A 121,896-nucleotide genomic window follows, 5' to 3' on the forward strand; every position below is an offset into this window, starting at 1 on the left:
GGAATGTAGACTGATGCAGCCAGTGTGGAAAACAGTATGGATTTTTTTCAGGAAACTAAAAATGGAACTGCCTTTTCAACCAGCAATTCCACTCGTAGGATTATATCCTAAGAACCCCGAAACACCAATCCAAAACAACCTATGCACCTCAGTGTTCATAGCATCACAAGCTACAGTAGTCATGTGCTATAAGCAACCTAAGTGCCCATCAGTAAATGAATGGATCAAAAAACTATGGTACATTTACACAATGGAATAGTATACAGCAGAAAGAAAGAAGGAGCCCCTACCCTTTGCAACAGCATGGATGGAAATGGAGAGCATTATGCTAAGTGAAATAAACCAGGTGGTGAGGGGCAAATACCATATGATCTCACTTTTAAGTGGAACCTAAAATATAACCAGAGACATTGAAATTAAAAACAAATGAACTACAGTAACCAGAGGGGAGATGGGAGGGGATAATGGGGCAGGGGGAAGGGGGAACTGTTTTCAGGAACAACTATAAAGGACACATGGACAAACCAAGGGTGGAGTGGAATCAGGGGAGGGAGGTGGGGAATGCTGTGGTTGGGGGGCATGGTGGGGAGGAAAGGCAGACAACAATACTTAAACAACAATGAAGTTTACAACAACGAAAAAATAGCCTTTAAATGCAGTATCAATAGAGAAATTGGAGAAGACATTGTAATACAAGCAGTTAAGTAGGAAGCAGAATCATCAAATACAAATACTGGAAATGAAAAGAGGAAAAAGATAGAACAGTAGCTGTAACACATAGCCAAATGGCCAAAAATGGTGTCAAGTAAAGATTGCTCATGATGTTTCTTCTTCCAGAATATACAGATTATAACAGAAAATTAATAAAGACCCCAAAGCCTTAGAGCTAAAGGAATGAATCTTTCAGGCAGTTTCCCCAATTCATGGGCAAAGGCGTTTATAATCATGTTATTTTTCTGAAACTTTTAAATCACGAAATTGTAATAAAACAATCCTGCACATAACAACAGCTTATAAACCACGCCCAGACAATAGAAAGAAACAAATTAACTTATACATCTGATCATTCTGAATGACTAACACCTAAGAATATAAAGATGAATCTGATGATGATTTTCGTCTGGCTGTGGCACATTGTACTGCTCTCTGAGCTCCTGTGGAACAGTTCCCAGAATAACAGGGGAGAGTCACTCAGTGCAGTACCTGATTAAGTTCTTTAGTGGTGACTCTTTTTTAAGTGATCTCATGGGACTTCTGGGGAAAAGCATAAAGCCAGGTGTGGATTAAGACAAGAAATCATAAGGTCAGGGACTAAATGATTCAGCAGGTAAAACACATGCTAAATGATTACACTTCAAGCAAAAATTCATACAATGAATTCATACAGGTACACGAGGGCCAAGAACTGCTATGTTAATTAACAAAAAACATATTCTATATTTTTATATACTAATTTCATTTTATTTGAAAGTTTAAAAAATCTGTTTACATTCCCATTTTTATTCAGCAAGTATTTATTTACTAACTACTTTGTTCAGGCAGTGTGCTAGGTGCTGGAAAGATAGTGGTAAAAACAGTTGGATTCTCTGACCTCATGAAACACAGAGTCCAGTGACAGGACATACATTAAACATGCTAAAGCCCAATGACATACGTAGTTTGGGGGCAGCAATCTGATTGGAAGCAGGCCTATGGAATCAGCTCAAAGTTAAGTTTGTATGATAAGCACATTCTTTTCACACTTTCCTGACCCCTCTCCCACCAACACACACAAAATGCATTTGGCAAATATACAGGCCATCTTTACTAATTTGGGAGTCACTTCACAGGAACAGAAACAATGAGAATATTCCACCACATATAAAAACACCTGGTCGACCTTTCCTATGTCCTAACACATCTCACTGGAAACTAAAATCAAGTAAACTGATTTCAGAACACTACTAACTTTTACCACATTCAGAATTCATCAACAAATGGACACATGGCACAAGCTAGGTAGATTTTAAGATCTAAGATTCAAACTGTAGACATGTGGGGCTTTTCAACATCACCTCTAAGAGACCTCAAAAATATACCCACATAATCAGCCTTTGATGATACACTATATCATACATCTATATTCTCATATACCCTTAATTTGGCACATTTGCATATGATCTGCAGTCTAACATATCCACAAATATGTTTTTATATGCTGGAAGACTGTAACATGACAAAACCCTTAAGAAGCCACTGCTCTGTTCTGTTAGTTCTCATATTCATCAGACAATGATCATTCTCTTAGCCACATCCTCCACCTACTCCTTAACCACAATTGGAGGGCGAGACAGTTCTAAAAAGGGAATAAACTTTGAATCTTTTTGACATCCTTAGCAGTTTGGTGGGAAGAAATTTGGATCCTCAGTCAACAGGCCTGAATCCCAGTTGCAGCTTAAACCCTCACTACAAAGTCCTGAACCCTAAGTCAAGTTTGCAAAACATCACCAACCTCCTCATAGCCCAGTTTGTAAGATTACAGAATAACATTATAAAAGTGCTCTGGAAAATACTCCAAAGTCAGAATGAAAATTATCACTAAAAAAACAAAACAAAACAATAAAACACATTATCCAAGTCCACATAGACCAAACAGCTAACATAAGGTTTTACTACACAGCAATTTAGTAACATCTATAAATTAGATTGGTGTTTTCCATCTTTCACTGATACAAGTAATACATCTAGGAAAAACAACATCTGCAAAAGACAAACCTGGTTAATCAACTTTAGAAATTTATTGCTTTTATTAATCAAACACAAATTTCTTAACTGTTACAAATATTAAACAAACATTAAAATACTGTTTAGAAAAACGCCAGTGGAACCATTGATTAAACATCTGCAGTTTGACTACAGAGTAGCAAACATTGATTTCTAAGACAATTATTGATTGGTTTCCCTCCAGAAGTTGTAAACTGGCAGCTCCTGAGCATGATTCAGTTCATGTGTGTTCACATTCATTAATGCGTTTTGTTTCGCCTACATAGTATCACAAAATTAAAACATTTTATATAAAAATTCAGATTTCTTGTTTCAATACTGAAATTCTATCTACATTGGCATAATGGTATAGAGAACCAGCTTATACTAGCTCATAAAGCCCATTGTTAATATCTCTTCCAAACATGTTTAGTGACAATATTACAAGCTTGAAATGAGCTATACTGGAATACTTACACCATGACAAGTGGCAAATGTTAGATATCGGGGGGGGGGGGGTTCCCTTTAAGAAAACTAGTTACTGCCTGGCTGGTGTAGCTCAGTGGATTGAGTGCAGGCCCACGAACCACACGATCGCGGTTTGATTCCCAGTCAGGGCACATGCCTGGGTTGCGGGCCAGTTCCCAGCAGGGGACTCACGAGAGGCAACCATACATTGATATTTCTCTCCTCTCCTTCCCTTCTTTTCTAAAGTTAAATAAATAAAATCTTAAAAAAAAACTAGTTAAACACTTACAAGCACACCCTATTCTTAGGACCACATTAGGACCACAATCTCACATGGTAGCAACTGGTTGGACTGAATAGTGACTATGATCTAACATAGGATGTGGATTTTTAGTTGATATCCACAATTATTCCCTACTGTTTTTATCAGACTCAGTTGACTCATTTTAATTACCTGCCTACAATGTTTAAGTATTTGATTTTGCAACTCCTGGTTTACAATCATATTCTATTAAAAACCTCTTGGATAAAAACAAAGAAAAATAAAAACCATTTGATACAGCATACAGTATCAAGCCATTTTGCTTGCTTGATACTTAAAAACAATGGTCAGGCTTAAATTAAACACTACTGGACAAATTAAAATACCATCTTTAGATACACCATCTTTAGATGTCTTTTTATTGCTTTTCTGACCATTGTGTTATTTAAGCAAAAAAAAAGAACATTATAACATATTTCAAAGCAGAAATTGAGCAGTTAGCAAAAATGGATATTTTTTAAAAGTTAAGAACATTATTTAATTGTTTATTCTTAAGAAAACATGAAAAACTAAGAATTTTTATTAAAATCATCATTGATTCTCAAAGCTATGAAGACTTTTGGTTTCTCTAAAGACTGTACATGGATACTGACAGAGATCTTGAAAACCTGAGCAGAAAAATTCCTACAAAAGACAAACCTCTGATTATATGGCTCTTTCAATAACAATGTCTAAAACCAGATAGGACAGTGTTCAGGAATATTCTCTTTCAAATGTCCCATTATATGAATTCATACACAGATGATTTTTTGCTCAGCCTGCCCTAATAAATAGATAGGTCTGGAGATAATATTACACTGTATGAAATAAGCCACTCAGAGAAAGACAAATACCATATGATCTCACTTATATGTAGAATCTAATGAACAAAAATAAACTAATGAAGAACAGAGAAATAGAGGCATGGATATATGGAACAGGCTGACAGCTGATGGAGGAGAAGGGAAGGTATTAACCAAATAACATATATGTATAACCCAAGCGATGGCCAGAAGGAAGAGGGGCAGGAGCTGGGTGGAGATGGGCAAGGGGGGCGTGCAACAGGGACATCTGTGATAATGTCAAGAATAAAAAAAAAGGTAAAAAGCCCTGGTTAGGGTGACTCAGTGGATTGGGTATGGGCCTGTGAACCAAAGGGTAGCTGGTTCAATTCCCAGTCAGGACACATAGCTGTGTTGCTGGCCAGACCCCAGTAGGGAGCATGTAAGAGGCAACCACACATTAATGTTTCTCTCCATCTCTTTCTCCCTCCCTTCTCTTCTCTCTAAAAATGAATAAATAAAATCTTTAAAAATAATAAATAAACTTTCATCCAAGATGGAGGAGTAGGTGGAAACACCGTGCCCCCTTCCACAACTAAATTTAAAGACAGCAAAGTTTTAGAAACAAAAACACACCCAAAACAGTGAAAATCGAACTGTACGGAAGTCTGACAACAAAAAACCACTCAGCCAGATTGGTAAGAGGGGCAGAGTCAGTGGAGTGGAGTCTGGCTGGAAAGTTCGTTCCCTCCAACCCACCCAGGAGTGGAGACGCTTGGTGGATCCCAGGCATGGGGTAGCGACAGGTGGACCCAGTGAGGGCACAGGGCGGCTGGCTGACTGCGGTCACACATTCGCGCACAGATAAACCAAGTGAAGGAGCAAACAGTGAGACAGACGGCTCAGGCTATGGCCCCAGCTATTGGAATTAGAGCCTGAAAGCACCAACAGGAAAGACTTTCTCGGGGTTGAGGGGCCGGGAGAGGTTCCCAGGCTCACAGAGTGTTCATTGGAGAGACCCACAGGGTCCTGGAAAGTACATGGGCCCACACACCTGGGAACCAGCACCAGAGGGGCCCAATTTGCTTGTGGGAAGCCGCAGAGGGGACAGAAATTTGAGAGAGAGTGGAGCAGAGCAAAGCACCATTTTTTTTTCCCTCTCTGACCCCGCCCCCACATACAGCATCAGAACCCAGTGACTGGGTCTCCCGGCCCTGGTGAACACCTAAGGCTCCGCCCCTCATACATAACAGGTGCTAACAGACCAAACATTATGACTCAAGAACAGCTCAAAGCCCCAGAGCCTACAATTCTAAGTGACCAAGAAATAGCCAAACTTTCAGATGCACAGTTCAAAACACTAGTGATTAGGATGCTTACAGAATTGGTTGATTTTGGCTACAAATTAGAGGAACGTATGAAGGCTAAACTGTTTGAAATGAAGGGAAATGCACAGGAAACCAATAGTGATGGAAAGGAAACTGGGACTCAAATCAAGGGAGTGGACAAGTAGGAAGAAACAAGAATTCAAAAAATGAGGAGAGGCTTAGGAACCTCCAGGACATCTTTAAATGTTCCAACATCCAAATTATAGGGGTACCAGAAGGGGAAGAGGAACAGCCATGAGTAGAAAACTTATTTGAACAAATAATAAAGGAGAACTTCCCCAGTCTGGCAAAGGAAATAGACTTCCAGGAAATCTAGGAAGCTCAGAGAGTCCCAAAGAGGTTGGACCCAAGAAGGAACACACCAAGACACATCATAATTACCTTAGCCAAGATTAAAATGAAGGAGAGAATTCTAGAAGCAGCAAGAGATAAGGGGACAGTCACCTACACAGGAGTTCCCCTCAGACTGTCAGCTGATTTCTCAAAAGAGACCTTCCAGGCAAGAAGGGGCTGGAAAGAAGTATTCCAAGTCATGAAATCCAAAGACCTACAGCCAAGATTGCTTTATCCAGCAAAACTTTCATTTAGAATGGAAGGACAGATAAAGTGCTTCTCAGATAAGGTCAAGTTCAAGGAGTTCATCATCACCAAACTCTTATTATATGAAATGCTAAAGGAACTGATCTAAGAAAAAGATGATAAAAAATATGAACAGTGAAAGGACAGCAAACTCACAGTTATCAACAACCACACCTAAAACAAAAGCAGACTAAGCAAACAACTAGAACAGGAACAAGAACAGAAACACAGAAATGGAGACCACATGGAGGGTTAGCAACAGGGGAGTGGGAGGAGGCAAAGGGGGGGAGAAGGTACAGAGAATAAGTAGCATAGACGGTAGGTAGAAAATAGACAGGGGGGAGGGCAGGAATACTATGGGAAATACAGAATCTAAAGAACTTGTAACACATGGACATAAACAAAAGGGGGGAATGGTGGGGTAGGGGTGTGCAGGGTGGAGGGGAGTGAAGGGGGAATGGGACAACTGTAATGGTCTAATCAATAACATATATTAAAAAAGAAAAATAATAATAAATAAAGTAGAGAAGTCTGTGCTACTAAAGACAAGAACACTTTTATTTATCACTCCTCTCCCTTATGGCATAAGCATCATAAACCTGCCTGCTAGAAAAAAGTACTTCCCACAAACCACATCCAAGATCCCAAGAATTAAGACAGAGGGAAAAAATTGGTAAAGGACACAAACAAAAATTCTTAAAGCAGTTCACATCAATGTTTTGTATTTCTAGATACTGTCCTAACAGTAATCACCACCAAACCACAAGAAAACAGCCACAAGAGCATTTGTCAGGAGTCTACCTCAATGAACTACTTTTAAATTCCATCTACCTTCCTGTACTTCCCACTAGATTTTTTTTCAGTCTCAGATCTACTTTAGCATGGTTACTGATATTTTCTATGTTTTTACTATGCTCAGAAATAATAAGTATTTGAAATTCTACTGTAGCCCCAAAACTATAATAAGGTCACTTTTACTGTAGCAAGAAAACAAGGAGATTCAAGAAACAGGAAGGGAGAAAAGAGGAAGGGAGGGAGGGAGAAATAAACGGGGAGGGAGGAAATAAAGGACAAAAAGCATGTTTTGAAAGAAGCATAAGAGAAAGGGACCGTGCTTAAGAACGAGAAGGGAAAAAGTAGCTGTCATGAGTCCTTTTAGATTGCTCTTAATATAAATTTTGAGGCCAGGGTAGAATCCAAATTTCGTATTATTGATCACCTTGAAAAAATTTTTGGCCTCTGATTTTCGACATGCTCCCATGCACATGGGACATTCTAGAGCAGGAGTGTCAAATTCATTTCACTAGGGACACATCAGCCTTGTGGTTGCCTTCAAAGGGCCGAATGTAATTTCAACTCCTAACATTTAAAGAGTAGTCACATTTATACAGTCCTAAAAGGATAGGACTGTATAAATTATTTCAGTCCTAAAATTATTTCAGCCCTTTGAAAGCAACCACAAAGCTGATGTGGACCCCAGTGAAAATGAGTTTGACACACCTATTCTAGAGTGTATATGGGAAAGCTCTGGAAATGATGCACTCAAGTCCTCCATACTCCTCCACAAAGAGGAGTTTGTTGATATTACCAAACAAAACAAAACAAAACAAAACAAAGAGAAACTAGAGCAAAAAGTTCAAGAACTTAACTGTGTTCAGCGGTACTAGCTGCACTGATTTCTGTTGAGCTTTGTTTCAGTGTATTGATTTTCACCAATTCAGTGCTTAAAGGCCTGGACCTGTTACTGTTATGGTTACAGGGTGCAGCCAAGGGTGGGTGGGGGGCAAATAGGGATATGGAATGGGGTCTAGAACTCAAGGCATCCAGGAAATATTAGAAAGATATATAGGATGTCCTCACCCCTTCCCCCTTCCCCGCCACAGGTGTGAGTTGGGGGAAGGGGCACATGAAGCAGGAACATGCAGAGCTGTTTTGTACAGCAACAGCTTTGCAGCTAACCTCTGGCATGGTCCTTTAACATATCTACAACCTCTAACTGGTTGTATAGATATGTTAAATAGCTGTGGCCATGCTTTGAGCCAGGGGGATGGACTCCACCCAAGATGTGACTGGGGGGCAACTCCCCCAGGTTACAGCACCTTACAGTGCCTGCGTAAGAGCTTGAAGAAGATTGGCTCCATGACATGAGGCCACACCTGCCCAGACTCACGGTGGCAGCCCAATAAACCTGGAATAATACAGGAATGCTGGCAGGTGTAACTGACTGTAGTAGGAGTCAGAAATGGGGGTACAGAGGAAGTGGGAATTTAAACCCAGACTTAACAGCTATGAGAGAGAGAACCATGCAGTTTTGCCAGAGTGGGGCCCCTGCAGCTTTGATTGGGGGACCCCCCTGGCTTAGGCAAGAGTGAGGACCCCATGGCTTTGGGGTGCACTCTTTGGACACATGGCTTAAGAAATAAGAGACTTTGCCTGGGATAAAGGGGGTGCAAGGACTATTGCCAGTGGGCCATAAGAGGGTACCACATGGCTTTGGTTAAATTGAAGATTCTCACAGCCACAGGGCTGATGGTGCCAGGAGCCTGAGATATGGTACCCCAAATTAGGGCAGAGGGAGAAGGAAGGACTGTGTGGGTCTGTGGGTATCCTAAAGGACATTGATATTTTAATGAAGACATTAGGTCACTACTTTAAGTCTGTATTGTTTTAAATAAACATTTCCTTTCTTTTTCACAAATCTTTGGCATTGAGAGACTTCTTTCCGCTGGCAGTGGACAATGCGAACCTAGTGGGGGGTCCCTTTGGTAACAGTATATCGTAGCCCCCTTGGCCCTGTTCTGTAACATTATCTCAAGAATAACTGAGTTCACTTAGTAAAAGAGTTCAAGATGAACGAGAGTACTATTTCTGCAGCTTACTAGCAAATAAGTATTTCCAGGACTTGGAAAGTTATCTCAGTTCTCTGCCCAGTCTAAGCACCAACCAGTATCCACGGGCCTCACATGCATATTCACAATAAGCAATAAATATGTCATTGGTATTTTTAACTTAATTTTGGCTCAGACATTTTAACATGTGCATGACTTAAAAAGCAGTAGCTAGGTAAGACTATTACTTTTCATATTTATATTCTAAACAATTGCTGCAACCAATATGCTCCTATGTTAGTACATGCAAGGTTAAGAAATGTACTAAAAGGTGAGAGAATGCTAAAGAGGGATTGGAGGAAATGGAATAATAAAAAAAGCTAACAGTTTTTCAGTGCTTACTATGCAATGGGCACTGAGTAAGCACTTTACATGTGTAAATTTATTTTAATCCTCACAACAATTTTAGGGGGCAAACACTGTTGTTATCCTCATTTAATAAATGAGAAAACTAAGGCATAGAACCATTTCTAGACTTGACCAAGGGCCTCAACCACTGAGTAACATATTAAGCGTTTAAATCTCAGTAGTCTAGCTCCAGAGTCCATATTCCTAACTAGTGCCCCATACACCTAAATACGGTTACCAAATGGAAAGAAGTTAATTCGACAAAACCTTAAAATTAACTTTAAAAAAAAAAAACTGAGTCTTTTCCTTTACAGGACAAATATAAATTTTGAATGCATATTAAAAGGTTCTACCTAATAAACACATATAAATTTAAATGTGTACTTGGAAATGAGTAACAAGTACAATTACAAACATTAGAAGTGAATATAAAAAGTCTTCTCCAGAAAGATGGAGTATGGTATTTTAAGTGACTAACAGATCCTATTTCTAGCGCAGCTCGTGAACCCACAGTGCCATCCAGTGATAAAGTAGGTGAATCACATGTATATCCTCTTCTGCAAGTTACCATAATCTTTTCTATAACTAAATCAGAACTTTTACACACAAAAGGAAACTAATAGTAATAACCTACCTTTTATCTTCACTCTGTGGAATCAACCTATTAATTTTGGGGGGCACAAAATGTCTTTAGAGATGCAGACAGGGTGAGGAGCAAACATTTGGGAAGTCAATGTTAATACTGGTTGCTTTTATTTTACTATGACATTTGCAAAATTACCCTTACATTTTAATTTTCTCCACTACTTCCTAATTGAACATATGACTTTTATAAGACCAAATCAAACTAGTAACTTGAAAAGTAAGAAAGGTTGCTAATAATTTACTAGAGTACTTCATTTTCCTCAATAAATAATTTAAACTATTTATTAATAGTATTTTAGTCAACCAATGAGGACATAACATTATCACCATACAGGATTTTAGTGTTTCCCAGTATAACCTTTCAGTTAGTGAATTATGGAGTTTATAAGCAGTCAAAGAGGAGGGCTGGAACACCTGCTCCAAACAGCAAAGCAAATTGTAGGTAGTTCCCCATCAGCAGTTCCTGCACTATGGAACCTCCAAAAGGAATGAGATGCAGAAATTAAGCACATGGTGGAGGAGACACATCGTTGGTTTAGGGAGGGCAGCTGGGCAAGCATCAAACAAGGCAAAATTTATCTGTAGACCCAAATTGACAAATAATTATTTTTTTAAAATTCCCACACAGGGAATGTTCACATTGTGACTTATAAAGTTTAGTTTTCATCTAACACCATATTATAGCTAATTACATCACTAACAGAAAATAATTATATATGTCCCTGAAAGTAATGAAAATAAATCTATTATTGAGTTCTTTTTTAAAATTTTTTATTTGTTGATTTTAGAGAACAAAAGGAATGGAGAGGGAGAGGAAAAAAACATTGATTTGTTGTTCCACTTATTCATGCAATCATTGGTTAATTCTTGTATGTGCCCTGACAGGGATCAGACCCACAACCTTGGCATATCAGGAAGATTCTCTAACCAACTGAGCAACCCAGCTGGGACTGGGGTCATCAGTGAGTTCTTTTAATGAGATTTTTCCTTGAAATACTCACCAAACTTTTCAACAGTAGCTATTGCTGTGAAGTAGAATTACAAAAAAATAATTTGTAAGGTATATATTTGGATGTTTTGGGCATTTTTTTCCTATGAATATGTATTTCTCTTGTTAAAAGGATAGAAAAGTCCTGTGTTTCACTCCATTTAGTGTCATTAGGAAGAAACACAGAGTGAAAAAATAATTGTTTTCTATACATACCTTATACATATAAATTGTTATGCAATTGATATTTTAACATATACGAATAAAATACAACTTTTGCTTAAATTAACAAATACTCTTTACCACAGAACTATGTACAAATTTAAATATTTTGTAAATTATATTTTCTAGTTAGCAACTAAGCCATTTTTATTTTATTTTTCATTTTTAAAATGCCATGATAACATGCCTATGGGAGTAAATATGATTAGGACAAATGTCAACTCTGGTCATCAATATGTAAGGAGTGGAATCTGAGTTGAGGTTTGTATCTGTGGCTGCTGGAATGTCCTTCTCTGTAGCTGTTTCCTTTCAAGTCAAGGGTTCAGTATGAAGAGTTCCCACATTTCTTATGATTGTAAATTATACTGACCAGTCATCTGCTGGTTTTCAGTTAGTTCATATCATCAATGCCTAAAGTTATATGTACCAAACAATCAAAAAGCCTTAAGGTTGTTTTTAACCTGTATGTTCTTTTACTTCTTTTAATTTCCTGACCAGCTAAAAGTCCCATGGAGCTTAAGTAGAACAAAGACCTTAAGAGTATCAAGATGATACATGGAAGAGATACACTGCAGATTTACTCTAAGAAACATTTTTTTAAATTGTGACCCACAGATCTACTACATTAGAGTCACCTGGGTGCTACTTCAAAATACAAGCTCCAGAGTCCTGCCCCGGACCCTCTTGATCTGACAAATAAGAGTGTGAGGCCAGCCCAAATTAATACTCAACACAATGCTTTAAGAGAAGGTAATTTCACCCTGGTCAGGTAGCTCAGCTGGTTGGAGCCAAAAGGCTGTGGGTTCAGTCCCCAGTCAGGGCACACACCTAGTTTGCAGATTCTATCCCCATTTGGGGCAAGTACAGGAGGCAAATGATTGATGTCTCTCTCTCACATTGATGTTTCTCTCTCCCTCCCTCTCTCTCTCCCTCCCTCTCTCCCTCCCTCTCTCTCAAATCAATAAACATATCCTCATGTAAGAATTTTAAAAAAAGAGTGTGAGACCAAGGAATCTATTGTTTTTTTAATAAAAAAAACCAATAAAGTCCCTAGACTACTACACTCCTATTAGAATAACCAAAATGCAAAACAATGACAATACCAAATGCTGGAGAGGATGTGGAGCATCCAGGACACTCATTCATTTCTGGTGGGAATGGAAGTGGTACGGCCACTCTGGAAGACAGTTTGGTGGTTTCCTACAAAACTAAATATAACCTTATCATATGGTCCAGCAATTGCATGACTTGAATATTAACCCAAATAAGTTGAAAACTTAAAGTCCACTCAAAAACCTGAATGTGTATGTTTAGAATACCTCTATTCATTACTGCTAAAACAGCTTTATTTTAACTGCCAAAATGTTGGTTATTCATAATTACCAAAACTCTGGTACATCCAAATAATAGAATATTACTCAGCACTAAAAAGAAATGCACTATCAAGCCATGAAAAGACATGCAGGAAATTTAAGTGTATATTGCTAAGTGACAAAAGCCAATGTGAAAAGGCTACATGCTGTACAATTCCAACTACATGGCAGCTTGGTAAAGACAAAGATATGGAGACAGTGAAAGGATCAGTGGTTGTGAGGCAGTGGAAAGCAGGGAATGAACAGGCAAATACAGAAGATTTTTAGGGCATTGAAAATATACTATGTAATATTTTTAATTTATTGATTGTTTGTAGAAACCAAGAGAGAGGAAGAGAGAAAAACAGAGATGCTGTTCCACTTATTTATGCATTCATTGGTTGCTTCTTGTATGTGCCCAGACCAGAAATCGAACCAGTGCCTTTGGCAAATTGGAACAATTCTCTAACCAACTGAGCTACCAGGCCAGGGCTGTATTTAATTCTTTAAAAAAATTAGGTATGATATTATAATAATGGAACTAAATCATTATACTTTTGTCCAAACCCACAGAAGGTCTAACACCAAGAGTGAACCCTAAGTTAAACTATGAACTTTGGGTGATTATGATGTGTCAATGTAATTGTATCCTCGGTAAAAAAAAATGTACCAATTCTGATGAGTACTGGTGATAATGGAATAGAAGCAGGAAATATATGAGAAATCTCTGTACCTTCTCTCAATTTTGTTGTAAACTTAAAAATCCTCTAAAAATCTAAGTTAAAACAAAACTCCTTGGTGATTTTCATACATCATACATTTGGGAATCATTTTGTAGAACAGCAGTTCTCAAACACTACTGAACATTAGAAATCATCTGGAAAACTTTCAAAAATTCCAATGATCTACACCAATTAAACGAGAATCTCTGGCAGTAGGACACACGCAGAAGTTTTTGAAACTTTCCAGGTAATTTCAACATGCAGTCAAATTTGAGTACCGATTATAAAATCTCAATATACACACCCTGGCCAGGTATCTCATCTCAGTTGGTTAGTCATCATCCTGATACACCAAGGTTGCAAGTTCTATCCTCAGTCAGAGCACATACAAGAGCAACCAATGAACGTATAAATAAGTGGGCAGCACCTCCCTTTCTCTACCTCCCCCTCCTTTCCTCTCAATCAATCAATCAATAAATAATTGAAAAAGACTCAACATAAGGCTCAGAAGTAAAATACAGTCTTTCTGGGTATCAAGACATAATCAATGAGAGATTTTTAACAATGAAAACAAAAATGTTTAATACCCAGATAGTCATTCATGAGGCAACAAATAAGACCTTACAAGCTGACATTAAAAAAGAACTGTGAAATATGATTTAAACATATAAGATTTCTCATTACTAATAAGACAATAAACAAAAGGAAAGGAATAACAGTTTATTTCAGTCAAATAAAAAGAGAATATATTAAGTTCAACCTTAAAAGACAGAAAACTTATGATTTAAATATTGCAAATCAGTTTCATTATATAATTTGATGGAGGAAGTGACCAATATCATACATTGTAAAATACTATTAGAAATCAAAGCACAACAGATTGGGGATATTTTAGAAGATGCTAAAGCAGAAGGTGTATAAAAAGAAACTAGATTTTCAATAAGGTACTAATGTCAAAGAAAAAAATGATTCACTGAGTGCTTTTTAAGTCTTTTGGTCTTCCCTCAGTGGCTTACAGGATAGTATGTAACTAAATTTGAAACAACATGTATGAACATAGTGAACCTAAAACTATAGTCACTGAATTTTAAAAGTCTGTCTCTACTCAGAGAAGTACAAATTTCAGACTCACAATGGAACTATAGATTGAGCAGAAGTCAAAAGGAGAATGTACATATTTTACTCTGTGGTCTGGCTTCAGTTCAACAGGATCAAAATATTAAAAAATTACACAACTATTTGGTGGAAATAAAGTCATCATTTCAAATAAGGCTCAATGATTTATGTAATTTTGAATTACGTTTTAAGTTTCTGCAGCTTCATTTAGAGAAAACCTCAGAATGTATTTGTATTATCTTCTAATTCTATAACGATAGTTCAGTTTCAGGAAAAATCGACTGAACTGAAAACCAATCAAGAAGACACAGGGTGAATTTTAAAGCTACCCAGAAATTTCTGGCAATTACTTCTAAGGAATGTTTCAGTTCTCTGATCCTATGGAAATCCATCTTAATATAAAAAATTCCTACAGCCCCTATCATCCCAAAGAAGCAAAATACACATTGTTTTCGAATGCACATGGAACATTTTCAAGATAGACCACATGACAGGACACAAAACAAGCCTCAAAAATTCAAAAAGATTGAATCACATCAAGCATTTCCTCTAACCACAAGGGACTGAAACTACAAACAAACCTCAAGGCACAAATTCAAAAACACTCAAACTCATGGACATTGAATAGTATGCTACTAAACAATGAAAGGGTCAAGAATGAGATCAAGGAAGAAATCAAAAAGTTTCTGGAAATAATGAAAATGAACTCACAATAATCCAAAATTTATGGGACACAGCTAAGGCAGTCCTGAGAGGGAAGTTCATAGACATACAGACTTACCTAAAAATGATACGAACATTTCAAATAAAAAATTTAACCCTATGCCTATAAGAACTCAAGGAACAACAACACAGACAACCCAGAGCAAGTAGAAAGGAGGACATAAACAAGATCAGAGTAGAATAAAACAACATAGACACTAAAGGCACAATTCTAAGCATTAATAAATCCAGGAGTTAGTTCTTTGGAAAGATAAACAAAATCAACAAGTGTTTAAGCAGACTCATCAAGAAAAAAAGAGAGACAACCCACATAAACGCAATCAGAAATTAAAGAAGAGAGATTATAACTGATACCACAGAAATACAAACAACTATAAGAAAATACTATAAAGAACTATATGCCAAGAAATTTGAAAACCTAGGTGAAATGGACAAATTCCTAGAAAAATATAATCTTCCAAAACTGAATCATGAAGAAGCAGAAGCGTGAACAGACCAATAACAGCTGATAAAATTTAAGAAGTAATTAAAAAGCTCCCAACACACAAAAGCCCTAGACCAGTTTCACAATAGAATTTTAGAAAGCATTTATGGATGAGCTAACCTCTATCCTCCTAACCCTATTCCAAAAAATCCAAGAAGACAGGAGACCCTCAAACTCCATTTATAAAGCCACCATCTTCCTAATCCCAAACCCAGATGCAGAAGTAACAAAGAAACAAAACTTCAGGCTTTATCGCTAATGAACTTAAATGCTAAAATCCTCAACAAAACATTGGAAAACTGCATCCAGCAATACATTAAAAAGATCATACATAGCCCTGGCTGGTGTAGCTCAGTGGATTGAGCTCGGGCCTGCGAACCAGAGGATCAAGGTTCGATTCCCAGCCAGGGCACATGCCTGGGTTGCAGGCCGGTTCCCTGCAGGCCCACTCCCAGCAGGGGACGCACGAAAGGCAACCATACATTGATGTTTCTCTCCCTCTCTCCTTCCCCTCTAAAAAGATAAATAAATAATCTTAAAAAAAAAAAAAGATCATACATATGATCTCATCTTTAATAGGAACCTATCAACAAAACAAACAAACAAGCAAAATATAACCAAAAACACTGAAATAAAGAAGAGGTTGTCAATGACCAGAGGGTAGAGGGGAGGGAATCCCAGGGGAAAAGGGGACGGGTTTACAGGAACAAATATAAAGGGCAAATGGACAAAAACAAGCAGAGGTGGAAACAGGAGGGAGGTAGGGCGGGCTGGGTGGTGGGCTGGGATGGGAGTAAAAAGCAGAAAATTGTACTTGAACAACAATTAAAATTTAAAAAAGAAAAAATCATACATGGTCCATTGGGATTCATCCCAAAGATGCAAGGATAGTCCAATATTCGCAACTCAATAAATGCAATACATCACATAAACAAAACAAAAGACAAAAATAACATGATCATAGCAATAAAAGGGGAAAAGCATTTGATAAGGTACAGCACACATTTATGATTAAAACACTCAGCAAAGTGCAAATAGAAGAACATTCCTCAACATAATAAATGCCATATATGAAAGGACTACAGCCAACATCATACTCAATGGGCAAAAACTTAGAGCTTTCCCACTGAGATCAGGAACAAGACAAGGATGCTCACTTTCACCACTCCTATTTTACATAGTATTCAAGTGCTAGCCACAGCAATCAGTCAAGAAAAGGAAATAAAAGGCATCCAAATTGGAAAGGAGGAAGCAAAAGTGTCATTGTTTGCAGATGACATGATAGTGTACACAGAAAGTCCTATAGATTCCACCAAAAAACTACTGGACCTAATAAGAGAATTTGGCAAAACAATAGGATTCAACATCAATATTCAGAAATCAAAGGCATTTTTGTTTACCAACAATGAAGTATCAGAAACAAAAATCAGGAAAAAAATCCCATTTCATATAGCAACAAGAAAAATTAAGTTCCTAGGAATAAACCTAACCAAGGAGGTAAAAGACTTGTATCCAGAAAACTACACAACACTGAAGAAAGAAATTAAGGGAGAAAAAAACAAATGGACGCATGTATCATGTTCATTGATTAGAAGAATTAACATCATCAAAATGTCCATACTACCCAAAGCAATTTATAGATTTAATGCAATACTTATTAAAGTACCAATGGCATATTTCACAGATATAGAACAAACATTTCAGAAATTTATAGGGCAAATTAATGACCTCAAATAACTGCAGCAACTTTCAGAAAGAACAAAGTAGGAGGCACCTCAATATCTGGTATTAAACTGTATTCCAAGGCCATTGTAATCAAAACAGTCTGGTATTGGCATAAGAACAGACCAATGGAACAGTACAGAAAGCCCAGAAATAAACTCGTCTCTATGATCAATTAGTATTTGACAAAGGGGGAAGAAGCATAAAATGCAGTAAAAAAATTTGTTCAAGCGGTTGAACAAATGGTGTTGGGAGAGCTGGACAGTTACATGCAATGAAATGAAACTCAATCACCAACTTATACCATACACAAAAATAAATGGAAGGTGGATAAAACACTTAAATAAAAGATGTGACATCATTGAAGTACTAAGAGGATATAAGTGGAAAAATCTCAGATATTCCATGCAGCAACATTTTCACTGATATATCCCCTAAACCAGGGAACATAAAGGAAAGAATAAACAAATGGGACCTCATCAAATTAAAAGCCTTCTGCATGGCTAAAGAAAACAGCATTAAAATGAAAACAAAACCACCTATATGGAAAAACATATTTGCCAATGATATCTCATACAAGGTTTTGATCTCCAAAATATATAAAGAACTCACACAACTCCACTCCAGGAAGACCAAAAACCCAAACAAAAAATGTGCAAAAGATTTGGACACTTCTCCAAGGAGGTCATACAAAGGGCCCAGAGACATATGAAAAGATGCTCAGCATCACTAGCCATCAGAAAGATGCAAATTAAAACCACAAAAAGATACCACTTCACATGGTCAGAATGGATATCATACACAGATTAAGAAACAAGTGTTAGAGAGGATGTGGAGAAGAGAGAACCCTAGTGTACTTTTTGTGGAAATGCAGACTGGTGCAGCCACTATGAAAAAACAGTATGGAATTTCCTCAGAAAACTAAAAATGAAACTGTTTTTGACCTTGAAATTTCACTGCTGGGATTATATCCTAAGAACGCTAAAACAGCAATCCAAAAGAACCCATGTACTGCAATGTTCATAGCAGCACAATTTACAATAGACAAGTGATGGAAGCAACCTAAGTGCCCATCAGGAAATGGGAGAATCGAAAATATGGTACATTTATACAATGGAATATTATACAGCAGAGAGAAAGAAGGAGTTCCTACCCTTTGTAACAGCATGTATGGAACTGGAGAGCATTATGCTAAGTGAAATAAACCAGGTTGTGATGGACAAATCCATATAATCTTACCTTTAACTGGAACCTAATCAACAAAACAAACAAGCCAGCAAAATATAACCAGAGATATTGAAATTAAAAACAATCTAACAGTAACCAGTGGGAAAGTGGGAGGGGATAACAGGGTGGGGGAAGTGTTTTCAGAAACAACTATAAAGGACACACAGACAAAACCAAGGGGGCATGGATGGAAGCAAGGGAGGGAGTGGGTTTGACTGGCGTTGGGGGAGAAAATGCAGACAACTGTAACTGAACAAAAATAAGATACAAATATATACATGTATGTGAATATATATAAATTGTTAACATTAAGAATGAATACTGATATACAGAGGATCCAGAGACACAAGAAAAGATGCTCAGTATTGCTAGCTATCAGAGAGATGCAAATTAAAACCACAATGAGATATCACCTCATACCATCAGAATGGACATCATAAACAAAGCAACAAACAACAAGTGTTGGAGAGGTTGTGAGGAAAAGGGGACCCTAGTTCACTGTTGGTGGGATTGCAGACTGGTACAACCACTGTGGAAAACAGTATGGAATTTTCTAAGAAAACTAAAAATGGATCTGCCTTTTGACCCAGTAATTCCACTGCTAGGATTATATCCTAAGAACCCTAAAGCACCAATCTGAAAGAACCTATGCACCCCAATGTTCATAGCAGCACAATTTACAATAGCCAAGAGTTGGAAGCAACCTAGGTGCCCATCAGTGAATGAACGGATCCAAGAACTATGGTACATTTACACAATGAAATTCTATGCACCAGAAAGAAAGAAGGAGGCACTACCCTTTGCAACAGCATGGATGGAACTGGAAGGCATTATGCTAAGCGAAATAAGCCAGGTGTTGAAAGACAAATACCATTTGATCTCACCTTTAACAGGAAACTAAACAACAGAACAAGCAAATAAGCAAAATATAACCAAAGACACTGAAATAGAGAACCGGCTGACAGTGACCACAGGAGAGAAGAGAGGGAATCTCAGGGGAAAAGGGAAAGGGTTTACAGGAACAAGTATAAAGGACACATGGACAAAAACTAGGAGGGGTGGATATGAGAGGGGGGTGGAGGGAGATTGGTGGATGGGCTAGGATGGAAGTAAAAGACAGAAAACTGTACGTGAACAACAATTAAACTTAAAAACAAATGTTTAAAAAGATTAAAAATAAATAAATATAAAAATAAAAAATAAATGTCTTATGCACACACACACACACACACAAAAAGCATGAGTACCTTAGTTGGTGATGTAAAGTTTGAATCAGGATTGTTATATGTTTTTCATTTGCACAGAACATGAATTCTTTAACATTGACATAATTTATATACAATAGCAAACTTTCTACAGCCTATTCTGACTGATAAGGTCATGAAGCAATTTCCTATTTTTGCTGTTACATATTACACCAAATTTAGTGGCTTAAACATATTATTTTAGTCCTAGAGGTCAGAAGTCTAAAATACCTCTCACTGGGCTAACATCAAGTGGTCAGCCAGGCTGGTTGATTCTGGCGACTTTAAGTGAGAACCATTTTCCTTGCCCCTTCTAACTTCTATAGACTGTCTGCATTCCTTAGGTTCATGGCCCTTTTCCTCACTCACTGCACCTTCTTGCCATCATTGTTACATCACAGATTACTGACTGGTCTCCCTGCCTCTCTCTTAAAAAGACACTTGTATTTATATTAGGCTCACCCAGATCCAGGATAATCTTCCCAAATCAAAATCCTGAAGTTAGTCATATCTACAAGGTTCCCTTTGCCTTGTAAGGTAACACATTCACAGGTCTTAGGATAAGGACACTGACATCACTCAGGGCCATTATTTGTTTTAGCACAGTACTACATGTGCAGCGAAGGAGTAGAGAGTAGACATTAAGCATTACTTTTCATTTTCAATACAAGTGAGTAAGAAATAAAGGAAATACATTTCACCTGAAAACAACAGACTATATATTTTTTCATGCACATATAGAACATTTCCCAGAGTAAACCACCATATATTATGCCACAAAACAAGTCTCACTTGAAGAAGACTAAAATCATACCAAGCACTGTCCTGCCTGGTATGGCTTAATGGATTGAGCACTGGCCTATGAACCAAAGGGTCGCCAGTTTGATTCCCAGTGAGGGCACATGTCTGGGTTGCAGGGCAGGTCCTCAGTGGAGGGCACAAGAGAAGCAACCACACATTAATGTTTCTCTCCCTCTTCCTCCCTCGATAAATCAGAGTAAAAAAAAAAACATATACAGCCTTGGCCATGTGGCTAAATTGGTTGGAGCATCATCCCATACACCAAAAGTTTCAGGTTTGATGGACAATACAATACGATCTCACCTTTAACAGGAAGCTAAACAACAAAACAAATAAGGAAGCAAAATATAACCAAAGACACTGAAATAGAGAACAGGGGGACAGAGACCAGAGGGGAGGGAATTTCAAGGGAAATAGGGGAGGGATTTAGAGGAACAAATATAAAGGATACATGGACAACAACTAAGAAGGGTGGAAATGGAAGGGAGGGGGGAGCACAGGGGGTAGTATGGGAAGGGAGTAATAGAAAATTGTACCTGAAAAATAATTAAATAAATTTTTTTAAAAAGATTAAAAAATTAAAAAATTCTTTTAAAAAAAAGAGAAAACCAATCAATGTTTCTCACATCAAAGCTTCTCTCTCCCTCTCATTCTCTCCTTTCCTCTCTCTCTAAAGTCAATAAACATATCCTAGGGTGAGGATTCAAAATAAATAAATTACAAAGATATTTATATGCTAACATATTGGAAAATCTTGGGAAAAAAGGATAAATTCCTAGAAATAATCTCCTAGACTGAATCAAGAAAATCTGAACAGATTGATAGCTAGCTCCTTAGTGAAATTGAATCAGTAATAAAATTTTTTCAAAACCACTCATAAAACAAAAGTTCTGGACCACATGGCTTCGCAAGTGAATTTTACTAAACATTTAACAAACTAAACCTATATTTCTCAAACTATTCCAAAAAATTTATGAAGAGGCAAGGCTTCCAAGCACATTTTAAAAAGCCAAAATTTCCTGATTCCAAACACAAAGAAAAATATTTTTAACAAATTACAGACCAATATCCCTCATAAACATATATCTAAAACAAAATATTTTTAACAAACCAAATTCAGCAATACATTAAAAAGATTATACACCATGACAAAGGAGACATTCACCCAAAGTGCAACATTAGTTTAATATCTATAAGTGAATTAATATGATACACCATATAAACATAATGAAAGATAAAAATCAATGATTCATTTCAACAAATGAAAAATAAGCTTTGATGATATCCAGCATTCACTTATGATAAAAACTCTCAGCAAGATGGGAGTAGAGGAAACATACTCCCGCACAATAAAGGCCACAAATGACATACCAACAGCTAACATAATACTCAACAGTGAAAAAATAAAACATTTTCTTTGTCAGGTACAAGACAAGAATGTCCCTTTTCACCAATCTATTCAATACAGTATTGATAGTCCTAGCCACAGCAATCAGGCAATAAAAAGAAATGAAAGGCATGCAAATTGAAAAGGAATAAGTAAAACTGTCATTTGCAGATGACATCATACTAGGGAAAACCCTAAGGAGTTTACCAAAAACTATTAGAACAGATAAATGAATTCAGTAAAGAAGTAGGATACAAAATTAATATTCATAAATCAGTTGCATTTTTATATATAAATAATAAACTATCAGAAAGAGAAATTAAGAAAACAATCCCATTTACAATTACATTAAAAAATAACCTAGAAATAAGTTTAACCAGGAGGTATAAGACTGTACTCAAAAAACTATAAGACTGTTGGGAAACATCCTCCCTGGTTACAAGAGGTGTAACCTCGCCAACAAGGGGAAAGGACACACAGCTACAAGACCTGGAGATCATAAGGCACTAAGGAGACAAAACATCCTCCCAGCAGGGGTGCAGCCCATTTACTTCACCCTGCTTGGCCCCTTGAAGATGGCTGAATAGGTAATGACAGGTAAGATTCCTTAAGAAGATACTTTTTAAAAAAATATATTTTATTGATTAGGCCATTATAGTTGTCCCATTCCCCACTTCACTCCCCTCCACCCTGCACACCCCTACCCCACCATTCCCCGCCTCTCATTTATGTCCATGTGTCACAAGTTCTTTAGATTCTGTATTTCCCATAGTATTCCTGCCGTCCCCCCTGTCTATTTTCTACCTACTGCCTATGCTACTTATTCTCTGTACCTTCTCCCCCCTTTGCCTCCTCCCACTCCCCTGTTGCTAACCCTCCATGTGATCTCCATTTCTATGGTTCCACTCCTGATCTAGCTGTCCTCTTGGTTTGCTTTTGTTTTAGGTGTGGTTGTTGATAACTGTGAGTTTGCTGTCCTTTCACTGTTCATATTTTTTAATTCCTTTTTCTTAGATAAGTCCCTTTAACATTTCATATAATAAGGGTTTGGTGATAATGAACTCCTTGAATTTGACCTTATCTGAGAAGCATGTTATCTGTCCTTCCATTCTAAATGAAAGTTTTGCTGGATAAAGCAATCTTGGCTGTAGGTCTTTGGATTTCATGACTTGGAATACTTCTTTCCAGCCCCTTCTTGCCTGTAAGGTCTCTTTTGAGAAATCAGCTGACAGTCTGATGGGAACTCCTTTGTAGGTGACTGTCCCCTTATCTCTTGCTGCTTCTAGAATTCTCTCCTTCATTTTAATCTTGGCTAAGGTAATTGTGATGTGTCTTGGTGTGTTCCTTCTTGGGTCCAACTTCTTTGGGACTCTCTGAGCTTCCTGGATTTCCTGGAAGTCTATTTCCTTTGCCAGACTGGGGAAGTTCTCCTTTATTATTTGTTCAAATAAGTTTTCTACTCATGGCTGTTCCTCTTCCCCTTCTGGTACCCCTATAATTTGGATGTTGGAAAGCTTAAAGGTATCCTGGAGGTTCCTAAGCCTCTCCTCATTTTTTTGAATTCTTGTCTCTTCCTTCTTTTCTGTTTGGTTGTTTCTTTCTTCCTTCTGGTCCACTCCCTTGATTTGAGTCCCAGTTTCCTTTCCATCACTATTGGTTTCCTGTGCATTTCCTTTCATTTCAATCAGTTTAGCCTTCATATGTTCCTCTAATTTGTGGCTAAAATCATCCAATTCTGTGAGCATCCTGATCACCAGTATTTTGAACTGTGTATCTGAAAGGCTGGCTATTTCTTGGTCACTTAGAATTACAGGCTCTGGAGCTTTGAGCTGTTCTTGAGTCATAATGTTTGGTCTGTTAGCACCTGTTGTGTTTGAGGGGTGGAGCCTTAGGTGTTCACCAGGGCCGGGAGACCCAGTCACTGGGTTCTGATGCTGTATGTGGGGGCGGGGTCAGAAAGGGAAAAAATAGCACTTTGCTCTGCTCTACTCTCTCTCAGATTTCTGTCCCCTCTGCGGCTTGCCACAAGCAAATTGGGCCCCTCTGGTGCTGGTTCCTGGGTGTGTGGGCCCATGTACTTTCCAGGACCCTGTGGGTCTCTCCAATGAACACTCTGTGAGCCTGGGAACCTCTCCCGGCCCCTCAACCCCGAGAAAGTCTTTCCTGTTGGTGCTTTCAGGCTCTAATTCCCATTGCTGGGGCTGTAGCCTGAGCCGTCTGTCTCACTGTTTGCTCCTTCACTTGGTTTATCTGCACGTGAATGTATGACCACAGTCAGCCAGCCGCCCTGTGCCCTCACTGGGTCCACCCGCGCCATCCCATGCCTAGGATCCACTAACCACCTCTACCTCCACTCCTGGGTGGGTTGGAGGGAACAATCTTCCCAGCCCGACCCCACTCTGCTGCTGACTCTGCCCCTCTTACCAGTCTGGCTGAGTGGTTTTTTGTTGTCGGACTTCCGTACAGTTCAATTTTCACTGTTTTGGCTGCATTTTTGTTTCTAAAACTTAGCTGTCTTTAAATTTAGTTGTGGGAGGGAGCACAGTGTTTCCACCTATGCCTCCATCTTGGCCAGAAGTCATATTCCTTAAGAAAATTCTTAAGGAAGCAATCTTCCTAGGTAAGATTCTTAGGGAGGAATAACCTAAGACAGGCACAGTCACAAAGGGGCCAGCAGAGAAGGACTTAGGGGTTATGGAGAGGGGAACAAAAGACCCACACCCCTTGGCTTTATCATAACCTGAGTCCTCATTCTATCTATAAAGTCTCCTAATCTCTTGGCTGCCTTGCTTACATCTCCTGATTCAGGCCTGAAACAGTGCCAAAGCAGGGTGCAGCCCTGTGTTGGAATGGGAAGTTCCTAGTAGGGGGTTGCAGAGGGCATGAGGGAGAAGCCAGAGTCTTTCTCAAGATCTGGCTTGAGAAAGAATGCATAAAATCCTGTGAAATGTGCTTTGCTAAGAATATCCTCAATTTAAATGTTAAGGGTCCAAGCACAAAATAAGTTTGTTTTCCAAGGCTTTATAGCTCATTGGCATCATCTCGTCTACCAAACCCTGACTCAAAAAGACCCCGGTGATCCCAGAATGTTATCTGTAAACTATTCCTCCTTTCTTTGATACACATCCCTATGTAAGCTAAACTCAATAAAAGCCCATTGAGAGAGAGGCTCGAGACCTTTCTCCTCTGAGACACCTTTTCTCCCTAAGCAGATCATGTCCTGGTAGACATCTCACCTGCGGTGGCGGGGGGAGCTCTTCTGGACAAAGCTCCCCCACATAAGACATTAAAAAAAGAAATTGAAGAAGATACAAATAAGTGCAAATATACACCATACTGATGGACAGGGAAAATTAACACCATTACTTCCCAGAAGCATTCACCATACTCATGGAAAGGAAGAATTAGCATTATTACTTCCCAACACAATTGATAGATTCAATGCAATCCCTATCAACATACCATAGTCATTTTTCACAGAACTAGAACAAATAATCCTAAAATTCATATGGAATGACAAAAGATCCCGAATAGACAAAGTTGTAGTTATCACACTACCTGATATAAAAAACTATGCAAGGCTGTCATAATCAAAACCACATGGTGTTGGTATAAAAACAGACACATGTCTCAATGGAACAGAATAGAGAGCCCAGAAATAAACCCACATGTATGTGGTCAATTAATCTATGATGAAGGAGGCAAGAATAAATGGGGCAATGAAAATTTATTAAATAAATTGTGTTGGGGAAACTGGACAGATACATATAAAAAATAAAAATAATATTAGATTACTTTCTTACATAACATACAAGAATAAACTCAAGCCCTGACTGTTGTAGCTCAGTGGATTAAGTGTGGGCTGTGAACCGAAGAGTCGCTAGTTCAATTCCCAATCTAGGTAGGGCACATGCCTGGGTTACAGGCCAAGTCCCTAGTGAGGACCACATGAGAAGCAACCACACATTGATGTTTCTCTCCCTCTCTTTCTCCCTCCCTTCCTCTATCTCTAAAAAATATACATAAAATCCTAAAAAAAAGAATAAACTCAAAATGGATTAACGATATATACATATATACAGATAAATATATAGATATAAATATGTCTCAAGCTTAACGCAAAACTTGATGCAGATTCATTGCTCTACTCGCTGTCATTTTAGGTTTTTTTATTCTAATGTACTTTATTTTAAAGCATATTTTATTGATTATGCCGTTATAATTATCTCAATGCTCTTCCCTTTGTCCCCCTCTGCCCAGTATCCCACTTCCCTCCAGCAATCCTCCCTTTCTATGTTACATGTCCATGGGTCATATGTGTAAGTACTTTGGCTTCTCCCTTTCCTACACTACTCTTAACATCTTCCTGACTACTGTGTAGCTACCAATTATGCCTCTTGATCCCTGCACCATTTCCTCCTTTCTCCCCTTCCCCCTCCCAGCTGATAGCCCTCTAAATAATCCCCATACCTATGATTCCATCCCTGTTCAGGCTGTTTGCTTAGTTTGTTTCAAGATATACATAATGAAAAGGCTGAATAAGGATTTCTGCCACATAAGCAATGAAAACACTGGCAATATTCTCAAAATCAACTTTTTTTAGAACTCTAGAAGTCAATCAAAGCCTTGGAAAAGCTGATGTATAATGATTCAAGGAAAATGACTGAACTTAAGTAAAAACATAAAGCTTTATGATGCCTTATTTGCCATAGTACCATCCACCTCTCCCAACTTCTTGGTTGAAGCTTATGAAAAAACTTCATCAACAGAAAACTGTCACTAGTTTTCCTGCCTGGCACTGCCCTGCTAAAATCCTGTTTTCACATTTGCTTTATTTGACTTGCCACAGAACTTTAGTGCAAAAAGCCCTATTTAGAGGATATCTGTGTAAAATAATCAGCACTAACTTAAATTTCACAGCTAGCTAAGGTGGCAATACCAATTGGACCAAAAATAATAATAATAATAAAAGAGGCTGACCAAAGACTTAAAAGGAAGCACTAAGTACAAACAATTCCATGGCAAATATTAAAGATCTCCAACATGTTCCTGTAATCTACAAAGTCAAATGCATGTGCAGTACTGTGTGCATGCACAAAAAAAAAAAAAAAAAAAAACCCGAGAAGGCTTAATAGTTCACTTATAGCCTACCTTGACATTCTGCACAAGCATGCAGTGAAAACTAAGAGTTGTAAACTCTGCCCCCTGCACATACACAGTGCATCAACAAAGGCTAGGGGTACATTGGTTCAAAGTAGTTAAGTATTCTCTGCCTAATTAGCAACTGACTGCTAAGCTAGCTCAGCACAGTCTTCAGTGACTACACAAGACAAAGCCTTTATATAATTCATTCAGAAAGTCATTAAACAAACAACAATGGCAAACCCTTGGGCAAAGGAAACATCTAAATTCCACAGTTTCTACATTCTACATTTATTTATTTAAAATACACAGTTTTCATCCTGGCTGGATAGCTCAGTTGGTTAGAATGTCATCCCAACATGCCAAGGTTGTAGGTTCAATCCCCGGTCAAGGCAACAATGAATTAATAAATAAGTGGGAAAACAAACCAATCAATCTCTCTCTCTCTCTCTCCCCTCCACCTCCTTTCTTCCTCCTCCCTTCTTCTCTCTCAAATCAATACATTAAAAAAGATAAAATAAAATACACATTTCATCAAAAAAATAAGACATACAAAAAATAAAACAGGAAATTATGGCCATGAAGGGGGTGGGGGTAGAAATCACAGTCAATAGAAACTGTCTTTGAGGAAAATCAAGTATTTTACTTACTAGACGAAGACTTTAAATCAGTTACTATAAAATACATAAGACCTGAAAGAACCACTGTACAAAGAATTAAAGAAAAGTGTGAGAATGACTATGAGATTGGAATGCCAGAGAATAAAAGGGGAAGAATAAATATTTTAAAAGGCAATGGCAAAAAAATTCCCAAATTTTTAAAAAAACATTACACATACAAGAAGCTCAATGAATTCTAAGCGAGATACACTCAAAGTGATCGAAATTTGGACAGATCAAAAACAAACTCAAAAGACCAAAAAAGAGATTCTTTAAAGTAGCAACAGATAATCAATTCATCACACGAAATAGATTCTCCGTAGGTTAACACCTCATTTCTCATTAGAAATCATAGACATCAGGAAGATGGCAACAGAGTAGGAGGGAGCAGATTCCACTTCCCCCTACACACAGGAGAAAAACCCGGCCAATCTATGTAGGAACAGAGCAAACAGCCAGCAGTACCCCAGCATATATGAAAAGAAGAGACCAAAAATTGTAGCAGACACTGAGAATCCAGAAGGTAAGGAGACTGCTGCAGGACAATAAGGTCCCAGGGACCAGCATGAGGTCCACAGCTGTAGCCCAAGGCCCTAGCCTGGCACTGGTGGTGGATCTACCACAGACTCTTTGGGAACCACCGGCCTGCCACAGAGTCCTAGGGATAGAGCTGGGCTAATTGCTCCCTCCCTCCCCGGCCAAGCAGGGTTTGAGAGGCACCAGGAGAGGCCTGGTTGCTTGAAGTTGCAGAGAGGGGAATAAGGACAAAGAGGCAAACATACAAGGGCTGTGATCACCCAGAGTCTGTGGTTGCCGGCTTGGGAGAGCTGAGAAACCCACAGTGACACGCACTGACCCTGATAGTCACTGGTCTGGCTGGAGAAATGGGCTGTACTGAGCAGCAGACTTGAGTAGGAGGAATTTCTCAAAAAGTAAACCTCTCTGGGGGATTCTCCTGGGACAGCCGCTCGGCTTGCTCCACACCCAGTTGGGCAATCCCAGATTTCAGGAAAGGCCCTGTGTTTCCCCCATAGCAATAGGAGGGGTTCATGACAAAACCCACATGACCCAGGCAGCCTGGCCGGGCGCACAAACACACCCACACCCCAGCCCACAGCAATAACATCCTGGGACACAGCACTCTGAAGAAGACCTGGATACCCCATGTAAGGTGCCCAGGAGAGGCACCAGAGTAGCTCTTGGGAGAGTGCTTGCAAGACTGGCTGAGCACAATGGTATCTCATTGTGGTATTAATTTGCATCTTTCTGATAGCAAACGATATTGAGCATCTTCTCATGTGTCTCTGGATCCTCTGAATGTCCTCCTTCGAGAAGTGTCTGTTCAAGTCCTTTGCCCATTTTTTAATTAGGTTGCTTATTCTCTTAGAGTGGAGTCGTGTAAGTTCTTGTATACTTTAGAGATTAAACCTTTGTCTTAGGTATCATTGGCAAATATTTTTCCCATACAATTGCTTCTCTTTTCATCTTAATACTGTTCTCCTTAGCCATGCACATGCTTTTAATTTTGATGAGATCCCATTTCTTTCTTCTTTGCTTTATGTCCCTTGCTCTAGGGGATGTATCAGTAAAAAAGTTGCTGCATGAAATATCTGAGATTTTCTTGCCAGTGTTCTCCTCTAAGACTTTAATGGTGTCACGGTTTATATTTAAGTCTTTTATCTACCTTGAATTTATTTTGGTGTATGGTGTAAGTCGATGCTCAAGTTTCATTTTTTTACATGTAACTGTCCAGTTCTCCCAACACCTTTTGTTGAAGAGGCTATTTTTACTCCATGTAATGTTACTGCCCTCTTTGTCAAATATTAATTGACTGTAGAGATTTGGGTTTATTTCTGGGCTCTCTGTTCTGTTCCATTGGTGTATTTGCCTGTTTTTATGCCAGTACCAGGCACTTTTGTTTACAGGAGGCTTGACTACAATTTGGTATCAGGTATTGTGATCCCTCCTACTTTGTTCTTCTTTCTCAAAATTGTAGCTGGTATTCGGGGTCTTTTGTGGTTCCATATAAATTTTTGAAGTGTTTGTTCTATGTCTGTGAAATATGCCATTGGTACTTTAATAGGTATTGCATTGAATCTGTAAATTGCTTTGGGTAGTATGGACATTTTGATGATGTTAGTTCTTCCAGTCTGTGAACACGGAATATGTTTCCATTTGTCTGTGTCTTGCTTGATTACTTTCTTCAGTGTTGTGTAGTTTTCTGCATACAGGTCTTCTAACTCCTTGGATAGGTTTATTCCCAGATATTTTATTTTTGTTTTTGTTATATCAAATGGGAATTTTTTCTTGATTTCTCCTTCTGCTAATTCATTGTTAGTATACAAAAATGCCTTTGATTTCTGGATATTCACTTTGTAACCCGCTGTTTGGCCAAATTAATTAGTTTGAGGAGTTTTTTGATAGAGCATACAGGATTTTCCATGTACACTATCATGTCATCTGCTAACAATGACAGTTTTCTTTCCTCCTTTCTGATATGGATGCCTTTTATTTTCTTTTCTTTTAGAATTGCTGTGCCTAAGACTCCAAATAATATATTGAATAGAAGTGGTGCAAGTGGACAACCTTGTCTTGTTCCTGATCTTAGTGGAAAAGATTTTAGTTTTTACCCATTGAGTATGAAGTTGGCTATAGGTCTTTCATATATGGCCTTTATTATATTAAGGAATGCTCCCTCCATTCCCACTTTGCTGAGTGCCTTTATCATAAATGGGTATTGTACATTATCAAAAGCTTTTTCTGCATCTATTGATAGGATCATGTGGGTTTGTCTTTGCTTTTGTTTATGTGATGTATTACATTTACTGATTTGTAAATACTGAACCATCCTTGCATCCCTGGGATGAATCCCACTTGTTCACGGTGTATGATATTTTTGATGTATTGTTGGATGCAATTTGCCAATATTTTTTTGAGGATTTTAGCATCTGTGTTCATCAGCGATATTGGCCTGAAGTTTTCTTTCTTTGTTGTGTTCTGTGGAATTAGGATTATGCTGGCTTCACAAAAAGAGTTTCAGAGATTCCCATCACTTTTGATTTTTTGGAATAGTTGGTGAAGAATAGGGGATAGCTCTTCCTTAAATGCTTTGTAGAATTCTCCTGTGAAACCATCTGGTCCAGGGATTTTGTGGGTCAGGAGATTTTTGATTACTGCTTCAATTTCATCTGCTGTTATTGGTCTGTTCAGGTTTTCTGCTTCTTCTTCATTGAGTTTTGGAACATTATATTTTTCTAGAAATTTGTCCATTTCACCTAGGTATTCAAATTTCTTGGCATGCAGTTCTTCATAGTAATTTCTTACAATCCCTTCTATTTCTGTGGTATCAGTTGTAATTTCTCCTCTTTCATTTCTGATTGTGTTTATTTGTGTCCTCTCTCTTCTTTTCTTAATGAGCCTCCTTAAAGGCTTGTCTATTTTGTTTATCTCTTCAAAAAACCGGCTCCTGGATTCATTGATCCTTAGAATTGTGCTTTTAGTCTCTATGTAATTTAATTCTGCTCTGATTTTGGTTATTTCCTTCCTTCTACTTGCTGTGGGTTGTCTTCTTTGTTGTTCCTCAAGTTCTTGCAGGTGTAGGGTTAGGCTGTTTGTTTGAAATGTTTCTATCTTCTTTAGGCAAGCTATATTGCTATGAACTTCGCTCTCAGGACTGCCTTAACTGTGTCCCATAAGTTTTGGTTTCTTCTGAGTTCATTTTCATTTGTGTGATTTCTTCCCCAATTTCACTGTTGACCCATTCATTGTTTAACAGCATACCATTCAGTCTTCATTACTTTGGGTGTGTTGGGTTTTTCCCTTTGGAGTTGGTTTCCAATTTCAGTCCCTTGTGGTAAGAGAAAATAGTAGGTATGATTTCAATTTTCTTCAAATTGTTGAGGTTCATTTTGTATCCTAGCATGTGGTCTATCTTTGAAAATGTTCCATGTGCATTTGAAAAGAATGTGTATTGAGCTTCTTTGGGAGGAAGTGCTTTATATATATAGATCAGTCAAGTCCACTTCATCTATGCTGTTGTTTAATGCCACAATATCTTTGTTGATATTTTGTTTGGAAGATCTGTCAATTTTTGACAGTGGTGTGTTAAAATCCCCTAGTATAATTCTGTTGCTGTCAATATCTTTCTTGAACTCCTCTAGGATTTTCCTTATATATTTGGGTGCTCCTATGTTGGGTGCATATGTATTTATGATGTTAATGACTTCTTGGTGGATTCTCCCCTTGAGTATTATGAAGTGACCTTCTGGGTCTCTCTTTATGGCCCTTTTTTTAAAGTCTATTTTGTCTGATATGAGAATTGCTATCCTGGCTTTTCTTTCATGTCCATTTGCTTGGAAAATTTGTTTCCATCCTTTCACTTTTAGTCTGTGGTGGTCTTTTGTCCTGAGGTGGGTCTCTTGTAGGCAGCATATGTGTGGGTCATGCTTTCTTATCCATTTAGCTATTCTATGTTTTTTGATTGGAGCATTTAATCCATTTACATTTAAGGTTATTATTGATAGGGACTTGTTCATTGCCATTTTTGTACCAGAGTTCCTCTCTGTCTCTCTCTTTTCCTTCCTTTCCTTAAAGCAGCCCTTTTAGTATTTCTTGCAGAGCTGGTTTGGTGGAAGCGTATTATTTTCAACTTCGTTTGTCTTGGAAGCTCTTTATTTGGCCTTCTATCTTTATTGACAGCCTTACTGGGTAAAGTAACCTTGGTTGTAGGCCTCTGGTTCTCATTACTTGGAATATTTCTTGTTATTCTCTTCTTGCTTGGAGTGATTCCACTGAGAAGTCAGTAGCTAACCTTATTGGGTATCCCTTGTATGTTACTTCCTTTTTCTCCCTTGCTGCCTTTAACATTCTCTCTTTGTCTTGGAATTTTGCCATTTTAATGATGATGTGTCTTGAAGTCTGCCTCTTTGGGTTCCTCTTGATTGGGACTCTCTGTGATTACTGGATTTGTGTCATTTTTTGTCTCATCAAATTAGGAAAATTTTCTATCATTACTTTTTCAAATAGATTTTCTATTCCTTGTTCTTCTTCTTCTCCTTCTGGTATTCCTATTATTCTGATATTATTACATTTCATACTGTCTTGCACTTCTTAATCCCTCTTTATTCTTTCTGAGTCTCTTTTCCTTTTCTTGCTCTTTCTGGGAGATTCTTTCTACTGTGTCCTCCAACTCACTGATCCGATCTTCTGCCTCATCGATCCTGCTTTTCATTCCTTCTACTGCGTCCTTCAATTCAGAAATTGTATTCTTCATTTCCTCTTGGCCTTTACTGATGGTTTCTATTTCCTTTTTCATATTGATATAGTTTGCAGTGAGTTCATTGTAGCTCCCCTCTAGTTTCTGGTAGCTCATTGTGAGCTCTTTGAATTTTTTGATAACTAGTGCTTTGAATTCAATATCTGATAGCTGACTTGCCTCTCTTTCATCTGATATTATTTCTGAGACTTCCACCTTTTTTTTCATTTGGGCATTGTTTCTTTGTCTTCCAATTGTTTTTGAGACTCTTCTTGTTAGCCTCAGCTTCTTAAATTGATCTTTTCTTACTCCCTGGATTTATGGTGTGAACTTCTGTGGTAGAATACCTGTAAAATTCAGTGGTGCAGTCTTCTGCAGGTATCTTGATGTTCTCCACTTCCACCTACTCCTTTCTTTTTGTGTGTGTGATTGGTTGCAGAGGGAGGCAAAATGGTTTCTGACAGCAGGAGAGTACTTTATGATATTTACTGTCACAGCCGGTAGAGAAGAGATAGACAATCTTTAGGCTATATATAGTGTTAACCGTAATCTTCAACCCAACTTGTCACTTTTAAGTCTTTTGTTGGGGAGGGAAGGCTTGTGAGTTATATCTAGAAAGCAGTGAGGTTGAGGGTGGTCAGATTTTGAGGTAAGGTGAAGGTAAGGAATAGTAAATAGGTGTAACATGTGAGCAAATATAGTTAATCACTACAGTAATAGAATTCAGGAACCTGTAAAGTGGGCTTAGATCCAAGAGATGTGTTGTGAAGTATTTACAGGAGTATAGAAAGCAACAAACAAACAAACACAAAAAAAAGGGCAGGAGAAGGGAGGAGAAAGCGATATTTCTGGGATGAAAGGAAGAAGGACTAAAACAGGAAACAAAGAAAGGAGAGGAGCAAAGTATTGAAAGATAAAGCAATAATAAAATTTTAAAAATATACGATTACTAAAAAAATGTTTAAAAAAAGAAAAAACCCTCCCTTGTTGGTTTCAAACTGTCCAACCAAGTTTTTCTGGTTTCAGCAGGACCTTTCTGTGGGCTGGACTGCAGGTGCACGTGCACACACTCAAGCCAGCCACGCTACCAGACTGGGGTGTGGGCGCCTGCACACCCAACAGGCTGCCTGGGTCCCACGGGACCTGGTACGGTCCTTCCCAGTCCTGTGGCGGGACTCAAGTGCTCCCACCCCTCCTCTGGATGGCTGCTGGGCTGGGTAAGAAGCACGGCAAACTGCCTACGTAGGAGAACACCTCAGTCCACTTTCCAATAAAAACTTCTTCAGAAAGCCTACCTCTCAGCCCAGTCCAATCCCCAGCCAGACCAGTGACAACAATGCTCCTCTCAATTCTCCCAGGCTGGTGGGCTTGTGGGTTGGCCACCATGAAGACCACAACTGAATATGGCCTCATGTCCTTGCCACCCTCCCTGCAAACCTAGGGAGACAAGTCTCTGCCCAGTGCCGCCCAGCCTCACCTAGATGGGGAAGGAGGGAGCCAGCTCTCTCCCATGGACCCCACAGCCAGTCCAAGGCTCCCACAGAGTCCACTGCAGATCCGCCAGGTGCCGAGCTCCCAAAGAGTCCTCTGGCAGATGCCCCCGGCACTAGCCACAGACGAAAGCCTCTGGACCCCGACTACGTCAGCGGTGGCTCTGAGGCCGTTAGGCGCTGGCTGAGGGCCGCCGGCCACCGGCCCCCGCCACCGCCACTTTTGTCTTTACTCACGTCCCTGAGACCCCACCAACCTGTAACTGTCTGGTCTGTCACTATCTCTGGTCTCTTACTTTCATAAATGCTGGGGAATTGTTGGTTGATTGCGCTGTTCCTCAGTAGATCTGCCAGGATTTTCTCCCATGGGTACAGGAACTGGAATCGCTCTGTCCTACTCCATCACCATTTTCCATGTCTGATATTTTTCATGCATAAAAAGTGTCACAACATGTCTCACCTTTAAGTTTTACCATAAAAATTCTCACATAGGTCTTCTGGCCAAGAAAGAGGCATACACTGATCCACTTTACCTCCTTGCACAACAAAAAGGACAACAAATTTAAAAACAAAAAATAATCAGAACTGCCAGAAAATTGAACTGTATGGAAGTCTGACAACTAACAACCAAGGAGTTAAACAAGAAACATTCATCCAGACCAATAGGAGGGGTGGAGACAGGAAGATGGGGCAGAGCAGACACTCGGCAAGTTGGAGGCTGGAGGAACAGGTGGGTGAGCCAGAGGCTGGAGGTCCCACATTTGTGTGCACATAAACAGGGACAAAAAACTGGGGAACAAGACAGACTGCAAACCAGGATTTTAGCACGGGGAAATAAAACCTCAAAACCTCTAGTGGTGAAAACCTGTGGGGGTTGCACAGCAGGAGAAACGCCCAGCCTCACAAAAGACTTCATTGGAAAGACCAACCGGGTCCTAGAACATACACAAACCCGTGCACCTGTGAATCAGCACCAGAAGGGCCCAATTTGCTTCTAGGAAGCAGGGGAAGTGACTAAAAGCCAGCTGAGAGCCGAGCAAGCAGCACTGTTCCCTCTCTGACCCCTCCACTATATACAATGCTACAATGCAGTAACATTCATTGCCCCAACCTGGAGAATACCTAAGGTTCGACATCTTACAGTGTAACAGGTGTGCTGAGACAAAGAAATATGGCCCAAATGAAAAAACAGATCAAAACTCCAGAAAAACAACTAACTGATGGAGAGATAGCCAATGTATCAGATGCAGAGTTCAAAACACTGGTAATCAGGATGCTTACAGAAATGGCTGAGTATGATCACAAAATAGAGAAAAAAAGTAAAGCCTTTGAAATTAAAACAAATAAAAGTAGACAGGGAACCACCAGTGAAAGGAAGGAAACTGGTACTTAAATCAACAATTTGGAGCAGAAGGAAAAAATAAACATTCAACCAGAACAGAATGAAGAAACAAGAGTTCAAAAAAATGAGGAGAGGCTTAGGAACCTCTGCAACAACTTTAAACGTTCCAACTTCCAAATCATAGGGGTGCCAGAAAAAGAAAAGAAACAGAAAGAAATTGAAAACTTATTTGAAAAAATAATGAAGGAGAAAGCCCCAAATCTGGCAAAGGAAATAGACTTCCAGGAAGCCCAGAGAGTCCCAAACAAGTTGGACCCTTGTCCAAGGTATCAGTGACAAATATGTTTTGCCATACATTTGGTTCCCCTTTCATTTCATTGGTGTTTTCTTTAGCCATGCAAAATCTTTTTATTTTAATAATAAAAAAACTTTTGATAAGCTCAATTTCTTTATTCTTTCCTCTATACCCCTTGCTGTAGGAGACATAGCAGTGAAAATATTGCTGCATGGAATGTCTGATATTTTCCTGCCTATGCTCTCACCATATGACTGTTATGGTGTCACAACTTATATTTGTCTTTTATTCATCTTGAGTTTATTTGTGTGTATGGTGTAAGTTGGTGTCTAGCTTCATTTTTTTTTACATATAGCTCTCCAGATCTCCCAACACCATCTGTTGAACAGGCTATTTTTACTGCATTTTATGCTTCTCCCTCCTTTGTCAAATATTAATTGACTATAGAGACATGGGTTTATTTCTGGGTTCTATATTCTGTTCCATTGATCTATGTGTCTGTTCTTATACCAGTACCAGACTGTTTTGATTACAGTGGACTTATAGTATAGTTTGATATCAGGTATTGTGATCCCTCCTACTTTATTCTTCTTTCTCAAAATTGCTGCAGCTATTCAGAGTCATTTATGGTTCCATATAAAATTTTGAAATGTTTGTTCTATATCTGTGAAATATGTCATTGGTACTTTAATAGGGGTTGCAATGAATCTATAAATTGCTTTGGGTAGTATGGACATTTTGATAATGTTAATTATTCCAATCCATGAACATAGTATATGCTTCCATTTGTTTGTGTCTTCCTTAATTTCCTTCTTCAGTGTTGTGTAGTTTTCTGAGTGCAGGTTTTTAACCTCCTTGGGAAGGTTTATTCCCAGATACTTTAATTTTCTTGTTGTTATATCAAATGGGATTTTTTTCCTTATTTCTGATTCTGATACTTTGCTGTTGGTGCACAAAAATGACTTCAATTTCTGAATATTGACTTTGTATCCTGCTGTTTTACCAAATTCAGTTATTATGTCAAGTAGTTTTTCAGTTATTATGTCAAGTAGTGGAGTCTATCAGGCTGTGTGTGTACACTATCATATCATCTGCAAACAGTGACAGTTTTACATCCTCCTTTCCAATTTGGATGCCTTTTATTTCTTTTTCTTGTTTGATCATTGCCACTAGGACTTGAATACTATGTTGAATAGGAGTGGTGAACGCAGACACTCTTGTCTCATACTTGATCTTAATGAGAAAGCTTTTAGTTTTTGTCCATTGAGTATGATGTTGGCTGTAGGTCTCTCATATATGGCCTTTATTATGTTGAGTAATGCTCCCTCTACTCCCACTTTACTGAGTGTTTTATCATAAATTGTTACTGTACCTTATCAAATGCTTTTTCCACATCCATTGATATGATCATGTGATTTTTATCTTTCCTTTTATTTATGGGATGTATTACATTTATTTATTTGCAAATATTGTATCATCCCTACATCCCTAGGATGAATCCCACTTATCATGGTATCTTTTAATTTGCCCTGAATACCAGATGATCTGGCCTACTCACTTCTAATTCCACTCATTTTTCTTCTTGTGACTAACATTGTGCTTCATTTTTCTCCTTAATTAATGAGCTATTAATAAAGCAAGAACTCTATTAGTGCTTTTGTTTTTCATAAGCCTATGACATCTCTGACAACTCTCAGTACTCTCCTTTGGAGGCCAAAGTTCTCTTTGACAAACTGGGATTAAGCTATGAACTCTTCCTAGAAAAAGCAATTGAACACAAGCTCATATTCTTAGAACCCCATTGACGTACCCCTAGCTATGAAACAGTGGAAAATCAATGCTTGTTATCTATCTGCTCCAGGCCCATTGCACCTCGATTATCAGGATAATTCTCCTACAGTGGATCAACTCAAGGACACCTGTGAGACTTCCAAGCAACTAAGAGCTTTGTAATGGGTTTTTTTGGCCCAAAAATAAGAAAACAAAATAAAGTATGGTTCATCTAGACTACTTCATTAGCCTCTTTTCTCAGGTCACCCTACTTCTTGCTTGCCTCTTGTGATCACAATGATCTTTCTAAAATGTAAATCAGAATGTACTACTTTAAAAAAAAAAAAGAATGTACTACTTTCCTGCCTAAAGTTTTCCAGGGGCTTTCCAAGTCACCTAGAGTAATCGGAACTATTTATCCTGGCTTACAGAGTCCTTCATGACTTGATCATTGCCTGCTCTCTGGTCTCATCTCATCTATTTTTCCACTGGCCTTTTCCTCAAGTTCCTCTGGCCTTCTTACACTTCTCTGAATATGTCCGACTGCTTATTCCCATTCTGAGGCATTTGCACTACCTAGGGCGTTTTTCCTCCAGTCTTCACATGGCTGGCTACTATTGAATATGTGACCTTAAAGATATCCTCCTCAAAGAAACCTTTCTTGACCACTAAATCTAAAAAAAAAAAAAAAACCCTCCCAGGAATGCTCTTCCATTTTATCATATTTTTTCTCCATATAGCACTTATCACTAGGTGATAATTTTTATTTTTTATGAATACCTGTCTTTCCTCTGGAATGTAAACACCATGAGTGCTGTGACCATGTGTTTATTCTTTGCAATATCTTCAGCACCTACAATGTCCATCAATATCACAGTAAATGTGTGTTACAAAAACAAATAAATGTAAATAAGTAAGCTTAGGAAATAGAATTAACAATTATCTTACTTGACATATTCTTCAGCTAGAAGAACTGAAATAACATGTTTGGTTAGGGTACAGGAAGGAAGGAGGGGGAAGGTCCAGACAACTAAATTTCCTAGGTTCAACTGTTGGCATTCCCCAGTAGTACATATTAGGCCCCCTCTCTTCTCATTCTCTGTTCTCACTAGCGCACCTCATCAATACCATGGTCCAAACAAGATATTGGAAACACCCATATCTGAAATAAAAATAACATTTATTTATTAAGTTACTGTGTATTAGGCACTCTATTAAATTCTGTCCCTGAGGTTATATAATTCACACAACAACCCTATGAGTTAAGTACCATCACCTCTTTTCTAGAACTATAAAAACTGAGACTTAGAAGGTTAAGTGCCCTGTCCGAGGTCACATGAAAAGGAAGTAGCAGAGCAAAGATTTTAACCTAAGTTTGGGCCCTTAAACATAAAGGTGTTTTTTTGTACATGTATAAATATCTCCACCAAAAGTCCAACGTAGATCAAGTTGACCATGCCCTAAACAGAACTCATTAAGCAACCTCAGTCACACTCACATTCCACCAACCTAGACCATTCCTTCTCCACATTCACTATTCCACTGAATGAAATATCACCCATATATTTGCAAAAATTCAGAACCCTAAGAGTATCCTGGACTCTCCTTCAGCTTATGTCCATGTCCAATTGATCATTAATTCATTATTTAATCTGCCAAATAACTCACAGATCCATCTAAAACTTTATGCCCTGCAGTAGCTTACTTACTGGTGTCCTGCCTCAGTTTATTCTTCATATGGCTATAAATGACTTTTGAGTATGTAATTTGGATCAAGTAATTTCCCTTATTAAATTTTTTATTGAAATGCCTACAGGCTAAAAATAATAGTATGACACACTAAGTCATTTGTACCCTGGTCCCTAACTACTCCATATGTCATCTCCTGCCACTCCTCTAAAACAACTCATACTTAGTATAACTGTTTTCCAAATATACAAGGCTTTTTCTTTCCTCTAGGCCTCTGTGCATACCATTTAACTTGTGACCCCCACCTCCCCAGTCTGTCTGATAAACACAGTCCTTTTAAGATAAAAACCTAGCCCTAGCTGGTGTGGCACAGTGGATTAAGTGCCAGCCTGAGAACCAAAGGGTTACCAGTTTGATTCCCAGTCCAGGCACAGGCCTGGGTTGCAGGCCAGGTCCCCAGTAGGGGGTGCACATGAGGCAACCACACATTGATGTTTTTCTCCCTCTCTTTCTCCCTCCATTCCCCCTCTCTAAAAATAAATAAATAAAATCTTTTTTAAAAAAAGATAAAAACCTAGTCAATAATGGGCTATTATTGATGAGAAAGAAGGAGGTTTCCAAGCAGACTAGGACCTATCCTGGTAATAAATTCAGAAATAAAACAGGTATGTCCAAAGTTGATACTTAGCTAGGTGCTATCATTTCAGCAGCTACAGAAACTAGAACAACAGATTATTCAACAGATTATTTACATAAAAAGAGAACAAATTACAAAAAAATATTTAACAAAAAAAATAACATAATCCTTCAAAATATATCTGGACTTTTTTTATTTCTCTGTTCATTTCCTGGTGTGTAGATTGTTTCTGAATTAAAATTATAAACGATTAACTGATGATACATTTTATTTTTTAAATATATTTATTTTCTTATCTGTCCACTGAAAAGGCCTAGAAGCAAAGACTAACCCAGTAACAATGAATATCCCTAATATCCATACTGTGGTCTCTAAATACCATTCCCTACTAAAAGGAATTAAGATTCATTTGGGAAATGGTTGATTCCAAAATGGGGCAGGAAATGTACAGAGTGCACCTAGTTATCTTGTTAAAAAAGAAATCAAGGAAGCTATCAAAGACTATTTATTGGTCATCAAAGGATGCAGAAGTCAACTTGAAAAGGCCTTACTGGTCAAAGGTGAAACCATTTTGAATATAGATAAAGATAATAGCTTCAACGGACTGAAACACATCAAATTTGTTAAATTCTGTGAATTTATAATGATATTTTTTTTAATCTTAAATCACCCTGGCAGATGGAAAGAATTTGCATCTATCCTGCCTTTAATAAATGAACTATAACTCAGAGTAATCAAATAGTTGATAAGAGAAAGATTCCCTTTATAGAAATTTTCCAACCAATATATGAAGAAGGAATAGCAGAACTATGATATCATAATTTGTTACTCTTAATGAATACATCTAGGCAATCATCATCAATGGCTGTTAACACCACAAAAAGAGCAACAGCTAGCCCTCATATAGCTCCTACTAGAACTACATACTACCTTCTCTAATATTCTTGACAAAAAATAGTTAAAATCTGAGCAAGCCTACAGATGTGTCAATTTATAAGAAACAATAAAAAAATTAAACAGGGCAATGTAAGCAGCAAATTTCAAACTATCCAAAAGGACAAATAAACTGGTTTTTTAAACAAATAAATTGCAAGAAAAAAAAGACACTGAACAAGAATTACAAATTAAAGGAAATTTCATAAATATATCAATGGAAATACTTAGATTTAATTAGGATTCTAATTCACATTAATAAACTGTAAAAAGAAAGTCCAAGAGAAGTTGGAAAATATGAACACCAACTATATATTTGATGTTATCAAATTATAGTTATTTTTTTCCTTATTCTCACTTTATTTAGATAAAGACAAGCAGGAGCTGTATCTACTTCAAATGGTATACCTATTGTGAAATAAAGAATGATTGCTTTTAGCCTGGAGGATGTAAGTTCTATTAAACTACCTTAGAAAACAGTGTATTTTGATGGAAGACTATATATAATACTAGAATCCTTAAGATCTGAGTTCTTGTTTTATTCCTACTCTTCATTGAATTGTGACTCTGAGCAAGTTACTTATCTCTCTAGATCTCAATTATTTTACCTACAAAAATGTGAGGCTGGAGATAAATATCTTGTTCAGTTCCATTGAATTCTTAAGGTCTGTCATTCCACCTTATCCTCTGGTTTGAAGGTCCGTGCTCAATCCACTGAGCTACATCAGCCAGGGCTCATTCCACTTTCTATCTCAGTCAGGTCTCAGAACCTGGATTGTCATTTGCATTTTATCACTAACTTGCTTTATATTTACATGGGATAATACTGGGTATTTATACTTAAAAAGGGGTGTTTTTCTTTCAGATATATTCTGAAAATTTAGAAATGAAAGGATATAAAGTCTGAAATTTGCTTTTAAAATACTACACAGAGGAAAAAGAGGTGGGATTGTAAACAAAATAAGATTTGCTATGGTCATTATTGAGTTGGGTTATATGTGCCTCAAGAACCATTATAGCATTCTCTCCACTTTTATGTGACTTTAAATTTTTCCACAATAAAATGACAAAATTTATAAATTTAAGAATTACATGCAGGCCTGGCTGGTGTAGCTCAGTGGATTGAGTGGGGGCCTGCGAACCAGATGATCGCGGTTCAATTCCCAGTCAGGGCACATGCTTGGGTTGCAGGCCAGCTTCCAGCAGGAGCCAGTTCCCTGCAGGGGATGCACGAGAAGCAACCATACATTGATGTTTCTTTCCTCTCTCCTTCCCTTCGCCTCTAAAAAGATAAATAAATAAAATATTTTTAAAAAGAATTACATGCAAGGAATATTAGAGCTGAATGGGTCTTGGGCAAGAATCCTTGCTTTACAGATGAGAAAACCAAAACCAAAAGAGGTTAAGGGACTTATCTAAAGCCATAAAGCCCATCAATAGCAAAACTAGAAGTAACACTCAAGTTTTCAGATTCACTATCTGGTTCTCCTTATCTGAACTGGAGAGTTCTCTTCTGTCCTGAAGAATTTTCTTAGTCTCTTTCTATTCCATCACATTAATTCAGAAACATATTAAAGAGCCGGTTTTCTAATAAGTGTTTTTTTCTTTATTTTGGGTGCTTTCTTTTGTGGGCATTTCTTTTATCATGCCTCTTTCCTCCACTGTGACAATTAAATAACATGTGTTCAGCAAAGGACCCACAGTTTTACATTCTTATGGCTTGTCACTAAACTTTTTCTATTGGTATTATGAAAATCCTTCTTATTACTTGAATAGTTTTCCCATAGTCATACCCTCCATTTAATAGGGTTTGTACTCCTATATTCTCACAGTGATACTTCATTTTGGTGGGGTTTTTTTTTTCTTTTTCCCTCAGGGTAGGGATACAGCACTTCTAACTAGTAAGATACCTTTCTATATGCAAGATTACATACTGCAGCACGACTCCAATGAGGTTGCTATAAATTTCAATACAGCAAGAGGCCTCCCTGCTAATCAATAAAAACTAATACTTAGCCCAAGGACTTCATAAAGTCAACTGATAGAGGTAATTTACAGTGTGCTGGTGCTTTGTGTGTGTTATCTCATTTAAGTCTCATGAGAACTATAAGAGGTAAATCTTATTATCTTATTTTAATTACTATTAAGAAAAATGAAGATTTGAGAAACTAAGTGCCTACCCGAGGTTACACATCAACTTACTGTGGTTCTATCAAGTAATTACTGAAGTGCTGACACTCATTAACATGTAACAACTTTTATAAAATATTTCCATGAATATCAATAGTTCATACACTGTCCAAAGACCAAAAATGTAATGAATATGGTTTGCTACCTCAATAACCTTTGAAATTAGATCACTCAATCTCTATCATAGAGAGGCACAAAATTGGCTGATTAATTTGCACAGCATCAAAAACACCTGAACTATTATCCTGTTTAGTATGCATTCTTAGTAAGAGAAAGTAAATTAATTTCTTAGTTAGGCAGTATTCTGCAATGCAGCAAGAGCATACCAAATAAAAAAGTAAAGTTTACACTAATGATATATTGTTATCACAGAATTACCACTTTGTTTTATGATACCCAATTTGATGATGCCAATATAGAAAAGTATTTTTTGTTTGACAATTGTTTCTTATGCATATGTTTTACTTTCCCCAACTAGTTTCATGCATGTCTACGATAACCTTCACATAAACTATCAAAATAAAGCTTTTTACAAAATTGATAGGAATTAGGATTTATTGGGTATCAAGACTCCATCTTGCCCATAATATACACTATTTTTTATGGAAAAGAAATGAAAAGTCTTCAAAACTATCATCACCCCAGTGGGTCTGTAACTGTGAAGGCTCTGATGATCATACCAATGTATCATGTTTGAAGTGACATTAACTACATCCACAATGATGTACATACACACACATATACACACACACATACACAGACAGAGAGAAAATATCCTAAACCCCAGAAGACTTATTCAAGAAGGGAAAAAGTATTAAAAACCACAATGATGCAATGAAAAAATTGGAGAATATGGCATTAAATTAAAAATTCATCCCTGGCTGGCGTAGCTCAGTGGATTGAGCACAGGGTGTGCGAACCAGACGATCGCGGTTCAATTCCCAGTCAGGGCACATGCCTGGGTTGCAGGCCGGTTCCTTGCAGGCTAACTACCAGCAGGGGACGCACAAAAGGCAACCATACATTGATGTTTCTCTCCCTCTCTCCTTCCCCTCTAAAGATAAATAAATAAATAAAATCTAAAAAAATAAAATAAAATAAAAACAGACCTTCTGCCTGTTACATTTTTTAAAAAAATTCAAATATTTTTATAGACTCTACTCAAAAGAAAGCAGTTACATCTACATCCCCAGAGTCAACATTCTCTGTAAGACAAACACAGCTGACATTCTGAGATGGCCCTTTAAAAATCATTAAAGAATAAAGAGAATTACCATTGTTATATTTTATTCATTTTCAAGAGATAAAATATATTATAAATGACATAAATATTAAATACAATTTATGAGTAGAAAAAAAGTAAAAATCCAGCCAGAATCTCACATAAAACCAATTCTCTATAGCAAGATTCCCACACTCTAAATAGCAGCCCTACGTCAGCCTGTGAAAGGACATTTCTGGCAAATAACTCAAAAAATGCTCAGTCTAACCTCTTTAGAGAGACCAAACATCATCTCAAAGTAAATCCAGATAAATGAACAACTCGACTGCAAAACAAATTAATGAGAATCACCTTTAGCTGTGTTTCATTGCCAAGAGAAAAATGTTCAGCAAAGCACAGCCAGCATCTTTAATAGAAATCAATGAAATGAAAGAATAAAAGCAAACCAACTAAGAAAGATATCAAATAAAATCCAATAATCTTTGAACTGCCCAAAGTTAAATGCAATTCAAGTTTTTCAAAAGTGCAGATGTCTGAGTAAGCAATAGTTCCTAAATAAGCCCATACACATAGTGACATGAAATCCAAAACCAAAGAAATAACATGAAATCAGGAGAAACAGTATAGCATATAATGGCACTGGTTAAAATAATCACTTGTAGAAGAAAATTATGAGTGGTTTAAAAAATCTGCAGACATCAAAATTACAATTAAACTACAGAAGAACCATCATTCAGAACTGCCTGAAATCTAGCTGAACAGAAGTCCTATATAATTAAGCAATTAAAGAAGAGGTCACAAACACACTGGTAGGAGGGGTGGGAAGGAGAACAAGCTGGTCCCATGTCCATGTGTGGTGGATAAAAATCAAGAGGGATATTTCTGCTGCTATGGAGGTCCCCACTGAGAAGCTCACCACCAGACCCCACAGGCCAGAGATGCCAGGAAGAGAAGTCCCCGTGACTTTTAGTTGTAAAAACCAGTGGGGATTGTGGCTGAGACAGAGGGCTGCATGAATTCCAGCCATTCCTCTCAAAGAGCCCAAGGCAGAAGTCTGTTGGACTGACTCACTCTGAGCTCCAGCAACTCTAAAGTCTCCAGGAACATATGGGAAGGAACTACATAAGGGAAGGAACTAAATCGTTTAACATCAGGGTAAAAAATGTAGGGACATCTTTGTCCAAGACAGAAATGCTGGCAGAGACCATTTTTCTTTTGCTAAGTCCTCCTCCCACAGAGTCGAGGTCCACCTAAGCAGTTTCCAGTAGCTTTTCCATACAAACAGCCTCATGCTTTTGACTTTTCTAAAACCTCTCAAACAAGCAACATCTGGCCTTGATGTGCCCTATACCTCTTGCTAAGTGGCCCCAGAACCAGCACTAGCATCTGCCAAATTTGATTCACAGTTTGCCCTCTCCCAGACACCTCCAAGCCCAGGGCAAGTAGCCGCAATCTGCAGATCACTTTGCAGCTCATGCTGGGTGGTCCTAGGCAGGACACAAGCAATGGTTGACACTGGCCTGCACCACCCAGGAGGCCCCAAAACCAGTGTACCTTGAATACAGCTTCAGACCACAATGAAAAAGTACAAAACCACCCCCACAAGTGACACACTCAAGAGGTGGACTCAGCAGGTAACTGAGCACTACTAAAGTGAGTTCTACTCCATGAGGCCAGCCCCTGCACAGCTTATCTTACATGGTGGTTGTGGCCAGTCTTCCCAGAAAATTGCCCTGAGGGTAAATCGCTCCCAGTGACCAGCCAAAAGCAATCACTCCCATTGACACAACCACAATAAGTGTGTGCATACAGCCCACACAGGGGGTGTATTTGCTCCCAACCAGAGTGCCCAGTGAGGCTGTGCTACTGGACCTTACAAGACACATAGTACATAAAACCATTTTACTAAGACTGGAAGACTGAGCAGCTCTACCTAATGCATAGGAAAAAAATATAATGAGGTAGCCAAAATGAGGAGACAAATAAACAAGTTCCAAAAGAAAGAACAAAACAAAACTCCAGGAAAAAATAAATAAAATGGAAACAAACAAAGGACCAGATGCAAAGTTCAAAACACTGGTTGTAAGGATGCTCAATAAACTTACAGGAAGAGTAGTCACACTTAAAAAGAACTTCAACAAAAAAAATAGGAAACAAAAAAAAAAGAAGGATAGAAAACATAAGAAAGAACTAGTCAGAAATGAAGAATACATTAGGGAATAAACACTAGACTAAATGAAAAAAGAGGATCAAATCAGCTATTTGGAAAATAAGAAAACACCCCATAAAAAAGAAAAAAAGAATTTTAAAAATAAGAAGCATACCAACATTCATGTCATGCAGTTGCTAGAAAATAGAAGAGAGAGCAAGAAATTGAAAAAAAAATGGAAAAAAATGATAGAAAACTTCCTTAACCTGGGGAAGAAAATAGACAGTCCCAAACAACATGAATCCAAAGAAACCCACACCAAAACTCATCCTAATCAAAATGCCACAGGTTAAAGACAAAGACAAAATGTCAAAAGCAGCAAGAGAAAAGCAGTTGGTACCTACAAGGGAGCTCCTGTAAGACTGTCACCTGATTTCTTAACAAAAACGTGGCAGACTATAAGAGATTAACATGAAATATTAAGAGTGATGAAAATAAAAAAACAGTAATAAAAAATACTGCATCAAACAATATCATTGAATTATAGAATAACAGGACAAAGAGCTTCCCAGACAAGAAAAAGCTAAAGGAGTTGATCACCACTAAACCAGCATTATAAATAATGTTAAAGGATCTTCTTCTTAAAGACAAAGAAAAGATAATCCAACATGGCAGTAGAATAGGTGAAAGATACACTAACCTCCTCCCATGACCAAACTGGAATTACAACTAAATTACAAAAAAAAAAAAAAATCATCCTGAATAACTAACTGAATAACCAAGGACTTACAGAAGAAGCTACATCAAGACTGGTAAGAAGTGAAGAGGCTCTAGAAGGCTGGCTGGGCTCCCATGAGTGGCAGCAAAAGTTCCATAGGAATAGCTCAGGTGTAGGGGGTTTCCCCTGAGAAGAGTGGGCTCTAAACCCGAAGCCAGGTTTCCACTCAAATGCCCCAGAACCAAACAAAGCAACCAAAAAACATCACACTATAAAAAGCAGTGAGATTTCTGTATGCCAAAGAGACAACTAGAGATGAAGCCACCCTATAAAAGGGCCAATGCACAAAATTTTCTTTGCAGCCACTTTAACAGCCAGCAAAAGGAAGGCAAAGCAGACTAGACCTCCATGAGGAGAGTCTGGGTTTGATGGGTCTCGGGAGAGAGCTGAAGGGTCAGCTCCCAGTATCCCTGTGCTCATAGTTCCTCCATACTGTAGAAGCCATCTTTCTTGGGCAGAGAACTCCCTTCCATGAGGCATCAGCCTGGGAGGAAGCAATAACCCCACCATTTAAAGGATAAACCCTTGAGTGCCGGCCTACGAATCAAAGGGTCACTGGTTCAATTATCAGTCAGGGCACATGCATGGTTTGTGGGCCAGGTCCCTGTGGTGGGTGCACAAGAGGCAACCACACATTGATGTTTCTCTCCCTCTCTTTCTCCCTCCCTTCCCCTCTCCCTAAAAATTAATTAATTAATTATGGTTATTACTATTTAAAAGATAAATAAAAAGTAAAGGATAAGCCCTGCTAAGCAGTACAGCTGGAGGCTCCTTCAGTGAATAAGCCTAACAGGCAGCCTGTAGGTGAAGGCAAATCTCTGGGTGCTTTGAGAATTTTGCTGACCCACCACTGGGACCAGTACTTGTGAAATCCAGTCTTGGTGTACAGCTTGGTCCTTTCCACCCAGGGGCAGTAAAGGGAACCACAAGCTGTGCATTACTGATAGCTCCAAACAGGTTGTCCAGGGCCAATGAGAGGCAGCGCCTTACACAGGCCTGCATCCAAGTCTTTATAGATCTACTTATACATAAAAACAAACAAAAAGAGGCAGCCAAAATGAGGGGACAAAGAAACAAGCCCCAAATGAAAGAACAAGATAATTTTACAGAAAAAAAGCTAAATAAAACAAAGGTAAGCAATTTATCAGACATAGAGTCCAAAGTAATGATTATAAGGAAGCTCAAGAACATGAAAAAAAAGACATAAAAACCATAAGAAAAGAACAATCGGAAATTAAGAATGCAATATCTGTAATAAATAATACACTGGAAGGAATAAATAGTAGGTTGGATGAAGCAGAGGAACAAATCAGCACTTTGAAAAGCAAGGTAGAAAAAACATCCAATCTGAGCAGCATTTTAAAAAAAGATTTTAAAAATTGAGGATAGTTTAAGTACTATAACTTCATAACTATTATCCTGTTAGGATGTTAAAGCCTCACAACATCTACATCATAGGGGAACCAGAAGGAAAAGAGAGAAAGCAAGAGAGCAAGAACCTATTTGAAGAAATAATGACTGAAAACTTCCCTAACTGGGTAACGGAAAAAGATGCAAAAGCCCTAGAAGCACAGTGAATACAAAACAAGATGGACCCAAAGAAGCCCACACAAAGACACATCATAATTAAATTGGCAAAGCTTGAACACAAAAAGAGAATCTTAAAAGTTGCACAAGAAAGGCAGTTACTTACCTACAAGAGAACTCCCATAAGACTGTCACCTGGTTTTTCAACAGAAACATGTCAAAACAGAAGGAATACAAATGAAATATTCAAAGAGATAAAGAGCAAGGACCTACAACTATGGTTACTTTATCCAGCAAGGCTATCATTGTCAAAGAGGAATAAAGAAGTTCCCAAACCAGAAAAAGCTAAAGAAGTTCCCAAACCTTCAAGCAAACCCTTTGTTTGTTACTACCAAACCAGTACTACAACAAACATTAAAGGGTTTGCTTGAAGAAAAAGGAAGAGGAAGAGAAGGAGGTGCAAGAGAAGGTGGATAAGGATGTAGAGGAGAAGGAGGAGGAGGAGGAAGGAAACAGGTGGGGGAGGCAAAAAGGGGGAGAATAAAGAGGAGAAGGAGGAGGAAAAAGCAGAGGAACACAGAAAATAAAATGGCAATCAAAATGTATCTATCAATAATCACTTTAAATATGATTATTGACTCAGACCTGGCTGGTCTAGCTCGATGGATTAAGTGCCCGCCTGCAAACCAAAGGGTTGCTGGTTTAATTCTCAGTCTAGGGTACACACCTGGGTTGTGAGCCAGCTTCCCGCTAGGGGGGCATATGAGAGGCAACCACACATTGATGTTTCTCTCCCTCCCTTCCCCACTCTAAAAATAAATAAAAATGTAAATGGCTCAAATGCTCAAAAAATGCTTTTAAAAATGTAAATGGCTTAAATGCTCCAACCAGAAGACATAGGGTAAGAAAACAAGGCCTATATATATATAGGCCTTGGATATATATATATATATATATATATGGTTTCTCCAAGAGACTAACCTCAGATAGAAAGATACAGACAGACTAAAAGTATTTAGATGGAAAAAGTTATTTCATGCAAGTGGGAAGAAGAAAAGCAGGGGTAGGAGCATTTATATCTGACAAAAAACATTTTGAAACCAAGGAAGAAACAAAGAAGGGCATGACATAATGACTAAGTGAACAATCCAACAAGAGGATATAACCCTAGTAAACATATATGCACCCAACAGAGGAGCACCTAAATATGTAAAGCAAATCTTGATGGACATAAAGGGAGAGATCAACAGAAATACAGCCATAGTAGAAGATTTTAACACCCTATTGACATTAATGGATAGATCTTCCAGACAGAATATAAACAAAGAGACAAAATGGATTTAATAGATATCTTCAAACCATTTCAACCCAAAACAGCAGAGTATACATTCTTTTCAAGTGAACATGGTACATTTTCTAGAACTGACCACATTAGGACACAAAACAAGTCTCAACAAATTTAAGAAAATTGAAATGATATCAAGCATCTTCTCTGACCACAATGCTATAAAACTGGAAATCAATCACAAGATAAAAAACCAAAAAACACACAAAGACACAGAAGCTAAAAACAATGAATAGGTTAACAATTAGATCAGAGAAAAGATCAAAGGATACCTTGAAACAAATGAACATGAAAACAAAACAAACCAAATTTGTGGGACTCAGGAAAAGCAGTCCTAAGAGGAAAATCTATAACATTACACGCCTATCTCAAGAAATAAACAAAAAAAAGCTCAAATACACAATCTAACTTTAAACTTAAAAGAACTTGAAATGAAACAATAAAGTGAGTAGAAGGAAGGAAATAGTAAATAAAGGAGCAGAAATAAATGAAATAAAGTCTTAAAAAATAACACAAAAGATCAATGAATATAAGAGTCAGTTCTCTGAAAAGATACATAAGATAGACAAACCTTTAACAATACACACTAACAAAAAAAGAGAGAGAGCACAAATAAATACAATCAGAAATAAAGAGAAGTAACATAACAAGTGATACCAAAGAAATATAAAAGAGTGTAAGAAAATATAGCAAACAACCATATGCCAACAAATTGGACAATCTGGATGAAATGGATAAATTCCTAGAATTATACAATCTTCAAAAAATTAAGTTTTGGAGGTTGATGAACATTAGTATGTTACTATGGCTGGTATATATGTTAAGTACTGTTATTCTCATATTTTTGAAAAACTTTTTTGCAATTAGCAAAAAATTTAGTGTAGAAAAAGAGTCTGAAGTCATAATAAAATGTTTACAAACTTAAAAAAAAATTAAGTCAGGAAGAATCATAGAATTTGCATAGACAGATTACAACTAGTGAAATTCAAGCAGTAGTAGTACGAAAAATGAGTAAATAAATAAATAAAAGCCCTAGACCAGATAGCATGACAGATGAATTTTTACAAACCTTCAGAGAAAAATATAACACCTGTCCTCCTCTAACTAATCCAAAAATTTCAAAAATTGGAAAGACGCCCAAGGTCATTTTATGAGGCCAGCATTATCCTAATTCCAAAACCTATAAAGAAAGAATATTATAGGCCAATATCCTTTATGAACATAGATGCTAAAATCCTTAACAAAATATGAGCAAACAGAATACAGCAAAACATAATCAAATTCACATATTTATAATCCAATTAATCAAACCAATATAATCAAAGTATAATCAAATTAATATAATACCAGGACTTATCAAGGTGATTACCCTATAAGTTATATAAATGCCTAATCACTGGGTTGTACACCTGAAACTAATATAATATTGTATGTCAACTGTAATTTAAAATTTTTTTTAAATTTAAAGTTTGCAGTTATGAGTACATCTAGTGCTCAGAACTTGATTTTTAAATATCATTCCACTCAATGGAACCAGTCTTCCTTTAAAAAATGGTCAATTACAGTACTGGAGTGGGGAGTGGGTAAACAGGATAAATGTGAAACAACTTGTGCCAAAAATTAACAAAGTGCTCAAAGGATAATGAATATAAATCAAAAAGATACAGGGGACATCTTAAATGTGCTCCCACTGGGGAAATTTGAGCATCAAAAGAAATAATGATAATAAGGGATTGTAACAGTTTGAATAAAATATGAATACAAGAGCTCACACTTTTATAAACAAGTGAAGGAAATAGAAGGCAACTAATACATGTGAAAGGAATGGTGGAATTAGAAAATCACTATTTAACAGTATTATAATAATAATAAACTCAAGCAAGAATCATCCATAATTGATAAAAATAGTGGATTATTTTATCAACCCACTATTGATAAAATAGTTTGAGCAAGTATCAGAACATTTACACAGTTACAAAGTATACCCTTCCATACTCAATATATCCTTTACACTATAAAGAATAAAATAATAATTTTACATTGGAGAAACCACCTTAACCCAACAATCAAAGTGACAGTGCTAGAAATGAGGCTGACAGTATGTGCCTCCTGATATGAAGCACTAAATGAAACTCAGCATGGCTTCTGCAGTGTGACTGTCAAAAGCATGTAACTTGAATCTATTCATGAGGAAACATCAGGCAAATTCAAATCGAAGGACATTCTTTAAATAATTGTCCTTCATTCTTCAAAAATGTTAAGGCCATGAACTACATGGAAAGACTCAAGAACTGCAAGAAAGACCCAGATCAAAGGAAGCTAAAGAGACATGACAACAAATGCTATATAGATTTTGAGTTTTCATGCTATAAATTCTATTGGGACAATTGACAAATTAACAATAAGCTTTATAAATTATATAATAGTGTTATTTCAATGTTAATTTCCTGATTTTTTGTAATTGTACTCTGGTTACATAACAGAATTCCATGTTTTTATAAAACACAAAGAAACTTAGGAGTAAAGGGTATCTATCACAAGTCTGTAACTTACTCTCACATGGTTCATATAAAATGTAGATAAATTAGATAGATGATAGATAGATAGATAGATAAAGAGGCAGAAAGAAGGATAATTGCAAAAAGTGTTCATCTATCCATAGCCAAAGAATAACAGACTATAAGTAATGAGTTCTAACATGAACCTAAAAACCACTTAACTTGCCCCTATGCTTCAGGAAGAAGGAGGAGGAGGAGGAAGAAGAAAAGGAGGCAACAGCAGCAAAGGTTAGGAATAGCTAACACTTTCTAAATGACAACCATTTCACACACATTAGCTCATTTAATCCTTGCAATAACCCTAGAACTTGCAGATGAGAAAATTATACTTGGAAAGGTTAAGTGAAGTATCCAACGTCACACTAGTAAGTGAAAGAGCCAATATTTCAAGCAGTTGGTAGGGGACAATGACCCCTCCTCTCTTTGACCTACTTTAATCACAGTACTTCCAACTTTATGTCTGTTCGGTTTCTGTGTAAGATATTTGAGGAAAAGATTGAATGACATTAAAAAAAATACTAAAGGCATGAATAAGTGCTCAGGTCAAATACATGTATAAGAGTCAACTGTATATCACACTATATTATTCCCTCACAAATGTTCCAATACTTTTTCCTAAGGCTGTTATGAGAGACTTACTAGGAAGACAAAGGCTCCAAAGAGAGTCTTTAATTAAAACCACTCACCAAGTGTTTTTTGTGCCTTAAAGTGAAATATGAGGAAGAAAAAGAATACCCACCACAGAGTTTAAACCCAAAGTTGGAACCTAGATAGTCATTTCATTTCTCGTGAATTAGTCACAACATTTTATTCCACTTTGATCTAATTTTAATATTGATTTGATAAATACTTACTGAATATCTATTATGTATAATTACTCTAAAAAATCAGTAGTATTTAAGAAAAACCATTAGTGTTCAAAAGTGACAGAACAGAATTCTACATAGCCACCACTTGCTAAGCAAAGTTTCTAATGCCTCCATGGTTGGGCACAGGCTAGAAAGGGTTGGAAGAGAAGTCAGCAGGAAAGGTCTTACTTAATTTTAACTATGATGGTGATCTAATCTTGGAGCTCTCTAGGCTTGACAGGAGTTTAAAGCTTAGTTGTCACCTGGAACACTTCAGTAGGTTCTTCAAAGACCTCCCTTACCCCATCAGTAAGGATCTCTCACTTACAGGGTCTCTTTACACTGGTGAATCCATCTCTTTCCCAGTTGATCATTTTCGAGTCCCACACCTCAGTCCCAGGCATTATCAGTAAATCACCAGCTTCCTTCTGCATTCTTGGACAGGATCTAAAACAACCACACAATGTTTTCTTTTTCTCACCCTGATCCACAGAAAACACTGTCAGGACTGCAGTGCTTCTTAAACCACAGCCCTCCAGACATTGTCTAACTCTCCGAATATCCAAGGCATGAATCAATCACACATTAATCCAATCATATGCCAACCTCCTGGGAACAAAAAGCAAATTCTCCCAGAGGTTCCCACTGAAGGCCCCTTCCTTTGGACTGAGGTCAAAAATGTGTAGAACTATTTCTTTTAAAACTATGTGTTTAATTAATTTTCTAATTTAAAAATTATGAAAATTCCCCTAAAATCTTATATAGTTATCTCAGAGTGTTGGCATTGTAACTCATAATTTTTTTGATAGTTTTCTATTTTCAAAGTTTTCCAAAATGAGCATTTATCACTCACGATAAAAAAAATAAGAGATTTTATCATTTAAAAACATAGCTAGTGTAAATGTCTGGTTTATTTTATAATTAGATCTCTAATAAATTATAATTACAAAGAATATTTCCAAATATTAGAAGATGAAAACTGCTTTTTTTCTTTTTTCTTTTTGCTAATAACATGACAAATCCTAAGAGAAGATCTAACCATTCTCATATCTTTGGTATCTCCACTAATGGTAAAGACACTGACTCCAAAAAACCAAAACAAAAATTGTCCACTTAGTGTATCTTCAATATGAAAATGTAGTTTTATTTCAATATACTTATATTCCTCATTATTTGAGCTAAACTAATAGTAACATGAATTTATATTTTCTTTCAGTAGTCCAAACAATGGCAAAGGAAAATAGTTCAGAGCTAATAATTTTTAAATATATAAATAAGAACTTTTTCTTTAAAAAAAGCTCCTTTCCTCCCTGGCTGTTTGGAGATTGGCTACTATCATGAATAATACAATAACTATCTGGAACCAGAAGTTCATGACCAACAGAATGCTTTAGTGGAAACAAATGGTCACTGGGAAGGCAACAGTACCTAAGACAGATACTTGGGATAAACTAGCCAAAATGTGTAAGACCACACCAAGGTCATCTTTGTATTTGGATTCAGAACCCATTTTTGTGTGGCAAGGCAACTGGCTTTGGCATGATTTATGATTCCTTGGATTACACAGAGAAAAGTGAACCTAAACATAGACTTTTAAGATATGGCCTTTATGAGAAGATCTCAAAAAACAGTGAAAAGAATGCAAGAACAGAATGAAGAAAGTCAGGGGACTGCAAAGGCCAGTGTTGGTTTTGGCAAAAAGGAGTAAAGATTCTTCAGTGACTTACCTGTGGTGATTGTGCAGATTTTTCACAAAGAATTAATAAACTGAGAACTTGAAAAAAATTGTGTCAGCAGGAGTCAGCCCAGATTCAAAATGTTTCTGTAGATGATCCAAAAATAACTAATTTAGAATTTACTATGCTGTATTTTAGAATAAGAAAACTAAGATGAGGTTGGAATTATTTCATTGAAAATGCATATTTCTATTTATTTGTGGAATTTTACCAAGGATAGAAAACTTCCTACATTAAATGAAAAACTATTGATAAAGAGTAGTTTCTGGGGCAGGCCTAAATTAAATGGGCTTGATGAAATGATTAGAGATCTTCATATTTTGTCATCTCCACACACAACTTAGATTAAGTAGTACATTCCTCCATCATCACTCAAGGACTATCACTTAGCTTGAAGGTCAGATAACCTGAAAATACTTGGTAACAGGCTTATCACAAAATCAGGAACCAGTACCAAGTTTCTCCCTGATAAAATCAGTTTCCAAAGCCAGCTTTATGTTTTTAATTAATAATACCTTTGCACCAGATGTGATATCTGCAACACTCTGGGACTATCAGTGGAGCCAGATGAAATATCAGGAAATGTATCAAAAGTGGTTCTTCTCATTTCTGTGCTAACATGGCAGCAGACAGCAATTTTAGTATGCTTTCTCTAAATATCCTATCAAAATACCTATACATGCAATAAAAATAAAACTGGGAGTGGGGGGAGAGAGAGTAAACATAACTTTATAAGGGAAGATAATATCACATTCCGAGTTCAGTGGAGAGTTTCTACTAAAAGCATGATTGGTACAAAGGATTAAGAAGCACATTCTTGAATGATGAATCACATGTTCTAATCTAACCCAGAGTCATACAGGCCACCATCAAATAAGTAGGGGAAAAAAAGATTTCTTTTTTTTTCTAGTTTCCTCCCCACCACACTCTTAGTTTAAGGAAAACCAACAAGAAAATAGGATAGATTTCCTTATCTTTACAAGGTCATAATTAGTTAATTGATACTTTTTACGTGGTAATGAACAAAATATTTAGAATTCTAAAGAAAGACTTTTTAGTGATTTTGGGGAGTCAGAGTTCTTTTAACAATGTCCCTTTTAATTTCTGTGTTCAGGAATTATCTTAAGTGGGGGTTTTTTTAGCCCTCAATAAGTTTTTTATTTTTTTAATTTCTAATTGTTTTTGTTTGATGTTTGTTTTAACATGCGAACAACAAAATCATCACCCCTACTATCAGCACTCCTGGTGCAGAAAGGTTAATCCATGAAAATTTCCTACAGAACTGGCCTCATCACCACCTTTCAAAGAAACAAGGTTAAAACACTTTTATAATTTAGATGATTGATCATGATGATATCTAATTATAACAGCCCCTTTTTATCTCATTCAGAGCAGTTGGAGTCATGCTTCTTCCATTATTTAATAAAAACATTACTACTACAAAGTAATATATGTGAATAGTTCCCCTCAGAGAAAAATAAAATAATTTTGCAGAATACCTCTTGCTTTCATCTTTTTCTTTTAAATTGTGTAAACTGTTCTCTTGGAATAAAACTCCCTAACCATGCATGACTCAAGAGATACTAGTAACAGTTTTTTAAAGCCCATTTTTTTCCCCACAAGGATTAGCATGTGGCAAATAGCTAAACATATCTGCCCACAAATACAAGCTTTTCCAAGAGTGTCCTGGTATAGTCATTAATACTAGAATCCATAAATTGCACATAAAAAGGAAAAAAAAAACAATTTTCCAGAACCAGAATATGGGGCCTCCATCAGCCCCATTTCACTTTTCTATTTCAACAGCCATTCACAGACTACCAATTTCCAGTACACAACAGAGGAAAAATTAGACCAGGATTTGTAGATGTGAACAGCATTCCGGCAAACAGCATGCTTTGATAACTATGAGAAAGGAATATAAACAGGGGTGGAGACAAGAATAATTTTGGAAGTAATTCACGGTGGGGTGGCTAGCAGGAGAGGGCATGGCTGGCAGAAGAGGGGGCAGACTTCACATACTATCTGCGGTCCCAGCCTAATCATATAATATCAGGAAGTTAAGGGAAGAGACTAAAAATGTCAGCACAGCAAACCTCTGTTAAATTTATACACATAATAGATTCAACAAACAATTTAACATTCAATCTAAAACTGAGAGAGAGGTAATACCAGCCTTCCAGTAGACAGTCAGCCTAAAAAAGAAAACTCCACCAGGAACATCCTCACAGGGACTGAACTACCTAGCTGCCACGTAATCCCTTTTCCTTCTTGCCAGCCACATCCCTTCATGCTCTGGTAAGCTATGTATGTATCTGCAACAAGACCAAAGAGGAAAAAAACACATTAAAACTCTTTTTAAAACACTTGTTTCTCAAAACAAGTAAGGAAAGTAGAACAGGCTTTCACCTGTGGATGAACGCTGTAGGACAGGGGTGTCAAACTCATTTTTACGGGGATCCACATCAGCCTCGCAGTTGCCTTCAAAGGGCTGAATGTAATTTTAGGACTTCATAAATGTAACTGCTCCTTAACAGTTAAGTGCCAGCTCAGTACTGCCAGTGGGTAGAAACAAGGTGCCAGGCCGGATAAAACAAGGGGGAGGGCGGGATTCAACCCATGGGCCTTGTGTTTGCCACCTGCGCTATAAGAAAACTTTGTTTTCAATCCATAATCTCTGTCCTACTGTTGGGAACCATCCTGCTGGGTTTCAGGAGCTCCCCCACAGGCAAAAAGGCCCCATAGCTAGGGGACCTTGGGACCATAAGCCACTAAGGAGACAAAACATATCCTCCTGGCAGGGGCACAACCTCTGCCTCCTTTACTTCACCCTGCTTGGCCTCTTGAGGACAGCTGGATAGTCAGTGATGGGTAAGATTCCTAAAGGTAGGAACAACCTAAGACAGCCACAGTCACAAAGGCACCGTCAGGGAAGGACTTAGGGGATTATGGAGGAGGGACAAAAGACACTCACCCCTTAGCTTTGTTATAGACTGAGTCCTCATTCTATCTGTAAAAAGTCTACTAATCTCTTGGCTGCCTAGCTTCCCCCATCTGATTCAGGCCTGAAACTATGTCAAAGGGGACTATAGCCCTGTGCAAGAATGGCTGTTTCCGGGAGCAATCAGACCTGAGAAAGAATGCATTAAATCCTGTAAAATCTGCTTTGTTAAGAATGTCCTCAAGCTATGCATACTAAATGTTTAGTGTCCAAACACAAAATGAGTTTGTTTCCCCAGGTTTCATGGCCAATTGGCATCACCCTATCTACCAGACCCTGACTCAAAAGGACCCCCTGGATCCCAGAAATGTTATCTGTAAACCACACCTCCTTTCTTTGATGTACATTCCCTATGCAAGTTAAACCCAATAAAAGCCGTTTGGGAGAAGGGTTCAGGGATTCATTCCTAGAGAGAATCGCTACCCCCTTTCCCGCTGAAACAACAGATTGTGTCCAGGACAATTTATTCTCATCTGTGGTGACCAGGAGAGCTCTGCAGAATGGAATTCACCCACATCCCACAAAAGGTAATTATAGCCAAGTATTTCCTAAAGGCCTGGGCTGTGAGTTGCAGTCATCTACATCTACTTACTACTAGGGAAATAGCTCCAAAATCCAGAACCTCTAATAGCACAAAAGTGCCAAACCTTCAGACTATCTCTAAATATTTGCATTTGATAAGAAATAAATGACACATGAAACCCTTTGACTAGTCATTGTTGGTATCCTAAAACTTCCACATCACTGTGATTTAAAATATCAGAGTATAATATGGCCCATAAAAAAGAGACATCACTAATTTTGATAGATCTTAAAACATGTGTTCCTGCTGAAACTTCTTTCTCAGTCCTTTATCTCACATCCCACATCATCAAGATCTATCGATTTTTACCTCTGAGTTATCTCATAGATATACATATTCCTTCCTCTTGATGAAATGTTTCTATTTTAACTACATCTTAGTTTAGACCCACAATGAAATGAAAAATATCGCCATAACCCCAACTCACTCTTCCCAGTCCACAATTCTGACACACAAAAAGGTAAAGATCACAATCTCATTTAAAAATTTCCAGTGGATTTCCAGTCAAAGATAGTAAGCTCATGAATCAGAATTCTTTTTCCCAAGAACTAGAGAGAATATTATGCTAAGTGATAAGCCAGGCAGTGAAAGACAAATACCATATGATCTCACTTATAAGTAGAACCTAATCAACAAAACAAGCAAGCAAGCAAAATAAAACCAGTGACACAGAAATAAAGAACAATCTGACAGTGACCAGAGGGAACCAAGAAGGGGGATAATGGGGAAAAGAAAAGGGTGGGTCAAGACTCATGGACAAAGACAAGGTGGGGGTGGAAACAAGGATTGAATTTGGAAGGTGGGGATGGGTAGGGCAGAGGAAAGTAGGGGAGGAAATGGGGACAATTGTAATTGAACAACAATTTTTTTAAATGAATAAAAACTTTCTAAAAATAAATAAAATATATATATATATATATTTTTAAAGATTTTATTTATTTATCTTTAGAGGGGAAGGGAAGGAGAGAAGGAGAGAAATATCAATGTATGGTTGCCTCTTGTGAGTCCTCTGCTGGGAACTGGCCTGCAACCCAGGCATGTGCCCTGACTGGGAATTGAACTGCGATCCTGTGGTTTGCAGGCCCGTGCTCAATCCAATGAGCTACACCAGCCAGGGCAATAAAATATTTTTTAAAAGAAAAAAAGAGGTGGAAATTCAACTCAGGTCCTCTGTTACAGCATCATGAGAAAGATTTTCAGGTATGACTAGTATTACACCTAATATAAAATTTACACATCAGAATTTGAAACATTTAATGACTTAATATCTTTAATATACATAGAATCATTTATAGTTGTGATGGGACTTCTATGAATTACATCTCAAACTCACTAGCAACCTAGAAGTTAAGGAAGGCAAATGTATTCCCACTTTACAGACGAGGCTATTTAAGCTCAATCCAGTACAACTTCCCTGCAGTCACATGGTACTATAATACTCACAAACTTTTGTTGAGAGCTTTTAATTATGCTGCATATTTATAACTGATAAGCAATTACTACTGATATCATAAGATATATAAATGTAAATTATGCCAATTATGTATTATTTCATGAGACAATACATGGAAATGCTTATTATTAGCACAGTACCTATCACATAATAAACACTCAATAAATTAGATATTATGTTATATAGCCAAACCACATGCAACTTTTTCCTTGATTCCATTTCTTGTTACATCTGTAATCATTTTAATTGTGGGGAATTATTTTCAGTCTTGAGAATATGGATACACAACTCAGATACCTGGCTTTTACATCACAATGCATTTTCTATCTCAAGTCTCCTCAAGGTATAGACCCAAAAGACAACAAATGAAGTACTTTTTTCTCTCCATGTTGTGGCCACAACTACTAACTGCTATAGATCTGGGACCTGTGAACTTCTGTCAAGTGCCAGATAGCAAATATTTTAGGCTTTGTGAGATTTGGAGGTCTCTTTTGCAACTACTCAACTATACTGTTGCAATGCAAAAGTAGCCATTGATGATATGTAAACAAATGGGCATGACTCTACTCCAATAAAACTTTATTTTCAAAAGGAAACATCTAGTCAAATTTAGCCCTCAGGCCCTTCAAGGTCCCTACTCTAAACAACTGAATTGAGGAGTTGCAAGGAATCCAATACAATGCTGGGAATGCAATGGTAGGAGATGGAGGGGTGGGAAGGGCATGAAAAGTAACTACATTTTAACATTTGCCTCTCCACACATATATCTCACAATGAGATTCCTTCTTTGCCTTTTTCCTTTTTTACTTTTACCCCATAAAAGTAAAATACACTAGTTGTCCTTTTGTGGTGAACTTGTATCACTTTGCACAATGTCTTCAAGGTTTACCTATATTGTATCATGTATCAAAATTCTCTTCCTTTATAAGATTAATAATATCCCATTATATGCATATACTATATTTAGTTTATCCATTTATCCATTAATAAACACTGAGTCACTTCCAACTTTTGACCATCTTAAATAATACCTCCATAAATATATATGTGCAAATATCTGTTCAAGTCCTTGTACTCAGTTCTTCTAGATATATACTCAGAGGAGGAATTGCTGAGTCATATGGTAATCCCATGGTTAATTTTGTTGAGGAACCTCCACTGTGGTTTATACCATTTCACATACTCACCAATAAGTGCATAAGGGTTCCAATTTCTCCACACCCTCACCAACACTTTTAATAGACTCTAATGGGTATAAAGTGGTAGTTTGTTATGGTTTTGATTTGCATTTCCCCAATGCAAATCATCTTTTGCAAGTGTTCATTGGCATTTGTATATCATCTTTGCAGAAATGCCTATTCCAGTCCTTTGCCCATTTTTTTAATGAGGTTATTTATTAGACTAATCTTTCTTGTAGCCAAATATATTTGCCCAAGTTATTAAACTTTGATATATTTGACATAATAAACTTTTGTGAGGTTTTTGTTCTGGATTGTGGAATCAGACTCACTGATTCCACAGTCAGATATTCTATTAACATACCTGATCTTTCAGGGTATAAGACTATTACTTTTTTTTAATTCTCACCTGAGGACATATTTTTCATTGATTTTTAGAAAGAGAGGAAGATAGAGAGCAAGGGGGAGAGGAAGGGAAAGGGTGAAACATCAATTAGTTGCCTCCCGTACTCACCTGGACTGAGGATCATATGCACCGGGACTGGGGATCAAACCCACACCCAAGAACGTGCCCTGAAACCAGGAATGTAACCCATAACGTTTCAGTTACCGGGTGACACTCCAACCAAATGAGCCACACTGCCCAGGGCCATGACTATTATTTATTCAACATACTTTTGATCTTTCTGATTAAAGATACTATAGTTCAAACAAAAGGCAGAAGGCTATAATACTGCAATATTCTTCCTTGGAAGACTATCCACAGAACAGGAAAAAAATCATTAGCATTCAGAAAATAAATGTTACATAAATTTATCTAACATTTTTGACATTTGTTCAAGTATTACATTTCTTCTTACCAAGTATTGCTTTTTTAAATTTATGGATTTATTTCCCAGGCCTATTACCAAAGGGATAATTCAATTCTGACAAGAGTTTTTGGATGATGGTTAATTCTTGGCATGTTTATCTGGCCCGAGCTATGAAACATTCAACTTGTGAAGGTTTTTAAACAACTACTGCTTTGAAATTAACTGTGTCATCTTTTCCCCTTTCGTTGGCCTCTGGTCCCCAAAAAGTTCTCCAAATTAGAGGCCACTATATCCATATATTAAAAATTAGAGACAAAAGGTAAAACCAACTGATTCTAGATTTATATCATATTTCTAGGCCCAGGCTACGTATTTGCTTCTAGAACTTTAAAGCACTGAAGAAACAGCTCAAACCCCTTTTAAAGTCTTGGATTTCTCTTTTGTTGACAAATGGTATATCAAAGTGTCTGGGAACTGGAACAGTTCAAACATACATTTATGCATAAAATCATTTCATGAGATGGTACTTACTACATATCCATAATGGCACCCAGAAGAGGTCTTTTAAGAAAAGCAATTTTGTCTCTTTTACATAATGGGGAATCATTTTGTCCATGTTTCAGTCGAGCACATTGTCTTAACCCCATAGTTTCATAAAGATTTTCCAAGGAAAACTATAATAATCTTCCTCATCCCAGTAACAACTCAGTAACTCAGTGTCACCTTTAACATGGTGTTTGCTATTGGAAAAAGATACTTACTTAGAAGGTATGTTTATGAAGAAACTGGACCTTTTCATTTGTGTTTAAATAATTAAAAATATTTTAAAAATAGTCAAAACACTTTAATATTATCTCTTTAATACTTAAAAACTTTGAAGACAAATGTCTCAGGTTTAATCAATGTTATTCTTTACCACATAAAAATCATATGTCTTCAATAAAATTTGAGTTTAAAAATGTTCAAACAGGACTCTCTTGCCTCAATTTCAGCTGAGGCCCCAAACCCAGAAAGAATGTACTAAGCACCAGAACACAATTCAGGTCATGCTAAAACAATATGAAATCAGTTGGCTGCCCTTAGCTTATCATTCATTTGAGAGTACACAGAAAAGACAGAAAGGTAAATAAAAGTTTAGCAAGGATTTCCTTAGAAAGAATTATCATTTCACCCTGTCACAGGTGAATAGTGGGCTGCCTCCCCTTAACTTCAAGCCACATGAGGGGTACTTTATTAAAAGCATCTGAATTCTTGGCCTGTATTCTGAGAATCTGAAATTACTTAAGAACTAAATATGTCCTTAAAATTATGTCAAAAGCAAGAGGTTATGGTTACCTCAGTTAAAGGCAGCATAACTAACAGATTTGAAAGTAATCTGTACTTCTGCCAATGGTGACGAAGAGGAGGGAGGAGTTTTCCCTATAGGCCAAGCAGACAATCAGGAGATCAGAACTAGTTCATTTAAAAGGAATTTTACCCAAGGGAGCTGCCTATAAGACAAGATGACCTGAAGAGATAGTCTCTTTCTACAGAGGACAACCAAAAGCCAGGTACTGAAGGGAAAGAACTACAGTCTGAGGTCTCCAAGGATCCTACAAGCTGCCCACAAGACAAAGAACCACCAACTGATCTTCAGCCACATAGAAGACTCCAATGCAGGGCTCCAACTAAACCAATCAGATAATGGCTTTTTTGTAGCCATTAACTCACTTTCATTTCCCTAAAGGTCCTTCTGGAGCTCCACGTGGAATCCTGTAATCTGTCCATACAAGAACAGAGATTAAGAAAGGGCCATTGGGAAATTTACAAAAATCAAAAAGACACTTTGCAAAGATTCTTTCCTTAAAAAAAAGAAGTGAAAAGAAAAAAGGGAAGGAGGATGAGAAGGAGCAGGAAAAGGGATAGAAGAAGAAAATTTTATTAAAGGGCATATATAATGTTCCTACCATAAAATTAGTCGAGTCTAAAACATACTATAATGTTTATCCTGGAAAGAAAGAATAATAAGGTTAACAAGGAGAAAAAAATAAATATTTTGAAATGTGGTAGAGAAAATTTATACTGCTAAACCTTTATAATTAATAATGTGTTCCCAAGATACAAAGGAAATAAGGTACAAATTAAAATTAAATTAAGAAAAATGTCAATATAATTCTAAAAGTATATAGGTACAGAATGGTTGCCTTATTTAAAAATAAAAGATTTTTAAAAAATATAAATGGGTCCTTTCAGAGATTCTGTTTACCCAGTGGTACACAGAAAACCCTGCAGTTCTCTCAAAAAGAAATTCATAATGAATTATAACTTTTTAAACACTGCCCCCTAGTGTTCATACTCAGCTTCCTCTGAAAAGATAAAAGGATAGAGCTAATAAAAATAATCGGGTCCTTCCTCCCTTGTGATCAGTCTAGCATTTCTGTCCTCCAGACCAGATTTCACAGCCTGAGGCAATCTCAGCCACACAACTGTCAGAGTGCATTAAAGTAAATCTCCTAACCATTCTAAGATTACTCTCATAAGCAATAGGCCATGTGGGCGTGAGAATAGACAATTTGGGCTTGGACAGCACTGACAAGACACCAGTACCAGTGGGAAACATCATGCAAGTCCAGGATCCCAATCATGACATGTGCAACTTAGACTGATCTAATCAGTCTTACTATAAAGTAAAAAAAGAAATACTGATTACTAAGAATATGAAACTTTTAAAAGAGAGATGATCCTTGCTTTATATACACACAAACTTATAACTCATAAATGACTTTTCCTTCTAAAAGAATCTGTTGAAATTTAGACTCACTGATGAACAAATTTTTTCATGACTTCCACCAATACAAATACGATTAACAACAAATAAAAGAGAACAGTAAAAATATATCATTCTCAACTAGAGCTGTTCAGTGTCTTTTAAGCACAAAATCATGTCATCACTTAGGAAGTGATGATATCACCTAACATATGTCTAAGTAAGAAAAGCATAGAGGCACTTAATACTGTCAAGAAGCCTGAGCTTTTTAAACATGGAGGACATTATGTTCAATAAAATTCCCCCAAAACAAATATTGTATAATCTCACTTATGCGTGGAATCTAAAATACTCAAACACAGAAATAGAGAGTGGAATGGTGATTACCAACAGCTGACGGGAGGTAGAAATGGGGAGATATTGGTCAAGGAGTGCAAAGTTTCAGTTACACAAGATAAATAAGTTCTAGAGTACAGCATGCAGCAATGTGACTATAGTTGACAACATTGGATCAGGTACTCAAAATTTAAAAGTAGATCATGGGTATTCTCAACACAAATCAAAGACAAAAAAGAAATGTATAACTACAAGGTGATGGACATGTTGACTGTCTTGGTTGTAGTGAAATACTAGTACAATACTTCACAACATACACATATCATCAGGTTGCATACCTTAAATATGTATAATTTTTATTGTTTACTATACCTAAAAAAGATGGAAACATGTTTTAAATAAAATCAATTCTCTGCTAAGAAGAAAGAAGAAAGAAGAAGAAGCCACCGCCTGAGTTTTAAACCTCTCTGAAATTACATATCTGTGTGACTTAAGGTACTCTGGCTGTTCTGGACCTGTTTCCTAATCAGGAAACAAAGGAGGTACTGTATGGGTGTTCTTCTAATGATTATTAGGAGGTTTGGACATAAGGAATCATAGAATTATGAGAGATATTTTTTTAGACTACACATACCTCTCCCATCACCTCTCTATTCTACCCCATCCCTACCACTGAAAAGCATATGATACCATGCTCTCCCCTTAGCTGCAAATTTCTGAATTACATAATCTATCTCTCAGGCCCTTTGTCACACTAAAATGTGTGACATAGGATCTGAAGAACTAAAAGAAAACTTACAGATTCTCCAGTCATAAACCATGGCCCAGAAAAACTTTTAAATTTAACTATAGTTAGTTATAAAGGTTGAACTTTGGGAAATGTGAGGCTTAATCCATGTGGATTAGCTATTTATTTGGCTAGACGATATATAAAAAATGCATTGTCATATCCAATCTTCACCCTCTCACAATCCATGTCCTTTGCCATGTGACCTTGTAGTTCCTACGACTAGAATAAAATATATGAATAAACCCATATATTCATCATTCATTGATACTGGGCTTGGTCATGTGACTTTCCCTGACCAAAAGAACATTAGCAGATGTGATATGAGGAGAGGCTTTCTTGCTTATGAGATTGGGCTTGTTCTCTTGTGCTCCTGACTTTCACTAAAGGAGAGTGTACATTTGATAGCCACTGGTCTAAGGAATATAAGACATGCAGAGCAAACCAGGCCCAAACCTGCAATTTGGAGCCAAAGCCTAAATGAGTCCCTAAGTATTCAGTCTAAATCACCTAAATCCCAGCCAGCTCACATTCATCAGAATGAGAAATAAATACTTATTGTCATAAAAGACTTTGCCTTTGTTATATATGTACAGTATTTTTATAATAAGAGGGCAATTCAGAAGATAGTATTTTACCTATTTTCCTATTTTAGACCTCAACATTTCCACTGAACTGTGCTATTTTTAGGAAAAATCCTTGACTCCCATATTCACATATAGACACAAATATGAAAGTGTGGTTATAGATCTATAAAATAGTACATCTAAAAAAGAAAAAATAAAAGTAAAAAAGGGTCAGTTCTAGTGGCAAAGTTTTGTACCAGGTACAAAACCTGTCTCTCATGTTGACTCAATAGAGAAGTTAATGATCACTGGACTCTTCATCCTGTCTATAATAATAACAGTTAATGAACCATTGCAGTATAATTTACTTTATAGGAAAATACCACTACATACATTGTCAAAAGCACTGAAGGATGTCCAACCCATGGCCTACGGGCCACATGTGGTCCAGGATAGCTATGAATGCAGCCCAACACAAAATCGTAAATTTATTTAAAACCCTGTTTTTGCTCATCAGTTTCCATTAGTGTTTGTATATTTAAGGTGTGGCCCTGGACAACTCTTCTTATTCCAGTGTGGCCCAGAAATGCCAAAAGTTTGGATACCCCTTTAGATCAAAGTAATATGTCATAGTCAAAATATTAAAATATCTCAACCTAAATGCAAAGAAAAAGAAATATTTTGATTATTATTTTGAGTAATAAATATTTTAATGATAACATGGTTTCATAGTTTTGTAGATTTTCAGATACCTATCTACTTTAAGATAAATTTATTGATATATAAAGAGTGAAGTTTTTGCTTAATTCTTTTTTAAACCTTTTCAAATGTAGTAGTTTCCCTTCCTGTCTCAGGAAAAAAACAAAGGCATAATTACTATAATTGTAGATCTACTTCATGGTTCCAGCTCTTTTCATACCTTAAAGTAATGATCACTATATAGTGCTATGGGTGAACTACAGAAGAAATAAGAGATTAGGCTAACTATGCACTAACCCCAGGCCATCCTCTGAAAATTTATTTGGAAAATATAAACAGAATATTTACCACTTACCATTATCTCCAAAAGGTAGAATGCAAAAAAAACTGAAGCTATTAAAAACTGTTTAGTCAAGTTCTGATTATTTATTCATTGATTCAATAAACTCCTGTTAAGTCCCTACAATGTGTACTACACTGTGTGTGGAACTGAGAATAGAATAAGAGCCTACAGGATAGTGAAGAAGACAGGCAAGTAAAGAGGCTAATATAAAATGTGATAGACAACACCCAACACAATCTTCAAGGATCAAAAAAGTCTACACCAAATAGCATTCACTGCGACAGCTAAAGAACAAAGAGTAAGTAAGTGTGGTAGGGAATTAGTGCTCTAAGCCTGGGAACATGATATGCAGAGGCCCTGAGATGAGAGAAAGAAAGCATGGTGAATTTAGGAAATGGAAGTATTTTGGATCTATATATGCTTTATGCTTTAATCTTTCTGCTTAAATTGTCTACACTTTAAAGCATAAACACTCTATGAATATGGATACTTTTTTCCCTTGCCTTCCAGGAGGTTCTTCCCCCATCTCATTGACAATTCCTTCTCAACCTTCTTCATTGTGTTCTCGTTCTAGTCATTGCAGTACCCCAGGCTTGGCCCCTTGAAATCTCCTTTCTCTATACTCACTGTGTAAATGATCACAGGCAGCTTCAAATACCATTTAGTTGATCATAACTATCAAACTTTTCATTTTCCCTCAACATCTGACTCTTAGACCCAGTCCCTTACTCTACATCTCCATCTTGATGTCTAACAGCATCTCAAAATGAGTCACACTTAAGTGACTTCCAAACTTTCAAAATACCAAACTTAACATTTTCCCAGTGAAAACTTCTGTTCATAGTCTTCCTCAACTCAGTAAGGACCAAATTTCATTGTTCTAATAGTTCAGGCCAAAACCTTAGTCATCTTTAACTCTACTCTTACTCTGATTTTATACCAAATCTATCTGAAAATCTTATCCCCTTTATCCTAAAGACATATGCAGAATCCTATCACTCTTCAACTACCTCTACTACTACTACTACCCTAATTTAAGCCACCATCATCACTAAACTGTGATATTGCAATAGCTTAATAATTATTCTCCCATTTCCATCCTTGTCATCTATAGTCTATTCCCAACACAGTAGCTAGAGTAATCCTTTAAAAATATATCAGGTCACATCATTCCTCAGCTCAAAACCCTCCAATAGTTTATTTACAATTTTATTCAAAGTAAAAGACAAATTACTTAAGAGGCCCTTCAAGATCTTGCAACCAACATCCCCCCAACTTCCTTCCTATTAACATTCCCCCTCTCACTCTGCTTCAACCATCCTTCTTTGTCCTCAAACATGCCTAGAACATTCTTGCTTCAGGTCCTTTGCACTTGCTGTTCACCCTTCCTAAAATCTTCTTTGCTAGTATCTGTATAATTCACTCCTTTACTTCATTCAGGTCTCTGCTCAAATTTTGCCTTATCAATGGAGACTTTTTCTCACCCCCTAGTATAAAGTAGCTCCTCTTCACTCCATCACCCTTCCCCTGCTTTATTTCTCTCTTTAGTCCTTATCACTACCAAACTCAATTTTGTAAAACACAAAGGAACATACATGTTGACTATCTATGTTCCTAATGTAGAACCGATGTCTCCTTGAGAGCACAGACATGTTTTATTCACTGCTATATTCCAAACCTTAGAATAATGCCTGTCAGGGAGTTGCAATCAATATGCAAAGTGAGTAATTGCTGTGCTCTCCTTCTCCCATGATCACATCACAACTACAACCGAATTAGAACAATCATCCTGGAGTAGTAAAAACTAGCTGAACAGAAGTCCTATAACTAAGGATATAAAGAAACCACATTAAGACTGGTAGAAGGAGTACATATGTGGAATAGGCTGGGCTCCCACCCACATGTAGCAGTTGAGAATCTGGAGACACTGCACAGTTGTAGCAGTTCCTCCTAAGGAGCAAAGGCTCCTAGGCCCACACTAAGCTCCCCAGCATGGAACGCCATTTCCTGGAAGAGGAGCCCACGTAACAACTGGCTGTGAAAATCAGAAGGGATTCAGTCCTACCCCTCTGCCCCTGCCCTGCCTGGCCAGACTGGTTCCTAAGAGGAAAGCGGAGGCACTCCCACAGAAGAGAGCAGGGCTCAGGAATTTGACAGTCCCTAGTAAGGCTTAACTCAGTGGGGGAACTGAACTACCCTGAAGAGACTTTGAGAGTCCCTAGCACCTAAGACAGCAAAGAGCAAGAGGGTGGTGTGTGAATTGCTCCTAATTGGTGCACCTCAAGAAGAGTACAACTGGTGGACTGAAGGTGTAGGCCTGATGCAGAAGGGCACTGGGAGCCCTGCAGCAAAATGAGGAACTGGGATGGAGGATGGGCAACTGTGAAGAGCTAGGCTCAGATCTGGCCCCCATCGTGGCAAAACCACAGGAAAGGAGAAAAGCGAAATCCAATGCCTCTCAGCCAGTTGCTGGCAGGAAGATGAGGAAAACTCACCTGGCTGGTTTAAGGCCAGCAGGAGGCTTTTTTCCTTTCTTTCCCTACCGCACCCACCACAAGTGAGACAATAAGACCTGGAGCTGTGAAAGGACCAGAGTCAGATACAAAGAGGGATCATCCCAACAATTAAGAAACTCAGGCAAATTTAACTTTGCTATTCCAGAGAACTTACAAGTTATTGTTTATTTGTAGTATTTTTTTCATTATATTTACTTCTTTTATTTTATTTGTATTTTTAATTTCTCTTCTTTCTGTTTACTTTCCTTTGTTTTGTTTATTTTACATTGTTTCACTGGTTTTCCCTGTTCTCTCTTTCATAGTGTATTTTTAATTTTTCTTCTTTCACTTCACTTGTGTTCCAATAGCACACTACTCTAGGTCCTGTACTTCCTATTCTTGTTACTAAAACCACATAATTCTGTCATATGATTGTTGCTCCATTACTATTGTAAATAATTGTTGTTCCATACAACTGTAAATATTACATAGCACCTCTTCCAGATCTTAGCTCATTTCACTGTCTTCAGAGACTTTGTTATTGCTGTGGTTAACTCTACTCTCTTGCACACTACACCTATTTTCTATCCTTTACTCTCATTATATCTTATAATCTGACCTCCCACAAGCTCACTGTTTCCTGGATCAAACTCACAACCCCGGCCCCCACCTAACAAGAGCCCTATCTTTTTTCCACCCTTTCTAAAAAGTGGCTAGTTGGGTGAAATATCACAGTTAACACTATACTTATCCAAAAGATCTCCTATCTCTTCTCTACAGGTTGGTACTTTAGGTCCCATAGAATACACTCCCACTGTCTTAATTAATTTTGCCTTCCCCCTCCCACTGATCACATAAAATAGTAGACTGAATCTATGAACACCAGTATACCTGCTGCAAGAAAGAACCCACCAACAAAGGAACCACCAACAGATAATAACTGAAGAAGGTGAGGGAGTGAGCGGAAGCTACATTAACCTCCACCCAGGATCAACAAATTTCACCCAGGAATTACAACAAAACGGTGGAGAAATTACTCAGAACAAACAACTGAACAATAGCAAAAGAGAAGCCTCAAAAATTGGGACAGAGAGAAGAAGCAGCTTCAACACAACCTGTCCACACCTGCACAACAGAATACAAGATCTGGTGGGCACAGTGACACTCAGTTAACAAGCTGGAGAGAAGGACATACAAAAGAAAAATCCAACAACAATGAAAACCCAAATACATCCAGAGAGCCAACACAAATGACAACCCAAGAGCAGCAAGATCAGGAGATTAAGGAGACTGCACCACTGAATCTCACAGGCCCCCTACCATAAAAATTCACACCACAAACCCAAGGAGTCAGAACAGATCAGTTGAAGAAGCAGATGCTAACAAGAAGAGCCTCAAACAAAAAATAGTAGGACAAAGAAATACACCACAAATGAAAGGAATAGAGGAAGCCTCAAAAAGAATGCTAAATGAAATAGAGGCAAGTCAACTACCAGATAATGAATTCAAAGCAATGGTTATCAGGAAGCTCAATGAGCTCACAGAGAATTACCAAAAACTATAGGGAACTCACTGCAAACTATATGAACATGAAAAAGGATATAGAAACTATCAACAAGGGCCAACAGGATATGAAGAATACAATTTCTGAATTGAAGAACACAGTAGAAGAAATCAAAGGTAGGCTAGATGAAGCAGAGGCTCAAATCAGCATGCTGGAGGACAAGGTAGAAAAAAACACCCAGAAAGAGCAAGAAAAAGAAAAGAGACTCAGAAAGAATGAAGAGGTGTTAAGGGAACTGCAGGACAACAAGAAACATAATAATATCCGTATAATAAGGATACTGAAAGAAGAAGAGCAAGGGATAAAAAACCTGCTTGAAAAAGTAATGATGGAAAATTTCCCTAATTTGATAAGAGAAAAAGCCAAACAAATCCAGGAAACACGAACAGGCCCAATCAAGAGGAACCCAAAGAGACCCAATTCAAGAAAAATCATAATTAAAATGGTGAAATTCCAAGACAAAGAGAGAAACAGGAAGTTACATACAAGGGAGCCCCCAAAATACTGGCAGCTGACTTCTCAATGGAAATGCTCCAGGCCAGATGGGAATGGCAAGGAATATTCCAAGTAATGAAAAACAAAGGCCTACAAGGCTCTCAATTAAAATGGAAGACCAAATAAGGTGTTTCCCAGACAAAAAAGCCTAAAAGAATACACCTCTCTGAATAGGCCATGTAAGAGATAATGAAGGGTCTACTTTAAGAAAAGGAAAAACAAGAGAGAGAGAGAGAGGAACACAGGTATGAAAAAATGGGAAGAATAAGTACCTTTCAATAATTACCTTAAACATAAACAGATTAAATACTCCAATCAAAAAATATAGAATAACTGAATAAATAGAAATCATGACCCACCCACATGCTGCCTACAAGACACCCACTTCAGAACAAAAGACCTACACAGACTGAAAGTAAAGGGCTAGAAATAAATATTCCAAACAAATTGACAAGAAAAAAAAAAACATCATATCAGACAAAACAGACTTCAAAACAAGGGCAACAGCAAGAGATCCAGAAGGTCACTTCATAATTCTCAAAGGAAGAATACATCAAGAAAACATATCATATTTTTTCAGACTATAAGACGCTTTGCCTCCACCCCCCACACACAGAAATTCGGGAGAAATAATGGTTGTTAATGCTGCTGTTGAGTTCTGTTTATATTTAAATTGGTGAAATATTGTATTATTTATATTATTAAATATTATACCATATTTTTTGTTTCAAAAAATTTTTCCTATTTTCCTCCTCTAAAACCTAAGTGCATCTTATGGTAAAAAAATATGGTAAATATTGTAAATATGTATGCACCCGACACACGAGCACCCAAATACATAAAGAAAATCTTGGAGGATTTCAAGAAAGATATTGACAGCAACACAATTATAGTAGAAATTTTAACCCCCCACTGTCAAAAATGGATAAATCTTCCAAGCAAAATATCAACAAAGATATTGCAGCATTGAATAATGTCCTAAATCAGTTAAATGGACTTAACTGATATATATAGAAGCCTTCATTTCAAAGAAGCAAAATATACATTCTTTTCAAATGCACATGCAATATTTTCAAAGATAGACCACATTACAGGACACAAAACAAGGCTCAACATATTCAAGAAAACTGAAATCATATTAAGCATTTTCTCTAACCACAAGGGACTGAAACTAGAAACCAACCTAAAGGAAAAAAACTCAAAAACACTCAAATTCATGGAGACTGAATACCATGCTATTAAACAATGAAAGGGTCAAGAATCAGATTAAGGAAGAAATCAAAAAGTTTCTGTAAACAAATGAAAATGAACTCACAACAATTTGAAACTTATGGGACACAGTGAAGGCAGTCCTCAGAGGGAAGTTCAGGCCTACCAAAAGCAACAGAAACATTTCAAATAATCACCCTAACCCTACACCTACAAGAACTCGAGGAACAACAAAGAAAGGAAATAACCAAGATCAGAAGACAATTAAAAAAGATAGAGACCAAAAACACAATTCTAACAATCAATAAACCCAGGAGCTGGTTCTCTGAAAGATAAGCAAAATCAACAAGCCTTTAAGCATACTCATCAAGAAAAAAGAAAAAAACCCAAATAAACACAATCAGAAATGAAAGAGGAAAGATTACAACTGATACCACAGAAATACAAAGAATTGTAAGAAATTACTACAAAAAGAACAGGCTGACAGGGACCAGACAGGGCAGGGTAAGGAATTTCAGGGGAAAAAGGGAAGGATTTACAGGAAGAAGTATAAAGGACACATGGACAAAAACTACGGGGGGTGGAAATGGGAGGGAGGTGGGGAGCACTCGGGGGTGGGGAGGGGCTGGGATGGAAGTAAAAGACAGAAAACTGTACTTGAACAATAATTAAATAACTTTTTAAAAAATAAATAAATAAATGAAATGAGATAGAAAAAAAGAAATTACTACAAAGAACTATATGCCAAGAAATTTGAAAACCTAGGCAAAATGGACAAATAGCTAGAAAAATATAATATTCCAAAAATGAATGAAGGAGCAGAAAGCCTGAACAGACCACTAACTGCCCATGAAATTGAAGCAGTAATAAAAAAACTCCCAACACACAAAAGCCCTGGACCAGACAGTTTCACTGGAGAAACTAACTGTACAGGAGAAAATGGAGACAACTGTACTTAAACAACAATTTAAAAATAAGAAAAAAGAAAAAGAAATGACTGATAAATAACATATAGAAAAATTAGCAAAAATTATACAGATAATTCACAGAAATATAAATTCCCAATAACACATGAAAAATGTTTTTTCAGGTTAATGTTGTTTAAAGGTTAATTTTCAGCAACCTAAAATGTCTAGGAGGGAAAGAAGAGCAAAACTGCTTCAAGAAAACAAGCACTAGTAAGAGGGTTCTTATAGAAACAAAGAAACACAGATACTTGAAAATCTATTCAGTGACAAAGGTCTGGTACTGAAATACCTGTGATGGAACAATAGATGATACGAGGAGCAATCTTGTCTATATCTTCGTATCCAAAGCCCATTGCAGACAATTTGCCAGGGACACAGTTTTCCACGAATACATCACAAACAGCTGCAAGCTGAAGGAAGAGTTGAATATGAATAAGGCTTCTTTAAAAACTTCTAAACATTCAATAAGTCTCCACATTTTAAATTTTCATTTCAGTAAACAAAATTGATCCTCATCTTGTAATAGTACTGAAAATCACATAAAAAGTAGAATTACAAATTAGAGTTAGATCAACATAAGAATCTGCTCAACTGCTAGAAGTATTATTGCCAATAATGGCTATTAAAATTTTCAGTAGATACTATGATATTAAATGGATTCTGCTTATGTTAAATATAAAAACTATCTGGGCTACATGGTCCAAATACATTTTTCAGAACTTTAGATAGAAAAATTAGAGATGAGACCCAAGGTGGCAGAGGAGTAAGTGGAAGCAACACTAACCTCCTCCTAGAGACCAAACTATAATTACAACTAAATTATAGAAAGCTCATGCTGAATAACCAACTGAACACTAGCTGGAGAAAATCCTTATGACCACAGACAGACCAAACAAGCCACAACACCAAAATGTGACTAGTAGGGAGTGTAGAGGAGGTGCAAGAGAGCTGGCTAGGCTCCCATGGGTGGCAGCCATAGTCCTGATGGATATTCCATCAGCCAAGAGGTTCCCCCTGAAAAGGGTGTGGTCTAAAACTCCAGCTGGGTCCCCCAGCCTACAGCACCAGAACTAGTGAGAGAACCAAAATAATTTATGGCTGTGAAAAGCAGCCCGGTCTCTGCCCATGAGAAATAAACAGGTGAAGATGTTTATTACAGAGCCTCTTAAAGGACCAACAAAATTCCATTTTTAGACATTCACCCTAGGCTCCATCAGAGAGAGGGCAAAGTGTGGTAAAGACATATGAGAAGAGTGTGGGGCTGGTGGCCCTGGGGAGAACTGAAGGAACAGCCACTAAGATCCCTGTGCTGAGTCATTCCCCATACTGCAGGAGCCATTTTTCTCAGACAAAGCACTCCCCTCCAAGGGACATCTGCCAGAGAAGAGCAACAGCCCCACCCACAGAAATTACTCTGCTCCACCCTGTGGCACTAAAGTCCTGCTAAAGAAGTACATCTGAAGACTTTCACTCTTTAAGTCTAACAGAAGGACTGCAGGCAGAGGAAAATCTCTGGAAAATCTGATACTTTAGCTAATCCTCCCCTGGGCTCAGTGCTAATTAAAGCTGGCCTTGGTACACAGTCTAGTTCTTTCTGCACACAAACAGGTATAGCAGAAAGAGCCACATGCATTAGATCACTGAAAGCTCAAACTGGTTGCCCAGGGCCAGTCACAGGCAGTATTTGACATATGTCTGAATCACAGTCTTTGCAGGACTACCTAATAAATAGAAACAAACACAAAAGGGCAACTAAAATGTGAAAACAAAGAAACAGCCCCCAATGGAAAAACAAGAGAATTCTAAACAAGAAGAACTAGATAAAAAGTAGGCAAGCAATTTTTGAATACAGAGTTCAGAGTAATGATTAGGATACTCAACAGCATGAAAAAAGACATAGAAACCATTAAAAAAGGACCACTCAAAAATAAATCATGCAAGATTTGAAATAAATAATGAACTGGAAAGAATACACACAGGGTGAGATGAAGGAGAGGATTAGATCAGTGATTTGGAAGACAAGGTATTATGAAACGCTCTGACTAGTTTCAGGAATTGTAACTCTACTCCCTGTGGCTAAGAATGAGCAAGTGACCTCTGGAATGTGAGCCACAGGAGACAAAGCTTGTCTCTGGTAGCAAATGCTCCCTCAGTTTCCTCCCTGCCCCCAAAGCGTGGTCGGAAGTCCATGACGGTTAAGACCCCTCACAGCAGGGGGCAACCTAAGCCAGACTCGATGATTTGGGAAGCCATCAGGGAAGGTCTCAGGGGTGCTGCAACAAAGAGTGAGCAACAGACCCTTGCCCCCTGGCTATGTGTCATAGCCCAAGTCCCCGTGTCCTCTGGGAGAAGCACTTCCTGGCTCGAATCCCCTCAAGCCTGAATACCTGATGGGGAGGGGTGCAGCTCCTTGCCTTGCCAGAGCATGTCCAGGTAAAATTTGACATCACAAAGAATTCCTGAAAAACCTGTGAAATCTGCTCTGCTAAGAGTGCTTTCATTCATAAGTTAAGGGTCTGAGCAGGAAACCCTAAAAGTTTCTGCAAAAGTCCCTTCCGGACAGACTCTGATTCAGACTAAGCCCTCAGATTTCTTTGAAATGTTATCTACTGTTTGATCCTTGCCACCTTGTATTCTTGTGTATTACAACTCAAAAACAGCCCCTGGAGAAAGGGGCTCAAGGCCTTTGTTTCCTCTGAGAAACTGGCCACCTCTCCCCCTAAGCAGATCATGTCTTGTTTACTTTCATCCGTGGCGGATGGGGGGACTTGCAGGAAAAGTCACCCCCACAGGCAAGATCCAAGAAGAATGAAAAGGAAGTCTCAGCAATTATTTATTTTGATCAGAATTTATTTTGATCAGAATTATACATGTAGGCCTAGAATACTCAAATGCCTTAGTAATAAGAACTATGATTACCACCTAACACTGCCCCACTAATAACTCCAACTGAAACTATAAATTAGTTCTTCAATCAAATCTGAAACCTTTACTATTCAAGATAAAATATCAGAATACCCTGAAATACAAGCACAGAAGTAGAACTGTGAACACTGAAGATGAAACTGAGAAACAAAACAGAAAGAGAAGAATTAAGGAAAGAAAATGCTCTTAGATTAATAACAACAATAATAATAACTACTGAGAAGATAAAAGGAAGGGCCTGAGAATAAAGACAATGGGAGTAGGGTCAAGGTGAGAGTAACCACTGCAGAAAAACAGGGCAGGAATACAATATTAAAGAAAAATTTAGAAAAATCATACAGCCCTGGATGGTGTGGCTTAGTGGACTGAGCACTGACCTGCAAACCAAAGGGTCGCTGGTTCGATTACCAGTCAGGGCACATGCCTGGGTTGTGGGCCAGATCCCCAATACATGATGCATGAGAGGCAACCACACATTGATGTTTCTCTCTTTCTATTTCTCCCTCCGTTCCCCTCTGTCTAAAAATAAATAAAATATTTAAAATTAATTAATTAATTAACTTTTAAAATGTCAAACAAAGTTTCACCTGAAAAAAAAAAACCTAGGAGTGTGCAAGTATCTATCTGTCTGCACTGGCATTTGGAGGTAGGCAATCTGGGCTTTCCTGGAACAGTCACCACCACTGCTGACTGGTCTGGTGTTTCTGGTTATACAGGTCTGGAAGTCAAGCAATTTGGTAAAATTTACAAAACTCTACTTGGAAAGAAGTCCACAGTGCTATTGCACCCCTCCATGCCATGTGGGGCCATGCATCCCTCTGTCAGGAACCAGGGTCCAGGGACTGTAGTTACTTGACAGACACAGGGCTCTCACCTCCCCCACCCCAGGCACTGCTGGAACAACAAGCCAGACAGAGTCTGACTAAGTAGGCTAAGGGTCTACCAAGGAGCAGAGAGCACCAGGGTGGTGAGAGGTTCCAGGGCTACACTGGCTGTGGAGTCCATGGAAGGAGCACAGCAGCAGGGGCCCACAGCTACAATTCACTGGAAGAAGCAGGTCAAGTGCTCTGCCATAGTCTCATGTTATCATTTTGCTGATGGACTATTAAGTCCATTCCCCCACCCATCAGGATGATATGAGACTTGAAAGATGATGATGCATACAGGATATATTCCAGTGATTGAACAGAAAGAGAAAACCATCAGTGTAAGAGGGAAACATTGATAGGTTGCCTCCTGTTTGTGCCTCCACTGAGGATCCAAACCACACCTAGAAGCCCTCTCAAGGTAGAGGAAGATCCTTCGTGACTTGGGACATTTACTGACACACACAGACTGGGACCCACTACACAGACTGAAAGTAAAGAGATGAGAAATAAAAATTCCATGCAAATGTACAAGAAAAAAATCCAGGACAGCAATGTTCACAATCAGACAAAGTAGACTTCAAAACAAAAGTGATGATGACAAAAAAAGTTACCACATAATATTTAAGAGTGTAGTCCAACAAGAGGCTATAACTCTTATAAATACATATGTACCCAAAGAAAGTACACCTAAATATAAAAAGAAAATCTTGGAGAGCTTTAAGGAAAAGATAGGCAGCAAATACAGTCATTGATGGGGATTTTAACATTCTACTGTCAACAATGGATAGATCTTCAAAATAAAATAAATCAACGAGAAGACTGCAGCATTGAACAACACTCTAAATGAAATGGACTTAATTCATATTTACAGAACATTTCACCCAGAAAAAAACAAAATATACACTCTTCTCAAATGCACGTGGAACATTTTCAAAGACAGACCACATGGTAGGATACAAAACAAGCCTTGCCCTAGCTGGTGTAGCTCAGTGGATTGAGCACAAGCCTGTGAAGCAAAGGGTCGCTAGTTCAATTACCAGTCAGGGCACACACCTGGGTTGCGGGCCGGGTCCCCAGTAGAAGATACATGACAGGCAACCACACATTAATGTTTCTCTCCTACTCTTTTTCCTTCCCTTCTGCTCTCTCTAAAAATAAATAAATAAAAAATTTTTAAAATCCTTAACAAATTCAAGAAAATTGAAGTGATATCAAGGATCTTCTCGAATCACAATGACTTAAAACTAGAAACCAGACTCAAGGAAAAAACTCCAAAACATACAAATACATGGAGACTGAATAACATGTTATTAAATAATGAATGGATAAACAATGATCAAGGAAGACATCAAAAAGTATCTGAAAACAAATTAAAATGAACACACAAAAACCCACAACCTACGGGACAACAAAGGCAGTCCTGAGAGGGAAGTTCATAGTAATACAGACCTATCTAAAGAAGAGAGAAAAACCGCAAATAAACAACCTAACACTACATCTAAAAGAACTAGAAAAAAAAAAGCCCAGAGAGAGAGAAGGGAGAAAATAATCAAGATCAGAGCAGGATTAAATGACACAGAGACTAACAAAATAATTCAAATTATCAATGAATCCAGGAGCTAGTACTTTGAAATGATAAACAAAACTGACAAACCATTAACCAGATTCATCGAAAAAAAACCAGAGAGGACTCAAATAAATAAAATCAGAAGTAAAAGAGAAGTAAAAACTGACACACAGAAATAAAGAATTATAAGGAATTACTATGAACAACTATAGGCCAAAAAATTGGTCAACCTGGGTACTAGATAAATTTCTAGAAACATGCAATCTTCTAAATCTAATCAAGAAGAAGCAGAAACCATGAATACACTGATAATAACTAGCAAAATTGAAGCAGTAATAAAAAATTCCAGGCACACAAAAGCCCAGGACCAGATGATTTCACAGGCAAATTTTACTGAACACTCAAAAAATAACTAACACCTATCCTTCTCAAACTATTCCAAAAAAGTTAAAAGGGAAGACTCCCGAACTCTTTTGATGAGGCAGGTATTATTCTAATCCCAAAACCAGGTAAAGACACAGCAAAGAAAGAAAATTACAGGCCAATATTGCTGATGAACATAGACACTAAAATCCTCAACAAAATACTTGCAAACCAGATCCAAAAATACATTTAAAAGATCATACGCCATGATCAAGTGGGATTTATCCCAAGGATGCAAAGATGGTACAATATTCTCAAACCAATAGATATGATACATCAAATAAAATGAAAGACAAAAATCACAGGATCATATCAACAGATGCAGCAAAAGTATTTGATAAAAGCCAGCACCTATTTCTGATAAAACATGCAGCAAGGTAGTAATAGAGGGAGCATACCTCAACATAATAAAAGCCATATACAAAAGATCTACTACCAACATCATACTCAATGGATAAAAACTAAAATAATTTCCCTTAAGATCAGGAACAAGACAAGGCTCTCTGCTTTCACCACTTGTATTCAATATAGTACTGGAAGTACTAGACACAGAGATCAGACAAGAAGGAGAAATAGAAGGTATACAAATTGGAAAGGAGGAAGCAAAACTGTCATTACTCGCAGAGGACACAATAGTGTACATAGAAAACCCTATAGTCTCCACTAAAAAACTACTAAACCTAATAAGTGAATTCGGCAAAGTGATGGCATACAAAGTCAATATTCAAAAATCGGTGGCATTTTTGTAGACCAATAATGCACTAACAACAGAAGAAACTAACTTGAAAATCCTGTTTACTATAGCAACCCCCAAAAAACAGTACCTAGAAATAAATTTAACCAAGGAGGTAAAACAGCTGCACTTGGAAAACTATAGAACACTGAAGAAAGAAATTAAGGAACATACAAATATAAGGAAGCATATACCATGTTCATGAATTGGAAGAATAACACCATTCAAATGTCCATAGCAATCTACCCCAAGCAATCTATAGATTCAACACAATTCTAATTAAAATACCAATGGCATACTTCACATATCCAGAACAAATATTGCAAAAATGTATATGGAACCAAAAAGAAGAACAAAGTTGGCAGGATCACAATATCTAATATCAAACTACACTACAAGACTATTATAATCAAAACAGTCTGGTACTGGCATAAAAACAAACACATAGATAAACAGAACAGAATAGAGAGGTCAGAAATAAACTCATGTATTTGTGGTCAATTAACATTTGATGAAGGGGACATGAGCATACAATGAAATAAAAACAGTGTCTTCAATAAATGGTATTGGGAGAACTAGACTGGTACAAGCAAAAAATGTGTAACTAGACCATGAATTTACACCACTCACCAGAATAAACTCAAAATAAATAAAAGACTTAAATATAAGTTGGAACACCATAAATCATACTGTAAAAAATAGGCAGGAAATTTTCAGATCTCACATAGCAATATTTTTTCCACTATATCTCCTAGGGAAAGGAAAACAAAATAAAAAATTAACAAATGGGACTACATCAAATTAAAAAGCTTCTGTGTGGATAAAGAAACCATCATCAAAATGAAAATGAACTGAATGTATAGAAGAACATATTTGCCAATGATATGTCAGAAAAGAGTTTAACCTCCAAAACATGTAAAAAACTCACACAACACCAGGAAGATATGCAATCCAATTTAAAAAAGGGGCAAAGCGCCTCAAAATAAACTTCTCCAAGGAGGACATACAGATGACCATAGACATATGAAAAGATGCCGAACATAGCTAGCCAGTAGGGAGATCCAAATGAAAACCACAATCAGTATCATCTCACACCTTCCAAAATGGATATCATTAATAAATCAACAAACATCAAGTGCTGGTGAGGTTATAAAGAAAGGGGAACCCTAGTGCACTATTGGTGGAAAGGCAGACTACTGCAGCCACTGAGGAAAACAGTATGGAGTTTCCTCAAAAAATTAAAAATAGAACTGCCTTTTGACCCAGTAATTCCACTGCTGGGAATATTCCCTAAGAATCCCAAAACACCAATTCAAAAGAATTTATACACCCATTTGTTCACAGCAGTGTTATTTACAATATTAAAGATTTGTAAACAGCCTAATTGCCCATCAGTAGATGAGTGGATCAAAAAACTGTGGTGCATGCTCATGGATTGGAAGAATTAACATCATCACAATGTCCATACTACCCAAAGAAATTTATAGATTCAATGCAATCCCTATTAAAGTACCAATGACATATTTCATAGATACAAAACACACATTTCAAAAATTTATATGGAACCATAAATGACCCTGACTTGTAGCAATTTTGAGAAAGAAGAACAAAGTAGGAGGGATCACAATACCTGAAATCAAACTGTTTTACAAGGCCGCTGTAATCAAAACAACCTGGTACTGGCATAAGAAAAGACACATAGACCAATGGAACACAATAGAGACCCAGAAATAAACCCAACTCTCTATAGTCAATTAATATTTGACAAAGTGGGCAGAAGCACAAAATGGAGGAAAACTAGCCTCTTCAACAAATGGTGTTGGGAGATCAGGACAGCGACATGCAAAAAAATGAAACTTGATCACCAACTTATACCATACACAAAAATAAATTCAAGGTGGATAAAAGACTTAAATATAAGTTGTGACACCAGAACAGTCCTAGAGAACATTGGCAGGAAAATCTCAGACATTCCACACAGCAGCATCTTCACTGATATATCCCCTAAAGTAAGGGACATAAAGGAGAGAATAAACAAATGGGACCTCATCAAATTAAAAATCTTTTGCAGAGATAATGAAAACAGCATTAAAATGAAAAAAAGAACCAACTATATGAAAAAACACATTTGCCAATTATACCTCAGACAAGGGTTTGATCTCCAAAATATATAAAGAACTCACAAAACTCTACTCCAGGAAGACAAACAATCCAATTAAAAAGTGGGCAAAGGACCTGAACAGACACTTCTCCAAGGAGGACATACAAAGAGCCCAGAGACATATGAAAAGATGCTCAGCATCACTAACCATCAGAGAGATGCAAATTCAAACCACAATGAGATACCACTTCACACCAGTCAGAATGGACATCATAAACAAATCAACAAATAGGAAGTGTTAGAGAGGATGTGGAGAAAAAGGAACCCTAGTGCACTCTTGGTGGGAATGCAGACTGGTGCAGCCACTGTGGAAAACAGTATGGAATTTCCTCAGGAAACTAAATTTCCTCAGGAATTGCCTTTTGACCCAGCAATTCCACTGTTGCGATTGTATCAGAAGAACCCTGAAATACCAATCCAAAAAAATCTACGCACCCCAATGTTCATAGCAGCACAATTTACAATAGCCAAGTGCTGGAAGTAACCTAAGTGCTCATCAGGAAATGGATGGATCAAACTATGGTACATTTACAAAATGAAATACAATGGAGCAGAGAGAAAGAAGGAGCTCCTACTCTTTGCAACAGCATGGACGGAACTGGAGAGCATCATGCTAAGCGAAATAAGCCAGGCGGTAAGGGACAAATACCATATAATCTCATCTTTAACTGAAATCATCATCAAAAGAAAAAAGCAAAAAAAAATATAAGCAGAGACATAGAAATTAAGAACAATTTGACAGTAAACAGAGGGGAGGTTGGAGGGGATAATGAAGGGAAGGGTTTTCATGAACTACTATAAAGGACACAGGAACAAAACCAAGGGGAAGGATGGAAGCTAGGGAGGGAGGTGGGGAGTGGTTGGGGGAAATGCAGACACCTGTAGTTGAACAACAATAAAATAATTATTAAAAAATAGGACTTCTAGCGAAGATGGAGGCATAGGTGGAAACAGTGTACCTCCTTGCACAACCAAATTTAAGGACAACAAAGATTTAGAAACAAAAGTACAATTAAGACAGAAAATTGAACTGTACCAGAGTCCAACATCAACAAACTATTCATCCAGAATGGTAAAAGGGATGGAGTCAGCAGCCAGCAGAGAGGGGTCCTGGCAGGAAAAGGCGGTGGTTGGCAGACCCAGGCTCAGGGAAGAATTGAGCAAACCCAGTAAAGCGTGCAAGGTAATTGGCTGACCATGGACACACATTTGTGCGCAGATAAACCAAGCAAAAAATGGGCAGTGAGACAAACCACGCAAACCACGGCCTCAGTGACAGAAAATAAAGCCTAAAAGCAAGTCTTTTTTTATTAAAAAAACTTGTGGGGGTTGAGGTGCCAGGAGTGGCCGCCAGCCTCATAGGAGTTCTTTGGAGAGACTGAAAAGGTCCTAGAACGTACACAAGCCCACCCCCGCCAGGAACCAGCACCAGAAGGGCACAATCTGCTTGTAGGAAGCAGCAGAGGGGACCAAAATCCAAGAGAGCTCAGAACACACACCATTGCTCCCTCTCTGACCCCGCCCCCACATACAGCATCACAACCCATCAACATGGTTTGCCCTGCCCTGGTGAACACCTAAGACACCGCCCCTCAACAGGCACAACCTGACCAAAAATGGCTCAGAAGAATAAATCAAAGCCCTAGTGCCAACACTGTTAAGTGACCAATAGATAACCAACCTATCAGATGCACAGTTCAAAACACTGCTGATCAGGGTGCTCACAGAACTGATTGATTCTGGTCGCAAATTACATGAAAAAATGAAGACTACACTAAGTGAAATGAAGGAAAATGCACAGGGATCCAATAGTGATGGAATGAAAACTGGGACTCAAATCAATGGAGTGGACCAGAAGGAAGAAAGAAACAACCAAACAGAAAAGGTTGAAGAAACAATAAAATGAGGAGAGGCTTAGGAACCTCCAGGACAATTTTAAACATTCCAACATCCGAGTTATAGGGGTACCAGAAGGGGAAAAGAAACAGCCATGAGTGGAAAATATATTTGAACAAATAATAAGGGAGACCTTCCTCAGTCTGGCAAAGGAAATAGACTTCCAGAAAATCCAGGAAGTTCAGAGAGTCCCAAAGAGGTTGGACCCAAGAAGGAACACACCAAGGCACATCATAATTACATTAGCCAAGATTAAAATGAAGGAGAGAATCCTAGAAGCAGCAAGAGATAAGGGGACAGTCACCTACAAAGGTGTTCCCATCAGACTATCAGCTGATTTCTCAAAAGAGACCTTATAGGCAAGAAGGGCCTAGAAAGAAGTATTCCAAGTCATGAGAAGCAAGGACCTCCATCCAAGATAGCTCTATCCAGAAAAGCTTTCATTTAGAATGGAAGGGCAGATAAAACGCTTCTCAGATAAGGTCAAGTTCAAGGAGTTCATCATCACCAAGCCCTTAATATATGAAATGTTAAAGGGACTTATCTAAGAAAAAGAAGACAAAAATATGAACAGTGAAAGGACAGCAAACTCTCAGTTATTAACAACCACACCTAACACAAAAGCAAACTAAGCAGACAGCTAAAACAGGACCGGAGCCATGGAAATGGAGATTATGTGGAGAGTTAGCAACAGAGGAGTGGGAGGAGGAGGGGGGAGAAGGTACAAAGAATAAGCAGCATAGACGGTGGGGAGAAAATAGGTGGAGAGCAAGAGTAGTGTGGGAAATGTAGAAGCTAAAGAACTTATGACACATGGACATGAACTAAAGGGGGAGAATGTGGGCGGAGGGGGTGTGCAGGGGGGAGGGGAATGAAAGGGGGAAATGGGACAACTGTAATGACATAATCAATAAAATATATTTAAATAAATAAATTTTAAAGGTAAAAATAAATAAATAAAATATTTTTAAGGCTGTGGTGCATTTACACAATGGAATACTACACAATAGAAAAAAGAAGGAATTTATGCCTTTTGCTACAGCATAAATGGAAATGGAGACTATTATGCTAAGTGAAGTAAGTCAATCAGTGAAAGACAAATATCATGTGATCTCACTTATAAGAGGAATCTAATGAACAAAATGAAACAATGAGCAAAATAGAACCAGAGGCATGGAATCACGGAATAGAGTAATAGTGTAAGAGGGGATAGTGGAGGTGAGAACTTATTGAAAGAAGGTAAAGGCATTAGTCAAAAAACATTCATGAAAGACCCATGGACACAGGCAGTGGTGTGGGGACTCACTATGGAAGTGGCAGGCAGGCTGGGTGGAGGGAAGTGATGGGAGAATAAATGGAATATCTGTAATAATATAAATAAAAATTAAAATTAAAACAAGTATATTAAAAAAGCTAAATTATGCTGTAGAAAAGATGTAGAAACACAGATCAAGGCAATTACCAAGCTTGGGTTCAAAATATATCTAGTAAACAAAAACTCTAAATTTACAAGGTTAATCCAATAGAACCAAAGTGGATGGCCACTGATTCTCATCTTATCAAATATAAAAAAATTATTTTTCAATCACACACTAGATAGGGAAAGTACTAGCAGAGCAAGGATGTTAAAGTTGATTGTTTGATATAAAACAAATTTTGAAGTTTGTTTCTCTAATCAAGTAGACTTACATCTATTAGATTAGATTTTAAACTGTAACAAAGATGGCAAACAAGTTTAACCTCACATGGTAAATTCAATTTCATGTACATCAGCAATAATAATAATTATAATGATAATCCTAAGAAGTAGGTAATATTATTATCTGCATTTTACTAATAAGGAACCTGAGGCATTCTTTAAGTAACCTGTCTGAAGTCACATGACTATAAAGTAGAGAAGAGAAGGACTTCCAGCCAAGATGGAGGCATAGGTAAATACACTGTGCCTCCTCACACCACCAAAAAAAGGACAAAAACAAACTTAAAAACAAAAACAAAAACCAACCAGAACTGACAGAAAAACCAAACTTTATGAAAATCCAACAACCAAGCAGTTATAGAAGAAACATTCATCCAGACAGGTAGGAGCAGGTGGTCTCACATTTGCATATGGATAAGCTGGGAGGAACAACTGGAAAGAAAGACAGACCACACAACCTTGGGTTCTGGTATGCAGAAATAAAGCTGCAAAATCTCTGTCTGAAAAAACCTGTGGGGGTTTGAGGTGGTCAGCGAAATTCCCAGCCTCACAGAAGAGTTCATTGGAGAGAGATGCACAGGATCCTACCATGTACAAAAACCTACCTACCCAGGCATCAGCACCAGAATGGCCCAATTTGTTTGTAGGTAGCAGAGGAAGTGACTAGAAGCTGGCCGAGAACTGAACAAGTGGCAATGTTCCCTCTTGGATCCCTCTCCCACATACAGCATGATGACATCACAATGTGGGTTGCCCCACTCTGGCAAATACCTAAGGTTCTGCCCCTTACTAGGTAACAGGCACTCAGAGACAGAAGAATTTGGCCCAAATGAAAGAACAGATTAAAACTCCAGTAAAAATACAATTAAGTGACAAAGAGTTAGCCAACCTAACAAATGCACAGTTCAAAACACTGGTAATCAGAATGCTGACAGAATTGGTTGAGTATGGTTGCAAAATAGAAGAAATAGTGAAGACTATGAAAAGTGAAATAAAGGAAAATATACAGGGAACCAATGCAAAGAGAAGGAAACCTGGACTCAAATCAATGTCTTAGAGCAGAAGTAAGAAATAAACATTCAACCAGAACAGAATGAAAAAGTGAGAATTCAAAAAAATGAGGAGAGGCTTAGGAACATCCAGGACAACTTTAAACATTCCAACATCGGAATCATAGGGGTGCCAGAAGGAGAAGAGGAAGAGCAAGAAATTGAAAACACAATGGAGAACTTCCCCAATCTGGCAAAGGAAATAGACTTCCAGGAAGTTGAGAAAGCTCAGAGTCCCAAAGAAGTTGGACCCAAGGAAGCACACCAAGGCACATCATAATTGCATTACCCAAGATTAAAGACAAGGGGGAAATCTTAAAAGCAGCAGGAGAAAAGGAGACTGTTACCGACAAAGGAGTTCCCATAAGACTATCAGCTGATTTCTCAAAAGAAACCTTAAAGACAAGAAGGGGCTAGCAAGAAGTATTCAAAGTCATGAAAGATGATTCTATCCAGCAAAGCTATCATTTAGAATGGAAGAGCAGATAAAGTGCTTCTCAGATAAGGTCAAGTTAAAGGAGTAAGTACATCATCACCAAGCCCTTATTATATGAAATGTTAAAGGGACTTATCTAAGACAAAGATCAAAAATAGGAGCAGTAAAATGACAACAAATTCATAACTACCAACAACCGAACCTAAAAAACAAACAAAAAACAAACCAAGCAAACAACTACACTAGAAACAGAATCACAGAAATGGAGATCACATGGAGGGTTATCAGTGGGGAAGTGGAGGAGGGAAGGAGAAAAAAGGTACAGGAATAGTAGCATAAATGATAGGTAGAAAATGGGGGGCAAGTAAAGAACAGTATGGAAAATGAAGAAGCCAAACAACTTATATGTGTAACTCATGGACATGAACTAAGAGTAGGTGGGGAATGCAGGCAGGAGGGCGTGTGCAGGGCAGAGGAGAATTAAAGAGGAGAAATGGGACAACTGTAATAGCATAATCAATAAAATATATTTTAAAAATGAGAGAAGAGATCTGAATCCCAGCAATGGAATGCTAGGATATACTCCAAACCATTCTGCAATCCTGTTCCTCAAGGAAGGATACCAAGAACATGTCTGGACATACTGGGGATCTGAATAAGTGTTAGAAAAAGCTTGGGCTCTCTAGTAATGTGAACCCAGGGTTCAAATTTCAGCTCTTCCTTTTACTAGCTATGTAGTCTTCAGAACATTACTTAAGCCCCATAAGACTCATTTTCCTCCTGTGAAAATGAAGATTCTAATACCTCATTTGCAAGTCAAAAATCTCAGGATTTGAGAAGATAATGTAAGTATAGTGTATAGTGCCCAAACCTAAAATCTGATTCAGAGTAGGCACTCAGCCAATAGCAGCTAGTACTAAAACTAAATACCTTCACAGTATCAAGAAACATTATACACAATATGCAAGAAATTATAAATCAAATTATACTTACCATAAAAGTAAAGTTATATTCTAAAATGGCATTTACAGCAAAACTAAAGATTGTCAATGAAATGAAATTTTAAAACACTTTTACTCTGCTATTAAATCCCTAATTATAATCCCGGTGGTAAGATGCCTTTCACTGTACCTCTTTGATGATTTTCACTCCTTTTGGAATGTTGATATTAACAGCTATACTCTAAAAATTGATATATATATAAAATGGTATCATAAAATGTTCTGTTAATACTGACAGTTGATAAGAGAGCCACTCATATCATAAATTCTCCTGTTAAAGCAAATGCATTTTCCTCCTGAAGAAACATTTAAGTCATCTTGATTGACTTTATTTGCAATTCAGATATGTGAGAATATAGTAAGGATTACAGTAAAAATTTTTCAAATAATAATAGCATGTGTTATGCAATTACCAAATGCCAAAATAGTAACAAATATAAGAGCCATTTAACAAATTTAATAAAATTTTTTCCACTATAAATCATTATAAATTCTTGTGAAATGTTTTAAGTTAGTAGAGAAGATTAATAAAAAGCTCTATTGTTTCTACTTGGTAACCTTTGAATGAATAAAATTATACCTATTTGAAATATTAACTACATCTATAAAAGAGGGTAGAATCAAGGCAGAAGAATATCACAAATTTTGTTTCTACAAGACAATTACATGAAGAAAGCAGTTTAGAATAAAGGAATGATAAGCCCTGGCTGAGGTAGCTCAGTGGATTGAGCACGGGCCTGTGAAGCAAAGGGTCACCAGTTCAATTCCCAGTCAGGGCACATGCCTGGGTTGCAGGCCAGGTCCCCAACAGGGGACACATGAGAGGCATCCACACATTGATGTTTCCCTCCCACTCTTTCTCCTTCCCTTCCTCTCTCTCTAAAAATAAATAAATATTTTTACAAAATTTTAATACAAGTTCTGATTAAATATTGGTATAAGAAACTAACCAACTATGTAATTACAGCTAAACTATTTATCATTTGCCTCCCGAAAACAATTTGTGAATGTAAGTTAAAACTTAAATTCCAATCTCATTTTAGTGATATAATTAATCTATTAGCCCATTAGACTTTACTGAAATTGACCCAGAAGACCAGACACAGCCCTTTGGAATATACAACAAAACAAAGGCAAATAATACACTCATTTATTTAATTTTTTTTTAGAAACTTACAAGAAAAACAAAAGACACAGGAGAAAAGAAGCATTAGTTCTAATTGGAGGTGAACTAATAACAACACAAAATAATAAATGGTAAAGATCAAACAAAATATCATGCTCAAAATATCAGGGGCAAAAAAACCCCAAACTCCAAGAGCCTGCAAAGGGAATCTCCCAGTAATTAACCAGAGACTTTATGGAAAAATGTATGAACCTGGATCTTCAGGATCAGACAGGACCTCTCAAAGTCAAGAGAAAGTCCAAACACTTCCATTTTTTAGAAAACTCTCAATACAGTAAAAAAAATTATTTTCAAATTAAGCAATGACAAGATTAAAATTAGATAAACATTTTCAATGTTTTCATTCATCTCTCAGAATGTCAGAAATCTAAATTGGAATGCTAACCAACTTTCCTGCCCCATCTTGTCCTTGTTATACAGCCAGGGTTTTAGAGAAGCAAAAGAATCAGTGCCAATGGCACAGGACAGGAAATAAACATTAAAGGTCACAAACTGGTAAAAGTGGCAACTGGAGAGACATGTTTCATTTCACCCACACACAATTTAAAGTTTTTAATTGGCTGCCATCATTTCAAAATCTAGAGAGCTCATATACAAATTCAGACTGCCTTAATTGATATTTTAGCACATTCAGTCATCTAGCAAATATTTATTGGCCACTACAATGTCGCGGACACTGTTCGATGCAGAGCACACATACTGGTGAACAAAATTTCAACACCCCTATCTTCACAGCCCTGCCTACTGAGGACAATCCTGAAGTATCAGTAGCATTGTTTGCAGCCATACATAGTCCACTTCACTCATTTAGGTTACCTGCCTGTTCCTGCAGGCATATAGTTTACTACACTCACTGACTAACTCTAAAAATATAAAAATATATATACTTAAGCTTGATATGCTCTTTGATTACAGAAATAAAAGTAATCTAAGTCTTAAATCAGAAAACTACAACCAAATTTTATTTACTGTAAGAACTAAAGTACACACAAAAAGTGACTCTACTGAAATTTAAAAATACTGCCAAGTTACTTTTCCTCATATGTGTTAAATAACTATGTTGAAACTCCAAAACAATTAATTATATAATATGAACACCAAAATGTACTGGGCAGGAGAATGAAGGGAACAAGATCAATCAGAAAAAAGAGTGATGAAAACCTGCTGGGAACAAAGCTTGACAAAAAGTATATACCTATGGGACATAATAAAGGCCTAGATAAAGGAAGATGTCCCCCACCATGGAAACAAGTAAGTACAAAAGAAAATTAGGCTGAAGTAAATAGAAAATAACAATTTTTTAAATTAATGTAAATACAAATATTTAACCTAGTGACAAACTGGAATAGCAAGAAAAACTAGACTGGATGCTCCAGAATGGAAGACACAGTGGTTAAAATTAGAAAGTGTTGTGGTATTGAAATTGATAGCAATGTACAAATTAGAAGTTTTATGGAACCCGGAAAAGAAGATGTTTAGCGGCCCTGGCTGGTGTAGCTCAGTGGATTGAGCGCGGGCCTGTGAACCAGAGGATCGCGGTTCGATTCCCAGTCAGGGCACATGCCTGGGTTGTAGTCCAGTTCCCTGCCGGCCCCTTCCCAGCAGGGGATGCACAAAAGGCAACCATACATTGAAAAAAAAAAAAAAGATGTTTAGCTAGAATGTAAACATTTTTCAGCATGTATGCAGCAATGACTAAATACAATGAAGATCACTGATTGAATAAAGAAAGCATTATCTCTGGAAAGCAGGATTTACCAGGTTTCTCTACTACCTATGGGAGTCAGATAAATATAATAATATGTAATATTCCAGATGCTGTTCAGGGTGTGCCTAAGGAGAGTCAGAATCAGAGCTGAGTACCTGGATACTCTTAGCTGGGTGACCCTGGACAAATTGCTTTACCTCAGTGTCTTTGTCTTCTCACTTACAATCTAGGAACAGTAACATCAGCCCATAAGGTTGATGTTAAGATTAAATAAATTACAATAATATAAACAAGGCATTTTAAAATGTACCTAGCACTTAATAGGTAATGTTAGCATCATTACATGTTGCATCTCAGTTTCTACCAGAGGCTTTCAGGTGTGTGGGGAGGACCTGGCTTAAGCCTTAGCCCGTGGCATATATAAAAAATAAAGAGAGATCATTAGTATACATTCAGGAGAAAATAAGGAACGAAGAAAGGAAAATAGGCCCTGGCTGGTGTAGCTCAGTGGATTGAGTGCGGGCCTGTGAACCACACGATCGAGGTTCGATTCCCAGTCAGGGCACATGCCTAGGTTGCAGGCCAGGCCCCGGTTCCTGGCGGGGGAAACACGAGAGGCAACCATACATTGATATTTCTCTCTCTCTCTCTCTCTCCCCTTCCCTTCCCCTCTAAGATAAATAAATAAAAATACTTTTTAAAAAAGAAAGGAAAATAATAATTTCATTTCAGCTCTTCCTTCATTCCATAAACAGGTACATGAATACTTTAAAAACTATTAACAATACTTATTAGTTTGTTTCTATGTTTTAAAAAGAGCAATATCTTTACCTGGTCTTCCCACTTTTATAACCTCTGCTCCAAGATTTCCTAAATTCATAGCAGCAAAAGGTCCAGCCAATACTCTACAATATGTAATGATGATAAATAAATTACATGTTGAGGATTTTTATTTTAATTTTCTTAATTAAAATATCTACACAGACAAGCTCATATAATGCTAGTAAGAATTAAAATTGTTAGAACTCTTCAAAAAGTAATTTGGTGATATGTATCAAGAGCTTTAAAAAATATATTTCCTTTAATGCAGCAATTCGACTTCCAGAATCCTATCCTACAGAAGAAATTAAATGATTTCTGAGACAAAGATTTACATAATATGAAGATTTACATAATTTGTAATACTGAAATATAAGGGATGATTAATTTTATTAATTAAAAAATTTTATATAGCTGATGATTAACTATATAATAAAATTTTATTTTTGTTGCCTTTTGAATGATATAGGAAACCATTCAAAATGCAAAAAATGTTAAACAAAATGCAACATTTATGTTTAAAATGTTAATAAAAGCTTCATTTCAGTATGGTTCAAATTTTTGTTTTTGAAAATTATATATAAACATGCAGACTGGAAAAAAATGAAAAAATGCATAAATATTATACAAATTGCCTTTCAGAATGATAAAATTTCAGGAACTGTTCTTTCCAAATGTTTGGTACTACACATATAAACAAGCATACTCATATAATATAAAAATAAATGAATTTTTTGAGAGAATGTTAAAACTCAACCACCAAAAACAGATAAGCCAATACAAACCTTGTTAGATCCAGAATTTTTACAGCCTCCAATGGCTTCACATTGTCAATACCTGGCAAAAACAGAACACACTTGAAGAGTATTGATTACTAATTTTCAGAAGGATGCAGAATTCTTCACACTACCTTTTAAGCAATCTCTATTAGTACCAAAAAAAGTGATTTTTTACACTTTTCTTTTACACAACTGATTATTTCTGCAGCATATGTAACAGAAGTCATGACCTGATCCAATTAAGTCAAGCTGTAAAACTTAAAACCTCTAATTACCAATTATTCCCAATTAATTAAACCCCTAGCTACACTTATGATAGTTTGTGGTATTTCCAGTAAAGATGGTAGCATAGGCAGACATGGCTCGCCTCTTCCACACAGCCACAACAAAACTACAACTGAAATATAGAGAAACCATCACTCAGAACTGTCAGAAATCGAGTTGAATAGAAGTCTGACAATTACAGAATTAAAGAAACCACATCCATCCAGACTAGTAGGAGGGGCGCAGACATAGAACAGCCTGGATCCATAACCACATGTGGTAGATAAAAATATCAGGAGCAAGGAGGCCTAGACCCAAAGCAGGCCCCCCAGCCAGGGTATGGAACCCTGGAACCCTGGAACCCCAGGGTTCCAGTGCCATAAAAATAAATTCCCACAACTTCCAGCTAAAAAAAACAGCAGGAATCGAGTCAGCTGGAGCCCCAAGCAGTTCTTCTTAAAGTATCCACACATAGACTCACTGCCCCTGAGCTCCAGCACGGGGGTAGCAGCTTGAAAGGCACCAGTGGCATACTGGGAGAGGATGAAGTATCTGGCATTGAGGCAAGCAGAGTCCATTGCATTTTTGTAAACCAGTCCCCTTAAGCTGGCAAGCTGGAGCCATTTCTGAGACTCCATTTCTGAGGCTGGCTAACACTGACTCGCCTCGGAAATACCTAGAGACTTTGCCCCAACCAGCTTACGGGCCCACCAAGCTGCTTTCCAATCTGAATGGGTCTTGGCTCATGCTACACAACAATCCTCTCAAAAAAGCAAAAGATGGCCTCAGTGACCCCAGGTAAAGCACTAGCAATAGCCAGCCTAGATTCACATCTTGGCTTCACCTGGGAATCTCTAAGACCAGCACAAGTAGCAGCCATTTCAGATTGCTTTATAGCTCAGGCTGCGTGGCCCTGGGTAAAACACAGGTTGGGACTGATACTGGCCTGCACCACCCAGAAAACCCCAGGGCCAGCACACCCAGTGGACTGCTACAGACTACGTTGGAGCACAACCACCCTGCACAGCTGACCCTCCACAGATGGCAGAGGTTGGTGGTAAGTGGTAACAACCAATCCTTGCAGTTGACTGGCCTGGGTAAATCCCTCCCATTGACCTACCAACTGCAACCAAAGCTCAACTACAAGAGGAGGGTGTACTCAACCCAGAAGGGGGCTCCTTGAGTACCCATCTTGGGTGATAGGGGAGGCTATGCCACTGGACCCTACAGGATACCTACTACATTAGGCCATACTACCAAGACAAGGAGTCAAAGCAGCTCTACCTAACACACAGCAACAAACACAGGGAGGCTACCAAAGCAAGGAGACAAAGAAACATGCCCAAATGAAAGGACAGATCAAAACTCCAGAAAAAGAACTAAATGAAATGGAGCTAAGCAATCTATACGATGCAGAGTTCAAAACACTGGTTATAAGGATGCTCAAGAAATTTAGTGAGGACCTCAACAGCACAAAAAAGATCCAGTCAGAAACAAAGGGTACACTACTTGAAATAAACAACAATTTACATGGAAACAACAGTAAGCTGGATGAAGCCAAGAACCAGATCAGTGATTTGGAACATAAGGAAGCAAAAAACAACCAACAGAACAAGAAGAAAAAAGAATCCAAAAGAATGAGAACAGTGTAAGCAGCCTCTGGGACAACTTTAAGAGGTACAACATTCACATCATAGGGATGTCAGAAGGAGAAGAGAAAAGGCAAAAAAAATGGAAATCTATTTGAAAAATAAGGAAAAAAAACTTACCTAATTTGCCAAAGGAAATAAACGTGAGAGTCCAAGAAGCACAGAGAGTCCCAAACAAGTTGGATGCAAAGAGGCCCATTCCGAGGCACATCATAATTAAAATGCCAAAGGGTAAAGATACAGAGAGAATCTTAAAGATAAAGAGAAAAGAAGTTAGTTAGCTACAGGGGAGTTCTCATAAGACTGTCAGCTGATTTCTCAAAAGAAACTTTGTGGGCTAGGAGAGACATATTCATGAAAAGTCATGAAAAGCAGAGACCTACAGCCAAGATTGCTCTATCTAGCAAGGATATCATTTAGAATCAAAGGACAGATGAAGAGCTTCCCAAACAAGAAAAAACTAAAGGAGTTTGTCATCACCAAACAATTATTATATGAAATGTTAAAGAGACTTACTTAGGGAAAAAATCAAAACTATAAAAATAGGAACTTCTTGTCAAGATGGAGGCATAGGTAGGTAGACACGCTTCACCTCCTAGCACAACCATAAGAAGGATCACAACTAACCTGAAAACAACTCCCAGAACTATCAGAAAATTGAAGTGTATGGCAGTCCACCAACCAAGGATTTAAAGAATCCATATTCATCCTGACGAGTAGAAGGCACAGAGACAGGGAACCAGGACTGAGAGAACGTGATGTGGCAGCAGACAGGTGGCAGCAGTAAAGCAGCAGTGGTGGTAGCTGGCAGAATGGGTGGTCCCACGTTCCCATGGAGTAGATAAAATCTAGGAAGTATACCTGGGGAGCAACCCAGGCCAGACAGTACACTCCAGTGTTCTAGCACCGGAAAAATAAAGCCTCATAATTTCTGGCTGTAAAATCCAGTGGGGGTTGGAGTGGTAGAAAACACTGCCAGTCTCACAGAAGAGTCTGTTTAAAGGGCCTGCACAGTTCTAGAAGTACGCCTACATATCCACTTTGGGAACCACCCCTCAGGCAACAGCTAAAAGGGCACCAATCACATATAGGAAGTGGGTAGAATGAGTGGAAAGGGGGCAAGTGCCAAGCAAGCCTCCAGCAGCCAGGCAACAACATTGTCCCCTCTCCAACCCCTACACCACATACAGAGCCACAAAGTGGTGAAAGACGTTGCCCCCCTAGTGAATACCTAAGGCTCCACCCCATACTACTTGACAGGTGTGCCAACACAAGGAGTCAAATTCACTCTACCTAATACACAGAAGCAAATATAGGAAGACTGACAAATTATGGAGACAAAGAAATATGGCTCAAATAAAAGAACAAAAAAAAAAACCACACCAGAAAAAGAACTACACAATGTGGAGATACGCAGCCTATCAGATACTGAGTTCAAACCACTGGTGATAAGGATGCTCAGAGAACTCACTGGGTACAGCAAAAGCATAAGGGAAGAAATGAAGGCTACACTAAGTTAAATAAAGAAAAATTCACAGGTAACCAACAGTAAAGGGAAGGAAGTGGTGTTCAAATCAACAAGTTGAACATAAGAGAGAAATAAGCAGTCATCCAGAACAGAATGAAGAAACAAAGATTTTTTAAAAATGAGGAAAGAATAAGAAGACTCTGGGACATCTCCAAAAGCACCACCATCCAAATCATAGGGATGCCAGAAGGAGAAGAGGAAGAGCATAAAATTGAAAACTTATTTGAAAAAATAATGAAAGAAAAATTCCCTAATTTGGTGAAGAAAATAGACATACAAATCCAGGAAACACATAGAGTCCCAAACAAGTTGGACCCCAAGAGTACCACATCAAGACACATCATAATTAAATGCCAAAGGTTAAAGATAAACAGATAATCTTAAAAGCAGCAAGAGAAAAGCAGAGTTCCTACAAAGGAGCTCCCATAAAACTGTCAGCTGATTTCTCAAGAGAAACTTTGCAGGCAAGAAGGTACTGGCAAAAAGTATTCAAACTGATGAAATGTAAGGACCTACATCCAAGATCACTCTATCCAGCAAAACTATAATTTAGTATTGAAGGGCAGATACAGTGCTTCCCAGATAAGGTAAAGGAGTTTATCATCACCAAGCCCTTATTATATGAAATGTTAAAGGGACTTATCTAAGAAAAAGATCAAAACCATGAACAGTAAAATGACAAACTCACAACTATCAACAACTGAATCTAAAAAACAAAGCTATCAACTAGGGCGGGAACAGAATCATAGATATGGAGATCATTTGTAGGGTTATCAGCAGGGAGAGGGAAGGGGAGAAATGGGGGAAATGGTACAGGGATTAAGAAGCATATTGGAGGTACAAAATAGACAGCAGGTACGTTAAGAATAGTATAGGAAGTGGACAAGCCAAAGAACTTATAGACAAAGCCAAAGAACCCATGCACATGAACTAAGGGAGGGACTGCTGCAGGGAAGCGGGTTACAAGAAGGGGAGGGGCAAAGGGGGAAAAATTGGAACAGCTGTAATAGCATACTCAATAAAATATACTTTAAAAAAACTATGGACAATAAGTGACAATAAATATATATCTATCAAAAACTGAATCTAAAAAACAGACTAAGCAACAAGAACATAGACAGAATCATTGATATAGAGAGCATACTGATGGTTGCCAGATGGGAGGGGGTGTGGGGCAATGGGTGAAGAGGTGAGGGCATTAAGAAGTACAAATAAGTAATTACAGAATAGCCATGGGGATATAAAGTACAGTATAGGAAAGGGAGTAGCATGACCCATGGACATGAACAATGGTGGGGGGGATTGCTTGAGGGAGTGTGGGGTGCTAGGCAGAGAGGGGCTATGGGGAGAAAATCAGAACAACTATAATAGCATAATCAATAAAATATAATTTTTAAAAGTTTGTCTAAACAAACAGCAGGAATCGAGTCAGCTGGAGCCCCAAGCAGTTCTTCTTAAAGTATCCACACATAGACTCACTGCCCTACATCCAAGGACCTACATCCAAGATCACTCTATCTAGCAAAACTATAATTTAGTATTGAAGGGCAGATACAGTGCTTCCCAGATAAGGTAAAGGAGTTTATCGTCACCAAGCCCTTATTATATGAAATGTTAAAGGGACTTATCTAAGGAAAAGATCAAAACCATGAACAGTAAAACGACAAACTCACAACTATCAACAACTGAATCTAAAAAACAAAGCTATCAACTAGGGCGGGAACAGAATCATAGATATGGGAACAGAATCATAGATATTTTTCATTTATATGAAAAATAAAAAGTGAGGCGGGAAGGACGTATAGGCTAGGATGAGAGGATTTTGGGGGCACTAAAAATACTCTATATACTATAATGTTAGATACGTCATTACACATTTTTCCAAACCCTAAGAACATATAACACCAAGAATAAACCCTAACATAAAAGTATGGACTTTGAGTGATTATCATGTGTCAATGTAGATTCATCAGTTGTAACAAAAATACCCTCTGTGGAAGGTTGTCCATGCATGGGGGTAGGGGACATATGGGAAATCTCGGTACCTTCCTCTGAATTTTGCTGTGAACCAGAGACTGCTCTAAAAATAGTCCTAAAAAAATAAAAAATAAACTAAACAAGAAAAAAGTACTAACAACAAAAAATAGCAATAAAGTCCTCTGCGTATTTGTTCTATATTTGAGACAGAGAAAAAAATTGAATTATTAAAGTTTATTAAACAATTTACAATCATGTGTGTATTTCCTTTTTCTTTCCGCCCATCATTTTTTTTTATTTTAATTTATTTATGTATCTTTAGAGGGGAAAGAGAGAGGGAGAGAAACATCAATGTATGGTTGCCTTTCGTGCATTCCCTGCTGGGAGTTGGCCTGCAGGGAACCTGCCTGCAACCCAGGCATGTGCCCTGACCGGGAATCGAACCGTGATCCACTGGTTCGTAGGCCCGTGCTCAATCCACTGAGCTACACCAGCCAGGGCCCCACCCATCATTTTATAAATAAGGAGATAGGCTGGTAATTATTTCAGTAATTCACAACACATTTAACATCAACATTAAATCACAAAATACAATTCTAGTCAAATGGCTTTAAAGGGTTAGATCATGATGACTGAGAACAGGCTGAACATATGAGGAACAATGTTGAAATTACTGGTTCAACACATTTTTTAACAATACACTCTACAGGTTCCTTCGGCACAAGGTGGGCTAGAAAAGAGGCCTGGGGGTGTGTGAGTACATCACAACTATTGCTGTTTACAGAAAAAAATTTTAAATCTATTTTATTGATTATGCTATTACAGTTGTCCCATTTCCCCCCCTTTCATGCCCCTCCACCGTGCACACCCTCCCTCCCACATTCCTTCCTTTAGTTCATGTCCATGTGTCATAAGTTCTTTAGCTTGTACATTTCCCATACTTTTCTTGCCCTCCCCCTTTCTATTTTCTACCTACCATCTATGCTACTTATTCTCTGTACCTTCTCCTCCCCTCTTCCTCCCACTCTCCTGTTGCTATGTGATCTCCATTTCTGTTCCTGTTCTAGTTGTTCCCTTAGTTTGCTTTTGCTTTTGTTTTAGGTATGGTTCTTAATAACTGTGAGTTTGCTGTCATTTTACTGTTCATATTTTTATCTTCTTTTTCCTTAGAGAGGTCCTTTAACACTTCATATAATACGGGCTTGGTGATGATGAACTACTCCTTTAACTTGACCTTATCTGAGAGGCACTTTATCTGTCCTTCCATTTTAAATGAAAACTTTGCTGGATAAAGCAATCTTGGATGTAGGTCCTTACCTTTCATGACTTGGAATACTTCTTTCCAGCCCCTTCTTGCCTATAAGGTGTCTTTTGAGAAATCAACTGACAGTCTGATGGGCACTCCTTTGGAGGTGACTGTCCCCTTTCTCTTCCTGCTTCTAGAATTCTCTCCTTCATTTTAATTTTGGGTAATATAATTATGATGTGCCTTGGTGTGTTCCTCCTTGGGTCCAACTTCTTTGGGACTCTCTGAGCTTCCTAGACTTCCTGGAAGTCTATTTCCTTTGCCAGACTGGGGAAGGTCTCCCTTATTATTTGTTGAAATAAGTTGTCCACTTGTTGCTCTTCCTCTTCCCCTTCTGGTATCCCTATAACTTGGATATTGGAATGTTTAAATATGTTCTGCAGGTTCCTAAGCCTCTCCTCATTTGTTTGAATTCTGTTTCTTCATTCTTTCTGTTTGGTTGTTTCTTTCTTCCTTCTGGTCTACTCCATTGATTTGAGTCCGTTTTCTTTCCATCACTATTGATTCCTTGTGCATGTTCTCTCATTTCACTTAGTGTAGCATTCATTTGCTCATCTAATTTGCCACCAAAATCAACCAGTTCTGTGAGCATCTTGATCACCAGTGCTTTGAACTGTGCATCTGACAGGTTGGCTATCTTTTCATCACTTAGTTGTATTTGTTCTGGAGCTTTGATCTTTTCCTCTGTTTGGGCCATTTTTTTTATCTTGTTGCACCTGTTACGTAGTGAGGGGCAGAGACTTAGGTGTTTACCAGGGTGGGAAACCCAAGCCACTGGGCTGTGATGCTGTATGTGGGGCAAGGGTCCCAGAGAGAACAATGGTGCTTACTCTGCTCTCTCAAATTTCGGTTCCCTCTGCCGCTTCCCACAAGCAAATTGGGGCCTTCTGGTGCTGGTTCCCTGGTGGGTGGGCTTGTGTACATTGTAGGACCCTGTGGGTCTCTCCAGTGAACTCTCCTGTGAGGCTGGGAGTCTCTCCTGGCACCTTTTCAATCAGTGCTTTTAGGCTTTATTTCCCATCGCTGGGGCCCTGGGTTGCACAGTTTGTCACACTGCCCATTTTTTTGCCTGGTTTATGTGCACACAAATGTGCATTCATGATCAGCCAACTACCTTGCACGCTTTACTGGGTTTGCTCCTTTCCTCCCTGAGCCCGGACCTGCCAACTACCACCTTTTCCTGACGGGACACCTCTCTGCTGGCCGCCAACTCCTCCCCTCTTACCAATTTGGATGAATAGTTTGTTGTTGTCGGACTTCAGTATAGTTCAACTTTCTGTCTGTTCTGGTTTTGTTTTTGTTTCTAAATCTTTGTTGTCCTTAAATTTGGTTGTGTGAGGAGATATAGTGTTTCCACCTATGCCTCCATCTTAGCTGGAAGTCCTGCTTTAGTTTTCTTGATAATTATATATTTATTTATTTATTTATTTAGTCACTGTCTTTCCCACTAGAGTAACCTCAGTGAGGGCAGGACTCATCTATCTTAAATCCACATGCCTAGAACAGTGCCTGGCACATGGTAAGCACTCACTAATAATTAGTAAAGATCACTCTGTGAGAGAGTGAAGGAGGGAAGAAAAACCCCATACTTGAAAATTAGTATGCTCATTGCAATAAATTGAATGATTGTGTCCCTCCAAAATTCCTATGTTAAAATTCTAACTCCCAATGTTAGCGAATCAGGAGATGGGACCTTTGGAAGGTAATTAGATCATGAGGGTAGAACAGTCAGGAATGGAAGGGACTCCAGCAAAGCTTCTTGTCCCCTCTCCACCATGCAAAGACAGGGCAAGAAGTTGGCAGTCCTCAATCTAGAAGAGGTCCCCGCCATAATCTAACCATGCTGGCACTCTAATCTCAGACTTCCAATCACCAGAACTGTGAGAAACAAATTTCTGTTGTTTATAAGTATGTGGTATTCTGTTATAGCAGCCCAAACTAAGATGATTAAGAGATCAGAATCCTCAAGGTCAGGTAGTTAATTTTTCTCTCATCTGTATAGGGCTTGGATACAGTAGAAAGAAACAGTTAAAGAGACAGCAAAAATGCTCTACAAAAAAGAATAATGGGGATTTGAGTGTACAGGTAAGCTTAGAAACTAAAATTAGAGGACAGAAAAGCAAGCATGAATGGCAGGAGAAAAATTACCAGAGAAAAAATTCAGTAAGTGAAATAGTTAAAGAGTAATTTTTAAAAACAGGAATAATTAACAACTGATTTTAAGTTGTACATTGGAACCTCTCCAAAGTTACCAAGATGGTTTGGTAAAGCCCAGCACAAACCCAAGTGCCCTATGTGAGTTGTTCTCAAAATTAAAGAAAAGAGGCTGAGTTCCACAACTGAGTTGGTGTTGGGGCAAAAGGAATAGAATACATGTAGCCAAAGACCTGAGTGAAAGGTCCTATTAAAAACTCTTGTTCCACCTTGGCTGGTGTGGTTCCATAGATTGAGTGCCGGCCTGCGAACCAAAAGGTTGCAGGTTCAATTCCCAGTCAGAGCACATGCCTGGGTCCCAGCTGTGGGCATGTCAGAGGCAACTGATCTATGTATCTTTCACATATCTATGTTTCTCTCCCTCTCTTTCTCCCTTCCTTCCCCTCTAAAAATAAATTAAAACTTAAAAAAAAAACTCTTGTCCCTACTTTGTGCTAATCAATCTATGATTAATTAGTGATGAGAGACATCATATTCTTTCCCCCAAAAGTCCATGATCTACTGGGTAAAACTAAGATGTACCACTACTACAATGATTAAAATTATTACCCCTAAGTTCAAATTGTTACTATCTGCTAACTTGTGACCAAATTCTACTTTAATTTTCCTATTTGTAAAATAGGAATAATACTGGTACCTATTTTACAGGATTAAAAATTAAATGAAACAATGCCTCATGAACATTTAGCCATGGTGCTCAGTAAATGTCAGCAACTGTCAATATCATTTCTATCTTCTCCCCACATTTGTCCTGGTGTTCTTTAATTCAGTAAGTGTCATTTCCCACCCACTCAGTTACACAAGTCAAAATCCCAACCAAAATCCTTGAATTTTTCCTTCTCTCATCCCTTGAATTTAGTTAAGAACAAATGACTATCCTTTTTCAAAAATATCTCAACTCCCTTCTCTTTTTCCCATCCCTACTGCCACCACCATAGTTCAGATCACGATCAACTCTCTCCTGAATTACTCAACAACCTCCTAAATTCATCTGCCAGTCTCCAATCTTGGCTTTCTTCACAACAATGTGCCAAAATTACCTGTCAAAATGCAAATCAGTCTAATCTTTTTTACCTTATCTGTTTCTTATTCCTCTCTTCCCTCTGGGTTAATGCCACCAACCACTACTCCAAAACATAATTTAGAGATCTTCCCAGACATGTCCTCTTCTTCACTCCCCATATTCAATCAGCCATCAGTCTTCTATTAAATCTCCTTCTCTATTCCTCTTCAGTTCCCTGGTTAAGATTCACCATTCTCTGTCCCAACTGCCCACAAAGGTATCTTAACCTAGTTCTGTTTATCCTCCATCCCCACCAATCCATTCTCAACACTGCTTCCAGAATAATTTTCCAAAATGAAAAGTCCATTCTGTCATTCTATTATTCACTCACCCAATCATTCACGGACTTTTCCCTCACAGAGTATACAGTCCCAAAGAAGCAAATGAGGCTATTTATTATTCATGTTTGCATTCTTTTCACTCCTGTCCACCTTTCCAATTTCAATCTGCAAAAATAACAAAAAAATTAAAAAGAAAAAAGAAAGGACTGTCTTACCAGCCATACTTTTTTCAAATTCTTTATACTTCTGGGCCTTTCCACATGCTCTTTTCTCTGCCTGGAATAATTTTCTTCCCCTCCTCATCTAGATAAATCCTTCCATCTTTGATAATTTAACCTTCCTTGGAAATTATTCCTGCTTAGGAAAGCATCCTGGGCATGATTCTATTGGTAACATTTATATGAGTTATATATAACTAACCAGTTAGTTTCAATCACACGATAAACTCCTGAGAAGAGATACTTGTATTCTGTATTTACAACCTCAAGTATTAATGCCTGACATGAAGTAAGATATCAATAAATGCTTCTGGAAGGAAAGAAAAAAGAGAAAAAAAAGAAAGGGGAATAAAAGACAAAAGGTCAGTCCTAGATTTTGCCACAATGTATTAATAGATTGCCACAATGGGACATTGTAAAAAAATATGTAGTCCCATTAGAGCCAGATTATAACCATGGTTTCTTGGTGTCCAAGAAGTAAGAAGTAAGAAGTTAGGAAAATTCCTTGACAAGTGGAATAGGGAAACTGAGACAGATAGCTGAACAAACTGGCTAAGCAATTTACAGCCAAATACAGGTCACCTCTCTAGAGATCACATCTAGGAGTTTCAGCTCCAGATCCAGAAAAGCAGTAGAACCAACTGGGCAACACCAAGACCAACTTCAGTGACTAATACCCGCCTGCCTTGGCACTGACCAGTCAGTAGAGACTACAACCCTGAAAGGGCACACCTGGAGAACTGATGAATATTCTGCTGAAACCCTCCCCTGAGACCTCCCCTAAGATTCATGCCTGCAAAAAAGAGACAACCAGTGCCATTCCCTTTCTCTTCTTCTTCCCCTCTCCTTTCTTCACAAGCACACACTTCCTAAACTCTAAGGCAAAGACTAGCTGGCACCTTGTCCCAGGCTAATCTGAACCTGTCCCCAAAGCCCCCTTTTCTCTGACTTCCCAGTGAACTAAGGCAGCCCAGCCTGGACTCTCCTTTTGCTTCTTCTATGCTAAGCCTTTCCTTGTCTTACTGTCCCCAGCTTTAATAAGTGGATCCTCACAGTCATCTGGACTTATGTGTGAAACTTTTCCTCCACGAGGTCAAGAACCCACACACTACTGAGTGGCAGACCACCCCTATGCAATAACAAAAGTATGCTCTCTTCATCAGCTGAGGCTTCATTCAGAATAGTTAACAGGATGCTTTCTTTCTAGCACACATTAGAAATCTTGAAAGAAGCTCTATTCATAATTGTAAAGTTTGGCAGGTAATTTTAGAAGTTTAGGGTACTTGGAAAATTAATACCCAGTGAAGGACATTCCAGGGAAATTAAAAATTTTGAGCTGTAAAAAGGTAGTGTAGAAGTGATGCATACATTATAAAGCAATTAAACCATTTAAAGACAGCCAGAGAACAAAAGCATAATTTATAATAATTTATAATTGATCTTCTGTTAACACCCAGTTTCTTAAGAACTACCCTTCCTTTGAAAGAACTTGGTTACTACTGTGGAATTTGCAAACAGTTTTTAGAACTGTTAGATGCTACTATGTTAATGAAAGCTTGAGAAATTTACAGTAAGAAGGGTGCAAAGGGAACAAAAAAAGGCTTTTGAGTCATGGGTAAAGCATGCCACAACCAAAGTACAACTCAGTGGTAATCCCAAATCTCTGCTCTACTACAGTTCCAACTTCCGTTGCTATTAGGTAGGCCAAATGCCTGGATTCTGGCCAGTGAAACATAGGGACAAGTAATACAAGCCAATCCCAGACCTAACTCTTAAAAATATCCCATGAAATCCTCTAGGCCTCTATTCTCCTGCTGCTTGTGACTTTAGAGGACACAAGTTTCAAACTGTGAAGCTATACATGCAAGAACAATATGTTTATTGTTTGTATAAAGCCTTTGAGATTGTGGGCTAATCTGCACCACAGCACAACCTATTCTATTGTGACAAATAAAGTTGCCAAACCCTGGAAGAAAGATACTAGGTAGCATGTGAGCAATTTCATAGCCTTAAAGCCAACAAATGGAAGTCCATTTTGAGGGTAGACCGTTTCACTGTTCCTTTAAGTAGCAGTCCTCACACTGACATATTGAAGACTTTTCTTTTTCTTTTTTTAGTAGTTTTTTAAAATATATTGTATTGATTATACCATTACAGTTGTTGTTCTATTCCCCCCTTCATTCTCCTCCACCCTGCACACCCCCTCCCCCATTTCCCCCCTTTAGTTTATGACCACGTGTCTCAAGTTCATTAGATTCTATATTTCCCCTACTATTCTTGCCCTCGCCCCTATCTACTTTCTACCTACTCTCTATGCTATTTTCTGTACCTTCTGCCCCCTTCTTCTCCTCCCACCCCCGTTTCTAACCCTCCATGTGTTCTTCATTTCTATGGTTGCACTCCTGATCTAGCAGTCCTCTTGGTTTGCTTTTGTTTTAGGTGTGGTTGTTGATAACTGTGAGTTTGCTGTCCTTTCACTGTTCATATTTTTTATCTTCTTTTTCTAAGTCCCTTTAACATTTCATATAATAAGGGCTTGGTGATGATGAACTCCTTGAATTTGATCTTATCTGAGAAGCACTTTATCTGTCCTTCCATTCTAAATGAAAACTTTGCTGGATAAAGCAATCTTGGCTGTAGGTCTTTGGATTTCATGACTTGGAATACTTCTTTCCAGCCCTTTCTTGCCTGGAAGGTCTCTTTTGAGAAATCAACTGACAGTCTGATGGGAACTCCTTTGGAGGTGACTGTCCCCTTATCTCTTGCTGCTTCTAGGATTCTCTCCTTCATTTTAATCTTGGCTAATGTAATTATGATGTGCTTTCGTGTGTTCCTTCTTGGGTCCAACCTCTTTGGGACTCTCTGAACTTCCTGGATTTTCTGGAAGTCTATTTCCTTTGCCAGACTGAGGAAGGTCTCCCTTATTATTTGTTCAAATATGTTTTCCACTCATGGCTGTTTCTTTTCCCCTTCTGGTACCCCTATAATTCAGATGTTGGAACGTTTAAAGATGTCCTTAAGGTTCCTAAGCCTCTCCTCATTTTTCTGAATTCTTGTTTCTTCATTCTTTTCTGTTTTGTCATTTTTTTCTTCCTTCTGGTCCACTCCCTTGATTTGAGTCCCAGTTTCCTTTCCATCACTGTTGGTTTCCTGTGCATTTCCCTTCATTTCAATTAGTTTGTTGTTTCTCTAATTTGTGACTAAAATCGACCAGTTCTGTGAGCATTCTGATCACCAGTATTTTGAACTGTGCATCTGAGAGGTTCGCTATTTCTTGTTTGCTTAGAGTTATTGGCTCTGGGGCTTTGAGTTCTTCTTGAGCCATATTTTGGACTGTTCGTGTGTGTTACGCATGAGGAGTAGAGCCCTAGGTGTTCACCAGGGTGGGGCAACTCAGTCACTGGGTTGTGATGCTGTATGTGGGGACAGGTCAAAGGAAATCAATGGCGGTCCTCCCGCCACTGGGGCCGTGCAGTCCGTCTCACTGCTCACTCCTTTACTAGGTTTATCTGCGCATGCAAATGTGCAACCGTGCTCAGCCTGCCCGAACGGTTAGTTGTTGTCGGACTTCCGTATAGTTCAGTTTTCTGTTCTTTGGCTGCGACTTTGTTTACTAAACCTTTGTTGTATTCAAACTTGGTTGTGGGAAAAGGCACAGTGTTTCCACCTATGCCTCCATCTTGGCGGAAGTCCTGAAGACTTTTCAAAAACATACTGAATCATTTTAAAGAAATCAATTTCCAGGCATTCAACTTCTATACATATTCTTTCTAAAATCAATCAGGCTAACTGATTAAACTTTCTTTCACAATAAGCTTTCTCCCACTAGGCAAAAGGAAAACATATTTCTCACAAATTCCAGATCTTACTATCACCTTAGTTCATGTAAAATTTACCTAAGTAATAAAAACTTTTAAAAATCAACTTAATATATGCAAAGGATTGTTTTTTTGAAAACTCATTTAAGATACAAACTGCTACTATAGATTATGTGGAAGGATAGAAAAGCAGTACCAGTTTATAGACTTTATAAATTTCATTTACTCATTTTAAAACAAAAATTTCTGCATGGAAAACAATATTCATACTCTTTTTCTTCTTCATATAGAAGTATTCTGTCAGCAATTTTATTATTTTCTTTTAAAAAAAATTTTTAAAGAATTTTTATGTATTTATTTTTTAGAGAGAGGGTAAGGAAGGGAGAGAGGGAGAGAAACATTAAAGTATGGTTGCCTCTTGCCCACCCCCTACTGGGGACCTGGCTGGCAACCTAGGCATGTGCCCTGAATGGGAATTGAACTTGCAACCTTTTGATTTACAGGCAGGCACTGAATTCACTGAGCCACACCAGCCAGGGCAATTTTATTATTTTCAATGAAAACTTTTACAAGTGTGAATTAATGTATTCCAACTGTTTTTGTCCTGCTTTTTATCTGGATGTAGATGATTAATCTACAAAGAAGTAAATATGCATAAAACGTTTTACCAGTGCTTAATGACTATAAACAATATATACATGCTTAGAACTGAAAAGATCACCCAAGTTTGGCTCTTTGATACTCCTGAAAACAAACTGTTTCTAATAGTTGCTTTATCAATGAGAACATCACTTAAGTGATACTTAAGTGGTCTAATGTGCTCAGTGAAGGCTTAACCCTACCAAATGAGTGAGCTAATCACCTCTAGGAGATGTAGCTAACAATAGAACCCCTATAAGAAATATTGAGATAACCTGAAAATATTTCTCTGTATAGAAATTGTCAATACATTCTTTTATCCTAAGAATGTTTTACACTGAAAATCCGTTAATATCTATATTTATTCACAATAGCTAAAAGTACACACAAGGTTTCCAGAGCAAAGATAAGTTATTATTACTTATATCAAAAAATGCAACACTTTTCCGCATATCTAATGAGAGCCAGTTGTTAGACCTTCATATACAGGGGCTGAGTCACAAGAAAATGTCCCCAAAATTATAAATCTGGAAGTTTGTACAAAATAGCTATATTAATACCCTCAGGGTAAGCAAATTCTCCTTGGGAAGAAAGGGGAAGGTCTCTGGGTTCTTACCCTTTGGAATGTAAATAAATATCTCCAGGGGGGAGATAAACTTGATTGGTTTTGCAATCTCAATCTGGAGAAATGTCTCCAAGGCTCCGAGTTTCATACTCCTTTGAAATATAAACATAAACTTCCTGGGAATTCCCTAACAATCTATTCAGTCATCTTCTAATTTTCAAGGCTTGTTCTTTAACCTAGGTTCCAGTTTTCTTAGTTTATAAAGCCCTGACCATGCAGAAACATAAAAATATTCATTACTTGATAATACACAGTAAAACTAAGCAAAGTATTTATATTTTCAGTACTCATTATGACCTGACTGCCTTTTAAACCCTTTATGAACAACCCTGAGAACTCTACAGAGGTGCCCCAGAAGCCTCTTTTCAGAGGGACAATTAAAGTGGAGGTACAGGGTGAGCAGGGCTCTGGGACCCTATTCCTGCTCATATTTTAAGCTTCCACGATGGTTTTTTGAAGCCTATACAAATACATATGTGTATACACAAATATATACATATATATGTACACACACATATATATATATAGTATATTTAAAATCCAATGAAAAAAGAAACACCAAAAATTGTTGGTAACCTAAGATCCTCAGTTTTACAGAAACAAAGTTTCATTTACATTTATAATTGCCTTGGCTTGGTACTGTTACCTGCATTAATGTCATTAAAAAGAAACAACAGGCCAAAATGGAGTTACTTTTGCTAAATCACATCACCTAACTGCAGTTTCAGCATTTCCCAGGAGGGGAATTTAAACCAGTCTGGAAATTCTGAATCTATACTAGTGAGGTAATCTGCATGACAAAACTCCTGCCATTCCCTTTCCCCAAAAGAAAAAGACCAGGCCTAAAAATAATCCTTTCTTTTCTTTTGCTACTAACTCTCCCACCACTCCCTTCTGCCTATTAAAAACAAACAAAGAAACAAAAAAAAAAAAACTTGTATGTTGTACAACCCCCTCAGAGTGCCCTTCTAGCTGCTAGATGGAATGAAGCCCAATTTATGAATACCTTAATAAAGCCAATTAGATCTTCATATTTACTAGGTTGAATTTTATCCTTTAACAGTGTAAACCACAAACCACCACAAAATTAACCAATTATTCCTGGAGCTCCATATAGCTCACAGGTACTCAGAAAGTTTTTAGTGTTCTCTGTTAATGTCCTCATATCCATCATTCCAATTTACTTGTCTTCCACCAGGTAATCCAACATAAAACTTTCTCCCTTCCCCTCATCTCTTTTCCTGAACCCACCTGTATACATAAATTCAATATGTCAGCATAAATATTGAAATCTGCAGAACTTTTATGAATTTATTTGACCCAAACTGATGACAATGCCAGGGAGCAAAATCTTAGCATATTGAGAAAATGCTCCAAAGAGTGGTAGTTTTGCAGTTTATTTTATACAGCACAATCAAAGAAGGAGATTTAAGGATGGTAACATGAAATTCATTGATGGTAGATTAGGGAGGCAGGAGAAAGCAAGGCGACTGGATGAAGAGTAAAGCAGAGAAAAAAAATACTTCTTTCACACCAGTGGGTAGGGAACAGTTAACAATTAACATTTACAACACATTGAGATGGTATCCAGGCAACAAGATAACAATAAGGGGTTCTGGGTCTCCTGCTCTCTCTCATGCCCTAAGGGGATTGCTCTGACATTCCGGAGGGTCTGTTATTTTAGATGCAAAAGAAACAATACAGATTTACCGTTCTCAAGGAAGGTTCGGCACTAGGATGTGGTAACCTTCCATGACTCACTTTTAATTAGAAATTTTTATGTTCAGGCCATCTTATGTAGTTACTTTGTCTCTGAGTTTGTAAGGCTCACAGGCCTCACTTGAACTTGTCAGGTTTAGTATGTGACCCCTTTTTCATCCACAAATATAAATACAGGATGTGGCAAAAGAAGGTTTACAGTTGTGAGTACACAAAACACAGAATTATTGTATTATTATTTTCTATTATTATTTTCCACATAAACAACTGTAAACCTACTTTTGCCCCACCATGTAGATATTTAAGGATCTTAGAACGTGCAATCCCCAGGCTAACACTTGGATATAACTACATTTATAAAAATTTAATATTAAGGCCCTGGCTGGTATAGCTCTGTGGATTGAGCTTGGGCCTGTGAACCAAAGGATCGTGGTTCGATTCCCAGTCAGGGCACATGCCTGGGATGCAGGCCAGTTCCCAGCAGGGGACACACGAGAAGCAACCACACATTAATGTTTCTCTCCCTCTCTTCCCTTCCCCTCTAAAGATAAATAAATAAAAATCTTTAAAAAATTAATATTAAGGATAAACCTATAAATCTCTAAATCTAAAGTAACATGCTACCCAATATCACTTTCAAAATTTTTCATGATTATTTATCTATTCCATTTTTCAAAGGACATACTGTCAATTCATATTTCTTTACTTAGGATAAAAAAAGAGTAACAAAAACAAAAACAACTGCTTAGAATTCAAGAAACCCAAGTTCTGGACCCACCTCTGCTGCAATGAGAGCTTAAGCAAATCACTTAACTTTTCTTGGCCAATTCTTCATCTATAAAAGGCAAGTAGCCTATTCTCAGAAGTGATCCAAGTTGACTCTGCAGTTGAGGAATAGTGTGAAGAAATAAAATGGAATCATTATAGCTAGTTTGTTGGGGGAAAATTGATAGTTATTTTAAAATACAGCACAGTGTGTACGGAGTGACTCGCTATACAGCACAGCAATTAGGGGATTGTTTTTACAGCCCAGGTTTTCACAGCCCAGTCATTTGCCATGTTTCTTCCAGCTTATTGTCTATATACCAGAGATAACAAAATGCTCTGATTTCTGCTTCTGTAAATTGCCTCCTGCTTTTGGTCTGAAGGATGGGCCCTCTCTTGCTCTTTAAAAATAATTGCTTTCCCACTGTTCAAGGCCCAGAATTTGGAAACTGACTCCTCTGGGTCTGCGTGCGAAATAAAGTTCCACTCCGTACACCCAAAAGCAGCTGAGTTGTTTTCTGTAATAAGTTAAGCTGCTAAATCACTAAAATCAGGTAGGTTGAGGTAGGAGGAAACTATTCTATTCAGTAATCATCTGATTATCCCAACAGATCAAGAAAAGAGTGTTCATATATACAGACCACGTGACATATATTATTCAGATTGCAGGTCATCTAGAGCAGCCATTTTCAATCTTTTTCATCTCATGGCACATATAAATTAATTACTAAAATTCTGTGGCAGACCAAAAAGTGTATTTTTTGCCAATCTGACAAAAAAAATTGGTATAATTTTGATTCATTCCCAACAGACAACTGTTGTCATTTTTTATTTGACAATTTAAGGGAAAAGAGGACAGTGCCCCTGACTAAATAGTCAGGCGTTACATGTTTTAATTCTTGCATCACCTCAGTGTACCTTGACACACCAGCTGAAAATCACTGGAGAGGATTATCATCTTTGACCAAGCCAGAAGCTAAGAATGCAGGACTGACTCTTCCCAAGAATGTACTTTTTACTGTAAGAACTGTGGACAAAAAGGAGGCCACATACTAAACCTGACAAGTTCAGGGTTTGCCTGGAACAAACTCAGAGACCAAAACTAACCTCACAGCATGGTCTGAACATAAAAATTCCTAATTAAAAGCAAGTCATGAAGTGTAATCACATCCTAGGCCTATAGCTTCTTTAACAAAGTCAATCTCTATCTTAAGTAACGTTTTCTTTTTTGCATCTAAAATAACATACCCTTAAATGTCAGAGTAAGTCCTTTTTTTTTCCAGACCCCTCGGGCATGAGAGCACTAGGCCCATATTGTTATCTTGTTGACCAAATACCATTTCTATGTATTGTAAATGTCAATTGTTAACTATCCTATACCCACCAGTGTAAAAGAATTGTTTCTCCATTGTACTCTTTATCCAATCATTTTGCTTTCTTCTTCCTCCCTAAATCTACCACCAATGAATTTCATGTAAAGGCCTTTATGTCTCCTCTTTTGATTCTGATATAGAAAATAAACTACAAAACTGCTACTCATCGAAGCATTTTCTTAATCTGTTGAAACTCTGCTTCCTGGCACTGTCATCAGTTTAGTTCAAATAAACTTATAAAAATTCTTAAAAGGTTTTGATGCTTCTTACTCTTCGGATGGGCGGGGTAGGACAAAATGGAGGCTGAACTACAACCCGGAAAAGACGGCACGTCAAACCAGTGAGCCGAGCAGAAAAGGCAGGCTTTATCCACATAGCAACCTGAGCCCAAGGAGCACCACCAGTGATATATTGCCACTTTGTTCAAAGGGGACCAATTCCCAGCTCCCACAAAGACAGCCAACCAAAATAAAACCTGCCATATTCCCTGGCATGTTTTAGGCGTGACTTCCACGGCCCCACTCTGTGGGCTGGGGAACCACACCCGGGTGTGCAAACCTCAATAAAGCTCTATACTGCCTAACTTTGTCGCTGATTGGCATTTCTTCCTTGGCAGAGCCTAAGAAAACCTTTCACTTACATTGACAAAACTCTGAGCTTTCCTTTCTTCTTCAGAACACTGGCTATTGCCTAGTCATGCTCCCAATTTGCAAACCCTAAGACCCTTGAATAAATCTTTACCATTTCTAGCCAAAGCCTCCATACTCTTTCTAGCTCATTCAACAATTATCAAGAATTAACTCTCCCTCAGTCCTCCTATACACCTACAACTGTAGTGAAAGACACAATGTCAATTCTTAACCTATCTTTCAAAAATTTTCCACTGTATTTTTCCCCTCCCCCTTTGCTAATACAAGTTCATATGTGTAGAAGATAGCAAGGTATCACTATGGGGAAGAGTATTCTACAACTGTAAGCCAAGTAAAATGACAACTTACAGTATTTTACTGAATTCTGCAAAATTATTAGCCAATTAAAAAATTATAAGAGTTAATTTGGTCCCCAACCCCCGCCCCCACACCGTATTTCTGTTCCCTTCCCACAGAAAATGTAGATTGGTTGATCATATAAACAAGCCAACAAGTGAGAACCACTGAGCAATATGATATGATCATTCAATAAATATTTGAGCACTCAATTACCAGGCAGTAATAATCTAAGCATCAAAGACAGTGTCCAGAATTTTTTACCAGAACATAAGTATTTAATAAAGTGTATAATCTGGGGACTTCAGGCATCACAAACCTTGATGAGACTATTCTGCTTTGATTGATTCTACAGCTTGCTTCTAAAGGATAATTTTGGTGAACCGAATTTCCTCAAAATAAACAAGAACAATACAAAAACAAAAACGGTAGATCTCTATTCACCAAAGATGAAAGCTGAAAAGACATCACACTTTTTGGCTAAGCATGTCACGAAACAGTGAGAAGGGGCAGCTACAAGAATGTGTATAGGCTGAAAAGCACAGGCTACCTATGCTTGAGGCTAAGATTGAATGAGTTTAAAGTTAAGATATTGTTTCCTACAAGCTGACTTCAAGATTCATGACTACAACCCCGATTTCTGTAGTACAAAACTGTAGTAAATATATTTCTGTATTTACTACAAAACTGTAGCAAATATAAATTTACTACAAATTCCGGGACAACTGGTACAAAGGCGTGTTTCATTATGCATTAAATGTCATTCTTCAATTATCACATTTTTCTTCATATTTGACAGTCTGTGAAATAAGATCTGAAGAGCTTTGGCCAAATTTTGCTCTTTGAAAATCAGTGTCCCTGCTTCCTAATCTGCTAATCCGCTAATCCAAAGGAAATAAAGTCCAGCATTGGTTTGCACAACCTCTCCAAGTTAAAGATGCAATCGGAAAACCCCCTTCTGAAATCCGGGTATACATTTTTGAAGTTATTTAAACTTGGGGGACGAGGGAGTAAAGGAAGCGAGAGCGGTGAGACGTCTGCCCTGTACGACCGCGCAAGGAGTGGACTTGCAACAGCGTGCTCCCTGCCCTGGGCCCAGACGCCGGGCTGGGTGACTCTGACTCTGACTCTGGGGCAGTCGGAGAGTGGGACGAAGCCAGCGCCCCAGAGGCGAGCTGAGGCGAAAAGACCAAACGGCGGGCTGCGGGGTCAGGAGGCACTTCAGGAAAGCTCAGGCGCTCTACTCAGGGCGCCGCCTGAGGTAGGAGGCTGGGTTTGGGAATCCCCTTCGCCGCCCGGACCAAGTCTTGGAGGGTACCTGACTTCAGGCGGCCGGTCCACAGCTCCCTCCCGCCGCCCAGGCCGCAGATAAAGCCTGTTTTCCTCAAAGCTTTGGCCCTCGCTTCACGAGCCTCTCACACTCCCTAGCTCCCAGCATTAGAAGAATGCACGGACCCTCGGGCACCTCAGACCCCGCCTCCCGGCCTCCAGTGGCCGCGCGCGGGCGGAGCGTTACGGTTTAGTCGTTCTCTAGAGAGGGGTCCGTCTGGTAGGTTGTTCCGGACTGAGAAGCGGAGTTGCAAATCCTGTAGGGTGGGTGCAAACACCCGGATGGGTGTTCGGCCTTTCCTTTACCCTTTTCCCTTTCGGCCTTTCCTTTACCCTTTCCTTTCACTTAAAGGAAAGATAAAGACTTTATCTTTATCTTTCACTTAAATTAGCTCAATTTTTACCCAATTCAATAACCCACTTATTCCCGTGCCCGTAGCGGGACGTTTGTGAAGCGGAACCAATATCTTGTACGGCGCTGACGGCCGGAGGACTATTTTGGTAAAGGACCACCAATTCTTTGTGAAGGGTTGGTCGGGACAGTTCCGGGGACGCAGCAGTCAAGTCTTCGTCTTCACCTCCGGATATGCACCGACAGAATTTTCGACCCCCGACTCCTCCTTACCCCGGCCCGGGTGCAGGAGGTTGGGGTAGCGGGAGCAGCTTCCGGGGTACCTCGGGCGGAGGCGGACCACGGCCGCCCTCCCCTCGGGATGGGTACGGGAGTCCTCATCCTACGCCGTCGTACGGGCCCCGCTGTAGGCCCTACGGGAGCAGCCACTCTCCAAGACACGGCGGCAGCTTCCCCGGGGGCCGGTTCGGGTCTCCGTCCCCGGGCGGTTACCCTGGCTCCTACTCCAGGTCCCCCGCGGGGTCCCAGCAGCAATTCGGCTACTCCCCAGGGCAGCAGCACACCCACCCCCAGGTAATAATAGCCAGCGTTTACCGAGCTCTTACTGTATGGCAGGCACGGTACTAAAAATCCCTTTATGCGGGTTGTTTTTTTTTAAAGTCCTCTATGAGATGAGACTCGATTGTTCGCCCCGCTCTGCAGATGCGTAAACTGAGGCTCAGAGAAGTTAAGTATTTGTTTTTAGACTACCTGAGAAAATGGCAGCGTTACTTTCTAGAGTCCTGCTTGTAGCCGCCACGCTGCCACTAATTTACAGATGATTTTCCTAGTTCTCTCTTCTTTGTCAGAGCCGTTGCCAATTCGTCTCAGCGAATTTATTCTGAGCCCGGGTACCCGAGGGGGAAGAAAAGCGAATGAATTCCCAGTGTGGAGCTCTTCTAGTTTAGAGAGTTATAGGCTGCTGGCACTTTTTTTTAAACCTTTTCTTCCTCTCCCCACCTTTAAAAAAAAAAACCCTCTTACCATTTCTGTTTTCGAAGTACATTGGCTTCTGCTCCAAGTTTTCTCAAGGGGGGATCGGTTAATAGTGGAAATTCCCTATTCCTCTCAGAATGAATACAGAAGATGAGAGTATTTCCGGTGTGTGTAGGACTTTTGTGGTTTACAACTTGCATATACTCGGTGCATTTTCAACTTTACTTACGCTAAACGAACCCCATCCCTTTGAGTCTGGAGCTAACGAGATGGGAAGTTTCGTTAATTTACGTGAAATTTTGAAAGTTATAGGATTAAAAAGTTTGAATTTTTTTCCAGAAAAAAAAGTGGAAATTTTGAGGGAAAAAATACAATTATTTCTTATTTCACCACCACTTGATAGTTCTGCAAAGTTTGAAAACCTGAAGTATTTGAGGTGGCAGTGGGCATAGAATTAATAATAAAAGAGCATATCAAATTGGTTTAAATACTTTTCAAAAACAAAACACTGGACTAAAGAAAGCATGGACTTTGCATTTGAACATACTTGGCTTCAAGGCACAACCTTTTAACTAGCAATGTAATCCTGACTAGCTTTTGAAGAAAAAATACCAGTGATCTCTACTAAATGTTTTTTTTAACTGATTTTTTTTCTCAAGGGTTCTCCAAGGACATCTACACCTTTTGGATCAGGGCGTGGTAGAGAAAAAAGAATGTCTAATGAGTTGGAAAGTTATTTCAAGCCTTCGATGCTTGAAGATCCTTGGGCTGGCCTAGAACCAGTATCTGTAGTGGATATAAGCCAACAGTACAGCAGTACTCAAACATTCACAGGCAAAAAAGGAAGATACTTTTGTTAACGTTTCTGAAATTCAACTGGAAACTTCATGTGTCAGGAACACCTTGGACAAAATTTTCACTTGTGTACTTAAGTCGAACCCTTACATGGGTCATCTTGGTATTTTTCATCATATCAAATATGGGTATTAGGGAAACATGTGGTGGTATAGTATGCAATATTTAGCTCTCTGAAAGTGCCTACCACATTTTAGAAGATTTGCAGTTTCCAAATATTTAACATTCTTGGTTATATAGTAGACATTTGTCTTAATGTTTTAAAATAAAACATTTTGTCTATATTGTGGTTTTGTCATATGCTAAGGATTAGAATTATTAAAATAATGCTTTGTAATCAGAATTCATCACTAAATATTTGCCTACTACAGCTTTTGAAAATAGATAAACCATCCTTCGAGCTGTAGACAGTTCTGTATTTGTTTATAATAGGGAAGGAGGAGTAAAGGAAGAGAATAAAGGAGATTTCTGTTCCTATTATAACCATTGTTTAATGTGCGTATTTTATGTAATACTTTTGTAAAAATGCATTGAAACTTGATTGGAAGTCACAAAAACTCAAACTTAAATAAAAAATTTTTTTATACTAACTTAACCGGAAAGGACAAAGACCTACCTATTTCTTGCATAACTAGTTTAGAGCTATTTTGTCTGAATTTCTCTATATTTTTCAGTATTGTGGAGTCATATTCTCTTGAAGCCAAAGAAGATGGCTGTCAGGAGTTTCATATCACTTCCATTGTGAAGAGGATATTTCCCAACCCTGTCAATCTCAGAGCAGATAGATTGGCCATGCTTACTTAGATTGTTTTTGTGTAGTCCTGATCTAATAACTGACCAAGATAGTGAGGTCTAATTAGTTTGAACAATGGACCCACCCCTACAATGAGACTGTAGACCCACCTGGAGTAGAGAAGTGGTTTTCCACAGGAAGGAATGATATGTTTATTTACCTACAGTAATGGAGAAAAAAATATGAAGAGATTTTTTTTCTGTGGCAACTTTTTTTTCTTTTAAGAGAGAAGGGAAGGGAAAAAGAAACATTTATCAGTTGCCTCTTGTACACACCCCAACCAGGGCCTGAACTCATAATGAAGGCATGTGCCCTGATGGAAATCAAACCCATAATCTTTTAGTTTACAGGTGGTTGCACCATCCAGCTGAGCCACACCAGCCAGGGTTTTCCCAACCAACCATTTTAACAAAATCAAGTCTCATCGTATCCAGGCTATTTTAATATTTTGAGGTCACAATACATGAAAGTAGAGCTAGTTAAAATTTTGTTTAAACATTTCCAGAAATGTCTAAAAATGAAATGGTCTCACCACCTACTTGAGCTATACCCAATTGTATTTGTTACATTGTCACAGAGACAAAATGAGGAGAGAAGGATTTTTAGATTAATAAAATATCCATGATAACCAGGATTACCACTGCCAAATTACTAGTTGGATGAGTTATTTAACTTCTCTATGCCTCAGTTTTCTCATATGTAAAATAAAGAAGTTAATAGTACCCATGTCATAGAGGTGTGTGTGAGAATTAAATGGGTTTACATGTGTGAAACTCAAAGGCCAGAGCCTGGCACATAGTAAGCACTCAATAAATTGTAGCTATTTCTCATTCACCCCTATATCCTCAGCTCTTAGAACCATGCTTGGAAAGTAGTAGGTGCTTAATAAATATTTGGTGAATAAATGTAGACATTTGATTATTGCTCTGTCTTTATCTCCTATATATAAAAGAAGAGTAAATACTTTCCCCCTAGTATATTAAAGGAAACGTTGTTATTCCCTAATACCTTGTCTTTCCAGATGATTTGAGGTCATGATGCATGATGAAAATTAGAGCAAGTAGAATACTTTGTAATCCTTTTATGGAACTTCACAGGTAAAATTACTTTCTGTGGGAAATGGCTTCTGATAATAATTATTAAAGCATCTCTTAGAAATCACTGGTTATTGGCAAAGATAAAAAAAGGAAGTCAGGAAGGATATTGTATTAAAGTATATTTGGAAGATTTTTAAATTTTAATTTCTAATTAATAGTTTTTATGCATTTTATTTTGCTATTTTATAAGTGTAATGTTAACCAACTAAATGTAAATTTTTTTCCTGTCAAGTTACCAACATCTACTTTCAGAAGTCTGACTTTCTCTAATTTTTTTAAGAGAAACATTTTTGTTTTCAAAAAAAGTGCATTTCTGTATTGCTCTAGAGAGTCTTGTTTTCAGTTACAGAAGTTCTTTTGACTGATATTTTGGTTTTTTCTATTATAAGCCTATTTTTATGTACCTGAGTGAATGAAATGGATAATTCTTTTAAATGAATATTAATTTTTTTAGTGTTCTAGAGTACACATTTTTACCTCCATAAAAATGTTAAATAATTATGTTAGAGAAATTTATAGTTAAGTTTGCATCTTAAGTATTTATATAATTAAAGAATGGAAAAATAATCGATAGCTATGTCTTCAAACAACAGTATTAAATTTCCCAAGGTATTTGCAGGCATCAATAACTTTACGGCATCCAGAGCCATATAGGCCTAAAGACCATCTCCAAAATCAGTGGATTATACCAGTTCTCCATTTTCTTTTCTGCCATTGTGTGATCACCCTACCCTGCTTTACAAAAGAAATCTATGGTAGTTAAATTTTTCAAAAATTACCCCACCGATATTTCAGGTCCCACATATTCTTCCAGAAACTTGCCACTACCCCATCAAGATACGGAATTATGTCCCTTCCCTTTGAATCTGCACAGAGCTTTCCTTCCTTTCCACAAGGTAGTGTGGTGGAAGTTAATGTATTTTTATTATGGGTGAGTGTGGTGTTAGAAATGGGTTTTATTGGCCCATGTGGAGGTGTTCAGAATTTAGATGTATTGTTAAGTAAGGGCGATAGAGTAATGTCAGTTTTTGTTTAATGACTTGCCTTTTTTGTCACCTGACTATTCAAAACATTTTTCTTGGGGGTGAATAGTATAAAGAAAAGAGATCGTGAGGGAAAGGCACCTTATCTTTAGATAACAAGTCAGAAGGTTTGGCAACCTCATCTATCTTAGAATTAGAAAATTTGAGATTAGTGTAAGAGATGATGGATTTTGTTGGCTCTGCTGTAAGCAAACTGTCTTCACCATTATCAATAACAGCAAAGAATGAATATGTCTAAAACCTGTCTGAGTAACATAATTTGCATGATTTCAAGGAGAAAGTTAAGAGTTTCATGTTTATTTCTGACATTTACTTCAAGTTGAAAGATCACATTTCAGAGGTAAGTTTATGGTTTTATATTTTCTAGAGCATGTTTCAGATTCTTAGGTAAAACATTATTAACCTATGCCAGGCTCATTATTAGATTCTGTGTATTCATACTAATTTTTTTACCTGGCCAAAGTGTCCTGCTTATTGTCTCTGAGCCATTTCTCCGTTTTTATCATTCCAACTATGTATTATTATAAGCAAAATAGTAGTCATCAGTAGCACTGATAAAACATAGTAGCCATCAGGATACTTTGCATAATAAGCTCTGAACTTACTAATAACAAAGTGTCTTTTTGGCCTTAGCTCTTACATTCTAATATAATTTTTCTTCTAATCTAAGACATTATTATTATGTGATTGACCATTACCTACCACTTAGTAAAAACACTGCCAACTAAACTATGATATGCCATGAATTATAAGATACTTCCCAATTTCAGAAATGTTAAAATGTATATTTTAGTTTGATGAAATAGTTTAAATAACACTCTTAAAAGCAGAACATATATTTACATATA

General features: G+C 37.8%; 1 protein-coding gene and 1 long non-coding RNA gene across 2 annotated transcripts; one reads left to right on the forward strand and one right to left on the reverse strand.

Annotated features, from left to right (window-relative positions):
* Window positions 1–53,930: 53,930 nt before the first annotated feature.
* On the reverse strand, window positions 53,931–116,186 carry LOC118994010 (uncharacterized). The gene is made up of 6 exons (XR_005067979.1): window positions 115,923–116,186; window positions 94,186–94,237; window positions 93,413–93,486; window positions 75,218–75,338; window positions 55,685–55,779; window positions 53,931–54,404 (listed from the first exon to the last, which is right to left on the reverse strand). It is a non-coding gene; the product is annotated as an uncharacterized LOC118994010 (long non-coding RNA).
* A 146-nt stretch (window positions 116,187–116,332) lies between these two features.
* Window positions 116,333–118,598, forward strand: MPLKIP (M-phase specific PLK1 interacting protein). The gene is made up of 2 exons (XM_037056524.1): window positions 116,333–116,858; window positions 117,920–118,598. Exons 1-2 carry the CDS (start codon window positions 116,520–116,522, stop codon window positions 118,118–118,120), a joined length of 540 nt encoding a protein of 179 aa, XP_036912419.1. The 5' UTR covers window positions 116,333–116,519; the 3' UTR covers window positions 118,121–118,598.
* Window positions 118,599–121,896: the final 3,298 nt, after the last annotated feature.

The sequence above is a fragment of the Sturnira hondurensis genome, unplaced genomic scaffold, assembly GCF_014824575.4.
Source record: "Sturnira hondurensis isolate 20B ecotype Veracruz unplaced genomic scaffold, ASM1482457v3 Scaffold0008992, whole genome shotgun sequence".
Lineage (NCBI taxonomy): Eukaryota > Metazoa > Chordata > Mammalia > Chiroptera > Phyllostomidae > Sturnira > Sturnira hondurensis.

Excerpts from the sequence above, each read along its gene's own strand:
- MPLKIP (XM_037056524.1), top strand. The coding sequence starts at position 116,520 with ATGCACCGACAGAATTTTCGACCCCCGACTCCTCCTTACCCCGGCCCG. Across the intron at positions 116,859-117,919 it reads AGCAGCACACCCACCCCCAG|GGTTCTCCAAGGACATCTAC; the intron begins GTAATAATAGCC and ends TTTTTTCTCAAG.